The 144,179-nt window shown below is 39.8% G+C and overlaps 1 protein-coding gene across 1 annotated transcript; it reads right to left on the bottom strand.

Moving 5' to 3' along the window:
* Positions 1 to 33,330: 33,330 nt before the first annotated feature.
* trip11 (thyroid hormone receptor interactor 11) lies at positions 33,331 to 127,419 on the bottom strand. The gene is made up of 21 exons (XM_060829384.1): positions 126,947 to 127,419; positions 108,467 to 108,543; positions 106,958 to 107,068; positions 102,814 to 103,083; positions 101,204 to 101,263; positions 97,272 to 97,434; positions 94,211 to 94,537; positions 91,161 to 91,201; positions 90,011 to 90,100; positions 85,710 to 85,919; positions 81,819 to 84,836; positions 75,955 to 76,095; positions 70,689 to 70,882; positions 65,638 to 65,801; positions 58,349 to 58,452; positions 50,530 to 50,629; positions 43,957 to 44,038; positions 40,598 to 40,712; positions 39,518 to 39,646; positions 36,100 to 36,247; positions 33,331 to 35,246 (listed from the first exon to the last, which is right to left on the bottom strand). The coding sequence occupies exons 1-21, from the start codon at positions 127,083 to 127,085 to the stop codon at positions 35,029 to 35,031; spliced, it is 5,901 nt and encodes a 1,966-aa protein (XP_060685367.1). The 5' UTR covers positions 127,086 to 127,419; the 3' UTR covers positions 33,331 to 35,028.
* Between the last annotated feature and the right edge of the window lie 16,760 nt (positions 127,420 to 144,179).

Raw genomic sequence — 144,179 nt, 5'->3', positions numbered from 1 at the left:
ATGTCCAGAACTAAATCACTTCTTGACCAGCCTTTGTCAAGATCTAACTGACGTGCCCCTGGCCACCCCTGACCTTATGTTTTAAGTTGCTGGCTCTGCTTCAGTTCCTACGGATGGCAAACTCCTCTCCGGTTATGCTGTTGTCCCTGACTCTGAGACTATAGAGTTGGCAGCATTGCGTTCTGCTGTCTCTGCACAGAAAGCATAATGTTTTGCCCTTAAGCATGCCTGCATTTTGGCTATGGACAAAGCTGCCAATCTCTCATTATGCCTTCTGTGTAGCCAATGACGTTGAGACCCTGTGGGCTCAGAGATAGTACTGCACTTCCGCTGGCACTCCCATCTCCAACACTGTGTATATTTAAACCTCTTGCGATTCATTCTTCTCCCCGAAAAGCTAGCCATAATCAAATGCCTTCACAACGGTAGTGCTGTTCCTGACGAGAACACAAGGGCCGACTTGGCAGCCAAGCAGACCACAGCCTCACATCCCTGGGTAGCAGACACGGGTGCACATGCTGTGCCAGTTCTCCGTGTCAAAGGAGGTCCAGACATGTCCACCATTTTACAACTTCAGAAAAGGATATGTGGCAAAAACATTGTTGTATATAATCCCCTGTCACGGGTCTCTGGCATACCCTGGCTGGACAAACATGCATTCCAGAGACCCTTCTACCTTTACTCATTGACAATCTACACACAGACACTTACTTGGGAAAGGAGGGAATGTGTGCGCCCTTATTACGAATATGGTGGAGCACACACCTAAATAAGGCAATTGAGCAAAGGACCAGGCATTGTCTTATATGCCAAAGGGTTAACCCAGGAAAACCGATCCAATGTACCAAAGGAAGAACTCCAATCCCAAGTGGCCCCTTCAACACTTTACAACTGGACTTCAGAGAATTATCACGAGTACAATGCGATAAATATTGCCTCATTATCATAGATACATTCATCAAATGGATAGATGTTTCCCAACAATCAATAACAAAGCATCTACAGTGACCCAAGTTTTCCTGAAAGAAACAATTCCCCATTTTGGATACCTCAACGACTAACATTGGGTAATGGACCACATTTTATTGGAAAGGTAAACCAAAAACTGTGTACCATTCTCAACACTGACCAACAGTTCCATTATGCATATCATCCGAAGGCAGCAAGAATGGTGGAACATGCAAACGGAATTCTGAAGGACAAACTTGCTAAACTCACTCTAGAAACAGGATTGAATTGGCTAAAGGTCCTGCCCCCTCACCCTATACCACATGCGCATTACTCCCCAAACTGGTACCAGTCTCACAGCAGCTGAAATAATATACGGTCACACTGGACGAACTCCATGGAACAGCAACCAGGCCCCACCACCCCAAATTAATCTGCAAGTAATGGGCGATGAAATGCAGTGCTATTTCAAACAACTAATGATGTCTGTAAAGTCCCTCCACTCACAGGTGAAAGAAACTACCAAACCATCCCCAATCACCACACCTCCCCATCCCCCACCACCACCCAATCACGGCAGTGACCAGGAAGGAGTAGAAACTGGCGACTGGGTCCTAATCTGAGACTGGGAAATGCTGAAGCTGGGACCCCACTGGAAAGAACCATTCCAGGTGTTGTTCCAAACGCCCACCACAGTGAAGGTGAAAGGAAAGGATCGCTGGATTCACCTGAGCGACTGTAAACAGTGGTTGACAACCAAGAGAAAAAGGAGGGAAAAGACTAAGAAAGACTGATTTTTTTAAAAAACACTTTAATCTGTACCTCTGTATTGCCGGCCCTGCTATCAATACACTGCGTGCCTCTGCACTTGCCTTTGGTAAGGTGAGGGGATGGGGTTGTCAAGGGAGATTAGCATTATGATGGGCTTAGCAGGGATATGTCTACTTCTCTCCAACCGGCTTCCCGAAGGGAGGGTCAAGATTTGCAGGCGGGGTCGATGTAACCAGGCCCATCATTTGTGCAGGGGAGAGATTCTCGTTTGTACCAATAAGCAAGGGAACCCATTTGGGATATGGAATCAATTACTGTAATGGGCTGCTTGCCCAAACAGATCACAACTTGATCCTGGGCCAAAGAAATCTGTGGCAACTCCCGTGTTGGCATTGGGGCTGTAAGTTTGACTTCACCTGCAGAAGGGATCTCCTGGAAGGGAAAGACTATCACCTAATGTATGACGGAAAGTGCTTTAGGAGGGACTGGAAAATAACTCCTCCTGCAAGGAACATCCCTCCCCCCATGTCCATGACTCAGTCCCACAGGGCCCTCCCCTCTCTGGAATAATTGGTACTGACTATCCAGGAATACGCAGTCAGCAATTATTTCTACCAGGTCTAGCAACAACTGTATGGCGTTGGCACTGTTGCTTGCTTCCCTTGGCCCAATGAAGTGTACTCTCTCTTCTCCATTTTCCCTCAGTGATCGTGGCCTACACTATCAGTGCACTCTGACCAATAACAGTTTGCCATGGTCCCAAAGAATAATTCTTCAGTATGAGCCTGCACAGGACCCCATGACAGATTGCATGCATCTTCCCCAACCTTCTGACCACACAGGCAGGGATTGGCCGAAGGGGGACATATGGTGGGAAGGCAAAAGAGGAAAACTCCCCAGTAACCACCTGGGATATGAAAGATGCTTCACTGGTCATGGATGGGGATGATCAGAACTGTCCCTCTGCATGAAAAAACCCCTTGCTTTTTTCGCTCCTGCCACTGTCACAAGCGTGGACCTACCCAGGACATGTGGGGCGTAAATTGCCATTGCGACAGATCCTTTTGTATTCCCTTCAAAAGAGGGGAACAGCTCCTATGTGGAAAAGTCAATCATACCCACCTTACAGCAGATGGCCGTGTCTTTGCCCTTCCTCAAAACAGAGGAGTTAAGGAAGCCTCGTGTCCCATTGGTGCCACCTTTGTCTGGATTAATCATGATTACTCTCACGATAAGGGCTGTTGGAAACCTTTTTTACACACTCAGACTATGTTTTCTTCTTCAACGGTACGGCCCCAGACTTCCTAGAGTCCCCTTACCCCCACTCGGTGGCTATTAGCCCCCTATTTCCCAAGATTGTACCCTGTCCAGGGCATTAGGGACCCAAACACAGTTGTCAAAAAGAAGGGGGAAGACTCCGAAGAATGTGCTTCAAACAGACCAATTTCATAGTTAAGTGCAGACTTTAAAATTCTGTCAAAGGTGCTGGCCCTGAGGTTGGAAAGGTATCATCCGATATTATAAAAGATCAGATAGGTTTTGTTAAGGGCCGTGTAGCCCTTCCAACAACATCAGGAGGGTACTGAACATAGTGCAAGTATGCCAGCAAAGATTGATCCCAGGTTTGGTGGTCAGCCTAGATGAGGAAAAGGCTTTTGACCAGATAGAATGGCCGTACCTGTTTGGAGTCGGAGACTGCTTTGGTCTGGGGGAGCTTTTGCTAGGTGGGTGGCAGTGTTGTATAATGATCCTAAGGTGGCGGTCATCCCAAACTGTACTAGGTCAGATTGGGAGAGGTAGCTGACTGGAATGTCCTCTGTCACCACTGTTACTTACCTTGGTAATTGAGCCGTTAGCCAAGGCTATCAGAGGGACCCTAAAATAGTGGCGCCAAAGATGGGAATGGGGGAGCATAAAATCACCTTATCCGCTGATGTTGTGTTCTTGTTTTTGGCCAATCCAGAGAAATCTGTACCCCGATTGATACAAAAAAATTAAACAATTTGGGAGTTTTTAGGGAGATAGAATCAACTTCACAAAATTGGAAGCTGCGCCAGTGGGGGGGGCGGATTAGTGGAGGAGCCTGATCTGAAGGATGGAATGCAGTTCCTGTTTAGATGGTTGCTAAAAGGTTTTTTGTATCTGGAATTTTTATTACCCCTGCCTTCCACCAGCTGTATAAAGCTAACTATGCACAATTACTGGAGAGGATAAAGCAGGATTTGCAGCAGTGGGAAGGATTACCGTTATCGTGGTTAGGCCGAATAGCCCTGATTAAAATGAATTTTCTCCCTTGTATGTTGTAACGCATGAGAATACTCCTGTTGTTGCTACCCAGACAAATGTTACGGAGGCTCAATGGTTGGCTTGGGTCCTTCACTTGGTGTCGCAGGCGCCCTCTAATTAAATTTACCAAATTGCAGCTCCCACAGGGTGAGGTGGGGGTGGACCTTCCAGACTTGAAGACACATCAAATAAACGCCCTGTTAGCATATGTGGGTGACTGGGTACAGGAGGATTCAGGGTCAATTTGGTTTAATGTTGAAGCCTCTCAGTCGAGATGTTCCCGAGTTAATCTATTATTTATGGATAAGATGAAATTCGTGACTGAGCTGCATAACAGCCCCTTCATTTTGTCTATGGTGAAAGCCTGGAGGATAATGAGGCAAGACGAGGGCAATTGGCTTAAGACCTCGCTGTTTACCCTGTTGGCGAGAGTCCCAAGATTCAGACCCGGAGCAAGGGGGAAGTCCGGCTTTAAGGCATGGGATAATAAGGGAATCTCTTGTTTGGGAGATTTATTTGAGGGGGAGATCTTGATGTCATTTAGTCAACTAAATCAGAAGTAAGGATTGTCTAATAGGGACCTCTTCCAGTACTTTCAAATAAGGGATTATACACAGAGGAGGACCATGTTCCTGGCTCAGCCTTACAATTAAGACAGGGCAGTTCAGTGGCTCAGTGGTTAGCACTGCTGCCTCACTGTGCCAGGGAACCAGGTTCAATTCCATCCTCAGGTGACTGTCTGTATGGAGTTTGCACATTCTCCCTGTATCTGCGTGGGTTTCCTCTGGGTGCTCTGGCTTCTTCCCACGATCCAAAGATGTGCAGGTTAGGTGAATAGGCCAAGCTAAATTGCCCATAGAATTCAGTGGTGTGTTGGTTAGGTGCAATAGTCAGGAGAAATGTAAAGTAAGATGGTAGGGGAATGGGTCTGGGTGGGTTACTCTTCAGAGGGTCAGTGTGGATTTGTTGGGCCGAAGGGCCTATTTCCACACTGTAGGGATTCTAATTCTAAAGGAGTGCTACAGTGCACGGGTGCTGTTTCAGTTAATACTTTGTACCATTTTCAGAAAGGACATGCCTTAGGAGATATGGAGAGACTCTGTGGGACTTGGAATCGGGAACTAGGAGAGGATATGTCATTGGAAACCTGGAAAGATATTTGGGAAAATGTAAAGAAAATCTCAATATGTAACAAAGCACAGGCCATGCAATTGAAGATTTTAGGCAAGGCTCATATGGCACCAGAGAGGCTAGCTAAATTCAAGAGAGAAGCATCTCCAGGTACAGGCACCCTTACTCACTGCTATTAGTCATATTACGAGATTCAGAGACACTGGAGTGCCATAGTAAGGGAGCAGAAGGAAATCCTGGGAGTTGAAGTCATTTCTTCTCCTGGGGTTGCAAAACTTGTCCTCTCTGTGGGAATGTGGGAAGAAGTTATGTAACATTCTTACGTACTGTGTGAGGAAGAACTTTCTAACGACATTGGAAAAACCCCAAGGTTTTATGGGATGGTACAGGTTGGTGATAGTCTTGGGGGAGATGCTCTACCTTACAAATATAGTGCACCACAAAACATAGCAATTTCATAAGATGTGGCAGCCCTTTCTAAATTATATAGACACAGACTTAGCGGCAAAATTAACCAGGGCCGTGGTAGCTGTGGGAGTCGAATTGGGCAGCCTATGGGGTCCTGGGAGCAGGAAGCTGGGAAAATATGGGTACAATGACTAATGCTCCCAGGGATGGGAGCTTTAACAGAGATGCAGCGAGTGAAATAGAATAAAGTAACGTGATTAAATTAATTTAATTTATTTTGAATTCAACTTAACTACAATCAAAAAAATATATATATAGCTGCTTTTGTAAAAGACTTAAAAAGTATACTGTTAGCCTAAAATGATTACTGTGATCACCTGACAAGCTGAGGTAATATACAGTACATAAGAATGTTGCATGTGAAATGTATGAAACCAACTGCATTGGAATCATCATTTTAATCAAGAGAAACTGAAAGTCAGTGGGACATAAATAAATTTGCCACTTTTGTTTTATTCACATTTGCACGGTACATTTGAAGGTGAAAGATTACCTACAGGTATCCAGTTTATAAAGAAGTGATGTTACAGGTACCAGAATCCTAAAAGGACTCGTGGCCTGGATTTTCCAATGACCAGAGAGTAGTTACTGCAGTGTAGGTGGGAAATGTGCTTCAGGACTTACATAATTTCTGATATAGCATACTGTCTGGCAACTTTCAAAAAAATCAAATTTGTTAAATTGCCTGAAGCTATTGCTTGAATATTTTTTAAAATATGCATTCAGTGTATGTGAGCAACGCTGACAAGGCCACCATTAATTGTCCAGAAAACAGTAAAAGGTCAGTCACATTGGTGTAGGTCTGGAACCACATGAAGGCCAGACCAGGTAAAGATGGCAGATGTGTTGAACTAGATAGGGGTTTAACGCCAAACAAAAGTGCTACTTTGTGTTTTAAACTCCAGATTTTTATGTAATTCACATTTCACCATTAACATTGTTAAAATTTGAATCCATAACCACAGAAGCACACCACCACCTCCTCTACCATTTCAGGATCTCTACTAGTGTAGAACTGGACAATAACTACTTGAGAATGTGGTACAATCCAAACAGGTTCAACTGACGGTTACAAAGCATGAGGTTATGAACGAGGCTGAATGTGGAAAATGTGTGTGCTGTCATCTGTTTTATCATATTGTCCTTTCATATTGACCATGTAATGGAATGCTTACATAAACAACAATAAATTCAACAATATTTCTTCATTTTATGAATATTTAATATCAAATACAGTGAAGAATGTGTATTGTCACCATACAGAAATGCCATTCATATTAACTTAAAACAAAATAAGAAAAGATAACTTGCTCTGGACTACACCAGCCCATGCCATGTCGTCGTCAAATTCCCACTCCAGGCCACACCAGCCCACACCATGCTGCCGCTGGGGGCCTAGTCCATGTGGAAGCGAGAATCTCGCTCCAGGTTTCACAGGCCCACTGGCTCAGTAACCACAGTGCCCCTGACGAAACAGCCATTGCTCCGGGGCCCATCAGTGCGGCCTTCCTACCGAAGAGCTATCTTTATCAGGTAGTTTTGAGTGAAAACTAAATAAAACGCAGAAAAAAAAAGGAGAAAATAGGAAGACGACAAAAGCAGATAAAGAGGGCAAACCCAGGCACAGGAGCCCAGAGGCTGCCTACACTGCCGCCGCCATCTTGGATCACCTTGTTCACATTCATTCTTCCTGCTGAGAAGGCTGTGGTGCTCATTGTGAAAACGAGCTATCAATATTCAACATTCATCATTGACTTTAACACCTGAGTCTTCCACAGATGAAAAATGGTTTTTAAAAGGATACTATTGACATAAAATTGCTGCTGACCAGCCCATGGGAAACCATTAGAAGATACAAAATTGGCTGCATTGGAATTACCATTTTAATCAAGAAGCAGTGAAACACAGAGCAGCATTGAGAAATTTGCATCTCTTGGTCTTTCTTTTCCACACTGGCACATTAACAACAAATCTTCTCAAAACTCGTTAACATTAACTTCACATATTGGAAGATGAAAGGGTGCCTACAGCAATCCAACTTGAAATGAAGTAATGACACAGACACCAGAATCCATGAGGAAACATGTACATCAAAAAACAGTCTTTGAGCAATGAAAGAGAGAGAAAGCAATAAGGCCTGGTAACAGCAAGGAATATCCAAGTACTTTTCCCACTCTCAATGAGCCCAATGGGTGTAACTATTCTGTGATGCAATGATTTATGGTGTCTCATTCTGAAAACTCCTCCACACCTAAAAGTGTCATAATTCTCTGAATAGGTAAGGAGACAACAAACAAGCTTGTATTAAATGCTGTCGGTGCTGTTTGTCCATATTTTAGTTGCAGTGGTTGGAGATTCTGCCACTACATACCCTACTGAAACATCAGTGGCTTTCCCATCAGGTTCTCAACTTGCAACACACATTTTACATGTCTTGTCATTTGCTAAAATGTGAATCCAAAATGTCAGAGTCAGCTCACATAGAAGATGTAAAATAAAAATGAGAGGAAATCATTGTACTGTATGTATAAATGCGCAAACTTTAAGGAAGGCGTACTGAAAACAAAAAATGGTGGAGATTACAGTAATTCTTGATGAAGGGCTTATGCCCAAAATGTTGATTCTCCTGCTCCTTGGATGCTGCCTGACCTGCTGTGCTTTTCCAGCAACACATTCTCGACTCTAATATCCAGCATCTGCAGTCTTCACTTTCGCCTAGAAGTTTACAGCAGGTCAGGGCAGCATCCATGAAGAGACAGCAAGCTAATGAAGAATGAAGAAAAGTAGTAAGTCAAGGAACTGGTTCAACCCATGCTACACCAAGCTTTTGGTTTGACTAAAATGGGCACATGTAGATAAGGGAAGCAAAGTACATCTCCACCAAATCCATCCTCAACTTTGATACAATGAGAGCAGTTGACAAAGTATGAACACAGTAGTTGACAAAGTGGGACAACACTGGTTAACAAGAAATAAGGCAATAGTTAACAAAGTCGATAGGCAGGAGGCTGGAAGAATACAGCAAGCCGGCCGGTCTACTTTGGATTCCAGCACTTGCAGTTTTTCTGACTCTAACAATTAACAAAGGGCAGCTGTAAAATAACTCCTAAACCACACTCCCTTGCAAAAAAAAAAGATAGATAAGGCTATTTCATTAATACAAACATTTCAGATTTGTAATAGTCATACAGCTGGTCCTGCAGCTGCCAAATTCTTCTAAATCTTCTGAACAATATCGAAATGGACATTAATAGTTGCAGCATTGGCTAATTACACAACTAGATAAATGAATGCCAGCCTTTCTCTGACATCTTCACCATTCATTAAGATTTCACATGGAAGGCTTTCCCGCTGCATACTTCTTGCATATGCTCCAAACTTTATACAAGACTTTTCTGAAGTACAGATTGTTATTAATATTAACTCATTGTACTTCAATAGATTACTGAGATAAAAGGAGATGTACAAATGTATCTTAGATAAATATAAATATTTCTTGAGTTTCCAAAATCAGTCATTATAAAGCTTTAATATTTAAAGTTATATATTTTGGGGAAAAAGAAACTTGCATGTTTGACTGCTATCACAATCAGTACCAAGTACAAAGTTCAGTCTAGACCTGGTAAAACATTCTACTTGGGTAAAATGATAATGAAAGTAGAATAACTCCAATTATCCAACAAATTGCATTGACACAGAATATGACAGTTTCACAATCTGTTCACTTCCTTAAGTAAAACATACACCTGATATGGATACCTGGTCAACATTCAATCCTCAACCATCATCACAATGACACATTGAGCGGTCATTCACAGAAGTACAGAAACAAGAGTATCAGACAGCCACTGAAGATTGTCCTACCATTCAAATACATCATGACTAATTTGTGACCAAACTTTATAAGCTCACCTTTGCCCCATTTTAGGTAGTTAACAAAAATCTAAGAAATAGTGGCTTCTTAGGTTTTAAGTATTGCTGGAAGGACAGATACATTTTATTAAATCTTTTCATCTGGAACTCATCATGGCAATTTTTTTTAAAAATGTAAAGGAAAAACATCATTTATACTGTACAAGAGGAGTGCTGATTGGTGAATGGTTGCCATGGAGACCAGCTAAAACTTTAAAATTAACAACTGACCAAGCATTAACTACAGTTTCTGGACCTGAGTCATGAGCTTTCACACATAATAGTTGAAGAAGTATTTCCTCATTTCTCTCCCCTAGGGGTCTGACTCTACTGTTTAAACTATATCCCCCAGTTCTAACACCACCTCCCCCCCAACCCCCCACCCCCCCACCCCATCCAGCAGAAATAGTTTACCTCTATCCACCCTATTTGTGCCTTTTATATCTTAGCTCAATCAGCTCACCCCTCAACCTTCAAAACCTTAAGAAATACAATCTCAGTTTGTGGAACATTTTCTTGGAACTTATCTAAAACATCTGGTCCTGAGGGAGATAGTGTATTGGGCGGAGGGTTGGAGGTATTAGTCTCTCTGGTCACTATTTTCTTCAGTATTGTTATGTTGCTCATGCTAATTTTGGTGAGACCCTATACCTGACTCAATATTAGTTTCTTTATGTTGCGTCTGCTACCTGAACTGTAAATATCAATGCAAAATATTCATGTGTATCGTTTCCTTATTTTCATTTACAGTATAATTGTCAAGGGGATATTTTCAAGGGGACATCTTTGTTTCTGCTCACTTTTTGTCAGTGTGTGATGTGATGAGTTGGATATCCCAGAAACTGTCTTTCCATATTATTTTTCATAACTCTTAGTATCGGTCATATTTTGCTGGCCCTTTGAATCCCTGAGTTGTCACCATGTGTACATTTCGCTGAATGGTGTCTCTTTTCTTTTAGCTCCATAGGTTGTGTTACTATTCCCATAATTCATTATTTCATTTTGGCAAGTAGAGTTAATGCTCTTTACAGATATGGACTAATTCTGCTTCTCATTATTTTTTTTTCAACTAACCCCCACTGCTCTTCCATCTTCTTATTAGTAACAGATCTACTCAGCGTACTGTCTCTTCTCACTGAAGTCAGCCTTCATTAAATACAGTAAGCTTCTTAGTAATTGGCATCTATGGGACCAGGAATGTGACAGTTGATCCAATATTCCAGATAATCAAGAGGTCCACATAATCAATGTGAAAACAGAGAGTAAGCAATAGAAACTTAATGCAGGGGTTATACACATCACAATTAGCCGTTATTTACAGAATAAATCACTTAAATAACAACTTAAGTTTGCCTTAAATAAAACCTAACAACAGAGTCTTCCCACTTACAACCTCAACTGACCACTCGGATATTATGATAGATTAGGATATTTGAGAAAATGATTCAAAACTGAATCAACTGCTGGTATCTCGTGTGGCCATTTGATCAAACAAGTATATTTACATTGGGGTAAATAAATTAAGAAATTATTATTGCTGGACAGAATAATATAGTAAACGTTGCAGTATTTGGAGTACAGATCTTTCTGCAATAACCCGCATTTTGTTAACACGAATTTGCTGTAATGCGATTGATGAATGGGGTCACTGTTTCTAAAGTGCAAACTTTGAAAATATGTTTTGGCTGTAATGTGATTACATTAGAAACCACGCTTAGTGTGGCAATGTGTAATTTTTCTATAACACAGGGTTGTACAAGAATATGACCATTGCATTATAGAAGAACCACCTGTGCATAATTTTTCCGAGAATGCTGGTTCATATGGTGCTAGTTAAAACAAATCTTGCTGTGCATGATACTTCTGTAGATATTTTACAGTCTCTCTTTCACTTGTGATGTCAAACAGAAACACATATGGGGGAAGTGATGACATAGCAGTAATGTCACTGGGCTCATAATCCAGAACCCCAGCTGAGGACATGGATTCAAATCCTATGGGGAAATTTGAATTCAATTTTTCAAAAATCTAAGATAAAATATTAGCGCTAATGGTGATGGCAGAAAACCCCATCCAGTAAACCCACTGTCTCTTTAGAGAAGGAAATCTGCCATCATTACCTGGTCTGGTCTGCACAGAATTGTAGAGATCCAGAGCACAGAAATAGTCCCTTCAGCCCAGTAAGACTGTGCTGGTCAAACACAAGATATTGTAATCCTATTTTCTAGTATTTGGCCCATGGCTTTGGCATCATTATACATTTCTAAATACTTAAGTCATACAGCATGGAAACAGACCCTTCACTCCAACCCCATCCATGCCGAACATTATCTCAAACTAAACTAATCCCACTTGCCTGCTCCTGGCCCATATTTCTCTAAACCTATTCTATTTGTGTACTTACCTTCGTGATTTTTAAACATTGTGCCTGCATTCACCACTTCCTCTGGAAGTTCATTCCACAAACAGACCACCGTGTAAAAAATTTGCCCCTCATGATTTTTTAAAATTTCTCTCACCTTAAAAATAAGCCCACTAGTCTTAAAATCCCCTATCTTAGGAATAGGCCCCTACCATTAACCCCATCCATACCCCTCATGATTTTTCAACCTCATGCTCCAGTGAAAAAAGTCCCAGCCTTTCTTTATAACTCAAACCTTTCTTAAATGTTATGAGGGTTTCTGCCTTTATCGCCTTTACAGTGAGTTCTACATTCCCACCAAACTCTGGGCGAAAAAAACCCCACAATTTCTCATGTTCTCACACGTGACTCTAGACCCACAGCAATATGGCTGGCCACTTAGCTACCAATAAATTTCACACAACTACCTTGAACCTGCTAAAGAAATTCATCACCTTCTTGCTGATCTACACATCTCAAAGGAGAATTGTTGCTGACTGTGGGACCTTGCAATGGGTGTGTTCACTGCTGCATTTGCTGATGTTCCTGCTAGCTCAAAAGGAATGATGAGAAAAAGAAGTCAATCTTGTAGAACTGGTAACTCTGCCAAAGATAAAGTTTTCCAACCTCCTCAGGAATCTAGTATCAAGAGTGAGTTTTAACTCAGACTCCAATTGCACAGTGGACATCAATTTAAAATGTGTTAATTAACTTACACATCAGTGTGTTAGACCATTCTGATCTGTCCCCACCTTGATTAGTGACACAATTTTTTAAAATAGGCAGCTCACATAAGGTATGCATTCTCTGTATTCAGGCCTTCGATTCCTCCCCTGACTCTCACAGTGAGTTGGGGTGGAATAGGAGGGAGAGAGAATGGGGAGGTATTTGTCAAAAAGTGTGGTGCTGGAAAAGCACAGCTGGTCAGGCAGCATCAGAGGAGTGGGACAGTTGACATTTCGAGCATGTGCTCTTCAGGAACAAGAGGGTGGCCCAAGGGGGCTGAGACATAAATCTGGGAAGTGAAGAGGAAAAGAGGACAAAGGTAGCTGGGAAGGCAATAAGTAGATGAATGAGGATGGGGAGTCTGTTGGTGAAGGGTCAGAGAAGATAGGTGGGAAGGAAGATGGACAGGTAGGACAGTTCAAGAGGGTGGTGCCAGGTTGGAAGGATGGATCTGAAATAAGGTGAGGGGAGGGATGAGGGGAAAAGAGGAAACTGATGAAATCAACATTGATCCCATGTGGTTGGAGGGTCCCAAGGTGGAAGATGAGACGTTCTTCCTCGAGGCTTCGGGTAGCTAGGGTTTGCCAGTGTATGAAGCCCAGGACTTGCATGTCCTCAGCGGAGTAGGAGGGGGAGTTAAAGTTTTCAGTCACAGGGCAGTAAGGTTGTTTAATGTAAGTGTCCCAGAAATGTTCTATCAAATGTCGTACAAGTTTGCATCCTGTCTCACCAATGTAGAGGAAACCACTGAGCAATAGACACAGTAGTTGATGTGTGTGGAAGTTCAGGTAAGTCTCTGCCGAATGTGGAAAGATTCTTAGGGGCCTTGGTTGGAGGGGGGTGGGGGGGGGGGGGGTGGTGGGGGGTGGAATATATCCCTGGTGGCGGGGTCTGTTTGTAGGTGGTGGAAATGGCGGAGGATGATGCATTGTATCCAGAGGTTGGTGAGGACTGGGACGTTCGTTCCTTGTTGCGGTTGGAGGGGTGTGGGTTCAAGAGTTGAGGTATGGGAAGTGGAGGAGATACTGGAGGGCAATGTCGACCATGTGAGAGGGAACATTGTTGTCCTTGAAGAAAGGTCAGTCAATGGTGGAATTGGTCCTCCTGGGAGCAGATGCAGCAGAGGCAGAGGAATTGGGAGTAAGGAATAGCATTTTTATAGGAAGCAGGGTGGGAGGAGGTGTAGTCCAGGTAACTGTGGGAGTGTGGGAGTTGGTGGGTTGGAAGTAGATGTCTGTGTTGAATCAGTTGCCAGAAATGGAGATGGAGAGGTCCAGGAAGGGGGTCCAGAATGGTCCAAGTGAACTTGAGGTCAGGGTGGAAGGTGTTGGTGTTGGTGAAGTTGATGAACTGTTCAATCTCCTCGCGGGAGCATAAGGTGGCACTGATACAGTCACCGATGTAATGGAAGAAAAGGTGGGATATGATGCCGGTGTAGCTGTGGAAGATGGATGAAAAGGCAGGCATAGGCTGGGGGCCATGCAGGTGCCCATGGCTACCCTTTTGGCCTGGAGGAAGTGGGAGGGTTCAAAGGAGAAATTGTTGAAAGTGAGGACCAGTTTGCCAAATTGCATGAGCTGCCAGCTGTATGTTGATATGAAATGTAGTGAATCAGATTATCTGAAGATTGGCATCTGTGATGCTGGGGACCTCTGGAGAAAGCCAAAATGCATCATTCACTTGACACTTCTCCTTGAAGATTGTTACAAATGCATTTCCAGTTACAGTTAAAAACAAGATATTTTATTTATTTATAGTCTATGACCTAAACAGTTTCCGAGTCAATGAATAGTTTATGAAAGCGTACCCATACAATCTAGGAGGAGTAATAGGCCGCTTGATAACTTGAGCTTTGCCCACCATTTAGTAGGGTCATGGCTGTAACCTTAAATCCAGAGTCATGCCTAGCCCTAGCTTTCCCAAGATTCACTTCTGTTCTAAGATTATTGAAAAACTCTTCTTCTTCCACCACCATTTCAGGAAGAGACACTCAACCCTCAAAAGGAAAACAAAATCTCACTTCTGTTTTAATTAGTGAGATTTATTTAGACAGGGACACCTAATTTCAGATTGCCCCATAGGAGGAAACACCTTCTCCACACCATACTGTAAAGACCCCTCAGGACCTTTTGTGTTTCAATCAAGTCACCTCTTGCTTTACCAAACTCCAGCAGACACAAGCCTAGTCTGTCTCAACTTTCCTTATAAAACCCACCCATTTCAGATAATAGTCGAGCAAACCTTCTCTGAACTGCTTCCAATGCACATACATCCTTCCTTAAATATATGCACAATACTCAAAATGGGATCTCACCAATGCCCTCAATTATTGAAGCACAAGCTCAATTTTTTATTCAGTTTTCTTTTCTTTCATAGTTATTACTTACTGTACATGCATGTTAGCCTTTTACAATTCATGCACTGGGACACCCTTACCATTCTGCATCCCAGAGCTCTGCAATTTCTCACCATTTAAGTTATATATTTCATTTTTATTCTTTCCAAAATGGATAACTTAATATTTTCCTATTTTATATATGATTGGGCAAAGATCTGGTTAATCATTTAACTTATATCTTTTGTAGCTGTTTTTATTTTCTTAAAATCTCCACATTGTGAAAACAGGCCATTCAGCCCATCGAGTCCACACTGATTGTCTGAAGAGTAACCCACCCCTACACTATCCCCATAACCCTGCATTTCCCATGCTAATACACCTACCGTGTACTGGACAAAAGATCTGAATTTCAGAGGTGAGCTGAGAGTGACTACCCTTGACATCAAGCCTGCATGGACAAGTGTGGTATCAAGGAGCCTTAGCAAAACCAAAGCCAATGGGGAAGAAACACAGAATATTGGAGAAGATCAGCAAGAGTTCTTCAGAACAGAGAAGTCATATCTAACTTGAAACATTAATTCTTTCTCTCTCTCAACAGACGCTGCTAGACCTGCTGAGTCACTCCAGCATTCTCTGTATTTATTTCAGATATCCAGCTTTTGCAATATTCTACTTTTATTTAAGTCAGTGGAAATCAGGGGGAAAACTCTTCACTTGAAGTCATACCTGGCACATAGGAAGACAGTTGTGGTTATCGGAAGTAGGGTCCTAGGCCCAACCATTATCTGCTGCTTCATCAATGAACTTCCCACTATCACACGGTCAGAAATGAGGATATTTGCTGATAATTGCACATTTGTGGCTCTTCAGATACTGAAACAGCCCATGTTCAAATGCAGCAAGACCTGGATAATATTCATGGCCTCAGCTTGAAAAGTGGCAAGTAAAATTTATAGTACATAAAAACCAAGCAATGACCTACTGCAATAAAAGACGATCTGACCATCTCTCTTTGAAATTCCATGGCATTACCATCACTGAATTCCATTTTATAACCATCTTGGGGTTATACCCTCGACCAGAAACTGAACTGGACTAGCCATTTAAGTACAATGGGTATAAGGGCAGATTGGAGGCTAGGAATACTACACTGGGTAATTCACCTCCTGACTCCACAAAGCCAATCCGTCATTTACAAGTCAGGACTGTGATGGATGACTGCAGCTCCAACAATACTCAAGAAACTTGACACCATCCAGGAAAAAGCAGGCAATTTGACTGGCATCACATTCACCATTAATCACTCTCTCCATCAACATACAGCAGCAGTGTGTGTATCATGAACAAAATGCACTGCAGAAATTCAAGAAAGTTCCTTAGACAGAACCTTAAAAAACATCACCATCCTGATTTGCAGAGAGTTGCTGTTCCTTCACCATTACTAGAACTCCTTTCCTTCCAGCATCATGGATCTACTTGCACCAAACGAATTGCAGCAGTTCAAGGAGGCAGCTTACCATCACCTTCCCGTGGCCAATTAGGGATGGCCAATACATTCTGGCCCAACCAGTGAAACCCTAACTGAATTTAAAAAAGGGCACCTGAGAAAGAAAACATGAAGTATTTGAATTATCGGTTGTTTGCTTTTGGTCAAGAAAACTTGGAATTTCATTGGTTTTAGTCAGTATTCCATTTAAAATAACATCTTTCTCCCCCATAGTAGGAGTTCGTTCTTTTGTATAGAACCTGGGATACATTAATGGAGTGTCTGTGTACTCTTTTTATTCAGACGGTTGAGTTGAAACTTTCATTAATGTTTCAGCAGAAGCATATTCTCAAAAAGCATCCTTCTTTTTAAGGATTCTTACGGAATCCCTATAATGTGGAAGCATGCTATTTGGCCCATCAAGTCCAGACTGAAGAGCATCCCACCCAGACCCATGCCATCCCTATTATCCTGCATTTACTATGGCTAATTCACCTAACCTGTACATCTTTAGACTATGGCAGCACTTGGTGGAAACCCATGCAGACATGAGAGAATATGTAAACACCACACAGTCACCTAAGGCTAGAATTGAACCCAGGGGTGCCTGACACTGTGAGCAGCAGTGCTAACCACAAAGTCACCATGCTGCCCTCTTTGAAATACTTGAGTAATTTTTCGTTAAACAGATGGTGAGGGAATAAAAATCTTAGGCTGGAAGATGTTTCTCAAATTTGGAATAACTTCAGCACTCCTTGTGGAGCTATTTCACTGCTCAGTGGGTAATAACTTCAATGCTGTTTAAAATATATTTATATTGACGCTTGGAGTAAATAAGCTTTAACAATTACTCAAGTAGTTTACCACTGAGGTCCAACATTTGGATTAAATTAAGCTTTCGCTACAAATAAATTTGTATCTAATTTTCTCTCATCATGGAATTGAACAAATATTGGATTTAAAAATGTAAAGTACCCCCAACAGAGTTTCCATTTGAGAAGGGAACTTCTAATTCTTGCCAATGCTGTTTGCTAGAAGCCAAATTTCATTCATTCAGATTCCTCAGTGGAGAAATCACTATTGCTCTGACAAGATCCATCTTCCAATCTGTGGCACAACATCTGAATAGCAAAGTTTTGGTCCTTTCAAATCACCTTCATTTAAAGGAGTATAATTGCCACCTCTGAAAAGCACATTTCAAGCTTTTCCACATGCTTGTGGCAGGCTGGTTAGCTGGATAGTGTGCGTGTCCATCTTTTCAGTTCCTGTATCATCTGAGGTTATCATGAAGGACTCAACTTCTCTCTTTGCCTGTGATCCTCAGGTTAAACCACCACCAGTCACCTCGCTTTAATGAGAGAGCAGCCTTATGTTCTGGAAAGACAATGGCAACTTTATTCACTCACCCAAACTGACTGAAGAACACTTTTTAACAGAACAACACTCTGCAGCTCTAATAAAGCCAATATTTACAATGCATTAGTTATTTAATTTATAACTGAGTGAAGTATCCCACTACATTTAACTTCAGAATTCAAGATTCATGTCAAACAGTACAAGTTAACATGTTGGAGGATACAAGAATTCAGAATAGAATTGATGAATTTTTAGGACAATACTGAAAATTCAGTCCAAATAACAAGGGGGTGTTATTCTCTTGTCATTGTTATCTGAGAGACTTTGCAAGTAGAAGTTATTCGGATGCTCAGGAGTGGAATGGGAAGAGGGGGTTGCCAGAGAGTCAGGAGACAATGTGGGCAGAGTTAAATACTCATTTTTTTTTTTACACACATGGCATTTTATCAGTGTTGGGGCAGGTGGAAGATCAGTTTGCCATCAGAAGCCAAATGAGGCCCTTAAGTGGTTAATGAAGAACCTTTGCCCAATTCTACTGGCATCTTAGCAGCAGGTTCAGGGAGGATGGATGGGGCAAGTCCTCTATACATGGGAGATTCTGTCCAGTGATACCTGGGAATGTATCTGCAGTGGTGGTGCCACTCACTCCAACTGTAACTATTGCCCATGCAGGAACATCCCTCTATTCACCCCTTGAAACGCTTCTTCCCTGGTCTTCGTAACCCCAATCATTCAGAGGGCTATGACCCTGGTGCTTCTGCGGGATTGTTGCAGTTCCAGCAGTAGACATGACCTGTGGTGACATTTCTGGGTATGGGATGTCTCTCTGACTGGATGAGTCTTTGGTGATGGCATCTTGTACTTTAAATGAATATGAACCCTAATGGCATCTCACAATATGCCCAACTAACATAGAATCCAGACAGGGGTCCCTGGAGTAGCCAAGGAAGGGACCCCCAGTTTTCCAGCCCTTTGAGGCCACTGCATCCAGAACAAAATTCAGCCCCACTGCACATAGACTGGTTACTGTGTTTCCAACATTACAATCACTAAACGTCAAAAGTACTTCATTGGCTCAAAAGGACTTTGGGACAGTCACCATAAATGCAAGTGATTTCTTTTCTATACAACTCACTCATTTATCAATCTTACCATTTATGATCCAAAGAATCCCTTGGTTGCATTAGTAAATTCATGTGAAATTTGCCAAAATAGGAAAGCTCAGTAACATTTGATTTTAACACAATGTAAGAACTGATGGTCAGCCAATTTTCAGCAATGAGTCCTCAGACATCGTCTCAGTGCAACAATTTATTCACTTGGAACCTGTTAATTCAAAAAACAGACTTGCCAGGAAATTCAGAGTCATGGTCAGATAAGGATCTCTTTCCATAAGTTTTAAGTATTTAATGTGCTTTGCAATAAAACACAAAATACCTTATGATGCACCTACTATAATGCACATCAGTATACAGTTAATAACTCAATGGCAATAGTGTTCACCTCTGCGCATTCTGAGATTAAGTTTTGCAATAGCATTAAAATAGTATTAAAGGCACAACAGTGATGTGTGTGTCAATTGGTAGCATTCTTGTTTCCAAGTTAAGATGGATGTGCAGGTTCAGGTTTAGGTTCACTTCAGAGAGCTCAAAGTCCAGGCTCACACTCCAAAGCAAAGCATGGAAGATTGCACTGTAGCTGACAAGACCCCATTTTCCCTTTCAGGTTGAGATAAAAGATTTTACACACACTATTTGAAGTTGGGGAGATGAGTGTGCAATATACAGGGGAACATTTCTTTCTCAACCAACAATACTGAATAGCATGATTTGATTATCTTTATAAATTCTTAGATTTACATTACAGATCTAACTTATTTATCAATTTGCAAAGTTCTCTTCGATCCAATACCCTTTTTAGTTTAATTAACAGTTTCTGGAGCTGTCAAATACTTTTGAGAGCTGCTCAACACAATTGGGTCATTCGTGCACAACCATGCAGAATTTCAAAATCATTTTAACAAAATGTCATGCTGTTTTTTATTGTTACATTTGACCGACTTTCTTTAGAAAAGAATTAAATCTGCCTTAAAACCGTAGGCTATACTTTTTTTTATCTTCCAGATATTTTGACCATTTATGAAGAAGTGATTCCCAGATCAGAAATATCATATTAGATGTCACATCACGCTTTCCATGAGGCCCTGGTTACAGCACAGTGGCTCAGTTGATTAGCCCTAGTCTCACAGCACCAGGGACCCAGGTTTGATTCTACATTTGGGTGGCTGTCTGTGTGGAGTTTGCACATTCTCCCTGTATCTGCATGTGCTTCCTCTGGGTGGTCTGGTTTCCTCCCACAGGTTAGATGGTTTGGCCATGCTAAATTGTCCATGATGTCCAGTTAGGTGGACATGCAAGGTAATAGGCGAGATGCTCTTCGGAGGGTCAGCATGGACTCAATAGGCCAAATGGCCTGCTTCTGCAGTGTAAGGATTCTGTGAAAAAGGATTAACCACTTTGTTGTGTTAATTCTCACAGCTAACACACAATATACCTTTAAGGAACATGCTCATAATATCAACAACATATCAGTGTTGATATCATACCACCAGTGAGTAAAGTCCTCAGTCTCCATCTTATTACATCGTCTGTCTTGTTGAATGAAAGGCAGAGGGAAGCATGCAACAATATATGTCCACACCACTTAGCTTGAGTCCAGATGACACAAGGAGGGATAATAAAATTCTGTTGAATGTTTCAGCACCAAGTCTCTCATGTTTAATTATAATACAAAAGCTAACAAGCTTGATCTCATCAAACTCAAATAAGCTGCATAAGATAAATGCTCATCATTGTATCAAAAGCAGATTATGAGAACAGAACAGATGATTTGGCCATTTATGAAGAAATGATTCCCAGATCATAAATATCACATCAGATGTCACATAACACTTTTCCTTAGGCACTGGCTTTAATAAGTAACCAATTAAAAGGTTGCACCTTAGAGAGTCAGATTTGCCATTAAGTTAGTCATTAGCTTGCAAGGTGCAAACCAAGCAAGAAATAATCGAGAATTAGCAAAGAGGAAAAAGTTCCAACATCCACATACTTTCAAAGCTGAAGTAAATGGATTGCTGATTAGCATTGAAGCCAAAGGTTATTACAGTAGACAGAAAATAGAGTTTAAGCAAGAATTGATAAGCCACGATCTTGTTGAATGGCAAAACAAAGTGGTTATCCCTTAATTTGGATGTTTCTATAAAGGCATTTAAATCCTAGGAATATTTAAACTGGGAAAATAGTTATAGAATTGATTGTAATTTCAAACATGTCTTGGATTTTTACAATTCTTTCCAGTTTCTTCAAAATTTGCATTGAAATTCCCTGCAATCCTCTACCTCAAGCAAGAACTTCAGTACATTATTTCATTCCACCTTCCTTTTCGAATGCAATAGCTCTTGCTTTTACATTTATTGTTTTCAGAAAAAAAGTGTTACTTGGTAAGAATTCATTTTGCATCTTTCCTTTCTCACTGTGCAGGTTTGCTGCAGAAACAGGGCATATCCTGCAGGATAACAGGTATCCTAATCAAATCATTTCTCACTACATATCGCACCAACGCATGAAAAATCCTAAGTCACACTTGGTCCTGAAAAATTACCCTGATAGTGTAAGGCAGCTCAGATGCTTTTTGGCATTGATGAAGCTAGCTGTTTTAAACTGATCTGACACTGTTGCAATGCAAACACTGTTTGTCAAACAGGATGTTGTTACGGCAAAAGGGCATCCTGGTGTACGAATTTCAGCAGCAATACGTAGACCATACCCCAAAAACAGGTGGATCACATAGAATCGTAGTCATACAGATTTATAGCATGGACACAGACCCTTTAGTCCAACCGAAACAGACCCTTCAGTCCAACTTGTCCATGCCAACCAGATATCCTATGTAAATCTAGTCCCATTGCCAGCATTTGGCCCATATCTAAGCCCTTCATATCCACATGCCTTTTAAATATTGTAATTTTCACAGCCTCCACCACTTCCTCTGTCAGCTCATTCCATACATGCACCACCGTCTGCGTGAAAAAGCTGCCCCTTAAGTCCCTTTTATATCTTGCCCCTCACCTTAAATCTATGCCCTCTACTTCTGGACTCCCCCACCCAAGGGAAAAGACCTTACCTATTTACCCTATCCATGCCCTTCATGATTTTATAAACCTCTGTAAGGTCACTCCTCAGTCTCCAAAGCTCCAGGGAGAGTAGCCTATCCAGCCACTCCTGATAGCTCAAACCTTTCAACAGCAACATCCTTGTTAATCTTTTCTGAACCATTTCAAATTTCACAACATCCTTCCTATAGCAGGGAGACCAGAATTGCATGCAGTATTCCAAAATTCCAAAAGTGGCCTAACTAATGAGCTGTAACATGACCTCCAATTGCTTTACACAATGAACTGACCAATAAAAGGTATGCATACCAAATGGGTTCTTCACCATTCTATCAACCTGCAACTCCACTTTCAAGGAAATGTGAACCTGCACACCAAAGTCTCTCCATTTAGCAACACTCCCCAGGACTTTCCCATGAAATGAAGAGTAAAAAATGAGGTCTGCAGATGCTGGAGATCACAGCTGCAAATGTGTTGCTGGTCAAAGCACAGCAGGTTAGGCAGCATCTCAGGAATAGAGAATTCGACGTTTCGAGAAGGGCTTATGCTCGAAACGTCGAATTCTCTATTCCTGAGATGCTGCCTAACCTGCTGTGCTTTGACCAGCAACACATTTGCAGCCATGAAATGAAGAGCCCTGTTCTGGTTTGCCTTTCCAAAATGCAGCACTTCACATTTATCTAAGGTAAACTCTACCTGCCTCAGCTCAGCCCATTTAATCAAGATCCCATTGTACTCTGAGGCAACTTCCTTCGCTGTCCACTATACCTCTAATTTTAGTACCGTGTGCAAGCTTGCTAACCATACCTCCTATGTTCATATCCAAGTTATTTACATAAATGACAAAAACCAGTGGACCCAGCACTGATTCTTGTGGCACACTGCTGGTCACAGGCTGCCAGTCTGAAAAGGAACCCTCCACTATCACCCTTTGCCTTCTACCTTCATGCCAGTTCTGTATCTAAACGGCTAGTTATCCCCATATTCAGTGTGATCTAACCTTGCTAACCAGTCTACCATGAGGAACCTTGTTGAATACCAGAATGAAGTCCATATAGATTACATCTATTGGTCTTCCTTCATCAATCCTCTTCATTACTTCTTCAAAAAACTCCAAGTTAGAGACATGACTTCCACACACAAAGCTATGTGGACTACCCCTAATCAGTCCTTGCCTTTCCATGGTAGCTCAGTGGTTAGCAGTGCGGCCTCACACCATCAGGGTCCCAGGTGTGATTCCAGCCTCGGGTGACTGTCTGCGTGGAGTTTGCACATTCTCCCAGTGTATGCGTGGGTTTCCTCCGGGTACTCCAGTTTCCTCCCACATTCCAAAGATGAGCAGGTCAGGTGAATTGGCCATACTAAATTGCCCATAGGGTTAGGTGCATTAGTCAGCGGGAAATGGGTCTGGGTGGGTTACTGTTCAGAGGGTCAGTGTGGACTGGTTGGGCCGAAGGGCCTGTTTCCACACAGCTAATAAATAACTTACCTACCACCAATGTCAGGCTCACCAGTCCGTGGTTCCCTGGCTTCCTCTTACCACTTTTCTTAAATAGTGGCAAGACATTAGCCAACCTCCAGTTTTCTGGCACATATCATTGATAAGCACATGTGACAAATATCTCAGCAAGGTGTCCAGTAATCTTTTCCTTCGCTTCCCAGAGTTCTAGTGTATACCCGATCAGGTCCCAGCGATTTACCCACCTTTATGCATTTTAACACGTCCAGCACCATCAAACATCCTTTTGGCTGTTACATACAACCAAGACACTGATCTTACTGAACCCAACTCATGCTTGTAAAACTCAAATATCCAAAATCAGAAATGATGCTGCCGTTGGACAAAGAACAAAGAAAGTTTACAGCCCAGGAACAGGCCCTTGGGCCCTCCAAGCCTGAGCCGATCCAAATGTACTGTCTAAACTGAAGCCCAATTCCTAAGCATCTGTATCCCTCTGCTCCCCACCTACTCATGCATCTGCCCAGATGCATCTTAAATGAATCTACCGTGCCTGCCCCAATCACTTCTGCTGGCAACACGTTCCAAACGCCCACCACCCTCTGTGTGAAGTACTTGCAGCATGCATCCCCTTTAAACTTTCCACCTTGAAAGCATGACCTCTCGTTAGTCCTTCACCCTGGGAAAAAGCTTGTCTCTATCCACCCTGTCTATACCCTTCATGATTTTGTAAACCTCAATCAGGTCCTCCCTCAATCTCTTTTCTAGTGAAAATAAACCTAACCTACTCAACCTCGCTTCACAGCTAGCACCTTCCATACCAGTTGCTGGATAGTCCTGACTGCGTAAAGCATAAATATTGATAACAAATTTATGACCATCATTTGGACTTGTGGTATGTTGTATTTGTGTATACTGGAAGAGAAACACATTAAGACACAAGGCACTTTTATTTGCAAACATTAAGAAAATGTACACAGTGCAGAGGTGCAAAATGCAACAAAATAGGTAAAAACCAAAAAAAACTGCAGATAATTTAAATCAGAAACAAAAAACAGAATTGCTTGAAAAGCAATCTATGGAGAGAGGTCGACTTAATGTTTCAGATTACCTGAGGAAGCCTCACTTGACCTGAAACTTTAACTCTTGATTTCTATCCACAGATGCTACCAGACCTATTTCACTTTTCCAGCAATTTCTGTTTTGGCAACAAAATATGTTCCAGCTATTCGCTGATTTATTTCTCAGGGCAAAGTCCTGGCCAATGAGTGCAAGCCACCTGGTTTGAAATCTAAACAAAACCTGACAGTGAACAGTCTGTCATCATGCTATGGTGTCCACGGCAAGGTTTCCACCAATCAACACTCTTCTCTCATACAGAAGAAGTTGTTTTTCTTCATTACTGGTATTCTTGTGAATTGTCCTGATGAGTGCAGCACGGAAAGCTTCAACAAAATGCAATCTTTTTCAGCAATACGCAAAGCTGAAGGCATAAATGAAGACCAGGACCTTGACAATTGCATTCTTGATTGATCCATAATATCCAAACAGAGAAAGGATTGAAGTGATACCTCAACAACATCTTTCTCAAAAAAGGTGTGTAATGTATAAAGTACCATGGTTTCTTGTGGAAAGGACCATCCATGATCAGAAGCAAAACCACAATTGAGACATAAACTACTTTACTAATTAGCAAAAAGAATCTCACTGGAATGTTGCCAAAATGCTCCAGGTAAATTAGTTTATTAAACATATCCAGTATCTTCCATTACCGTACATTGTAAGGCAAGTCTATTTGAGAATTTAAAAAGCAATGAATTAATAAAGAAACACTGACAGCCTGTTGGCACCACGCTTCACATATCAGTTCTTTTGTGGAAGAGTTTAGCATCCTCCCCAATGACTTTCAGATCGTCCTAAACACGGACATTATACTTTTCTTCAAATAATAACCTCATTGACCAGTTTTCTTTGCTAATCTGGGAAAAAAAGAGTCACTGAGGACAATGGTAAATTTGCAGACTGGCTAGTTTGGCCACAGTTGTCCTTTGCCAGTTTCTAAATCAGATATCTAACCATAAAAGGTTCTTGAAAAAACACAAAGTAAAAACTGAAAGAACTGCAGATGCTGTAAATCAGAAATAAAAACAAAAATTGCTGGAAAAGCTCAGCAGGTCTGGCAGCAACCTTCTGAGGAAGGGTCACCAGACCCAAACATTAACTTTGATTTCTCTTCACAGATGCTGCCAGACCTGGTGAGCTTTTCCAGCCATTTCCATTTTTGTTTCTTAAAAACTGAGAATGATGGACACAATATTTTCTTCATTTATTTATTCGGAGTTTTATAAAATGTAAAAGCAAAGAAATATTTTCACAAGTTCCCAAAGCTGTATTTGCAGAATAATTACAATTCCAATCACTATGGCCCCTGGTACAATGTTAGTCAGCTAAGGTCGCTGCATGGCTGGTTTGCAACATAGAATGACACCAACAGCACACATCAACTGAGGTTACCATGAAGGACTGTACATCTGAACCTCACCCCTCACCTGAGGTGTGTTGTTTCTCTCAGCCAAAGCACCAGTAGGACTATTGCACCTTTACCTTTTCACCTTTACAGCCCCAGTCAGGATATATATTTTTGTATTTACAGCCATCTTCCAGTTCTATATAAAAATAGTGTCATCAAAATATTCAGAAAATAGAGGCAGATATGCAAATTTACATTTAACATATTCTGTACATTCTTCATAAAACAGCAACAGTAGTTGCTTCAGATACCAATTAAAACAGATTATGCGCCATTCCAAAAAAACACAATCATCAGAAGCAATCTACATACTAAGAACTGACAATGAGAAAATGTAAAAACATCATTTTACATAAAATAACTACACTTAAATCTTGCAGTATGGAATGCTCTTGCTGTAATGAAGTAATATCACTCAAGTCCACCAATTTAATCTTGTGATAACTGCACTAGAGTTTATGCTACAATTGCATAATATTGAGTCTATAAAGGTAATACATGCCTTAACCTCTCAAGAGAAAAATTCATCAAGTTTAATCCCTTACAAACAGTCAAAATTTAAGATTTATTACTGTTTGTAAACTGGCCTGTGTTGCAGAAATAACATTGAGTTTGTTCAGCTCATTGAGGCAAGGCGTGTGTTTTGGGAAATGAAAGGGTTCTAACATTCGTGACTGTGGATAACTTCTTCAACCTGAACCTTAACATCAGTGTCTCTCTTGCACCTTCTGAAGTTCCAACAATGTGTACTCAAACAGAAAGCTATGCAGTGAGGAAGTATATTCTTTTGATGAGCTTTTATCATTTATTACCAATTTACCAAGTCAAAACTGCTTATTTTTAGTTCATAGGCCCATTACAGAAATCTAAGTTATTGCTCGACTTTGTTATATTAACCATCAGGCCTCTACCAAAATCAGCAATTTTATCAATTAAGTAGCTAAGACTGTAGCAATTGTAACAAGGTCAGCTAGGTGGGCATTATAGAATGAGTTCCCTGATTGGCACTGTATATCTGGTCCAAATCAGGGAGCCCTAGCTAACAGACAAAAACAGAAGTTTCAGATATTCCTGACACCTAGAGCTGGCTTTGAGGGAGCTGGATCAGTGTCAAGGACTTTCCAAACATAAACAAAGAGTGACTTGGTGATAGGATATTGGCTTCTGTGGAGTTATTTCAAAAACAAATACCATTTTGGTCCGAAGAACATAGAGACACAATATAAAATGAAGCCCAAATGTTAAAGTGGGTGCTAGAGCAGGTAGATCTGGATGCCTGTCATCAAAAGTGGCACAGCAGGTTGAAAGAGCAGTCAATGAAGCATAAGGTACCTTAGGCTTCATTAGTAGGGATGTAGAATACAGAACAAGCAGGCTATGCTGAACTTGTCTTAGGCACTAGTTTAACCTCAGCGGGAGTTTGCGTCCATTTCTGGCTGTTACACTTCAGCGCGAATGCATTTGAGACAGTGAAGAAGTTGCTTCCAAGAAAAATTCCAGGGATGAGGAATTTCAGTTAAGATGATACATTGGAGAAGTTGGGTTTGTCTACTTTGGAGAAGGGAAGGAAGAGAGGAGATCTGACAGAGGTATTAAATCTTAAAACATCCAGACAAAGCAAATAGGGAGAAAGTGCTCCCATTCATGAAAGGATAAGCAGTGGAAGGGAACAGAGTTAATTAGTTTAAAATACCAAAATAAAGAAAATTGTTTATATAGAACGAGTGGTTAGGATCTAGGATGCACTGTCTGAACGTATGATGAAGGCAGGTTCAATCAAGGCATTCAAAGAGGAATTAGATTGTTTCTGGAAAAGGAACCATACATGAAGACATTGGGAGAAGGCAGGAGGATGGCACAAAGTGAGGTACTAAATTTATGAGCTACCTCAAGACACACTGAGTCAAAATGACCCCTTCTGTGCTGCAACTATTCAGTGACTGGGAAAACCACTGATCTATTGCTATGATGATACAGCATAGTACTCCTAACAATTGAGATTTATGATTAAAGTACATGTTGGAATTTTGCCTTGTGTACTATCCCTAGTTTTCTTCCCTTTTAAAGGTAAAATACAGTAAGTTTAACCTCTGTAGCACATTTATTTATATTTTTCATGCCAGTTAATCAATTATGCCTTTGTTTTCAAACCAACTCTTTTTCTATAATCATCTAAATTGCAGAAACTGAACATAAACTCCAAACGCCTGCCTGAGACTGGAGACCTCCACACTGGATTCAATCAAACAGCCTTGAGACCTAATCATTTCTCAACATCCGGCCACTTACGCAGGCCCTATTTTAATCACTCCATCACATCTTCAGCTAGTGAGAGTCGAAGCTCTGGAATTCCCTCTCAGCCACTGCACTTTAAAATGCTCTTTAGAACCAACCCTGACCAAGGTTTAGGTCACTTAGCCTAACACTGTGCTATGTGGCTTGATTGGAGTTGTAATGATAAGGCTCCTATGAAGCACATTAAGTTCCTTTACCTAAAAAAAAACTACATAAATGTAAGTTGCCATTGAAAAGTGTTTTATCTTCCCCTACAGACAGTCATGTTATAAATTTTATCATATGACAATCATTAATTTGACTTTCAACTTACAAATAAAAATTATAGTATTTGGTTCAGGATATGCTCCAGTAAATGCAACACTGAATACATTTTTTTCGTAGTTTTCATACTAGCTAGTCTGATACATATTCTTTCCATCTGGGTAGGGGCATCGCATGGTTATATACCTGACATCATGAAGATAAAACAGATTTGAAACAGGAAGATTAACTGGAATGAACAGGTCAAATATTTTTCAGTTATTTTAAAACAAAAACAAAATTGTAACATTTAAATTGTAAACTTAATTCCACTGTGGAAGTTTCAAACAATTTTAAAAATTGTTGTACCATAATTTCCTTTGTATACATGAAACAAAACAACGGACTTTTCTAATTCAGTTGTTACGTAAAATTGTCCGAGTACAGGAGAGCAGCTTACTCCTACTTCTATGTACTGTAAATATGCTCACAACGAAACTGAAGTAGTACAAAAGTGAAACCTATTTTTACAGAGAAACCAAATTTGAGAGAAAACAAAAAGGTACACAGAGGTGTAAAAAAGAAATGAAGTAGTTTTGTGGAACATTTCGATTCCTGCAAAATTAATCAAAAGAATAAAAAGCACAAAAATTTCCACTCTGTGAGTCACTTTTTCTTCTCTCGTCTTTAAGGCAACATATCAACCTTGAGCAAAAATTTGTGCCTTTCCAATGTCTCATCTAAATGGGCATTCATCCTATGCCAGAACTGCTGTCGCAATGTCAGTAAATGGATGGATCATGCGGGGATGGAAAAGGATTCCAAGCCAAACTCAGTCATGACATGATCCCACCAATATCTGCACATATATGCTTTCACTCAGATAGATGCTGAGGCCAATTGGAGCTATCAATGCCAAATCAAACATGGGGCCCTCAGATCAGCACAATGTAGCACCATGTTACTTAATGCAGTTATCTACTGATCCATTATAAAAGCTCTAGATGGGCACTTTTGCAGGAATTCATCTGCATTTTATAAACCTAGGACTAGAACTACATCAGAAAACCAGCTATAGTTCCTCGCATTAATAAGTAAAGACTTTCACAATTTAATTAAATGCATGGCTAAAATGACTAAAATAACCTTATTTCTATTACCAAGAGTTACTTGGAAGCCTGAACAACAGCACAGGATTCAAAAGTGTGTCAATACTCAATTCAAGCAAAAATATCCAAGCATATTATTTGAATATTGGCTCAGCTCCACTCACTTCATTATATTGTCCACAGTATTCAGTTACACAGCACTAAAGTTGTCTTAATTTAGTCTAAATAACACTCAATCAGCAAAGCATCCTGTACCTCACTACAGCAAGTTCTTCCATCTTTCTAAACCTCTCAATTATGCTTGCTCGCCTTCAAGAATGAAGTTAGTGCAACACAACCCACGCCTTGCAATTGAAGATTCTCCATAGAGTCCTTTTGACCCCAGGCTGCCTTATCAAATTCAAAGCAAGAGCATCTCCAATGTGGCCTAAATGTAAAGTGAACATGGGCACGTTTACTCATTGTCTTTGGTTTTGCCACAGACTGCGGGCATAGTGGAGCGCTGGGCTAGGTGAAATAGAGAAAGCCTTGGGGATGGAGGTGGAGATGGACCCAGTATCTCTAACTTCACGGCTTTGTTAATTCACTTTCATTAGATGCATACACACATACACACACACACACACACACACACACACACACACACACACACACACAGGCTTTTCAGTACCCTCACTTTCTGTGCAAGAAAGTACATTCTATTAAGGTACGTGTCAGAAAATTCCCCGGGGTTGGCAGGCTGGCATAAGCTAGTCATGGAGCACAACCCCTTCGACTTTCTTACTAGTATGGTGCACCATAAAACTGAGAGTTTCTATAAGGCATGGTGGCCTTTTTTGGACTACCTGGATACAGATGTGTCCGCCATACTAATAAGAGCCTTGACATATTTATGGCAAATCTATGTAATGAATCTGGTATCCAGACAGGAGGAACTACAAACATATGAAGATGTATAAACTTATGCGTGTGATGATTGAGGTGTATTGCTTTGTTTCGCTGAGCTGTGCTATTATTATTGTTATTATTGTTAAGATTTTCCTTTTTTAGTTTTGTAATTAATTATTATTTATGTAATTAGTGAGTTCATTTCTTAACATTGGTTTGGATTGTTTGGTTTCATATTTGCTGTAATATTCAAAAGAAAATAATTCCTTTTTCTAATAAAAATACATTTTAAAAAATGAAGTTAGTACTAAATGATTGCTATTAAATTAGAGCCATGCTTAAGTAGGAGAGCATGCATATGATATTAAATTTACTCAGTCAATAGAGAAGTCACTGAAACTTCACAAGTTAGCACAGGTTTCCAATGTAGGTCCAATTGTAAAAGGATAATAACCTTTGTGTCATACATATTCTGGACAAGAAATTCTTCTAAATTTTTCAGCTTTCGATCAACATTAATACACTCTCCACCTTTCTACAGATTTAAATGCCAGCCATCAAGATGAGACCCAATGGGGAAGGTGGAGTGAAAACAATGGTGCTCAATTGTCAGTCTCAAAGAGAAGCTAAAAGAATGTTAGATGGAAGAGAAGGAAAAAAAAGTGGTGGTGAGTCTTCTGAAATTAAAATTAAGTTTTATTTTTGACACAGCTTCAATATAAATATTCTATGGATGAAAACACACAAATGTTTCAATGCCCTGTGTGCCCAGCACTGTATCTTCAACAAGAATACAGCACAATTTCTCCATAGATTTTGGGGTTCTTGGATGCGTCATCTGGCTTAGTGCTTAGCCCATAAACTTGAATTCTGTGATCTATATAAAAGTGAAACAATAGGTATGGTACATCTAATGCCCTCATCAGAGAAATGATGCAGGACCTTTCATGATTTTCAGACATCTCACTTGCTTTAAAGCCAATGAGGTGCTCTGTTGTAGGAAAATTCAGTGGCAAGTTTTGTGCACAACAGGGTACCAAAAACAACAACTAGGTAAAGGATTTAGTGAACAGTTATATTAAGTTACAGTGAACAGGTAATAAATACTGGCCAGAACAACATAGTGGGATTTGTTATCTGAGACAATAAAAACTTAACAACTCACCTGAAAGACTATCGCCAACAGTACTGCATTCCTCCAGGAATACAATGAATAGATGTTTGGGAATATGTGCTCCTAAATTGCAGTAGAGTTTAAATCTTCAAACTGTTAACCAATGGTCAGTTTTTCTATCTGAGTTATAAATTTCATTCTAGTTACTGGAGCACAAAAGTCTGGGCAAACAATGCAGTGCAATAGTAAGGAGTGCTGCACTGTCAGAACTGTCATGTTCCAGATGAAACATCAAACCAAGGCCCAGTCTGTTTAAGGATAAAAGGGCCCATGACACTATTTCAAACAAAAGGAAGGTATCCCTCTGTCCTGACTTACATATCTTTCAATCACCATTGCACCAAATAACAGTTTATCTTGCCTTTATCACGTTTTTTAGTAGGAATTTGCTGGCTGCTGTGTTTTGTGCAGCTCAAAAGTACTGATTGACCGCAAGATGCTATGGAGCTTTTGACATCATAACACTATATATACAGACTCAAAACATAATTCTGACCACGCATCAAGAAACAAATAGGTTAGCCTCTCATCATTCTTCTGGGTAGCCTGATGCTCAGAACTATTGCATTACATTCCTGAAACAATAGCTTTAAATAATTTCAATGAACATGTTCTGACATGTTATTGCAAACCTGTGAAGCAGGTGAGACTGGAGTCTGGGCCTTCAGGCCCAGAGGTAAGGACAATACCACTGCAGCACAACAGCCCTAACAATAGTCTATCATTCTGTATTAGAGCGGTGCTAGAAAAGCACAAGCAGTTCAGGCAGCATCCGAGGAGCAGGAAAATAGTCTATCATTGCTTTTGCTTTCTTATATTTCAAGATCTAACAACATAACAAAGAAAGTGTAAATTTAATGGGACTGTGATGCTAATTGCTGGGACAGATTTGATTAAATTTCCATTCTGCAAATTCAAAAGGATCCTAACCCCACGTGAAACCTGTGGGCCGCACTGAGCGAGCTTCAGTGCAGATGGCCTGTAACCAGACAGCAACAGTCACCATATTCACATACAATAAACAAAACAAATCCACGACTTCACCGCTTAGCACAAGGCCAGCAGAACCTGCAAGTTTCCCTCCAAGTCACATACCACCCTGACTTGAAAATAATTCAATGTTCCTTCATCACTGTGGGGTCAATATCCAGGATTCACTTCCTTACAGTATGTACCTAACCACCATGGACTGTCGCAGTTTTAAGAAAGCAGAAACACACACACACCCAGTAAATGAATAAGAAAAGAGACATGATCAAGGCAACAGAAAACCTTCCAAAGCAATGGTATGATATCCAGAAAATAAGTCCACACTTTCAGGAAAGATGGAGGAAGATAAATTTGAAACCTCGAGAAGGAAAATATAATTAGCTTGCATTATATGAGTTAAAAATGAGTTTTGGAGAAAGAGTTTGTAAATGGCTACTCCAACTATAAATACAATGATCTTCAGCCTTGATTGAATGCCCAAGGAGTTTGGCAATGCAGACGACATCTTTGATTAAAAGGGGGACTGCATGTCCATTCTCAAATGAGAGTCTCTTTAAAAGCTAAATAACTCAACTACAAAACAGAAAAAATACCCAACCCCAATCCCGAGGATTAATTTCTTAGGTTATGATAATATTTTCCATTTTAACACATACACAGAAATTCCCGAATCATTTTAATGATGAACCTGAATATTTTTAACAAAATTAGAGTTTACTATAATATATCCAAGAGATGTCACTCTTCAGGTTAACTACAATATTTCACACCAAATATCAATACATTAAATCAACTCTGGATAATTTAGAGCTCAAATGGTTATTATAAATCTGTAGACATTTGTAAGATGGAACATAAGCTGTGGAAACAGCAAACAATTTATACAAAGAGTTCTGTTGTAAGCTGGTGATCGCTGTCTCTCTCACTGATACAGTGAGGTGTAATCTAGAATAATGTACAACAGAAAGGCCTGAAGTGACTTTATAGTCTCAGGTCCAGAATCATACAAATTACTCCAACAGAATCATAACATAAGATCAATAGATCATCAGACCAACATCATCTGCAAAAAAAGTACAGATCTCTTGGCACTAACCAGCATCAAACACATTTATAGATTATTCTCTGCAGGCATGATTGAAAAGGATTTCTACCCTTTACCACGCAGTTGAAATAGTACCGAAGTTATTTACTCCAATTTCAGTGCTCAATGAAATCCTTTGTATATCTGGGATATCTGTTGTGCTTATGAACATCAGGCCTCTTTGAAATATTCAAAATAAACTCATTCAGCAAACCAAAACAAAAACCTATCCGGGCACCTGGAGGGCTAAGATGGCTCCATTGGTCAGTGAGTGAATACATTTCAAGCTACCTGCAGCCAGGTTGCTGATGGTTTAAATTAAAACAACAAAAATTCCAAAGACTTACCAGGCTTTTGTCTTTAGAATTGGAAACTTCTAAAGATTTCCTATGGAATTCGCCCATTCAAAATAGCAAAACATCCTCTATTGAACCAATACTTTAATTTATATTTAGATTCACAATTGCTTAGCAGACTAATAGACAATTTTTGTTTAAATTAAGGAGCCTTCACCACCAAATTTCTTGAACCTCCTGCATAGGTGAGGGTAGGGAGGTGGAGGTTACCAATTCATTCTTTTCATACAATAAAATAAAAAAATCAAAGTAAAGCTTGTCCACCACTGGTGTCACCTTGGTTAAATGCAGCAACACAGAGTAAAGTAAACCATTTACAACCATGGCAGGTATCGCATACAACAGTATAATAAGTTACAAGAGGCAGTCCAGTCATAGTAGGTTTTAAGTATGCAACACTGCAAATGTATTTCTTTGGAACTCTACTGATGAGGTTTTACTTTTTCTCAAGAGGGGATGGAAATGGAAATCCATTACTGCATACAGATTCCAACCAGATAAATCCCATTAGGATTTTGGAAGGATACTGAATCTCAGCAGCATCTGTAAATTTTTTTTTTAAACGGTAATTATCCAACACCACAGGTCTCAGTTAAGTGCCAGATATCAGTATTTACAGTCAGTAATAATGATCACCTTGTGTTTTTAGTACAAGTATTCATAGCTAGGCTTTTAGAGAGGCAGAAAGTGTTCTACATCTTGGGCAAACCTTCTCTAGTTGGACAGTGGGCTGGCATTCTTGCAATCTTCATAGACTTAGCTTTTCTAACTAAAGAAGAGTATTTGAAAAGATGTAAATAACACTTGGGAGACTTTGTGCACACTGAAGAAGGTCCCTCTGTGCAACAAGAGTCTATAGTGTCATTTCACTTTAAAGTGCTGTAGTAGTTCGCTCCAGTTCTTTCACTATTTGAGGAGATCTTTAAGTACAGCTCCAGCACTAGAATCTGGAGACACTGGTAGAGGTGTGAAGGTAGGAAGAGCATTGGAGATTGGTTTCATGAGGAGATGAGGCGCCCCAACACCACTAGAGGCTGTTGATGTGATGAGGGGGATGGCAGCAGATCGTGGTGCCAAGAAAGGATTCGAGTCAGATTTTTTCACCAAACCCTCTCCTAAAGTACCTGCAAATAAAATGCAACAGCATTATTCGGGGTGATAATTGCACCATCAATGAAGGCAGATAACAAACGCACATCTAGCTGGTGCTCAATAATTAGGACTTCAATAATAAGAACATTCTTCTTGAAAGTGACTTTTGCAAACACTAAAGTATCAGCATATTATCACTAAACTCTGGGCTTCAAAATTAAAAATCCAGCTATTGCTACTTGCAAGTCAGACAGTAAAACAAAACTGATGGCACTCAGTAGTAGAAAAGTTCATAAGTAGAAGATCTGGGATTGTTTTGAAATTCCCTGCTTGGAATGAAACTCTTAAGACAAATATCAGCTGTTTATCAGTTGACATCGTCCAAACACAAAATAAAATAAAAGCTCAATTCACTTTCCAAATTGTAGAGAATACGATATCAACGTATGTTACTTAGGATTACACAAAAAAAGTCATATTCTTATAACAGACAGGAGGTTGGCTAGCTCAGTTAGCTGGACAGCTGTGGTCAATAGCGTGGGTTCAATTCCTGCACTGACTGTGGTTACTATGAAGGACTCTCTTACTCAAGTTCTCCTATCACCTGAGCTATGACAACCCTCAGATCAAAACACTTTAATGAATGGGCAGCTGGGACAGGGAGGCAAAAAAAGCATATCAAAATCATTCATAATATTCCTAGTCAAGCCAAAGTTCCTTATAAGGTTAATGGAAAAACAGAAAAATTCTCTTTGCAGTGAATACTGGTGCTTTTTATTTTGATTTAATAGCCTTATCAATCCATATGGCACCTCTCAAGTTATTTATCAATCTATACCAATAACTGCAGAAGAAATATAGTACTTAACATTATAAAGCCTATACCTGCAGTATGGCCAGAGTAGCTGCTGGATGGATGGCTGCTTCCAGACATGGCTCCAACTGGGTGCACATCGTAAACTGGAAGTTTTAGTGGTGGGAGGGAAGGTCGAGATTCTACTTCCAGGAACTTCACAAACATTTGTGAGAAAGACTGCAGGAGAAAATGCTGTGATAGCTTATATGATAGTGCTTCAGCAATATAAATTCCACAAATAAAGAACACCACCCCCTGATCTGAACAAACTCTTTTTGTTGTGGTTCTGTTCACCGAGCTGGGAATGTGTGTTGCAAACGTTTCGTCCCATCTGGGTAACATTCTCAGTGCTTGGGACCCTCCCGTTTCCTCCAGCATTTATAGTGGCCAGAGAAAACATCACAGAAGCACTTCACAGGAGGCTCCCAAGCACTGAGGATGTCACCTAGACAGGAGATGAAACGTCTGCAACACAAATTCCCAGCTCGGCGAACAGAACCACAACAACGAGCACCCGAGCTACAAATCTTCTCACAAACTTTAAACTCATTTTTTTTTAAAACCTGTTTGCACATCTGAAGATTTACTTTGATTCAGAACAGAGGATCATGCTTCAGAATCACGAAGATCAGCAGGAGGCGACTTGATGCGCCATGTTAATTCAATAGGTCCATTACATTTACCAACTATATTCCCATTTTTCTCTGCCCCTGTATTGTTCAAGATTTCTTCATGCATTAATTTAATCACTTCCTAAACTTCAAGATTGAATTGGATACCTAAACAGCAACAAGAGGATGAATTATAATTGCACTATGCTGATGGTAAAGAATCTTGGGGATATAATGATGCTCAGAAATACTAAGTTCTACCATTTTAGCTTTGGCAAGCATTTTACTTTTGCCTTAGTTGCTCAAATTTCTATCCAATATCCACATCTTTCTTTTCTTTAAAAACTATCAAAATTAATTGTTTTGACCAGACTGTTCATCAGTCATGGGTCTTGGTTAACTTCACCATATCAGGTATGTTCGACATTGCAGTGAACCTTTTTTATTTCTCAATGAAGTTTTAACTAAATTTTGCACTGAAGTATCTGAAGTTGCACTTAAACCTACAAGTTTCAAACTTAGAGTGGCACTGGGTTGGCTTGATACTTGATATTTAGAGCAATCAGAAAATAATGCATTGCACAAACATGGAACAATTTTTGAATTGTTCCCTTGCATCAACTGACTGACGTGTTTTGACAAATACTATACTAAACTAACAAACTTAAAAGACCCAGTACAACCCATGGGCAAAACCAACGTCATCTACAAAATTCCATGCAAGGACTGCCACAAACACTACGTAGGACAAACAGGAAGAAAGTTAGCCACCAGGATACATGAACACCAGCTCGCCACAAAAAGACACGACCCTCTCTCCCTCGTAGCCCTACACACGGATGAAAAAAAAACACCATTTCGACTGGGACAACATAACTATCCTGGGACAGGCTAAGCAAAGACATGCCAGAGAATTCCTAGAGGCCTGGCATTCCACCCACAATGCCATAAACAAACACAGATCTAGATACCATCTATCAACCCCTCAGGAAATGAACAGGAAATAACATCACCACAAACCCTAGGAACCCCATTCAGGACAAACATATAAATAGAAAGCAGGAGACAACAGCTTCGCTTCACTTGGAGGTCACCACTGATGATGTTACCTAGCCAGGTAATGAAACGTCTGGATATCAAACCTACAGCTCAGCGTGCAAACCTACACCCTAAATACTATACCGTGAAATCTTACGGCTACAAACTCATACAAAATAACCCTAGGATTCCCAGAACATTTCATGCAAAGAACAATTCTCACATGAGAAGTAGTAGTACAGAGAGGACTACTCCAAGAGTTCATGTGACCATTAAAAAATCCCAACCATGCCAGTTTCTTCAAATTTGCTGCATAACTAATGTTCCCCATCACTGGAACCATTGTTGTGAACCTTATCTGAGATTTCCTAAAGTGTGATGCTAGAACTGGATACTTCAGATGGGGCTGATTTAATCTAGAGGATAGATTCATTGCTCGTCTGTTCGCTGAGCTGGTAGGTTTGTTAACAGATGTTTCATCCCCTTTCTTGGTGACATCATCAGTGCTGTGTTGCCTCCTGTGAAGCGCTGCTGTACTGTTCCACTTTGAATTGACGTAATTCTGTTGAGCTGTTTCCAGTGGTGCTGGCTCCAGTTTTTCCACTGCAGCGGTTTGTATGTTGGGTCCAGGTCAATGTGTTTGTTCATGGAGTCTGACGATGCACCATGCTTCCAGGAATTCCCTTGCTGTTCTTTGTTTTGCCTGTCCTAATGTCATTGTGGTACCCAGTCAAACTCATGGTTCTTGTTGTCCATGTGTATGGATACCAGGGCAGGTTGGTAGTGTTGCTTGGTTGCTAGTTGGTGTCCATGGATGTGGGTTGCTAGTTGACTGCCTGTTTGTCCTACATTTGCTCAGTGCAGTCACTGGATGGGGTGTTGTAAATTACATTCGTCCTGCGTATAGTGGGGAATGGTTCTTTTATTCTGGTGAACGGCTATCTGAGAGTGGCTGCCAGTTTGTGTACTGTAAAGATCCCTAGTGGTTGGAGCAGTCTGGTCGTCAGTTCCAAAATGATTTTCATGTATGGGAAAGTGGGCAGTGCGTTGGGGTGTGTCTTGTCGTCTTGATATTGTGTCTCTGCCAGGCATCTGTGGGCCAAGCTATGAGGCTATCCATTTTTGGCAAAGGCTTTGTACCAGTGTTGTTCTTCCTCTCTTCGCAATTCTGGGGTGCCACAGCGTGTTGCTGTTCTCTTGAACAGGGCCCTTATGCAGCTTCTCACGTGGGCATTCGGGTGGTTGCAGTTGTAGTTTCGGACAACCAGACTGCTCCGACCACTAGGGATCTTGACAGCACACAAACTGGCAGCCACTCTCAGACAGTGGCTCACTAGAATAAAGGACCCGATACCCGCTATGTGCTGTACAAATGTAATTTACAAAATCACATACAGCTGCACTAAGCACTATGTAGGACAAACAGGCAGACAACTAGTGAACCGCATTCCTGGGAGCATGGTAATCATCCTCAGACTCCATCAACAAACACATTGACCTGGACCCAATATACAAACCCCTGCAATTGAAACAGCTGAAACAGAAACACATCAATTCAAATCAGAACAGTACAGCTGTGTTTCACATGGGGCAACACACCACTGATGATGTCACCTAGAAAGGGGACAAAATGTACGCCAACAAACCTACCAGCTTGGCAAACAAACCAACAACAAATCTAACCAGCTCCCGAGCTACGGGTCTTCACAAAAACTTTAAACCTAGAGGATTCTGTGGTTTTCATACTCAGCATTTTAAAAACTAAAGATGTAGGAGAGCAAACAAAAAGAGGACTTACATTGTTGAGGTCAGGATTCTGGTTTGGTCTCTGTGGCGTACTTGGGAAACTTTGCGTTCCACCACCTCGGTTAACACCAAGCCAACTAGTGACCCAACCAGTAACACCACGATGCTCACTGTCCAAGAGCTAGTGAAAACATAGCACAGAAGTTACACTTATAAATATGGAACCAATTCAAATGATTAGAAAATGGAAATACAAAAGTATCATTTGGATATTTTACAAAATTAAGGGCATGGAATAAGTTCTCTATTCTAAATAGCAGGGATTTAACAACATTATAATAGATTGCAGCTTATGAATTGTTATGCAAAATAGTGAGAATAGATAAGATTTGAATGATTCATTTGCTGATACACTATAATGATATTTGAACTGTGTATTGGATATGCTTAACATAATTAGAATGATTTTCAAGGTATAGGATAGTTTGAGAATTCAGTAGTAAATTTGAAATATAGACTGCATGCCTGAGCAGAGTTCCTGTCAGAAATAGGCTAGCACCTCAGAGTACCACTGGTAATTAATAACTGCAAATTGTGAGCAACATCAACACTTACTGATTAGTAATAAATAGACCAACCTTTTAGAGGCAATGGTCTGAACCAATAACCAGCCAAAGAGGGGCAGGAAACCACAGCACCTCTTCAAACTTCCAAGATAGGAGCTCAAAGCATCAATTTATTACCATGCTCAATATACCGAAATGTTACTGGGTAAGCTGAGGAACAAGAATCAAATTAATAGAGCTGAGTCAAATAGTCAACTCTTTGGGGTACAAAGGAGATGGAAGACTAACAGAAATTGCCGGAAAAACTCAGGTCTGGCAGAACCTGTGGACAGAAATCAGAGTTAACAATTTCAGGTCTAGTGACCCTTCCTCTGAGCTCGGAAAAAGTTGGTTTTATGCAGGTGGTGTATGTAGAAGGGGGTAGTTTATAAATCAGAATTTAATAAAATACACAGCAATATCAGCATCTAATAGGAGATATCTTCTTTAAAGAAAACAAGATTCTTTGTAACGTTATTGCAATCTGATGAACTGCACTTGAAAAGACAGCGACCATTTCATCCTACCTCTTTAATCTCTTCTTTCTTTAACCCCAAAACATTTCCCAACAGTCTTAATGCTTCATCACGCTTGTTCTTTGGAGTATGGAAGAAACCCACAAATAAATTTCTCATCAAGACCCTGTAAAATAAACAGGATCTGGTTAGGAACAAGAACGGAAATGACAAATCCATACTTGAACTGGCTGGCATGCCAGATAGCAGGACCTCTAATGTTACTATTTAAAAATACACTTTACAAATGGAAACATATTGCAAAATGGGCTGATGAATTCAGCTGATAAAAATGTGATCAAGGTTTTGTTTTAGGATCCCTGCTTCATTCTCTGTTCAATATTTGCTCCATGATATTTCAACAAATACAGAAGCAATTTTTAACATATATTTTCCTGTTGTGTGAAGATATGAGGTTATTGCTGACCATTTTAGCATCTCTATAAATTTGTCAGTTGTGCATGGTTGAATGAAGTTTGTGGTATGATACTGAGATATGGATTAAGATTCCCATATGCAAACTCCAAGCTGTTAAGAATTAGCTGGTTGCAAGTGAGGTAACAGTATAGTACAAAAACTGGTATAAAAGGTTGGGGTGCAGTGGAAGTCAGGGGTTAAATGAGGTATCAGCTAGAATTTTCACTAATTGCTCACCCACTATGATAAAGTCTTCATGAGTGAATATTGGCTATCAGAACTCAGTTTGAATGCACTGATCCTTAAAAATGAATAGCCATTGACATTATCTGGCTGGGGTCACAAATAGAGACTATATTCTTAAACAGTTCCTCTTTGGTCTACACTCAATATAGGTAAAAATTCTTTCAGCGTCTTCCTGACAACCCTCTTCAGGATCTTACAGGTTTCAATAGGATTCTTTTAGACTCCAAATGGATATGACCAGTGTGTCTATCCTTTCCTGGTAAGAAAAATGCTCCCCACTCCTAATATCTGAATAGCTTCTAATGAAATTATGTCCTCTTTTAAATAAGATGACCAAAATGATAGAAAGCACAGATGTGACCTGTACATCTGTACTAAAACATCCTACTTAGGTATCCATTCCTTTTACAATATTAAAAAAAAATTCAAATTTGCCTTTCTTACTTGCTGCACATATATACTAAAGTTAGGAGAAAGCGAATACAGGGCTGCAGATTGAGGCTGGAGATCAGAGTCGAGTGTGGTGCAGGAGAATCGGCATCACAGGCATAAGCCCTTCATCAGGAGTTCAACCTATGCCAGAAACACTGATTCCCCTGCTCTTCAGATGCTGCCTGATCTGCTGTGCTTTTCCAGCATCACACTCTTGACCCATGTATACTAAAGTTGCATGATTCAGATATCAGGGCACTTTGATTCCTCTGTATCTCAGAGTTGTATATCTCTTCAGTTAACTAATACGTTTGCGTGCTATTCTTTCTTCCACCTTACACTTCATTTGCTAAATATGTGTCCACTCACTTACCCTTTCTTCACTTATTTTCAAACTCCTATGTCCTCTTCAGGATTTACTTTCCTACTATCCTTGAACAACTTTATATACAGCATCTTTATTATGTTTTTAATTTACAAATTGTAAATAGTTCAGGTCCCAGCATTGTGCCCTGTAGTCCTCCTTGTCACATTATCTTGGCAACCCACAAATGACTCACTTATGTTTATTGTGGGTTGGAAACGTTAGATAGGGAAAAGTTGTGCTTAGTCATAAAAAGAATGAAACAGATAAGACGACAAAAACTTAGTGATGTGCACAGCAAACACGGATGATGCATGGAACACACTGCATGGAAGTGTGGTCGAGGTGAGTTCCATTGAGGCATTCAAGGTGGCTTTGGATGATTATGTGGATAGAAATGTACAAGGGCATAGTGAAAAAGCAAGAGACTGGCATGAGATCACAATACTCATTTGAAGAGCAGGTGCAAACGATGTGCCAAATGGTCATTAGAACATAGAACATAGAAAAATACAGCGCAGTAGAGCCTCTTCGGCCCTCGATGTTGCGCCGATCCAAGCCCACCTAACCTACACTAGCCCACTATCCTCCATATGCCTATCCAATGCCCATTTAAATGCCCATAAAGAGGGAGAGTCCACCACTGTTACTGGCAGGGCATTCCATGAACTCACGACTCGCTGAGTAAAGAATCTACCCCTAACATCAAGCCTATACCTACCACCCCTTAATTTAAAGCTATGCCCCCTCATAATATCTGACTCATTGTCTGCATCATACTAATTCTGTAATACTGCTTCCTGTTATATAATCAATCCTCTGTCCATGTGAATATTACTCTCAACATCGACGAGTTTCTCTCGTTTCATTCTCACGTCAGAAATATAAGGAAATCATGCTGTGTTGTGACTGATGTGTGCAGAGGACCACAGTATTCAGATTTCAGTTTTCAGTGATCAAAGAAAGCTTAAATATCAGTGAGGGATATGAATCAAAATGAGAATTTTAAACCAAAACTGAAAATATGATTGGCCAATGAATCATAAAATTGCCAAAACAAATTCATAAAGTTATAAAATATAAAGGTTAGACCTAGAGTAAAACGCATTAGCCAATACGAAGTTGCTACAAATGCTAAATATGTACAGGAGAGAAATAAAGCTATCTTTTGAAATTGATGATCTTTCATCAGGACTGGAAGTCAGAGATGCAGCAGATTCAATTAGGGAAGGAGCTAAAAGCTCACAGGGCAAGTCTGTTATATGGAGATCAAGATGGCTCAGTGGTTAGCACTGATGCCTCACAACACCAGGGTCCCAGGTTTGATTCCAGCCTCAGGCAACTGTCTGTGTGGAGTTTGCACATTCTCCCCTTGGCTGCATGAGTTTCCACCCACAGTCCAAAGATGTGCAGGTTAGGTGAATTGGCCATGTTAAATTGCCTATAGTGTTAGGTGTGTTGGTCAGGGGTAAATATAGAGGAATGGCTCAGGGTGGGTTGCTCTTCGGAGGGTCAGTGTGGACTTGTTGGGCCGAAGGGTCTGTTTCCACACTGTAGGTAATGTAATGTAACCTAAAAAATATATTAAGCAACAAAGGAAAAATGGTGATGACAATGGTCAAGAAAGAAAAAAAGGTAGATATGGAGTATGGCAATTGTCCAAATGGGTATTACTGAAAGTCAAACGTTTCCTAATGTTTTGCTTTTGATAATTTGCTCGGCTAAAACTGCCTCTATACCTCAAATTGAATTACTTCAGTCCTGAACAAAACAATGCATCACATATCCCAAAAATCATCCACTGAGATACTTTCTGGCTTGAGACAGCCACACTAGAGTTGTAAGTAACTATTTTCTGAAGTGAGAACATTTTCATAGATTTCCAAAATAAAGAGGAGTATCAGATACTTACTTGTCAATTCTACCTTCACTGTTATTGACAAGGTTCAGCAGTTTTCTCTGTGCATCTTCCAACATATCCTGTTGAGTCACAACTAGTTAAGAAATAAAGATTAATGGTGTGAGGCTCCTTTTTGAGTTGGAAAACTATCATTTAGCATCAAGAGCAAATGTTATATATCTAAAAGCAACCCAGATAGTGAGGTGAGAAACAAATATTTGCAAGTTACTCACATTTCATTTCTCTTCATTTTATTGAGTTTAATCAGTCACATGCCAGTGACATTTTCCACCCATGGATTCAAAAGTGAGAATGAGGGTTTTACAATAAGCATGGTGAATTCAGATTAGTGTGGAAAAGTTGCTGTTTATTAAAATTATGCTGGTATTCTCCAAGAACTATCCATTCTAACATAATCTCATAAACCTCAATAATGCATTCCAGAAATTTTCCGGCAACTGGCAGGAGGCTAACAAATCTAAAAGCTCGGATGTTTCGTTTTCTTCAACTTCCTAATGATTAGAACAATGGTATACTGGAATTAATTTGTATCGTAAAAGAACCAGGAGCGGTTTGCTTAACCTTGCATGTCCCTAATCACTTTGGTTAAATAGCATCAGTCGAGTCTTTCAACCAGCCTTGGTGCTTTAATCAACTGTGAAGCTACACTTTTTAGAATCTCAGGATTAAGTCCTAGCATGTTGTCACTGTTAGTCGTTTAGGTTTCTTCAATGCTATTTCTCTGCTGTTATTAATTACCTAATGAAATTGAACTGGATCGCAAACATACCATGGCTAAAACAGCAGGTCAGAAGCTGGGTAATTCTTTTGGGTGACTCACTTCCTGACTTCCCAAACCTTTTCCCCACCAACAGGGCATAAGTCAGGAATATGATTAAACGATCTTCACTTGCCTAGATGAATACAGCTCTATCAAAATGCCAGAATTTCAACAGTATCCAGGACAAAGATCCTTGCTTGACAGGTATCCCACACTACTGAAATAAAATCCCTCCACCAATGGAGCCAACAGCAGTGTAAACCTGCAGCAACTTGCCAAGGTTCCTTTGAAAGGACCTTCCAAACCCACAACTTTTAACACCTAAAATGACAAAGGCAGCAGATTCATATGAGGAACACAATCTAGAAGTTTACTTCCATACAATGCACCATCCTGACTTGGGACCATATCGTCATTTCTTCATTGTCCCTGGGTCAAAATCCTGAAACACCCTGCGTGTACACCTCCAGAGAGACTACAGAAATTCAACAGAGAAAGCTTAACATCATTCCCAGGGCAATTGAGGGGGGTGATAAATGCTGGTCCCACCAGTGATGAAGACAGAGAGTAGAGAAATATACCCCCACAAACTTGATGGCCAGGACGACAAAAGAACGGGTGTGAAATTTTAGCAGCATTAATGATCGATAAAATACCGAGAAAAATACAGAAGAGTTCCCACTTGTGCTGAAAATCCAAATGTATGCCAGCCTAAACAGCAAGGAGAAGGGAAAGTTACCATTTTAGTTTTTGGTGCATGTTTGATCTGTTCAAGTTTTCTAGGCTGGTTTAGTTCAATATGAATTAAATCAGACATGCGGCACCATTCTGAGCTCCATATTTAGTTTGGCTCATTCTATTTTCCTCTCCTTTCTAAGCCCTGCACCCACCCCCACCTCAGCTTTTTTTTGGCTGGCCGACTGTTTGTGTTTCAATGAATATTTTACCACTGAGTAATCAAAATCAGATCATAAGCCAAGGGCATGTATAAATTATATAGGAAGAAAGAATGAAGTTATGCAGGAAGCATCACTGGCAAAGAGTACCTAAAACACATGAAAATCCAATATCATGGATTAAACGGAACTATTTGCATTCAATCATGTTCAGTCAAACTAAGAAGTGATCAAACGTAATTGGCCCATTCAATATGAATGCAATCAAAACATTGTTAGTTACAAAAAAAATTAACAAACAATTTGGATTGTTATTCCCTTGAAATATCTACACAGGGTAATCTAGTTTGAATCACTTCAACTGGGGAATTGCTGAAAATCTGAAGTCAACTTTGTTGGATCACCTATTTCTCCACCTAAAAATGTTTTTATTTCCAAACAAAATAATTAATTCTGGTCAAAATTAGGCGTTTCACATTTCAGGAACAGAAACAAAAAGTTTATCAAACATGAAAGCATTCTGCTCCACTTCCTTTTGTCATACATTATAAGTGCCAGTTTACAAAGACAAAAAATACATTTAACCATTCGGTTTCTCAAGCCTGCACTGACATTCAATAAGACATGGCTGGTCAGTGTATGATTCAAGTTCCATATTCGAATTCAACCCCACCTTCCCCACCTCCTCTTAAAAAAAAATCCTGGATTCACTCCCAAACAAGAATTTTTCATTTATATATTAAAATACTGTGTCCCCAATGCCTTCTCAGGCAGAATTCTAAAGTCTCGCAACCCTCAAAAAAAATTCTGTCCTTAATTTTAAAACAGTATCTCCCAGTTCTAGACTCAAAGGGAGTTTTCAGGTGCAGCAGAAAATCAGGAAGGCTACTCGAATTATTTCAAGGGGACTGGAGTATAAGAGCAAGGAAGATTTCCTACAACTGTACAAAACATTTGTGAGACCACATCTGGAGAACAGAGTCGTTTTTGCCACTTTATTAAAGGAAAGATATCATTTCATTGGAGAGAGTTTGGAGGAGGTTCATTAAGATCATCCCTGGGGTTTGGAGATTATTTTGTGAGAGGTGATCTTTCCAAAACATAGGATTCTTAAGGGGCTTGACAGAATAAATGATGAGAGGAGTTAGCTCTCATAAGAGAGCCTAAGACCAGAGAGCATTAACTCAGAATAACAGGATGCTAATTTAAGACTGAGATGAGGAGGAATTTCCTCTACACTTTGCCACAGCGAGGAATGGAAACAGAGCCCTTAAGCATATTTAAGGCAGAGATAGACAGACCAGAAGGGGGAAGTGAGGATTGCAGAAGCTGAAGTTCAGAGTCGAGAGGGTGGTGCTGGAAAAGCGCAATAGATCAGGCAGCATCCGAGGTGCAGGAGAGTTGACATTTCGGGTAAAAGCCCTTCATCAGGAATGAGATCAGTAGGGGAATCAAAGGTTATGAAGAAAGAGCAGGAAAGTGGCCATAAGGAATGACAGCTTAGCCATGATCCTACTGAATGGCAGAGCAAACTAGAGGACTCAATGGCCCCTGCTTACACCTATTTATTATGGTCTTACAGACAAAAGAGGATATGGTGTGTGTTTTGGTCTCCTTATTTAAGGATGGCTGTATAGTTGTTGGAGGCAGCTCAGAGGAGATTTGTTACATTGATACATTGTCACTTATTAGAGATGGTAATTAGCAATCTAACCACCATCCCTCAACATTCAATGGTGCTACCATCACTGAAGCCCACCATCTACATCCTGGGGATTGCCATTGACCAGAAACTCAACTGGACTCCCCATATTAATTCAACAGCTACAGAAGGTGGTGAGAGTCAGAGTATGCAGCAAGCAACTCACCCAATTCCACTAAGCCCGTCCATCATCTACAAGGCACAAATCAGGAGTGTGACTGGGAACAGGTTTTGTGTAGCCAAGTGGTGAGCTATTCCCCACTTGCCTGATGAGTGCAACTCCAACATTCAAGCAGCTTAATACCATGGAGGACAAAGCAGCTCACTTGACTGGCTCCACATTCGCAAGCATCCACTTCCTACACCACCAATACAGAAATTCACCAAGGCTGCTTAGAAAATACCTTCCAAGCTCACAGCCACAGACACTTTCTTCTAAAAGGACAAGGGCAACAGAGACATGAGAACACCATTACCTGCAAGTTCCCATCTAAGCCTCTCGCCATCCTGACTTCAAAGTATATCAAGGATCCTTGGAGTCAAAATCCCAAAATGTGATCCCTAAGGGAATTGTGGATCTACCTATAGCACTTGGACTGCAGTTCAGGGCAGCAGCTCACTGCCTTTTCAAGGTCATCTAGGAATGGGCAATAAATGCTGGTCTAGCCAGTGACACCCATGTCCGAATGAATAAAAGAAACATTGTCTTATGAGGAAAGGTTGGACTGATTAGATTTGCTTCCACGAGAGTTTAGAAGGTGAAGAGGCAACATGGTTAAAGAATACAAGATTCTGAACAGACTTGACAAGGTGGAAAAGACTTTTCTCTTTGTAGGTGAGCCCAGAACTAGAGTGTACAGATTTAAAATTACAGTTTACCCTTTTATGATACAGTTGAGATATTATTTTCTCTCAGAGCTTTATTCTCTCAAATGCCCAGCCTCAGAAGGCATTGGAGACAGGTTCATGAAAACCTTTACAGCAGAGGTACGTAGACTCTTATTAGAGAAGGTCATCAAGGCAAAGGTGAAGGCTGAATATGAAATAAACAGATCAACCATAATATTACTGAATGGCACAGCAAGCTCGAGGGGCTGAATGGCCTACCTCTGCGCCTTATTCAATGTTTATACTTTCATAACCAAGAAAAGGCCAAGGTTTTTTTCCCTTTAAATGCTGTCAAGTCTTTATTTAATAGAGGTCAGAAACAGGCGCTCCATCTTTTCAAGATCATCTTTTGCAGATAGCAATCCAAACATACAGCTGTGGACCATAAGTTTACTGACAGTCCTGTCAACTGCATGTCTGTCACACTTCACTTTTTAAAATCCATCATTTAGTTGCTTCCATTTTATTCACTACATCTGTTTCCATGTTTAAAAAGTATGTGTTTTAAGTCCATTTTGTTCATGTTCTTAAATAAAACGAACCATTGCATAAATTAAATGCAAAAAGCCTCTTCACAACTTTAAATACAAACGTTACCTTATGTTTCTGTTCAGACCTGCTTTCCATAGAACTGGATGAACAAAATTCCTGCCCGCAGAGCACCCAACATTATGCTCTATATTTGATCCCCCTCTGGTTTTTTTTATTTTTCAGCCTATGTTAGCAACTCATCCTTCATACGAAAACAATTAAACATTTCCCACAATCTCCGGCTATGTACCCTCATTTTTGTCAAAGAATAAAGAAAGAAGACTCATCTTAACTAATGCTGGAATTATATTAGTTTGCTGAAGTTTCAAAGAAAGAGCGCAGACTTTCCCTATCAAACATGTTACTCCTCATCTCATGAGACCAAGCAGTTCTGAATGTCAAGGACTGTGAAGCATGTCAGGAAATGGCTCCACAGGAAGCAGACACCATAAGGCACCCAGTCACCATTTGTGCATGAACTTGAATGGCAAATGTTTGCAGGAAACCTCAAATATCAAGGGTATCACAGCTAAGGCCAGTGGTGCTTTTATGGTTGTCTGGTGGTAACACACATTCCGGACAGTGATCAGGAACAAAATTCTTGGCTGACTGATACTCCCAAAGTGCAGGTGGCATATAAAGCACTGCTACTGCCACCTGGGCTGAACTCAGTCATTTATTAATCTGCATGGCTCAGCAGTAAACTGAATCAGCTTATGGTATTATTCATGAATGGATTACTCCAAATTAAACTGTAACAGCCTCATTATTGCCTGTTGTCAATTTTTAAATACATTACACACAACAAAATGCAACGTAATGATAAGTGACTTCTCATCTCATTTGGAAATCCTATTTCATTGCCATTACTACAGATTTAGTTTTACTTTGATGGTCTGGATCTGACCAATATGAAACAAAGCTATGCATCCCAAGGCTAATGAAAATAAACTTGTGTAATAGCTGTACAACTACCGTGTTGCATATTTTCTGTCAAAGTTATCAATGTCATGAATGAGGAAGTTTTATCTATGCACTGATTAAGTTCACAAGTAATATATTTACTTTGTTTCCTGGGGATGTTCAGACTAATTTGTTCTCAAGATGCAATCTTGATTCTCAAGAATCAAACACTCTAAAACACTAATTGAATGTTTGCCACAATTTGCACAGAGGTTTGGATGAAAATGTTTCATGGAGTCATGAAAAAAAAATTGTACTACACATGTTTTTATTCAATGAGCAGATGTTTCTTCAGATTCATCAAGCCTAAACTAATAAACTTGCACAAGTTAACTACATCTTTAAATACTGATGGATAAAGTCCATTTCACTCAAATATCCATTAATTTATAAAGTTAACAGCCCTGTGCTGCAATAACTAAAGTTATTCCCCTCAACCTCCTCCATAGATTTTCAACCTTCCAAGATTAGTTATTTCTATTGTGCGTGAAACTGCTTTGTCTCTTAGGATATTGTCCTTCAAATCTGCAATTGTCATACAATTCTTCAAAAATCCAACTTTTGATCTTGCTGTACTTCCAAACTACTGACTCATCCCCCACCTCCTCTTTCTTGTCCAGAATTCCTAAAATGTATTTACTGTCTCTCTGATACTTCTATAGAATTCTAAGTTTGGAAACTTGATTGGGAGGATTCAAAGTTGCCACAGAGCTGAAATGCCTTCAAGTCATAAATGAGTTTGAAGTTGAAAGCATGAAGATGGAATATGAAAACGTTACCACCTTTCTCATGAATCAATTTACACATGCAAAACAATGCATTACCTTGTTTTTTAAGATCTTCCAGTTGCTCCTCTTTAAGGTCCAATTGCTCAGCTAGTCTTGATGCAGAATCTAGAGCCTCATTTGCTTCTTTTAAATGTTGCTGCAATAGTAAGAAAGCAATTAACAACAAATTAGAAAATACTGTTGGAAAGTGGAAAATACTTTTCATTAAGTGTTAATTGACTGGATGGAAATTTGTCCATCTGGAGTTCAGCATTTTTTTACAGTACTAAATTCTTTGATCTTGAACTAAATTTACTGTTGTGCACAATCTAAATGCAAACAAATTTTCAATAGACCACTTATCAATGATCATACAGCTCCCTAGAGTAAGTGGGTTAAATTATGTAGAGATACACAGATGTTACAACACAGAAGAGGTCATTTGGCACAATGTGTGTTTACTCTTATTTTTCGCTCACCAAATGATTCCAATCACATTTATTCACTGTTTGCCAGTATCTCTACAAACCATGCTTTTTCCAACTACTAATCTAATCAATTTCTAATGGAAAAACTAGATGAAGGATCTAATTCCACATTTTTTTTAAAGTACCCATTTTAAGCAACGGGATAGGTCAGACGCAAACTAAAACTTACTTTTCTTGGCAAAACAAGTCCAATCATATCATGTGAACATTTTAATTTCTCATGCTAAACATCTCATGGGTTGACATTTAAATCTAACATTGATTTTTGTTGAACTGCACATAGCCAGCTCTTTTCTGCTTATATCGCTTTCAAGAAAACAAAAAAGGCTAGCAACACTTGGCAGGTCAGGCAGCGCCTAGAGAGAGATAGGCAATGTTAATGTCATCAACAATTTGAAAAGTTAACTTGGTTTCTCTCAACGCAAGTGCTATCACAGCCTGAGCATTTCAAGCATCCACAATATTTTACTTTTCTGAAAAAGGTGGTGATTTCAAGTTTCACATCAGCAACATATCAATGAGTGATGAGGGAGAGGGAATGGTGTGAGAAGAAGGATGGTGAGAGGAAGAGGCGGAGATAAAGACTTGCACAATTGATTTTACCCAGCAGCAGTTAAGGACTTTTGATGAGAACAGTGCCACCCAAACTTAAAATTAATTAAAAACTTCAGTTTCTGGCTATAGAGAAGTCTAATGTAGGGGTCATCCACCCAGGTCTGAAAGTCCAATTCTGCACTGGTTTGGCAGGTATACAGACATTCTTAACAGCTGTAAAAAAAGATTTTGGGGCACTTAAGTCAATAAGTGACCTAATGTTTTAAAGTATATATGAAAATGGTGTTGGGATTATCAGCAATCTAAGTAATGACTATTAATAAAGCTGGAGTCTGCAACCAGAATGGTAGGTATTTAACAAACTTATCTTAATGTAGACAGCATAACCAATGAGCTGCCTCTAAGGCTATAACTGTGGACTCCTATACTAATGAGGCTGGTGAAAATACTCAGAGCTTGGTTGATGGTCTCCAAGTAGAATATTCATTTCCAAATATTTAAAATCAATACTCTGAAAAGGGCTAGAAACTAATATTAAACAGGCTAATTTCAATCCTTCATGCATCATTTTTGAATGGAATTTGTCTGCTAAGTTATGCAAGTTAAATATTCTTTGGTCCAAATTCCGCGCTGGAGTTTTACGCCTTCAACTAGTTGATGCTTAGCATGCTGTTGTCAACTTGAGACAATCCAGGCTGTGACCAGACGTCAACTGAATAAGACTTAGAGTCATAGAGATACACAGTACGGAAACAGACTTGTTATCACTTTCAAATTCATGGAACAAATCCAGGGATCTAAAACCAATTTAACACTTCTGAATGTGGTACTCAAAGTTTTTGATACAGACACTTGAGAAGCAGCATTAGTGCATCAATCAGGAAGTTATTCAACTGGTTCAAAAACAAACTGCAAGCTACATATCACCAAGCTGTTGAAATCTAAGCAGATAGATGAGTCAGGATTAAACTCAGTTGTCCCTGGAAACTCTGAAGTAACATTACAGTGAGGTCAATTCTTCTGACAGATTATTTACATTCTTCAAAAATCCTGTCACAGAAACAATTCCCTTCCTCCCAAAATGGAATCTGCCATCCTCATTAAATAGAGAAACCAATTTTTTTTCATATTGTAGGTGTTATTGTTCTGGCTTCAAATGTTGGGGACTAGTACCTCACATACGCCAATCAATAATTGTCAGACCCAAAATCATAACTAGCTTAAAAGAAGCTTGTGCTCACTTTGGCAGATAGAAACCAAACCAATGTCACCATGTTAAGTATGACATTCTATCCATGGCCTACTTAGCAAATTTATGCTGCCTTTCAACACCATTCTTGCAAGATTCTTGCAGCATGGCTATAGTGAGACAGCAATCATCACTAAGATTTTATGCCTTTCTAATCCTCATCATGCTCCACAAAATCTGTACGTTGTTCAGAAATCTAGAAGGGAAAGACTAGACAATTAGATATCATCATGAACCTGGAACTTAGTTTCTTTGCTCCATATCCTACAAATTTGGATCATTTTGCAAAGCCAGCATGGTCTCCTTTTTAACATTATGCATGGACCAGCTGGGCCAAATGTCATAATTTATTTTATTTTATGCAAGGCATGATTTTGTACCCATATTTGTTTTTTCTCTCTTCTTCTTGAATGTCTAGGTTTTTCAGAAATAATGATTTTTGATTTGATTTGATTTATTGTCACATGTACCTAGGAAGAGTGAAAAATGATTTTTTTTGGCATGCAGTACTGGCAGATCAGACCATACAAAGTGTACACGGGTAATAGAACAGAGTGAGGAATGCAGTGTTATGGCTGCAAAGAATTTGCACAGAGGTCAAAATTGAATCTGAAATATGAGGGGTCCATTCAGAAGTCTAATTACAGCAGGGAAAGCTGTTTTTGAATCTGTTGGCACGTGTTTTAAGCTTTTGTATCATTTGCCTGAGAGAAGATGGTGGATGAGATTATAAATCAGGGTGAGACGAGTCTTTGATTATGCTTTTCTGGGGCAGCGAGAAATATTGATGGAGTCAATTCTCAAACCAACAGTTTATTTTGTAGTAAAGGTTAAGAATATGTTATCATCATTTGGGAATTTGGTATTGAAAGCAAAGGTATATGTCTTTTTGGTTTTTAGTGCTGTGAAGGCGTGATCTGTCTTTTTCAAGCTTAGGAAGTAATTTGGAACAGTGAGCTGAAGATAGCTTACATCGTATGATCCCTTGGAAAGGCTAAGTGACAAGACAATTACAAACCAAAATTTACATGATCTCCAAGGACAGACAGTTGAGGCCACAAATAGGTTAGGTTCTGAAGAAAATATGCATTCCAGCAGCAAAAAAATTTGTGAAAGTCTTCAGACTACTTCAGAGCTGGAAAGAAATCTTGAGCTGTTTTAACAGCCTCAAAAGTAGTCAAAAATCAGAAAAGTCAACAAGTTAATCCGACTGCTCCTCTCAGAGAGATGGAAAGCAGCACATCTGGTAAACATGGAAAAAAATTACTGAAAGGAAATACTCCCAACCTCATCAATTCAGTAACCAAATTATAAATTGAAGATGGGAGGTTTGCGGTTTATAAAGATGCGACTCTAATCAGAGAGCCACAGCAAAGTTGCAAGAAGGAATGAAACTATCCCTGTGCCAGCTGAACAAACTGGTCATCCACTCTAATCCCAATTTCCAGCACCTGGTCCACAGCCTTGCAGGTGATAAGGCTTCAGGTATACATTCAGACTCCTCTTAGTTTAAGATTTCCAACAAAAATAACAAACTAAGCACTGGATTCCAAATACCCATCACCAATTGGATGAGAAAAGCTTTCCTTGTGTACACTCTAGCCACACCACTGATCACCTTAAATCTTGGTAGACTTGGTGTGCCTTCCTAACTGACTGGGGAAATAGGACTTCCATGTCCATTCTATCCTGTCCTTTCATTATTTCATACATCGTAGTTGGCACCACTCAGCATCTTCTTTTCTAAGGAAAACATCACACTACCCAATTTTTCCTCACAGGAACAATTTTAAGCCACGGCAACAATATTGTACATCCTCTTTGTACTCTCTCTAAAAACAATGTAATGTGGTGACAAGAATGGTTCACAAACCTCCATTTGTGGTCTAACCAGCATCTTATATGGTTCTAACGTTACATCACTGCTCATGTTTTCAACACCCCACTCAATAAATAGTAGAATCTCATAGGTCTTATTTACCACCTTATAGCCTGTCTTATTACCTTCAGGGATCTACGCACATGCTTGCACTTGCACTGTAAAATCCAAGGTGTCTCAGTTCTCTATTCCTCTCAATACCCTCTGTGTATTCTCTTGCTTTGTTTGCACTCCTTAAAAGCATAACATTGCATTTCTTCGAACTGAATTCCATTCATCATGTTTCCACTCACTTAAGGACTCATTAATATCTTCCTGCAGTACACAGCCATCTTCTTGGCTACCAACCATCTGGGCAATTTTTATGTTGCCTGCAAATTTCCCAACCTTATGCCTGCCGTGACAAGTCTAAATCATTAATGCATTCCACAAAAGCAATGGGCCCACCATTAAGTCCTATGAGAACACCAGTAGAACCCAATTTCCATTTGCAAAAACATTAATTGACCATTAACTTGCTTCCTGTCAGTGAATAAATTTTGCAATTAATCACCACATTCATCTGTACCCCACAGGTTTTAATTTTTCTGACCAGTTGGGACAGTAACACCTTGCAAAATACCTTATTAAAATCCACATACACAATATCCATTGCACTACCTTCATCAAGCATTCATGTTACAAACAGAATGGAGTTCTTTTGAGGAAGACAAGACCTACCCTTAGGTATAACCAAAACCATGCTAACTATTTCTAATTAGACCATGCCTTTCCAACTAACAGTTTATCCTCTCTCTCAATATTGTTTCTGGTAATTTTTCCACCACTGACATCAGAAGGACTACCCTACAATTATTTCACCTACCCTTCATATCCATCTTGATTACTGGTATCATATTCACACACTCTATGGTTAGAGTTTAACATCAAAACAGCAATAATTATGCTTATTATACCTAATAATTCACACTCTTCCATAACTAACATGATTTTCTGATGATTCAGCAGTGTTCACATTTCCTCACATACTTAGGCAGTCCAGGTCCATGAACAATATGCAGGCCTGAGCTAAAAAGTGCTAAGTAACATTTTTGCTACAAAAATGCCAGGCAATGGCCATCTCCAATATGAAACAGCCATTGACTCTTGACATTGAAAGGTTTTACCAACACCGATTCCCCACGATTAACATCCCAGGGTCATCAGTGACCAGAAGCTCCACTGTACTCATCACATAAATCCAGTGGCTACAAGAACAGGTCAGAGGCTAGGAATACTGCAGCAAGTAACTATTCCTGATTCCACAAAGTCTGTCCACTATCTACAAGGCACAAATCAGGAGTGTGCTGAAATAATGTCCACTTGCCTGGATGAGTGCAGCTCCAATAACACTGAAGCAGTTTGACACCATCCATGACAAAGCAACCTGCTTGATTGGCACCACGTCTACAAGCTTCCACACCCTCGATCATTGCTGCATGTACTATCTACAAGATGCATTGCAGAAATTCACCAGGGCTCCTGAGACAAGTCCATTTACACCTAGAAGGACAAGAGCGGCAGATATATTGGAACATCACCACCTGCAAGTATACTTCGAAGCCACTCACCATCCTGATTTGGAATTATATTGTCACTCCTTCAGAGTCCTTACATGGTGGATGGGTAGATCTACAGCTCACAAACTGCAGCCATTCTAGAAGGAAGGTCACCACCACCTTCTCAAGGTCAACTAGGGACAATGAGTAATAAATGTTGACCATCCAACAATGCCAACATCCCACAAGGCAATAACAAACACTTCAATCCTCTGGTAACATATCTTTATCTAGTGAAGATCTGGGCATAATCCTCAGATCATTTCTTCTTTTGCTCCCTTTAACAACTCAGGATTAATTTGTCTGGAATGGTGATTTGCCTGTCACAGTCAATCCCTCTCATATTTTTCTTCATGTTATGTTTATTTTAACAAATACTCCACATTTCATCTTTAACTACAATGTCTACATCATCCATCTCCTTTGTGAAGGCAGAACCAAAATAAAAATCCTGCCCATGTCTTCTGCATCCAGGCACAAATCATCCAGCACTGTACCTTTTCCTGAGTTATACACAGGCTCTTAATTTACTGATAAAACACTTTCGGACATTTCCGTAATATTATCGGGCAACATTTTTTCATATCCTCTTGTTGCTGGCCTAATCTCCTATCTCATTTAACCCCTGTACTTCCAAGACACTTCTATGCTTCCTGAAGTATTACTTTTTATAAGATTGCCGTAAGTTCTATTTTACTGTTTTATCTTACCGTGTGCGATGGATAACCGGGGACTCTAGATTTGGCAGTACCACCAGCTTTTTTTGTGGGACATGCTACACTGTGTCCTTAGAACCTCGCATCTGAAAGCCTTCCACTGATTTGCCACTGACTTTCAACAAAGAATGTGTCTAATCTGCTTCAACCAGATCATCGTGGTCTTGTAAAGTTTGTCTTCCCAAATTGAAAACATGTATTCTTGCTCTATCAATCATTGTTTTTTTTCCCCATAACATGTTAAATCTGACCATTTTATGATTACTATCCCCATACTTTGGCTTCATCCACTAGGATGTAGAATTGCACCCTCTATTCTTGGACATTATGTACGCTGGGTTAAAAAAAAATTCAGTTGCTCCGTAACATACGTTACCTTGGCACAAGGAAGGAAACATACTACCCTGGAGCATCATAGGTATTTGCTGAGTGAGAGAGATGTTTTGAAGTATTGAAATTCCATACCCAGTTTCACTGAAGATTAAACGGGTGAGTTGCCTGGCATCACGACCTTAAAAGAGTATGGGACAGGAGGGAGAGATAGCAAACAGGAGAGCGGAACGGGGCAGAAGTTGCTTCTAATCTCCAGCCAGTGTTCCCCCACCTCCTTCCCCTGTCCAAAAATGCCCTCAACAGATCCTGGCAGTCTTTTCTGCTCCTGAATCTGTCATCTTACATTTTGGAAAGAGTATGTGACTTGCAGCACTCTTTAACCTGATGGTTTGATTTCTGAGAAATCACACAATAAAACTGTTTTTAAGCTAGAATGTTCAAACAGTTCTGAAGATAACAGTTCCTAAAGAACATGTATTCCCAATAATATCTTGTCAAATTGTCTTACAGGCTTTGGCTATAGTTTTCTTTCCTTTTAAGTAATAAACCAATGCACTTTTGTTAGAAGTACATTGACAGCCTTGTATCCATATGTTCAGTGATTGATCAACAGCAATTCAAAATAGAAAAGAAACTTAGGGTTTGTCATACCAGCATTCTGGAATCTGATATGTCCAATATCATCATCAACTGGGATCATAACAACTAATTAGGCTGTCCAAATCGGTAAACAGAAAAGCTGAAAGCATCTTTACAATGACATACTTCACTTTTGCACCGAAAAGAAATCGCTGACACTGAAGGAGAACCTGTGGGTAGAGATGATCATAAAGCACTCTTTCGTTCAGATGACACTGTTTGTTTATGAACTGAACCAAAGACTCAATTAATTGCTGTCGAACACTTACTATTGAAGTGAAGAAAAACAACCAATATAAACAGGACCTGACAGGATTCACCGATGAGAAATCAAAATAGCAAAGTTGTTTGTTAAATGTTAAATTGTTGAATTACACACACAGTATTCTGAGACTAATACCTGTTTTAAAAAAGCTCACCTCTAAATCTGTGACTGTTTTCTCAAGATTTGATGCTTTCTTCTTCCACTCGGCAATGTCCTTCTGATACTTCTCCAATTCAGTTGCATACATCGCTTTCTCCTCTGCACAGGCGGATTAATTATCACAAAAATTACATGTGCTAATTAAATCAATGTGAGCAACATCTGCCAACATAAGTAGCCTGGAATTTACAACTTTCATTCACATGATTAGCAATGAATGTGTATTCACATTAACCTTTGGGAAGCAGATGGTGCGCCACCTTCTGAAACTGGAGAAGTCTATTTACTTTATAGCTTTTCAGAGCAGCTTTTTAGCCCAACATACACTTGGTTGTGTTATCTCAGAGCAAACCAATTTTTTTAATGTGTCTGAAGTCACACATAGGCTAAGTGGGATAAGGATGGTCAACCGCCTCAACTAAAAAGAACAGCAGTGAACTAACAGAATTTTTATTGTAATCCAGTGGTTTCATAGTCTCTTTTACTAATGAGCTTTTTGATCACAATTTTTAAAATTAACTGAATTTAAATTCCCAATTCCTGCATTAATATTTGAACTCATGATTCTGGATTTATTAATAACAAGTAATTGACCATCAATGGTATTATACTCTAGTTCAGATCTTGCAGAAAAGCAGAGATGAGCTTGGATGAAGCATTAAGAAGTTGAGTTTTCACCTACGATCTGCTGAGCATGTATATAGTTTTTTAAAAAGTACATGCTCTGATAGATGGAAGTCTGCCAACAATAAGTTTACATGACTGGTTAGCAAAAAGGATCCTATTTAAAAACCTAAAGCCATTGAAACTTGTGCTTTAGGAGCATAACTGTCTATCGAGGCAAAGTTAAAAATGGAGTACGGCTGACTGTTAAGATACAAAATTTCCAACTCCTCTCTAAACCGATCAACATCCAAACTTTATTGCTTCCTTTAATTATCGATGTCAAAATAATGAGGGCATAATCTTTTTAGACCATGTACATTAATTGCCATGAATTATCAATACTTAATCATAACTGAGAGAATCACAAGTGCTATGACACAAACAGACCATCAGAAACAAGAAAGTAGGAACAGGAGGCGGCTATTTGGCTTCATACCTGTTCCACCATTCAATATGATCATTGCTGATAATCCAATTAGTACCCTCTTCCCATTTTCACCCCTATACTTTGATTTTGTGAACCAAAGAATTATATCTAACACTTTCTTGTAAACATTCAATGTTTTGGCCTCAACTGCTTTCCACAGCAGAGAATTCCACAGGTTCACCACTCGTTGGGTGAATGACCTTCTCCTTATCTCAGTCGTAAGCAACCGACCCTGTACCCTCAAGATTGTGTCCACTGGTTCTGGACTCCCTGGTCATCAGAAACATCCTTCCTGTGTTTACCCTGTCTAGTGCTGGTAGAATTTCATATGTTTCTATGAGATTCCACCCCGCATATTCTAAACTCCAGTGAACATTGTCTTAACTGATCCTACCTCTCTTCATATGTCAGTCATGCCATTTCAGGAATTGGTCTGAAACTTCATTGCATTTCCTCCACTGCCAAACATCATTCCTCAGATAAAGAAACCAAAAGTACACAAAGCATTCTAAGTGTGTCTCACCAATACAATACAATTGCAGACTTGGATGTGAGCATAAGAGGTATGGTTAGTAAGTTTACAAATGACACCAAAATTGGAAGTGCGATGGACAACGAAGAAGGTTACCGCAGATTACAACAGGTTACTTGATCAGATTAGCCAATGGGCTGAGAAGTGGCAGATTGAGTTTAATTCAGGTATGTGCGAGGTGCTGCATTTTGGGAAAGCAAATCTTAGCAGGACTTATACACTTAATGGTAAGGTGTTAGGGAGTGTTGCTGAACAAAGAGACCTTGGAGTGCACGTTCATAGCTTCTTGAAAGGGGAGTTGCAGGTAGATAGGATAGTGAAGATGGTGTTTGGTATGGTTTCATTTATTGGTCAGAGTATTGAGTACAGGAGTTGGGAGTTCATGTTGCAGCTGTACAGGACATTGGTTAGGCCACTGTTGGAATATTGCATGCAATTCTGGTCTCTGCCATATCGGAAAGATGTTGTGAAACGTGAAAGGGTTCAGAAAAGATTTATACAGATGATGCCAGGGTTGGAGGATTTGAGCTCTAGGGAGAGGCTGAACAAGCTGGGGCTGTTTTCCCTGGAGCATCAGAGGTTGAGGGGTGATCTTATAGAGGATTACAAAGTTATGAGGGGTGTGGATAGGATAAATAGACAAAGTCTTTTCCCTGGGGTCAGGAGTCCAGAACTAGAGGGCATACATTTAGGGTGAGAGGGGAAAGATAAAAAGAGACCCAAGGGGCAACATTTCCACACAGAGAGTGGTACATGTATGCAATGAGCTGCCGGAGGAAGTGGTGGAGGCTGGTACAATTGCAACATTTAAAAGGCATTTGGATGGGTATATGAATAGGAAGGGTTTGCAGGGATATGGGCCGGGTGCTGGCAGATGGGACTAGATTGGGTTGGGATATCTGGTCGGCGTGGACGGGTTGGACCAAAGGGTCTGTTTATCTCTATGACTGTATTCGGGTCAAGAAATCATAGGTCTTCTTCACCATCTTCTGTCTCTGCACACTTATTTTCAAGCGACTGGTGTACAAGAAACCTAGATCTCATTGCACTTCCTCCTTTCACAATCTGTCACCATTCAGATAATATTTGGCCAATCACACCAGATCACCAATTAAGCATCATGACTTGGCTCCATTCTTCTGCCTTCTCCACATGTTCTATTCATATATTAATCCCATGCCTTCATGAATGCCTCAATTGAACCTAACTCCATCACAATTACAGGAGATCATTCCAGTCCAGAATACATCTGTTGTGAAAACACTTTTTCTCACATCACATCTGCTTCCTTTACAAATTGCTTTGGATACTGTGCCCTCGCAATCTCAATCCTTTTACAAGCAAGAACAGTCATTCCCTATCTACTCTAACCATACATCTCATGATTTTGTGAAAAGCTCCAAGACCATCTTCTCTCCAAAATAAAATGAACTGTCACAACCTCTCCAATTTATCTTCGTTACTGAAGCTTCTCATCCCTGGAGGCAAATCTTTCTTGTAAACCTCTTCTGCACTCTCACGAATACACTCACATACTTTCTTTAGCATTCAATGCCCCTTTTAGTAAGGGGAGGACACAATATGCTTCATTAACTGCAAAAGATAAACATGTCTGGACAGCATCTGTGGAGAGAAATCCAAGTTAACATTTCAGGCCCAGTGACCCTTCCTCAAACTGTTGACTAAATAGACAAAAACTGAACAGAAAAGCTAATTAATTGGTGATGCATTGGGGGTGGGTAGGGTAGTGGGGGAAGAGGTCAACTCCACCCAACCATAAAAATTTTGTTTGGTTAAGCATTTTAAATAGAATGTGAAATCACAAAAAACAAACATAATGACACAATTACCTTATTGATGTGAGAAACTGCATGACTGCCTCGTTGAAACACCAGGGTGTTCATTAATCTTTACTGGTTTGCAGCCACAACTGCTAACATGGGGACAATTTATTCATAAAGCATTTCATTACATGCCCAGAGCTCATTACACTTGGCATTAAACAATTACCTTTTTTGTTTGTACTCAAGGCGAGTGATTTTAATATTGAGAAAGTGCAACAATTGAGCAACTAGAAAAGCTCCTTTTACACTGGCCAACTGGAGAACAGACCACATGCATCACTGAATTATTTTTATTGGACTCTATTGAATAGATGACCATTGGGTGTTAATCAACAGTAGATTCTGCACAATTATAACTTTGAGGGCCAATTCTTCTTAAGAACAGAATCAAAACAGCTAGCCTACAAACCTTGAGCAATTAAATGTTTAAAAACCTTTTTTTAAATAAATGACTGACTTTCACCTCTGAAAGTCATGACTTATTTGTGATCATTCAAAATTCATCTTGCACAGTCTACAAACAGGTGTAGGGAAGGAAGAGGTTAACAATATACAAGAGGTTCAATTCACTCTCCTTTGTTAGCATTATGGTCCAAGCACAAAATATCATGGCATCAGGTCAAATATCGGTATGGATACCTCTGGCTCTAAGCAAATACCAACTACCTTCAGATGATAAGTAATACCTTTTCATGCTGACCACTACTTGAAGGAAGTAGTGAGGATGGTATGGATGGACTCTGGGAATCTAACCATCGCTCTTGATATTCAACTGCATTATTTATACAAATTTATTGTTAGCATCTTGGGGGTTTCCCATAGACCAGGAAATGATCTAGACGAGCCACGTAAACACTGTGGCTACAAAAGGAGGTCGTAGGCTGGAAATACTGCAACGAGTAACTAATATCCTTACTATACAAAGCCTGTTCACCACCCGCAAGCCACAAATTAGGAATGGGCAAAGTGGATGGCTAGGCAAGGTTAACAGATATACAAATGGATACAGTGGGCACGGAATGCAATTACAGGTAGGTTGAATGAATAACACCAGAGTGGGGTGGAGTGGGAGGTGTCAGGTCGAGTGGAGTAGTGGTTGGCTCCTGGCAGATCGATGGGAGCTTTAATGACATCAACAGCGGCACAGTAGGCCCAGTGTGGTGGAGCAGTAGTGGCTCCAGAATGGACTGTGATGTGGGGGCGTTTGTGGGCATGGAGTTCATTGTGGAGGGCACCCCTTACGCAGCAATGTCAAGCAGAGCAGAAGAGAGGAGAAAGAACTGCTTTTAGTTATAGCTCAACATCTTCTGTAACTTAAAATGGTGGAGTGTCGCAATCTATTACTATTTTCACTGTATTTATTTGTTAAATGCAACACCTGGAGTGTCCCCAGAAATAATTCTAAAATTTCCTGTGCAGTTTCCACCAAGTTAAGCATGTCAAGATTTCAACACAGTCCAAATGTGCATTTTTGGTCATATGCTTGTCTCTGACAATTTGTATCAAGGCTTAAGGGATAATGACTGGGCTCTAAAGTAGGGGAAAAAAAAACAGAGATCAAGCTATCGCACCAGGCTTGCGATGAAGAGTTAAAGTGCAATAAGTTGAACTGACTATACAATCTCTTTCTGCACAGCACATCCAACTTGACATGTGGCATGATCAGTTTCAATCCAAACCATTAGATCAGCACAGACAGAGTATCCTGACAGGTCTGTTTTAACAAGGATGTTTCTTTGAATTGATAGAAAAATATGTCATTCTCTGATCAATTCCATATAATTAATCAAATTTAAAGACCGAAAGAACTGTGGATGTTGTAAATCACAAACAAAAATAGAAAGTGCTCCAAAGGTGACCTGAGGAAATTCTGAGGAAGGGTCACTCGACCCACATGATTTCTCGCCACAGATGCTGCCAGACTTGCTGAGCTTTTCCAGCAATTTCTATTTGTGTTTTTAAAACTTAAACTGGATTTGAGCCAAGTTTGATTTGAAGATTAAAAATCAAACACACCAGGTTATAGTCCAACAGGTTTATCTGGAAGCACTAGCTTTCGGAGCGCTGCTCCTTCATCAGGTACACCACGACCACCTGAAGGAGTAGTGCTCTGAAAGCTAGTGCATCAAATTAAACCTGTTGGACTATAACCTGGTGTTGTGTGATTTTAAACTTTGTACACCCCAGTCCAACACCAGCATCTCCATATCATGATTTGAAGGTAGTTTTCTTTCTAATGTTGTTCTCACATATCTATTGTCCTCTTCCAGTAAAATTAATTTTTTAAATGGCAGATATAATAGCTAGCTCTGACAGTGGATGCAGTAGCCAAATGTAGGGACAATAGCTCTTTAGGCTTCTTGGCCTGGTACTTCCAAAGAGGCAAAACTAAGAGACAGAGCATACTAAATGGTCCATAGTGTTAGGTGCATTTTGTCAGAGGGAAATGGGTCAAGGTGGGTTACTCTGTGGACTTGATGGGCCCAATGGCCTGTTTCCAAACTATAGAGAATCTAATTTAATCTAAGCTATCTGGGCTACATTCTGAAACATTTAAATGTTTTCCCTCTTGGAAAACTTTTTGTTCTCTAGACACAGATGCTTTTCAGCTATAACTCCACTGTTAGTCTTATTTTTCGTATTCATGAAAAAGTCAATGCATCAGTTAAACATCAGCGCACCTTGAACACCAATAACATCACTAAAGGGAACAGTAAAATAATTACACAAAGGCTTATGCATTATTCCCCATAAAGCAGAAGTCTTCTTTGGTTTACAAGACTATACTACAGCATTCCAATACACTGCACAATGGAATAAGACGAAATATCTGAGGAGCAGAAGAATCAATGTTTCAGGCATAGTCCCTTCATCAGATGGGCATTTCAAATAAACCTGCTGGACTGTAGCCTGGTGTTGTGAGATTTTTTAAATTTCATTCTGTCCAAATGATGAAGGGCTTTTGCCTGAAACGTCGATTCTCCTGCTCCTCAGATGCTGCCGGACCTGCTGTGTTTTTCCAGCATCACACTCTTGACTCTGATCTCCAGTATCTGTCCTCACTTTCTCCTAGTAAGACTAAGTATGCTTGACATATGCATCCCTCACACAGCAACTCCACATCAAGGCAGAGCCATTATGGGAGGTGTCAAGTCAAGGTTACTTAATGGAGGATGCAGAAAAATCAACCAAAAAAAACAGATTTGCTCCATACATACAATCTTCGCCCCCTAGTGTCAGATTTAAAGAGCACATTTGGGCAACTTGGTCTTCAAGCCTCCTTACTCATTTGGACAGAATGAAGTTAAACATCGCAACACCCAGTTGTAGTCCAACAGACTTATTTGAAATTAAAACCTTAAGTTATCTCAAGGCTGACTTGAAAGAATTTCTGTGACTTACACGTTAATACGTCAAAACCTGTATCCCCATTCTAAGTGATTAGAGACTTTTATCAGCAATCTAGGTTTGTTTAATGCATCGCATCAATACTAAAAGCTGTGTCCTATGATCCTGCTCCACTAGCTACCTGATGAAAGAAAGAAAGAGCAGGGCTCTGAAAGCTTGTACTTTCAAATAAACCTGTTGAACTATAAGCCTTGTGTGAGTTTTAACCTTTGTCCATTCCAGTCCAACACTGGCACCTCCATACTATGTTACATAGATAAACTTTAAATAGTTCAAAAAAAAGAAACAGAAGCTGACAAAATTAATTAGAAATGATCGAGTAAAACATTTTAGTCAAAGCTCTGTCTGATTAAAACCACTCTAAAATGCAGACACTTTCAATAAACATGATTTAAACAAAAACTTACCCTGCTGGAATTGCTCTATCACCATCTGCAGGTTAGTTAGTGACATTGCATACTGCTTCACTTGTTCTTGAGACGTATTCAATTGCATCACTGCTTCATCTCGCTGCTTTGCAATAGCTTGAAGCTGCTCCTGCAAGGACTCCACTTGGAGGCTGGCTTGGTGGCTGTATATAAAAAATAAACCATGCAACTTGGTATCAAGTATAATTCAGACCATTCACTAATCATCAGCGGAGGAACTGATGTGTGAGGAAACAGAAATCACATCAACTGGAACTCAGGGATTGCATGTTGGTCACAACTGTTATGATCCCCTCGGTAAATCAAATGAGCCCCCCGCTTTCTCTCCCCCCCCACCACAAAGAAATTATTTTTTTCCATACCTTTGATTTTACGGAGTGTGCGCTCAACATAGGAAAAGGTGCCACCATTAAAAATGATTAACAATCTACTCCACGTGCAGTTTTACCCATGACACTACGTGAATGGGATAGTAAAATAACTGCTTTTTACCAAAGGTCTATTTAAGCAACAGAGGCAGAATTCTGACTCATGACATCTGCTGCATAAATTGCATCGTTCTGTAAAGTTTAAGTTTCACGTACAACTAAGGTATTTCCTATAACAGCACCAAGTCCAACAGCAGTTTGGATTCGCCTTTCTGATGTGAAAGCAACGAAAGGAGCTTCTCACTATACCATTGACTAGCAATGTTTGAGAAGATTTGTAGCTCAGGTTGATAAGTATGGAAGTTAGCTCGCTAAGCTGGAAGGTTTGTTTTCAGACATTTCGTCACCAAACTAGGTAACATCATTGGTGGGAATCTCTAGTGAAGCGCTGGGGTATGTCCCACCTCTCCATTTATAGGTCTTAGTTTCTTAAAGTGGGTGATGTCATTTCCAGTTTTTTTTTCCAGGGGAAGGTAGATGGGATCTAAATCAATGTGTTTATTGATGGAGCTCTGGTTAGAATGCCATGCCTCTAAGAATTCTCACACGTGTCTTTGTTTCACCTGTCTTAGGATGTGTGTGTTGTCCCAGTCAAAGTGGTGTCCTTCTTTCTCTGTATGTATGGAAACTAGTGATAGTGAGTCGTGTCTTTTGGTGGCTAGTGGGTGTTCATGTATCCGGGTGACAAGTATTCTGCTTGCTTGTTCGATGTAGTTTTTTTTTAAAACAGTTCTTGCATGATATCTTGTAAATGATGTTAGTTTTGTTGGTAGTATCTAATGGATCCTTTAGGTTCACGAGTCGCTGTTGAAGTGTGTTAACGTAACGTGGCTATAGTTTGTGGTTGCGTTGTGCCTGCTTGTTTGGGTTTATTTCTGAGAAATCAGTGAATTGTTTTTATAGGATACTCATTTTTCTTCAAAACGTTGTGTGGATCTTTTTCTTCCGCTGTTTGTAGTTCTTGGGTGCTGCAGTGTGATGTAGCTCATTGAAATAATGTCTTGATGCACTTCTGTTTGTGGGTGTTGGGATTATTGTTTCTTAAGTATTTGGTCTGTGTTTGTTTTTCTCTAAATGCTGGTTTGAAGCTCTCCATTAACTGTTACGTCTAGGAATGGGAGTCTGGTGTCGTTCTCCTCCTCTTTTGTAAATTGTATGGTAGCCTACAACTCTACCAACACACTTAAGTAACAATTAATGAACCTAAAGGATCCATTAGATACTACCAGCAAAACGAATGCCATTTACAAGATACCATGCAAGAAGGATTCTGGGTAATCCAAGATGGAGGACAGGAAACATTTCTGGCTGTAACAGGCTGCTCCTTTTTTTTTAAGGTATTTTAGGTATTGGAAGTGATTTCCTCTAATTCCAGGAGCACCAATTACTGTTTTATATGCTGTTACATTGTTTTGGAACTTTGGAGGAAAGAAAAGTCAAAATACCAGAACTTTTAAAAGGGAGAGGAACTGACAAAGGCAGCACATGGTGAGGTCTGTGTAGCGGGGAGAGACAGAGACAGAGAGGGAGAGAAACCCATACTGCCAACTGACACCGCAGTGAGCCTGCACAGTTACTGCCTTTGCTGTTTGAATTCATTCATTGGAGTGCATCTGGGGAAATTAACAAATAATGAAATTCACAACTAATCTTGGAGGAACCTGTTTGGGAGACGTCACAGCACAGAAAGAGATAAGTGAATACTTTTAAGTGTGGCCTTACAGTAAGTCTGCAGTAGTGAAAATAAAAACCTTGCAAATAATAAGCTCCCGCAAACAATGATATGATGACAACCTGATCATGTATTTTAGAGATCTTGATCGAGGAATAAGTGCTAGCCAGGTGCTCTATTCTTCTTTTAAATAGTCTTTGGGAACTTAAACATCATCCTGAGGGGACAGATAGGGTTGCAGTATTATGGTTTATAATATTATGTTAAGCCAATCTTATAGACTCAAAAATTTTTTATTAATTCCAGTCCCAATTGTTTGTATTGACCAGAAGTGGTTTGCTTCCTAATTATGGTTGCAAACTTTTCTGTATCCTTAACAGACTATCATTAAAGCAACAGTAATGACTCAGTTGTGTGTAAAATCAGTTCATTCAATATACAAAAAGAATTGACTTGCACAGTTCAACATTATTTACCTACTTCAAGCACTTAATTAGTTATCCTTTCTTTTTACAAACATTGAGCAGTTGCTGACTGACTAGTTCTCCCAATATATCAGTGCTGAAGAAAAATCACTGGTCCTGAAACGTTAACTTGGCTTTTTCAGGCCTAGATGGTGCCAGACCTGCTCAGTTTTACCAACAATTTCTGATTTCCAGCATCCACAATTCTCTTTACTTTTATCAAATATATTTATCTTTATCTTTGCAGAAATCTTTAAATCAACCCAAACAATGTTTCAAATAATGCCTTAACTGAGATTAATGATTCATTGTGAAGCAAGTTTTGAACCGCATGTTGACTCTTCCTAATCAACTAACTTTCTTTCCTTCTAGGTATTAATTGATATCCTAAATAACTGTTTCTAGAAGCTTAACCACCAAAGCTAAACTTTGTGGTCTGTAATTCACAATTCTCCAGTCTTCTGGTACCTCCCAAGTCCAGAAAAGAATGAAATATTGTGGCCAATATCCCATTTCTAACCTCACTTCCTTCAAAATCCTTGAATGTATCTCATCTGGTCTCAGTGCCTTGACAAACTTAAGTACCAACAGTCTATCCAATACTTCTTCCTAATCAATTTTGAACCTTTCTGATGAAAGAATTTCCTTCTCTGTCGCTATGGCTAGGGTAGCATTCTTCTAGTTTGTAAAAAGCAATGCAAAGTATCCATTCAACACCTCAGCCATGCCTCTTGCTTCTATGTCTAAATCTTTTTGATCTCCATTTGGCCCTTTGAACCAATCATTTTTAAAAGTAGTAATGGAAAGATTTGAAGATAATACCTTTTGATGTGGCACATATGGACTTCCAGAAGACTTGAAAGGAATAATACCACACAAGACTTGAGGGGAAAATTATAGGCCATGATATAAAAAGAATAGTTGCAACATGGATACAAGGTTGGCTGAGTGATAGGAAAGAGTGTAATAGTCAATGGATTCTGTTTGGACTAATGCTCCCCAGGGATCGGTACAGGTAGTTCTTTTATAACATGATGGTTGTGTTCTTGTGTGACCCTACACTATATAAAAATCACACGACAAAAACAGCACTTACTGTTGGCGATGCAATCGTGTTAGAGCCAACACACATTTTAAAAGTTTGCATTTAGAAACAGCATCCCTTATTCATCAACTGTGTAACACGCTGACGAATCACACGTTATAGCAGAATATCTTTGCTTTTTCTGAAATATTTTAATTATCTGGATATTGATGCGCAGGGGACAATGTCAATTGTGCAGACGATACTAAACTTGAATTATGAACTGAGAGGATGACCGTGTGGAACTCCAAAAGGAGATTGACAAATTGGTAGAGTGCAGGCAGCATCCGAGGAGCAGGAAAAAAAATCGACATTTTGGGCAAAAGTCCTTCATCAGGAATCATCCCTGATGAAGGGCTTTTGCCCGAAACGTTGATTTTCCTGCTCCTCGGATGCCGCCTGACCTGCTGTGCTTTTCCAGCACCACTTTGATGTAAACTCTGGTTTCCAGCATCTGTAATCCTCACTTTTGCCACATTGGTGAAGTGGGTGAATACGTGGCAGATGAGGTACAATGCAGTGAACTATGACCCATTGCATTTTCATAGGAAGAACATTAGGTTGTGGGAGCAGAGGAACCTGGCTGCATAAGTAAACAGATCATTGAAGACATCAGAACAGGAGAAGAACAGTTAATAAAGAAAACAAAAAAATGCAGTGCCCTCAGCTTTACAACTGAGGCATGAAATATAAGAACAGGCTATTGATGTTGAACCTACAGGAGACACTTGCTAGACCTCAATCAAAATGCTGCTGTGGGTGCCACAATCTAGGAAAGATGTCGATGTATTGGAGAAAGTGCAAAAATAACTTACACGGATGGTTCCAGGAAAGAGAAGCTTCAGTATGAGGATAGATTGAATATGTTGGGGCTGTTCTCCTTGTAGAACAGACAACTGAGAGGATTTTGAGTAGAGGTTTTCAAAATCATGAGTCATCTGGATATAATAGGTAGGGCGAAGATGTTCCTGCTCATTTAAAGAAGCAAAATGAGTGGATATATGTTTAAAGAGATGTACTAAAGAAGCAAAAGGTAATAATGAGTTGTTAGGGTATGGAATCTCTTGCCTGGAAATGTGGTGGAACCAGGTTCAATTGAGCAGCACACATATGATAACGCAGCATTCAAGGAAGAATTGGATGACTATTTTGGTAGAAATGTTGTGCAAGGGTGCAGGGAATAAAAACAATAGACTGACACTGAGAACCAGAGCAGACAAATGGCTAAATGGCCTCCTCTTGCACTGTAACAATTCTGTGATTCTGTGAAATCATACCCTAAATCTATATCACCTGGTGTACGAAGAGGACAAATGAAGCAATTTAACATCGATAATAAACATTAGTTGAAGCGTTGTTGTAGGAAAAGTCATTACTTCTACCTGGCATTTTCCACAGCAGAAGATGAGGATGCTAACTTTTCCCCGAGAAGAGTAGCCCTCTTCCTCAGCTCTGCCTCTCGGTCCTCAGCTGCCAAGGCCTCTTTGGTGTATGACTCTTCCATCTCAATTAAATGTTGTCTCAATCGCTGCAAATCCTGGTTCAAACGCTGCTCTTTATCACGTGTGTGCTGCAACTGAAATAAGAGACAAGACATTGCCATCCCCATCCCCAGGTGGTTGGTAATTTTACGAATAATGCTTTCAAGGCCCATGAGAGAGAGGCAATAATTAGACTGGACTGTTCGCCCAGTAGCAATGTCCTCATCACAAGAATGAATTAAAACATCATTTTCCAAGATAATAACTGACATGGAAATCACGGAATATCAATTGGAACATAATAAAATATCAGAACTCACTGACAGTGAGATTAAAGGAGCTTTGACTTTTTTTTAAAAAGTGCAGGCAATAACAAGCATGTAGCTCTCTCCTTCAGATAAGTGTTCTGTTTTGGTAAGAGGAACATGGAACTTTAACATAAACTAAAGACTTCAATTCTAAAAAATGTGCAGAAGCAGAACAAAGAGGTAAATGCCCCTCAGTCAATGAAGGTGACAGGGAAAGGTTGAGAGTAGTTAATAATGCATACAGTATCCTAATTTACTAATATGGGCATATAGCACAAAAGCAGGAGGTTATGTTGAATTTGCATAACCACATGGCAAAGGAAACAGAAAGGCAATGGTTTCATGGATCCTTTTGTGGCTTAATATTGAAATGTGAAAACATTTTTGACATAAAAGGGTTTTTATTCAAACTAGGGTTTTAAGCTGATCTAGTTTTGAAACTTAACATATGTTTCAGGCCTATGAATATTAGTTTATTACTATTGAGCTTCAATTTATTATTAGGTAACAACAGCTGGGTGGAGTCACACAATGATCTTGTAAAAATAAACTGTTGGTCCTAGAGAGCATTCAGACCTATCATACAGGGAAATTTGGGATGATGGTTCATCACTGGGAGATTAAACTATACACTGACAAGACTTAGTAATCGTCCTTTGGTGCTACCTTGTCTTGGGAAAGATCTGTAGAGTTGGCATGCCAAGAAAAAAAAGGGAGAAAGTGAGGACTGCAAATGCTGGACATCAGAGTTGAGAGTGTGGTGCTGGAAAAGCACAGGTCAGGCAACATTCAAGGTGCAGGAGAATCGACGTTTCAGGCATAAGCCCTTCATCAGGAATGAGGCTCATTTCTGATGAAGGGCTTATGCCCAAAATGTGGATTCTCCTGCTCCTTGACCTGCTGTGCTTTTCCAGCACCATACTCTCACTACTAAAAAAGACAAGTTATTGTAAAAGTGACAATCTTATAAACTAATTAGCATGTTAAGAATTAATCATAAATCATCCTTAAGATATCCATTACTTTTAAAGAAACTAATCAGGACTGGGGAATACAGTATGTAGCAAATCCAAGGCTGAACATGACCTGTTAGCAAGCCAATTACAGTTAAGTACGTCTGTGATCGTTTATGCTGGGTAATGGCTAGCAAGGTTTAATAAGTTGTGATTTTTAGCGTTTCAGTGCATGCCAGTAAGCAGAATAGAATAGACTAATGCCCAATCAATTAGATGAAGAATTGATATCGCAAAGTGGATACAGTGAAAATCACTGCCTTTGTTACCTATTATTTCTTTAGGAATCACTATAAAAAAAATTTAATAATTACACAGAACTTGTCAAAATATATTTATTCCTGGAATTGGTCTTGTAATTTATCAAATTAATTAAACCTTTAGCATGGGTTAACTCCCAAATTCTTACGTCAGATTCTAGCAATCTGTCTTTTGCTTCAACAGATCTACTGAGCCAATTGAAGTTACCCTGAAGAATTTCCAATTCCAATGAAATGCATGTTTATAAATAATGTTTTATGTCATAAACCTGGGCACTTAAGCATTAAAGATCCTGATAGGTAACACACAGGAGTTGTTTTTAGTCACTTATCTTCTCCTATTACCCCACACATTGAGCTGACTGGTAATTTTTGTTTAACACCTTCTACAACTATCAGCTGGGCAACACACAATTGCATCAAGATGTCATCATTTTCAGCCTGTTATCTACTAAGCCTAACATTAAACTATGGAGAGTTGTGAAAATATAAATGATGAAGAACAGCATGCAGAAAACATCTTCCAAACTAAACTAAACCAAATCAATGGAAAGTACAGAACCCATACTTGTACTACAGACACCCTCGAAGTTCACATAGCATAGCAAGATATAGAAAGAGGCATGAAAAAGCTGAAGAAATGAGATACATAGATACCCAGAGCTTGACGGCTTGCACGTGCTTTGGATACTGACAATTAATATTTAAAACAGAACTTTTCATTTTTATTCTCTATCACTCAAATGTGTGTATAAAGAAATCCCAAAAGGTATGGGTAGGGAGGCTTAGAAAGATTCTGACAGTCTTGAATGCGCCCTTCCCATTACAAAGCTTTTAAGTCTCTGCACAGGATGCTTGCCACAATTCAACTGCATGCAGAACATTAAAGAAAAGCACACAGGGAAGATTGAACTCCAGCCTTCAACTTAAATCTGATTCACAATAGCTAGTGTTCCAATTTCAAGCCTGCAGTAGCAACCATGTCAACATCAGTAGCTTCTAGCATGACCGTAATTAGACTTACAATTGCATCATATTTACAATGGGGCTGGTTGACTCACTGTCCAATACAGCAATAGCTTATGTGATGGTACACTTTGGTTTACGTTGACACCAGGTCATGACCAGCAACAGAAGTTTGCGCACTTAACACACATATTTCTTCAATTTCTCTAAGAGTGGTCTAAGCCAGGCTTAATAAAAATCTTTTGGTTGTTTTATATCACCAATCAACACATCAACAATTATAATTAGATTCACAAATGCAATTAAAGAACTTATCTTTACACAACAATACTCAGGAAAATATGGAACCTAATCACGGTGAATCATATATTTAACTTACACTCAGATAAACTAATAGTTTATTTTGCCAACCACCTTGTTGAAGCTTTCTCTCCTGCTCTCTCTGCTCAGAGCTGATGGACTGCTCTGTCACTGGACATTTTCCTCAGACGGCTCTACTGCTTCCCTTCCTCCTTCCTGTCAAGTCAAACCTTCCTCGTGGTCCTCCAGTATGGTTTTAAACTCCATCCTGATCTCTCATCTTGTTATCCCCACCTTGCCCTAACTACTACTCACCTTCCCTTGAAGATTATTTAATTGCAAACCACATCTCCTACATTATCAAGTTTTTGAATATTTGATTTTCCTCTTGTTTCCCATTATCTTTGGCTACTTCTAATCAGGCACTATTTCCTTTCTTTTCAATCATAGTTTCACTGAAGACACTCATCCAGGCAACCTTACTCCAAACTCTTGCCTCCAAACTCCCCAACATCTCTAAAACACCAAGATTCATGCATATCTCTCCATGAGCTTTCTGCCCATCTCAAAGTTCTCAAAATATTTCCTAACCAAATGTATGATCAACATCCTCAGTAACCACCACAATGATACATTATCCCTAATCATTCTGTCAGTAAACTTCGACATGGTTCACTGCCTTAACTTGCTCAAACAGTTCTTCACCATTATCCAGTTAAGTGGGGCCGTCCTTTACTTCTCTTTGCGCAACTCATACCTAGCCAATCGTACCCAGATCAGGTTCAGCAAATGCTTCCTTTCTCACCTGTGTTAAGACTTACTGGGGAGCATTCTTAAAATTGAGCCCTGGAGTCATCATAAGAGTTAAACAAGTACAGGGAGTTCCTTAATTTATCTATCTTTTTGACTTAGATAGACAGAAAAGATGGAACAGGTTTCTACACTTAACAAGATTTACTACTTATTACAAATAAACAGATTCAAGCTAAATTAAGCAATTTTGAACCATCAGAAAATAACTCCTGCTAATTAAAACTAACCACTTTTACTAGAGTGGGGGAGTCTAAAACTAGAGGACATAAGTTTAACATGAGAGGGGAAGTATTTAAGAAGGACCTGAGGGGTAACGTATTCATGCAGAGGACGGTGCGTGTATGGAATGAGCTGCCAAAGGAAGTGACAAAGGTTGCTACAATTATATTTAAAAGGAAGCTGAATGGGTCTATGAATAGAAAGAGTTTAGAAGGATATAGGCCAAATGCTGATAAATAGGATTAGGTCAGATTCAGATGGTTGGTCAGCACAGGCAATTTGGACTTAAGGGTCTGTTTCCAAGCTGTACGACTTGAAGGCTCTATACTACCTGGCCATTAGTCCACAGATCAATCAGCAACTTGCTTCTAGTTGATTCTCCATTTGTACACATAGCGCTTGGCTCCAGCTTGTCTGCTAACCACCAACTTACTGCTTCAAGCAGCAACACTAAGGCAGCATTTGCAAAGAGTATCAGGTTACTTGCTTTCAAAAAGTGTACCAATCCCTCAACAACCCTTGGTTTTTAATACAGTTCATAAGTAAAATGACAGAAAAAAAAGGTCTTTACACCTATTTTGCCACTTTAGAAGTCTCGGAATAAAGAATTCTCGGACCCTTCTTGAAGGCCAAGCACCCCATTGTTAAAAAAATCTGACAATAGAGTCAGATTGCACATGTGCATTATTAGAAGTTTGACACCAGAAGAAATGCTCATGATTGAGATGCTTAATATCATTATGACGCCAGGACAATGTCAATGCTCTAGTCCAAAGGAAGAAGATGCAACATAGCTCCCTTTCTAAGTTTATAGCAATATTGACACCAAGTTAATTGGCTTGATAACAGCGTCATTCTCTTCCCACCACCATACAAGGCCACCTGGACCAGAGCCCTTGCAACATGTTTGATGTTCGGTTGTGCAGGACAGATCTTTCTCAGACATGAAGAGTTTGAGTTACTTTGCTAATTTGGAATGTGGCTGGTTCACAATCTAGTTAAAGTGAACAAAATGCTCATAGAAGGCAAAAGGAATGCAAGCACCATGTGTGCTGATATCAAGTGCTGCACTGGCTGAATCAGACAACACTCATTCAGTCAATCTATATTGCTGTCAATAGAAGTGGCAGAAGTTAAATTAGCACTGTAAACTAATGTTTATCAGGAATTAGATACAACTCAAAACCACTAATCTGGAGAAGAATTCGATTCAAGCCCTTGATTTGCAATTTGCCACATCTTTCAGTTGTGAGGCTTAAATTTAATGACTACTTCAATAATACATTACCTCATTCACTAATGCAGAGTTTTCCATCTGTTTCTGTTTGAGGGCCAGCATTACTTGGTCTCTCTCATGCTGAAACATCCCAGCTTGCTCTTGCATTGATTTCACTTCATTCAGCAGTTGATTTAACTCACCAGTCTTTCCCTTCAAATTATGAAATAGAGCTGATCAATTTCATGATGAAGCTCAAATTTAGCAGGACAGAAGGCAAGTTTATTTTATAAATACATCAAACACCAGGACTGTAATGCTTTTGTTCGCTATGTTAAAACAAAAAGTTGGTAAGTTGAGCCATTTAGTCATGTCTAGACTTCTATTTTTTTCAAATACCAACAATACCAATTATATAAACTTTCTTCACGTTTTTAGAATGTCTATTATATTGCTGATATAGGAATTTCGAGTCTTGGGTATTACTGGGAAAAGACATGTTTTGTTGAAGTTTTGCATTTGCACTCATCTATCCACACAGTCCACCTGTTTCAAATCAACAAAGTAGGGGCTGCCATTGGCTGGTTCCTTTCTCAGGACAGTGCCTTGCTCAAGCATACAGTCATCAGGCCTGGTTTATAATTTAATTAAAAAAAAAGAACTGTGGATGCTAAAGGGGAGGAGGGTCACTGGATCCGAAACATTAACTCTGCTTTCTCTCCACGTTGCTGCCTGACTTGGTGAGTTTCTCCAGCAATTTCTGTTTTTGTATAATTTGACAAAGATTGACTGTGAACTGCCATTCTGTATTAATGGGCATATTCACCATTCACCATGACAATGCCTCTATCATCAGACTCCATTTTATCAATCAATCAATTTGCACATTATAGTCGTGCTACATACAGAACTGGCATTTTCGTAAGTGACTTTAGGAGTGCAAGGCAAATTAACACAACAAAACTGTTTATTTTCAGCAATACCCAAGTCCTGCACTACCAAGTGACAATTTTAAATCTCATTTGACTAAGAGTTTTTATTCTTAGATTAGTGGTGCTGGAAGAGCACAGCAGTTCAGGCAGCATCTGAGGAACAGCAAAATCGACGTTTTGGGCGAAAGCCCTTCATCAGGAATAAAGGCAGAGAGCCTGAAGCATGGAGAGATAAGCTAGAGGAGGGTGGGGGTAGGGAGAGAGTAGCATAGAGTACAGTAGGCGAGTGGGGGAGGGGATAAAGGTGATAGGTCAGGGAGAAGGGTGGAGTGGATAGGTGGAAAAGAAGATAGGCAGGTAGGACAAGTCATGGGGACAGTGCTGAGCTGGAAGTTTGGAACTAGGATGAGGTGGGGGAAGGGGAAATGAGGAAACTGTTGAAGTCCACATTGATGCCCTGGGGTTGAAGTGTTCCGAGGCGTCCTTCCTCCAGGCGTCTGGTGGTGAGGGAGCGGCGGTGAAGGAGGCCCAGGACCTCCATGTCCTCGGCAGTGTGGGAGGGGGAGTTGAAATGTTGGGCCACAGGGCGGTGTGGTTGATTGGTGCGGGTATCCCGGAGATGTTCCCTAAAGCGCTCTTCCAGGAGGCATCCAGTCTCCCCAATGTAGAGGAGACCGCATCGGACGCAACGGATGCAATAAATGATATTAGTGGACATGGAGATCCTGGACCTCCTTCACCGCCGCTACCTCACCACCAGATGCTTGGAGGAAGAATGCCTCATCTTCCGCCTCTGAACACTTCAACCCCAGGGCATCAATGTGGACCCTAACAGTTTCCTCATTTCCCCTTCCCCCATCTCACCCTAGTTCCAAACTTCCAGCTCAGCACAGTCCCCATTGACTTGTCCTACCTGCCTATCTCCTTTTCCACCTATCCACTCCACCCTCCTCCCTGGCCCATCACCTTCATCCCCTTCCCCACTCACCTATTGTACTCCATGCTACTTTCTCCCCACACCCACTCTCCTCTAGCTTATCTCTCCACCCTTCATCAGGAGTAAAGGCAGAGAGCCTGAAGGGCTTTCGCCCAAAACTTCGATTTTGCTGCTCCTCAGATGCTGCCTGAACTGCTGTGCTCTTCCAGCACCACTAATCCAGCACCTGCAGTCATTGTTTTTACCTAAGGAGTTTTTATTCCCCTCCTCCCGCAAGCATTTCAATCACAGGAAGGATTCACGAGCATCCTCAATAGAAATGGGGGCGGAAAGTATTGAGATGCAAGAGACGGGGTTCTTCTTGAAATCACTTCAACATCCAACCAAAGAAACTATTCTATTGGATGGGAAAACAAAGTAACATGGTTTCCAGGTCAATTTTCAGACCAATGTGAAACTGCAGAAAACAGACAATCCTTTCCATTAAAATAACTGGAAACATCTAATAGGAAAACAGAAATAATTTCACAATTGTAATCAGGTAATAAAATTTGCAACTCTTTCAAATGAAGAGCTGTGACTTATCTTTGACAAAGTAAATGCCACGTCATCTCAGGCTCAATGTGGCCATAGGGAACAAAATACTTGCTTCTTTAGAGGCATTACGTATACAAGAAACGAGGGATAAGAGACTTAAAAACAGAAACAGAAAATACTGGAAAATACTCAGCACATTAGACAGCATTTGCTAAGAGAAAAACTGAGTTATCATTTTAATTGCTACACATATTCAAAAAATTTAATTTGGTCAAGAAATATCATTCACATATTTAACAAATGCATAAATGCAAGACAATCTGGATGAGGAACGGCATAAAATGTAAAGCTTATTGTTGGCTCCATGAGCACAAGGATTAAATCCACACTGGAGGTGTTAAGTATATAAAGAAAAGTTACTTTGCAATCTTATGTTGCCAGAACTGAGGAGAAGATGGAATAAGAAAAATAAACAACAAATTAGGTTATTTAAATCAGATATGGAAACTGAAATAAGAAAGCAAGTTTGTACACACTGGGCAACAAAGGATGTTGGGAGTGTTGCACTTTCCAAAAGTTCTCAGTGGTCTCCTCTCCTCACTAAAAGACTAGATGGAAAGAATTGTCAATTATACAGAAAATAAATGTTGCACATTAACAAGAATTCAAAAGCCCCAAAGTCTAGCCAATTAGGAAAATACTGAACCTACCCAGTTACAACACTACCCAGAAAGTCTTTAAGTCTAAAATCTGATTGAAGATTTGTAGCTCGGGTATCCGTTGTTGTGGTTCTGCTCGCCAAGCTGGAAGTTTTTGCTGCAAACGTTTCGTTCCCTGGCTAGGGAACATCATCAGTGCTGTTGGAGCCTCGTGTGAAGCGCTGCTTTGATGTTTCTTCCGGTATTTATATTGGTTTGTTCTTGCCGCTTCCGGGTGTCAGTTTCAGCCGCAGTGATTCGTATGTGGGGTCCAGGTCGATGTGTTTGTTGATGGATGTTCTTGCCGTTTCCGGGTGTCAGTTTCAGCTGTAGTGGTTTGTATATGGTGTCCAGGTCAATGTGTCTGTTGATGGAGTTTGGGGATGAATGCCATGCTTCTAGGAATTCTCTGGCTGTTCTCTGTCTGGCTTGTCCTATGATAGTGGTGTTTTCCCAGTCAAATTCATGTTGCTGGTTGTCTGAGTGTATGGCTACTAGAGATAGCTGGTCGTGTCGTTTTGTGGCTAGCTGATGTTCATGGATGCGGATTGTTAGCTGTCTTCCTGTTTGTCCTATATAGTGTTTTGTGCAGTCCTTGCATGGTATTTTGTAAACTACGTTAGTTTGGCTCATGCTAGGTATTGGGTCCTTTGTTCTAGTGAGTTGTTGTCTGAGCGTGGATGTTGGCTTGTGTGCTGTGATAAAGTCACCAGAAGCCTAAGAGATAGACCGAGGAACGAGGACATGCCACAACCAAAAGGACTAGCCACTCTACCATACATCAGGAGCGTCTCAGAACTGACAGCCAGACTACTGAGACCCTTAGGACTCATAACAGCACACAAGCCAACATCCACGCTCAGACAACAACTCACTAGAACAAAGGACCCAATACCTAGCATGAGCCAAACTAACGTAGTTTACAAAATACCATGCAAGGACTGCACAAAACACTATATAGGACAAACAGGAAGACAGCTAACAATCCGCATCCATGAACATCAGCTAGCCACAAAACGACACGACCAGCTATCTCTAGTAGCCATACACTCAGACAACCAGCAACATGAATTTGACTGGGAAAACACCACTATCATAGGACAAGCCAGACAGAGAACAGCCAGAGAATTCCTAGAAGCATGGCATTCATCCCCAAACTCCATCAACAGACACATCGACCTGGACCCCAGATACAAATCACTGCAGCTGAAACTGACACCCGGAAGCGGCAAGAACAAACCAATATAAATACCGGAAGAAACATCAAAGCAGCGCTTCACACGAGGCTCCAACAGCACTGATGATGTTCCCTAGCCAGGGAACGAAACGTTTGCAGCAAAAACTTCCAGTTCGGCGAGCAGAACCACAACAGTCTTTAAGTCTGTGTCTGATGGCTCATTGGTCTATCCTCCTCTAGAGAAGGCCAGATTGTGAGCGGCGAATACAGTAGTCTAGATTGTGTAAAGTGCAGATAAAGTACTGCTTCACCCTAAAGGTGTGGTTGAGCCCTTGGATACAGAGGAGGGACGATGTGAACGGACAGGTGTTAAATCTTCTGCAGTGAGGTTGGGGGGATGATGTATTTGGAAGTGAAGGAAGAGCGGACCAGGGATTGGAGAAACTACATTGGGGAAACAAACACAAACTGGGTGACTGCTTCACAAGACAACCCTGAATTTCCACTTAACTCCCACTTCAACACAGTGTTCTGCTCCCTGGCCAACATCTGTGACTCAGGCTTGCTGCTGTGCTCCAACGAAGCTCAGTGCAAGCTGGAAGGGCAGCACTTCATTTTCCGCTTGGGGATTTTACAGTCTTCCAGACTCTATTGAACTCAATAGCTTTAGGGCTTGAGCGCTTCCATGTCCTTACCCCAATCCCACAAATCAGGTCTTGTTATCACAATCTGCTATTATACACACCCACTGTTAGCCTTTACCAGTCCCCATTAATAACTATTCGCCCTCCTAGCCAGATCGTTATCTACTTCTTTGTCTGTCCAACTGTTCTTTTCTCTCTTTGGGTTCTGTTCCCATATATTGTTTACTCCTTAACCCCTTACCCCGGCCTATCTTCTGCATATAAACTGACATTTTCCTAGTGATCATCAGTTCTGAGGAAGGGTCGCACGACCCGAAACTTTAACTCTGATTTCTCGCCACAGGTGCTGCCAGAACCTGCTGAGCTTTTCTAGTAATTTCTGGTTTTGCTTCAGCTCACTGTTTGCTCCATGAGCCTAAGGATTAAATCCAAGTTGGAGGTGTCAAGTATATGAAGAAAAGTTATTTTACAAACTTTTACGCTGCCAGAAACTGAAAAGAAGTTGGAATGAGAACAAAAAAGTCAATAAATTAGGTTATTTAAGTCAGATAGGGATAATGTAATAAGAAAGCATGTATGCACTTACTGGGGCAAAGGATGTTGCAAGTGTTACATTTTCCGTACAGTTTTCAAGAGACCCCTCTCCTCACCAACAGGAAGATTGGTTGTAAATAATTGCCATTAACACAGAAAATCAATGATTAACGTTAACAGAAATTTAAAAGCCACAAAGTCTAGCCAATCAAGAAAAGGACTGACTACAAATTTACCCAGAAAGTCTTTAAGGCTGTGCCTGATAGCTCATCGATCTATAACTAATCTATTTGTTGGGATGCTTTTGCTCCACTGAAAATAAGAAATGAGTCAAATACAAACGGTCTTATTTAGTCAAGTAATTCTGATCAAAATTAGAAGCACAGAGGAGTTTCAATAAATTTATACTTAGTCATATGGCAAATTAATTTTAAACCTGTTCAATTAAAACTGCAAACAGTAAAGTTTTGAACTAACCTCTTCTTTCTCCTTCAGCAGTTTTTCTAAAGCAGAAGCCTTTTCTTTCATGGAATTGGTCTCAAATTCCCTTTCTCTCAACATCATAGAAAACTGCATATTAGTCTCCTGCAGGGCTCGAAATTCAGTTTCTTTTTCTCTCGATTTCGCCACAATTTGGTCGTTCTCTTCTTGGACTTTATGAACATCCATCTCTAAAAATGAAATTCGCTCTTTCAGATTAGTGACAGCTTGCTTCAAAACTTCATTTTCAGCATCCCTGTTCCTTAGGTTCTCGGTCACTGATGACAACTGATCACTTTTTGATTTAATGAGAAGATCTTTTTCCCTGAATGATCTTTGAAGCTCCTCATTTCTTTCCCTGACATGTTTCATCTCCAGGGCAGTAGCATCTTGTTCCTTTTTGCCCATTTCAGCATCTGCTGCCTGAGAGCTCAATGATTTTATGTTATTTTGAAGTTCAACTATTGAAGCCTCCTTTCCCTCTAACATCTTGTTCAAGCGTTCTACTTCTTGTTGCAGTTTAATTTGGTCAAGTTGTCCTTCGGAAGAAAATCCACTGCAAGAAACTGGTGTTTGCAATACTCCAGCTACTGGTACCCCATCCAACTTGTCGAGTATAAGGTTCTTGGTACTGCTGAGCTGCCCAATACTTTGCTGGACCTCAGCCAATTCTTGACTTAAGGTTTGCAATCTCTTCTCCTTTTGCTCGTAACTGTGAATTAATCGGTTGTAGTCGACTTGAAGCCGGGAATTACAGTCACCATCCGTTGACAAGCGGCCCTGAAGTTTAAGGAGCTCATCCTGAAGCTGAGCAGATTCATGCTGCATGTTCTGAACAGTCGTGATCACCTGTTGCTTCCATTCCTCCATTTTCTTTACTTGCTGTTTTAGTTTGTCACGCTCTTGCAAAAGCTCTTCAAACTGATTACTGCTCACCAAGCCTGATTCGCCTCCAGATCCCATTCCAGATGTCTGCAAGACAGTTACTAAAGTTTGGCACTTCTGGGTAAGGGCATCTATTTCCATGTCCTTCTCACGGATAATCCGGGACAAATTCTGGATTGTTTCCCGTACCATGTCTCGACTTTCATTCTCATACTTATTGACCATTTTCAGATTTTCTTCTTGTAGCTTCAACAGAGCAGCTTCTTTTGCAGCTACAATGTCCATCATTCTATGATATTCAGTCTTCAGTTGGCTGTTCTCCCTTGTCTTTTCATTTAATACTGCTAGCATTTGCTCTCTCTCCATTGCATAAGCCTGCAGTTGCTGTTGCAAGTAGGCTACATCTGCACCAACTTGCATATACGAGCCAGGTGTCACCCGCGCATGAAGTGTTTGGATCTCCACATTTTTCTGTTGAATGATTTGAGTAAGTCTACCAACTTCATCTTTGAAAATGGGTAACTGATCCAACTGCTTATTCAGAGACAAATATTTTTCATTTAATACTTTTATCTCCATTTCTTTTTCTTTCAGTCCTTTTACCAGCCTGTCAATCTCCACTTTGGACAAATCATGTTTTTCATTGCCATTCTCTCCATTCACTGTTAGCACTTTCGTTTCTTGGAGAATGACTGGAGCATCTGCAGGAGAGACTGGGACCTCCCTCTGATACTGAGTTCTCATTTGATCAACGGACTCCTGCAAGCTGTGAATTTCTTTATCTTTCTCTGAAATTAATTTTTCATACATTGAAGTAATCTCTTGACACTGTGTTTTTGCTTCGTCCCTTTCTTTCCCTTGTGCTTGTATAGAACGTTGAAGCTCTAAAATATTTTGCTTTTGCTGCTCAACTGTCTTTTTGTGCTGCCTTATTTCCTCTTCAAGACTGTTCTTTTTATTGTTCAGTTCAGTTATCTCTGTCTCAAGCTCAATTATTATGTCAAGGGTCTTGGGTTCAGCAGTAGGCTGAGGCCTGTTTTGTTGGTCCCGGAAGCGATCCATTTCTTCCTTGAGGTGGTTGTTTTCCTCTTTCATTGCACTTAATTGTCGGTCTTTCTCTTCAAGACATTGCTTCAAGGATTCGCAATCTCTGGAAATGTTTACATTCTTTTCAATTTCTTGTTGTAACTCTGAACTTCTTTTGTTGAGTGCTTCAACAAATACCTCCTTTTCATTCAAAAGATCAGTCAACTGCTGCTGTCCATCCAAACTAGATTTCAGCATTTCTCTAGTCTCTTCATGGTCGGTTTCTAGTTGCTGTACAGTACGTTTGAGTTCTTCAATCTTAAAGTCCTTTTCCTGGTTAGCCTTGATAAGATGGTCCTGCTCTTTCTGCAAAGCTGTTGCATCCAAACTTCGAGCCTTTGTTAGCTCCTTGATAGTGTGCTCATATTTTGCTGCTTCTTCATTTATCCGTTTCTCAGCCTGGTTCAATTCAAACTCCAGCTGGGCCTTCTCCATTCGCAAAGCCTCCAGTAATGTGATTCCCTCCTTGGAAATCTCACTTCTACTGGCTACAGCTGCCTCAAGCTGCTCTTTAACATCATTTATAGTTACAGTGGCTTCCTCCTTTTCTGCAGCCAATTTTTCATTCTGAATTTTGAGGTCAATTTGTATCTCATCATTTATACATTTCATTTCTGAGACCTGTTTCCTTAGCTCTGAAATTTCACTCTCTTTAACTTGCAGCAATTCTTCTTGACCTTGTTTGCTTAAAGCTTGCTGAACAGCTTGTGTTAACTCTGCTTCGACTATTGACAGTTGCGATTCAGTACTCTGCACCTTATTCAAAAGACTTAAATTTTCAGCCTTCAAGTCAGAGCTATGTGTATTTGATTTGCTCAACTCCTCCATTAGGCCTTGGACCTTCATTTCCAGCTGCTGCTTGCTCATATGCAGCTCATTAAGTGTAATAGCACTCTGACTCAGCTTGTCTCTCTGAGATTCTAACTCTTTTACCACGAATGCCTTATCAACTGCAACAATCTCCAGTTTTGATTGCAATTCTTTGAGCTTGTTTTCAGAATCTTTCCGCTGCTGCGCCAGTAGATCTTTCAATGTGATCACATGCTTTAGGAGAAGATAAGAAAGCATAATGTTATTCTGGCATGTTCAACTGTATTCTGTTTACTGTATAAACTCACTGAAAGACAAATTGCCAAAGGTACAAGTTGCTCCGAATGTTTTGCCATGTGCATGCACCAGTTGGGAAAAAGCAATTCTATATGGAAAGAGGAAGAAAGGAGAGAAAAATGGAGGAAAGAAAACAAACCAAACATTGGTACTAATGCTCCGTCATTCCAGCACCAGAAGCCTGTGGCTAATGTCCAAAATACAAAGAGCCAGATGGCATGGAACGGTGCAGCAGGGGAAGAAAAGACTTCAACCAAAAAAAAATGATCCAAAAAGGTCAAAATAGACTATTTATAGTTTGTCAATAATTGCATTTCTAAACAAATCTGTAATGATAAAAATGTGCATATTTAAAATAAAATGTAAATACTGTACATTAATATTTCAATGTTTTAAACATGTCCCATAATGGATTGCACAACTGAGCTCCAGACCCAAGGAAAATAAACTTGCGGGATTATGGGAATAGAGCAGGTGCATGCAACGGATTGGCTTGTTCCAGAGAACCCGATGGTTTGATGGGCTGAATACCCTCCTTACAGTGTCATGCTGACTCAAGAAAATAACACTGAAGGACAGCCATCTTGACTGTTCTTTCTCTGTATAAACTGCAATATTGAAACTGGATTAAAATCATCTAAAATTGCAATTACAGGAAAAATGCAACAATTCAAAGTAAACTTTCCTTATGGAATTATTTATGGAAATAATTAAAAATTGGATAGTTATAACTGAATACTCATTTTTCTAAAGCAATTAGAAATAAGCAGCTAGCGATTCTGGGAGTGCAAGTGATAGAATAATGCATACCTCAGTGGCTTCTTGATTCTGCTTATCCAGTTCTTCAAGTTCAGACATTAATGTGTCTTTCTGCATGGAAATCTCTAGCAATTCACTCTCTTTAGTTGACAAGTTGTGCCTAAGCTCACTCACTTCCTTTGTCAGACTGGTCAGGTCTGAAAGAGAATTTCCATTCCCCTGCGTATTCTGCAGCTTTGAAAGTTCCTCTTGGATAGCATCCTAGCATAGAAAGGAAAATATTTTTTGTCAATTTTCACACATTACTACGGAGCAGATAAAATTTTCAGCCAGTTTGTATTGTTAAAAATAACAACTGCCTGCAATAACCAATTAATCACATTGTCAGGTCCGGTACAGTTTTAAGTCAGAGATAAACCTTCAACCAATGTATAAAATGCATGTGTGTTAGTACACTGAGTAAACACAGGCTAATAGCTGAGAAGTAATGCCAGACTCTGAGTTTAATGATTATTATTCATGAGCTGTGCAAGACATGTACGATTGTGAATGTCAACCTATTCCATGTTCAACAAAGGTGGGACAACACCACTGAAGAATTGAGTTTTACTAAAGTTATGCCAAATTTCAGGCGCAACATATATCACATTCTAGAAAACCACAATCAGCTTCAAAAACAAACTGCTAAAAAAAAAGAAAGCTTAACAGGTCTGGCAGCATCTGTGGAGAGAAATCAGAGTTAACATTTCAGGTTGAGTGACCCCTCAGTAGGGTCATAAGAAAGGTCACTGGACGAAGCATGAACTGCAATTTCTCTCCAAAGATGCTGCCAAAGCAGCTGAGTTTTTCCAGCAATTTCTGTTTTCATTTCTGATTTACAGCATTCACAGTTTTCACATGATCAGCTTGGATTAGTGCAGAACCAGCAATTACATGACCAAGCTCAGAGAATTTCAGGGTAGATTGATAGAACGAGGACTTACAGCCACCCTCAACAAGCAGACAAGGACATTCATAATTGTACAGCATTGAAAACAACACAAGTTAAGAAAGCTGAGCACAAGCGAGACTATTTAACTGTTATTTAAACTGCACCACAATCTTGTTGCAGTCAGAGTGCAATGAGGAGAAACCCAGTAGTGTGCCAGGGTAACAGATTACTTGTTAGCAGTATTATGCAATTACAAAGCCAACATATGATCTTCCTAACTGCTCACTGCATCTGCTTGCTAGCCTTCAGTGAGTTATGTTTAAGATCACCCAAGTCCTTGTGAACTTCAACACATCCCAATCGTTCACCATTTAATAAATACTATACGTTTCTAATTTTCCTCCCAAAGTCGAAAACTTCAAAATTATATTCCATTAGCCATATCCTTGTCCATTCACTGAACCAATCCAAATCAATTTGAAGCTTCTGATTCTATGAGTCCTCTGCACAACTCAGTGCCAGATTGTTGTTTTGTCATCCATAAACTTGGAAATGTCATACTTTATTTGGTCCCTCCATATAAAGCATTGATATACAGTGTGAAGAGCTTAGGAGTATTTCAATAGTCACAGCTGGCTGACCACGTCCAATTTACTCTTCACCTGCTTTCTGTCAGTTAAACAATTCTCAGTCCACACCAGTACATTTATACAATTTCATGTACTCTAATTTTGCATTCTGACCTGCCTTGTGGGACTTTATAGAGTCATAGAGATGTACAGGACAGAAACAGACTTGTCTAACTCATCCATGCAGACCAGATATCTTAAATAAAACTCGTCCCATTTGCCAGCATTTGGCCCACATCCCTCTCAACCCTTCCTATTCATGTCCCCACCCAGGTGCCTTTTAAATATTGTAACTGTACCAGCCTCAATCACTACTTCTGGCAGCTCATTCCATACACACACCACCCTGTGAGAAAATGTTGCCCCTTTAGATACCTTTTATATCTTTCTCCTCTCACCCTAAACCAATGCCATCTGGATTTGGACTCTCCCACCCCAGGAAACGACCTTGTCTATTTATCCTACCCATGCCCCTCATGATTTTGTAAACCTCTACAAGGTCACCCCTCAACCTCTGACACTCCAGGAAAAATAAGCCCAGTCTATTCAGCCTCTCCCTGTAGCTCAAACCCTTCAATCCTGGCAACATCCTTGTAAATCTTCTCTGAACCCTTCCAAGTTTCACAACATCCTTCCAATAGGAAGGAGACGAGAACTGCACACTATATTCCAAAAGTGGCCTAACCAACATCCTGTACGGCCACATGACCTCCCAATTCCTGTACTCAATACTCTGACCAATAAAGGAAAGCATACCAAACGCTTTCATGATCCTACCTACCTGCAACTCCACTTTCAAGGAACTGTGAACCTCCACTCCAAGGTCTCTTTGTTCAGCAACACTCCCTAGGACCTTAACATTAAATGTATAAGCCCTGCTAAGATTTGCCTTTCCAAAATGCAGCCCCTCATATTTATGTAAATTAATTTGCATTTGCCACTCCTTGGCCCATTTGATCAAGATCCCATTGTACTCGGAGGTAACCTTCACTGTCCACTACACCTCCAATTTTAATGCCATCTGCAAACATATTAAGTATACCTCCCATGTTCACATCGAAATATCAAAGCCTTCTGAAAATCAAAATACACCACATTCATTTTTTCTCCTTTATCTTTCATCAGTTTCCCATTTAAAAATGCCACCAGGGAAAATGATTTATCTTTCATAAGTTCACATTCATTTTGCACAATCATTATTTTCTAAAAGCCCAATTATCATAACCTTTTCAACAGATTCTAATGTTTTCTCTACATCTGATCGGGTTAATGGTCTATAATTCTCCTTTTTTTCTCTCTCCTTCCTTTCTTAAATGGTGCATTTTCTATCTTCCAAACTGCAGGAAGCATTTCAGGATTTTGGAAGGTGACCAATAACTCATCCATTGCAGGTTCAACTGTTTCTTTATCTCAAAGTAAAACAAAGCAACAAAGAGGGTCCTATGATTTATTAAGAGTTCTATTTGTGTTCCTTAACCGTCATGAAAAATTCTTACCGGAAAAGAAGTCTGAAACAAGCTGAGATGGGATTCAGAGGTACAACTAGTGGCAACCTCTGGAAGATTTGCTCAAACAAGACAGGGATGAGGAACTGCCAGAGGAAGCCTAACTGCTAGTGGCCAGTTCAGGGATTTTCCAAAATAAAAGAGCCAAGTGATGGTCAGGGTACATTACAAAGTAGCAAAACATGAACCCAATGGAAGCAGTGAATGATTGTGGACTGTCCCTGTAAAGACTTTAATTCTGTGAAGAATACCCTGCAAACTGCAAGTATAAATACAGTAAAATAAAACAAAGAACTGCAGATGGAGATATGAAGCAAGCGCAGAAATTGCTGGAGAAACTCAACAGATCTTGGCATCAATACATCACAAAATCCCTACAGTGCAGAAAGAGGCCATTTGTCCCATCAATGCTGCAATGATCCTCTGAAGAGCATCCCACCCCATCCTCTTAACCCTGTATTTACCAGGGTTAATTCAGGTAGCCTGCACAACCCTGGACACTATGGGGCAATTTAGCATGGCCAATCCACCTAACTGCACATCTATGGACAATGGGTGGAAACTGGAGCAGGTGGCAAAAACCCACGCACACTGAGAACACATGTAAACTCCGCACAGTCACCCAAAAGTGGAATCGAACCAGGTCCCTGGTGCTGTGAGGCAGCAGTGCTAACTATTAAGCCACCATTCTGCCCAAATCTCTAGCATCTGTGGGGAGAAAGCAGCGTAAACCACTGAACTCTAAATGCTCTCTCTGCTTTTTCCCCACCGATGTTGTCAGTCCTGCTGAGTTTCTCCAGCAAGTTTTTTTTAAATACTATGTTCTGTGGAGGTTTTAGCAAGGGCTGCCTTTGCTATAGTAATTTTGCACAATCTTTAATGTTTCCTCAATTATGCTTTATGCTTGTTTGATGCAACAGAAGTTGCAAAAGTTGAAATGCTGTTGCAAAATTCATTTAATTGGTCACTAGGTACTTAAGTCTTTGTTTGAAATTCATGATTTGGACCAGGATTGTAACAGCTGCAGAACTCAGCATGATTCAATTTCGCAGAACCAAGTAAAAAGTGCATGCTTCCAAAATTCAATGTACAGGTGACATCTAGAACTTCTGTCATTCCACATCTTTCTCCCCAGTAACATCCACCTTCAGCATTGTGATAAGAACTCTCCTGAGACAGCTCACAACATGCAATCTATTCAATCTGATGATCTTACCAATGATACTCTCAAATTATCACAAACTCATTCAAAGAGCGAGTACCAAATGAAATGAGCATAGTACTCACCTTTTCTTTCTGCAATTTCTCCTTTTCATGGATTGACAACTGCAGACTTGCTTTCAGCTCTTGAATATCTTCTTTCCCATTGTACTTAGCCTTAAAAGAAGTTCAAATGGTGAACCACCACAATTTTTATGCTATATGACAGAACAACTTGTAAGATAAATAATATTTGAAACATTTCTCAACAGAGATGCTGATTACTTCCTTCTCTTCTATATGAGAATGTGTAAAGAAATTCTTGCTCTGGATTAAAATACATGAAAGAAATCTCTCTAAATCTATCCAACAATGATGTAGCTGGTATAAAGACTAAATAAGAAGTGATGACTGCCACCAGACAGAAACTTTGTTAGTCAAATAAACTAACAATGTGCTCTTAAATTTGCACTTTTTTTATATTCATTTGTTAACAATTCCATTCAAACTAAATCATAATAACAGCAGCTGATTTTTTTTGCCTGCATTCACATTAAATAAATCGCATACAGAGAATTCAATGTAAATACTCTCATCTCAATGATAAAAATAATAGAAAGAATGAATGGGCCTGTAAGTAGAGAGGATATTTCAGGTACTGGAGTCTCCTCCTTCACTGAAGAAGGCTGGAGTTCCATTTGTTTTACCGAGAACTAAATATACGACTAATTTGAATTGATATCTCAATAGAAACACAAAATGCTTCAAACAAAAGATGTAATAACAATTGCTCACATACACATGAAGTTGGAGATTTGCTTGTTATGTTTCATAGTTAATGCATATATGTATTTTAATCATTGGGATTTGTCAACTGCACTACTCCCTTCAAAGCTTGAATACGACAAAACAAAGGTAATCTGTGATTTGTATTCACTCTACTTTCGAGCAAATAAAATGAATGAAAGCACCGAAAACATTAAAAGTAAACAAAAAGCAAAATCTTGATATGAACCAACTTCTGAAAGTTGAATTTAATTAAGATTCCTATTGTGTAAGTTCATAGTGCACGATTTGCATCCCACTCATAGATAATGCTAACTGTAACTCAATATATAATGGAGGAGTTAGCAAGACAGCCTGATAATAAGAAAAATGTAAGACAGAAACAGAATAGTTCAACAAATTCAAGATAGCATGAGTCATAAAGCACAAAATGAACTTGCGTTTCACATACTTCATTAGTGTTACTTAATCTCTTCAGTTTATTATCTGCATCTGCAATTAAAGAAAACATGTTAAAATTCTAATATATATGACAAAATCCATCATCATTCATCCTTGCAACTTAGCAGGAACAGATAAATGCTTTCATTTTCAAAATTATCTAAGCAAAAGAAGCAAATTAAGAGCAGCTGAGGTTAAGGCAATTAAAGAAACTAACTTAAATTGTCTTTTTGATCCATACCTGGGATTGACTTCAGTGACACTATAAACATCAAGTATCTCAGTGTTGAGAATGGGTTAGGGAGTTAAAAAGAAAGGGAAAAAAGATATTCCTTGGTTTTTCCTAACATTTTCAACCTGTAGGAAATGGTCGCTACTCTTCTGGAGGGGAAAGTACCCCTGCATTGCAGGGATGGGCAAGTGTATAAGATCCATTATATTTTATATATTAAAGCAGTATAGAAACTAGTAGACAAGGCAAGAGGTACCGGTATTAGAACATAAAACATAGAACAGTACAGCACAGAACAGGCCCTTCAGCCCACGATGTTGTGCCGACCACTGATCCTCATGTATGCACCCTCAAATTGATATGAGAAATGACAATTTATGTTCCCTCTAAGTTCTCAAACCATTGCATAGATTTCCAAGGTTTGTGCACAGCAGCAGCTGGAGAAACAAATTAACGCATCAGCATGGCCTATTTTGCCATATGGCATGCACAGATTCCCCCACAGCCACTACACAGTTGGTTTAGAGGGAACATTGATGACAAACTGACCATGACAAAAGGATTAAGTACAATCCAAGAATTAACAAATAGATGGTGCTAAAGGTTACAAAAATAAAAGGCAAAAATTAAAGACTCAGACTCCGAATGCATGTGGTATTTGAAACTGAAAATACAACTAAATATGATCTGATGGTCACTCAAGAGACATGGTTGCTGGATGACTTAGAATGGGACTGGAGTATTGTAGGGTACAGGACTTTGACAAAGGACAGGAATTTAAAAATGATTTTGGAATGGCTCTGTTAATTAATGATAGCATCAGCACAATAGAAGGGAAAAGGCTAAGCACAGTATATGGAAGTTGTTTGAGTCGAGATGAGAAATAATCAAGGCAAGAAAGAGTGATCTAAGTATACTTTTTTCAATTTCATAGAGTATTCATCCACATGATGCAGCCTCCTCCTCTACAATGGTGAGACCAAGCGCAAATTGGGTAATCGCTTTTCTGAACAACACTTATGTGCTACAGTATCTAGAGTTAAGGAGTATGCAAGATGCTCTCATTGAAACTACTAAAATTCTTAAACAGTTTGATAGAATTGATGCTGTGAGGTTAACGTCCCTGGCTGGAGAATCTGGAAGTACATGTCATAATCTCAGGTTAAGTGCGAAGTCATTTAGAAACTGAGATGAGGAGAACTTTCTCCACTTAGAGCAAGGTGAATCTTCGAACATTTCCAGTTCAACTTCACACATTCACGTTATACTTCATCTACCTTGCATTTGCCCACTCACTCAAACTGTCCAATCACCTGGAGGTCTCTTTCCTTTCTCATCACTAACTATCTCACCTAGTTTTGCCACATGTGCAAACGTGGAGATATTACATTTTATTTTCTTGTTCAAATCATTGATATATTTTATGGATAGCTGGGGTTCAAGCACCGATCTCTACAATAGTGCTTATTATCAACCTTCACTTTAGAAAATAGATACTTTTTCTTATTCTATTTTCTATCAACTATAAAAATCTCAATCTATAAACAGCATATTTTCTCGATAGTGTGTTTTGATTTTGCATAATTTCATGTATCAATTGTTTCATGAAAATCCAAATTGAAATGTGAGATCAGGTATGATCTCATTGAATAATAGAATGGACTCAAGTGATGAATGGCCTACTCCTGCTCCTATTTCTAGTCTTTTATGTAAAATGTGATACACAACTATTTTGATTAGAAACAGTTGTTTCATTTGAATATCTCAAGATGACAAGAAAATAACCCTATTGTATTTATCCTGTAGCATGGATTTTTCACTATGGGTAAGTTGCAATAAAGAAATAAGAAATTTACAAATGAATTTAGATAGGAAGGAATTGAGCCAAAACTTGGTAGATTAAGTTTAATGTGGATAAATTTAAGGCTATCCATTTTGGTCAGAGGAATATAAAGGCAATTTATTACTTAAGTGGAGAGAAACTTCTGAGTGCTTCAGTGTAGTATTTTCTGGGATTCCTCGTGTATGAATTGTAGGAAACTAGAACATATATTACAAGAGTTCAGCACAGAAACAGGTCCTTTGGCCCACGAGGTCTGTGCTAACCATGATGCCATTCTAAACTGATCCCATCTGCCTGCACATAGTTCACATGCAGGTAGAACAACTAATAAAGGAATGCAAATACAATGTTGATATTGATTACGAAAGAAATAGTATATAAATGTTGGGAAGTGTCGCTGCAACCATGCCAGATATTAATAAGACTGCACCTGGAGTATTGCATACTATATTGGACTCCTTACTTCAGGAGGAATATAGTTGCATTGGAGGCAGTTCAGAGGAGACTCAGTAGATTCCAGAGCTGAGGGATTTGTCTTAAGACGACAGACTGAGCAGTTTAGGCGTGCACTCTCTGAAGTTTAGAAGAATAAGAGGGTAATGGGTGTTGATAAATTAGACATAGTTAGGCTATTTCCTCATATGGGGCAATTTAGAACAAGTAGTCATAGCTTTTAGATAAAGGGATAGCAGGTTTAAGAAAGATGAGGAGAAATTACGTCTCTCAAGTAATCTCTGAAACAGGATGCAATGGATGTCAGAATATTGAGTAAATTTAAGGACGAGGTCGACAGATTTCTAATAAGCAACAAGTTGAAGGGTAACGGAGAGCAGACAGGAAAGGAGTGGAGACTGAGATGAGATCAGCCATGATCATACTAAATGATGGAGCTAGCTCAAGCGGCTGAATTGCTTACTCCTGCTCCCAGTTCTTATGCCCTTGGGGAGTATTGCTGTACAGCATCCATAAAAAGAGCATATTGTACCTGCAACAGCCTGTCTGAGTAGGTACACTTCTTCCTCCAGTGCCACTTTCCCTGATAATTGTTTTTTCTGTTTCTCTACGGTACCCTGCAGGTCCTGAATATAGTTCTGTGACTTTGTATATTCCTCCTGGAGTCTCTTGCATTCTTCTTTCAGTTGTCGGATCTCTGTTGAAGAATTTGCCTTCTCATGGAGCAAACCATCAGCTGATTCCTCGTTCCTGGTCTTAACTTGATTTTCCAGCTCATCTCCAGACTGTTTTCTGGCTACTAATTGATCTGCTCTCTCCTCAAGGAGTACTGAATGGTCTGACGGCACAACACCTGCTTCTGAAAGAGGTACAGATATACAAGTTACTAAAACAAGTTACTAAAACACTACTGATTTTTCAAACTGCACTGACAGACATTCATCAGAACTCAACTGCAGGCTGAAATCCAGATGATGAACTGTTCTTTTTAATTCTTAAATCCAGCAGTGAAGATGTTGCCAAGTCCTTGAAGTTATTTAAGTGAATTTGTTGTTTAAATGATGGCTTAGGCTGTCCAATCAAGTGACCAGGACTTTACACACACCCACTAGTTAAAGATGCAGCACTTTTTTTTTAAAATACAAGCAACAGCTGCTTGCAAGGTAATTCTCAAATCAATGTTTGCACAGCAAACATTGTGTAAACTTGACCTTGGCTGAAACATTTTCCACACATCAAAAAGGGAGGTGAGTGTGCAGTTTATTTTTCTGGACAAACTACTTTTACATTGTTTGTAATTTGCCCTTATTCATTTAGATTGCATATCCTGGATATGCCAGCAAAAAGCCAAATGGAAAACCAGGCAACTCACCAATACTGCTGAGCAGGAGGAGTTTTTCATGCCTCAGCTGTAAAATCTAGCAACTATCAGGCTTTTAAAACCAGCAGAAACATTAAATTGGCTCTGAATGATCTTTCCAGTAGAAGCAGCATATATCAATGTGGGTCTCTGTGTCGGTGCTGCTCCTGTAACAAGGTTATGCTGTCCCTTGCTTTCTTTTCCAGAGACGTTGTAAAAGTAGCAACTCCAAAAAGTCTGGATTGGATGGGTTTTAGGGCCAATTTGGATTATAGTTAACAGATACTGCCTCAGGCAAAAGGCTTTTAAATTTTAAAAAAGAACACTTGCACAACAAAAGGGAACTGGCCAATTCTCCAACTCAGCTTTTCTCTGGCCTGGCTATTCACTGAAAGCCATCAGGCAGTTTTGAGGCTGCTAATCCAAACAACATCTACATGGAAAAGCGTGTTTCCATGCTGCTATTCCTCTCTCTCCTTTAAGATCCTGTGCTTGGTTTTACCTTTATACTAATGGCCCTAATAGGGATTGTTGCAGGTATTGAGAACAGCATCATTAAGTTGGGAATAATCTGTTGGGTTTTCAGATAGGCTAAGATATTTTGTTCTCTTGTGTTTGTGTTTCATTCAGCTATCTTGTAAATAGATTCTGTTTTGTTTAAAACTAAGTGGTTTGACCAGCTGCATCCCTCCTGGAATAACCGTGTTACACCTGCTTAAAACAACTACCAAAATTTACTGTCTTGAAATGTTTTGAGGGGGTCTGGCCTGGTCCATAACAGTCTCACATGACACAAGGTCATCTATGAAATAATTTTTTCTTTCCCCAGTAAACAAATAAATATGACACGTGCCATGAGATATTCAACTATCTACTCTCTCAAATAGATCCAAGAGATTCCATGATACAATTTAGAAGTTTCTGAACTTTTCCCTGGTGACCTGGCCATTTAGTGCTGAACCAACATCAGAAACAAAATTATCCAGTCATTCATTACCTCATTGCTGTTTGTGAAACGCAATGTTGTCCAAATTAGTTGCCATCTTTCCTAAATTGCAATGCTGAGTTCTCCTCATTTGTTTTTAAACAGTTGGAGATATCCTGAGGTTGTTAAAGGAGCTATAATTAACACAAACCCTTCTTATATTTCTAGTAGGACATCTGATTTTATTTCCTCTGAAATTTCCCTCCCTGCGGATACAACTGTAAATATCCTCTCTGCAGGGTGCTGCTTTGGTTTAGAAAGGAATAGGTATTTACAACTGAAATTCATCATTGCTGCTCATGAACTTTCCATAACTTGAAGACAGTCTGATATACCTTGTTTAAACTTGTCCACATAGGGTAAGGAAAACAGATTTAGCAGTGTAAATGCAAGAAGCCAAATCACAGGCTCCCACAAAATGAAAGAAGCTGACCTTTGACAGTTGGTAAAGTCAATAACAGCTATCTAGAACAGTGAGGGGTGAAAAATATGTTTAGGCTAAGAATATTTGCATCTCATAAGTTTTTTCTTTAAAATGTTCTTTTTCTTGTTATTTGAATGGAGGCATTGAAAGAACATGAGTCCTCCATTCCTTCCAAAACGACCTAGGCTTACAATGTCAGCTTTGGTATCATGCCCAAGAAGCCATTTTGCAAATGTGGACCTCGCAGCGAATACTGGCCCAACAAATTCCTGTCCTCAACAAATTTTCACATACACTCCTCTACCAGCAGGTGGCCTCCAGACAGTGATTAGGAGCATAAATACATAACTGAGACAAATTATAATTTCACTATAATTTCACCAAATTCAATTCACTTTGTGAAATGCATCTGTCTCTACTGGACTGCAGGGATCCATTATGTACTGCCTTCATCAAATGAACTGCAGAGCTACCAAGGTAGACAGTGACAAAGAAACAGCATCAGTCCGCCCTAAAATCTGAAGAGCTCCACAACTATTCTGAACTCATTCCTCCTCAACAGCTTAAGGTATAAATTTACACAAATTTTACAACTGGAAGCTTCAGACACAGTATTTTATAGTTGCATACATTTGTTTGGCTTAAATGATTCCACTAATTGGTAAATCATAACAGTTACAGAGAAACCAAGGTCCCAAGGAGAAATGATTTAAAGTATCCATTTGATCATGCGCAACAGTTTACATTAAGTGTGTTACTTTAATCCTCAAAAGACTTTTCTGCTGCATTAACAGACATGCATACAACTTCTTATTACTTCTAACCTTGCAACTGCTGCTCCAACTCTTCAATCCGTTCTTCATATTCTGCAAGTTCATCCCTATGCCGGAGCGTCAGGTTGGTTAGTTTCTGTCGATGTGCATCCTGCAGAGCAGACAGCTCATGCTGATGGTCATCAATCTCCTGACTAAGCTGCTTCTTCATCTCCTATAATAATTAACCAGCTGGATATTATTTGAGATGTACCAATTATTACCATAATCAAAGTATCTTTTAAGGAATATCAATCATGATCTGAATAATTCCAATTTCCTATCCATTTAGCACCTCCCACACAATACACCAACATATTGAGGCGGCTAAGACACACACACAGACACACACACAGACACACTTTGCCATGGATAATATTAAAAGGTTTCTTCAATGTGTTCTTATTATTTTGTTCTACAAACATAGATCAGGAGTAGTACATTCAGCCATTTGGACCTGTTTCACCATTTAATAAGAAGATCATGGTACTTCTAATTAACATCCCCACCTACCCTGGTAACCATTCAACACATCACAAGAGTTTATCTACTCCTACCTTAAAAATATTCAAGGACTCTGCCTTCGCCACTTTTTTGAGAAGGGAGATCTTATTAAATGGATGCTGAACATCAATCGAAGAAAAGTGAAAGGGTTTGTAGTGATTGGGAATATAAAACTATTAAGGCAGAACAATGGCTAGTTGGTCAGTCTAAGTCTTCATTTATAACTTGTGCTGCTGTTCTCAACTTTCAAAATACAACACTAAAGTGATTGATATTTACATTTTTAACCTAGTTATGAAAAATGGACTTTTGCTAAGTCATGTCAACTGTCTTAATACATTTAAATATCAAAAACAAAATTGCTCTAGCACAAACCAACACACTTCAACAATTCAGCTCAACCACAAAACATTTTTTAACTTGTTAAAACAATCTTGGTCAATGATTGATACGTCATTGCAATAGACACGACATAACACACCTTTCCAAAGAGATAGCAAATTACTACTGAGTACAGCACAAAGCCTTATAGATCAGGAGATGTTGTTTGCAATCATGAATGAGGGCTGAATTAGTTGATTTCAGCTGAGTTAATGACAGCAACACACTTTTGACTTCAGTACTTGTGTCCTGATGAATACACTCTGAAGTCAAAAAGTGTGGTGCTGGCAAATCAAAGCCAGTCAGTCAGGCAGCAAGAGAGTTGATCAGGAAGGGGTGGGGGGGTGGAGGGCAGGGAAGTGAGAGATAAATGGGAGTGGAGTTGGAAGGAAGGTAGCTGGGACATGATAGGTCAATGAAGGTGGGGGCTGATGGAGTTGAGGGTGGAGCAGATAGGTAGGAAGGAAGACGGGCAGGTAGGACAGTTCAACAGGGCGGTACTGAGTTGGAGGGTTGAATCTGGGATAAGGCGGAGGAAGGGGAAATGAGGAAGCTGCTGAAATCAACATGGAACCCTCCAACCACATGGGATCAAAGGCAGAAGATGAGGAGTTCTTCCTCCAGGCATCGGGTGGTTAGAATCTGGCAGAAGAGGAAGCCCAGGCATGTCCTTGGTGGAGTGGGAGAGGGGGTTGAAGTGTTCAGCCACTGGACAGTGGGGTTGTTTTGTGCATGCGTCTCGGAGATGTTCGCTGAAATGTTTCACAAGTTGGCGCCTTGTCTCCTCAATGTAGAGGAGACTACATTGGGACCAACATCGCCCCTTCCCCCACCTTATCCCAGATCCATCTCTCCAACTTGGCGCTGCCCTCTTGAACTATCCTACCTGTCCATCTTCCATAAGACATAAGAGTGGAAGTAAGGCCATTCAGCCCATTGAGTCCACTCCGCCATTCAATCATGGCTGATAGGCATTTCAACTCCACTTACTCGCATTTTCCCTGTAGCCCTTAATTCCTTCGTCCCACCTATACACTACACCTTCCACTCCGACCTACCACCATTGCTAATGAAGAGCTCATGCTCGAAACATTGATTCCCATGCTCCTCGGATGCTGCCTGATCGGCTGTGCTTTTCCAGCACCACACTGTTTGACTCTGATCTCCAGCATGTGCAAGCCTCACTTTCTCCTACACTCCTAAGTGTCACCTAGTGACCACTGGTTAGAAGTGCAGACAACAGCAGAGGATAAAATCTGGTTTAGCAACAAAGCAATGAACCATAAATATAGCGTGGAAAGGATTACAGGTTGATAAGTGATCTTATAGAGGTTTATAAGGCCATGGCGGGTATAGATAGGGTTAAACGGTAAGTGTGTTTCCCCGAGAATAGGGGATTTTAAGACTGGGGAACTTTTTAAGGTGAGAGGAGAGAGATTTAAAAAAAAGACATGAGGGGGAATTATCTTTACACAGAGGGTGGTTCATGTGTGGAATGAACCTCCTGAGGAAATGGTAGATAGTTATAACATTTGAAAGACACTTAGGTAATTACAAAAAAAAAAGGTTTGGAGGCATACGGGCCAGGAGCAGACAGGTGAGACTAATTTAGTTTGTGGTTACGCTATGTACTGACTGGTTCAACCGAGGGGTATCATCACTCATCAGTAACAGATAAAGACAGAAATACTGGGTACTTCAAAATTTTGATAAAGAAATTCAAACTCCAAGTTATGGACTGAAAACATTTAGCAAAAGATTTTTCATTTTAAATCAAAATTGTGCATGAATTAATCCTGTGCCAATATGATATTTTGAAAACCCTTATTGTTTCACATATAAAGAAATTCAACAGATCATTCCCTTTTGCACTGTTGTTTCCACCCAAGAATTGTCCTACAGTTCACAACATTTTAACTGTTGTTTCACCACTTTTGGGAGCAAACGATGGGAGCTGATAGAAATCGACCTGGATTCTTCTCAGTTTCCCAGTTTGGCACTTATACTTTCGGAGCTCTCAATCTATGAAGACACCACTGCTTATGGGCGGCACAGTGGTTAGCACTGCTGCCTCACAGCGCCAGAGACCTGGGTTCAATTCCCACCTCCGGCGATTCTCTGTATGGAGTTTGCACATTCTCCCCGTGTCTGCATGGGTTTCTTCTGGGTGCTCCGGTTTCCTCCCACAATCCAAAAGAAAATGTGCATGCTAAATTTCCCGTAGTGTTAGGTGAAGGTGTAGACTTGTTGGACCGAAGGGCCTGTTCCACACTATGTAATCTAATCTCTTCCACTAGCTTTACCTGGCAGATCTAACAACTTTAACCATTTTTGGACTATTCTTTCTGAACTGGGTCCCTCTCTGAATTCTTGCTTAGCTGTTACAAATCAGGAATACCTCTGTGCCTGAATCACCTTTATGCTCCTTGGTCTGGCTGCTAACAGATACACAACTGCCTTCTCAGTCTACCACAGTGACTCTGCTCTCTCTCTTCCCACAGACACACAGTTAATCCTAATACAAAAGGGCCTCCTACCGAAGACAACCTAGCACCACCTGGATATTCCAGATGAAGATTCTAATCAATCATTGACAATTTTCATGTTGTTGGTTTTGAAAAACATGTAGCCATTTTAAGATTGGCCCTCATTTACCTGTTGCTTTTTAATCTTTAAGATGAGGATTACATGAATACAACACAAGGCGATTTTCCGTTAAGTATCTTCAGCTCCGTAGGTAAATAACCCCACCTGCTGTTTTATGGTTCTAGACCTTCTAACTCTAACTCTTGACCTTATACATACTGTTTGCAAATAACTTGGGTCTAGCAACTTCAGAATCCCAAAGTTTCAAATATCTAACATTTAAAAATTTCATTACCCTAAAACTAGAAAGTTACATTCCTAAACAACATGATCAATGAAATTACATCAACCTGCCAGGAAAATAACCAGGATATTTTCAACAGTAGAATACTCTAATTTTTAGATTATAATGGACTGTCAGAACTTGGATCATGCTCAGCAATTGAGAGAGAAATTTGGTCAAAAGTGCTTACCTCGATTGTCTTTTGCAATTTGTATTTTTCATCCTCGCCAGAACTGTCTGAACCTTGACCCTTGGGTGCCCAAAATAAAGTTTAAAAAGGAGTGAATTTATTTTCAAAACTAAAATTGCATCTTAGCCCAATAACGCGAAAAACATACGAATTACTTTTAAGTTGGTCACTGAATCGACTCTTACAAATTAGAGCAAATGTATGTTCAGTAACGTTATAGAATTAACACTAGAACCAGAGAAAAAGTTAACAGCACAGACTCACCAGGATCATGCATTAAGTTATGAAGCAAGATCTACAGTACTGGGAAAGTATTGATCAGAACAGAGATTTTATAGAAGGTTTTAATATTATCATTTTAAACAGATTGCTCTGATTGAGAAGTCAATAACGAGGGGTTACCAATTTAATGTGGTCATAGTGATTCAAAAAAATATTTTTACTTGAATGGTTCTTGGAGGATGGAGTGTTTTGTTTTTCTTTGCTTTGCTCCAAAGTATGGTTGAAACAGTAACCAATTCATTCTTCAAGGGGAAAAAAAAATGTTTTAATGTTTGAAGCAGAGGAAGGCATCAGGACAGCCTACAGCAGTGAGATTGGATTTCAAGTGTTTCGATAAAATGTTGAGGAGACATGATGGCTTGATGAGTTGCTTCTGTGCTGTCACCTTTTCAGATTCTCTTTTAAGGAAGATGGAACAGTCAAATAGAAATCTTTCAAGATGTAAAGGCTGACAAAATCATAACTGAGCAGAAAATCACTGGCATTATTCATAGCAAAATCTTCATTATTTATCCTTACCAAACACAATCACAAAATAACTACCCACAGTAGGGCAGCATGGTGGCTCAGTGGTTAGCACTGCTGCCTCACAGCACCTGGGTCCCAGGTTCAATTACAACCTCTGCCAACTGTGTGGAGTTTGCACATTCTCCCAGCGTCTGCGTGGGTTTCCTCTGGGTGCTCCGGTTTCCTCCCACAATCCAAAGATGTGCAGGTTAGGTGAATTGGCCGTTCTAAATTGTCCATAGTGTTAGGTGCATTAGTCAGAGGGGGCTGGGATACTCCTCGGTGTGGACTTGTTGAGCTGAACAGCCCGTTTCCACACTGTAGGAAATCTAATTTAATAGTGTTGTTATACAATGCTAAATCAAGTACATGCATGTGCTTTTGGAAAGAGTGTCAATATCTCTTTCTCAACAGAAAGATTGAAATACTTGCATGCTTACTAAAGTACATATGCTTTCACTTCTGTAAAATGCTCATGATGATATTTTAAGTCTTTGTATTCCTGAATCAGTGATCAATTTCTACCACTTTGCACTCTAAAATTATTTCCAAAACTGTTGACTGGAATTGTCATGCACTGATCCTGTTTGATTGGTATGGAACAACACTTATGAACAATGTTCCTGTGCACTGAATAGTGTGTTTACTTGATACAATACAAGACAAATTAAAATCATCCAGAACTCAAGTTGTCTGAACACTGACATTCAAATATGCACACTGTAGAGGTTAATGAGGCAATATGAAAAATAATCTAAAAACCACAATGATCTAACTGCTCCATCTTATGTTTGCTCGCCTATATGAAGTCATCCACTAACCTGGGCTAGCACTTTCCAATGGGCAACTTCAACTTCTAACCTAGAGACCTCTTTGGAAAGCCTGTTAATTTCGTGTTGGGACCAAATAACATCTCCAAAATCCATGGTATCCCCATGAAATGTGGATGCGTGAGGCACATCTACCGGCAGAAAGGCAGTGGAGGTTGTGCTTGAGGTAACACCAACTTGTGATGACTGAGCAGCAGATTGGAGCTTCTGTACTTGATCCTGTAAGGAATTCTGTCTTGCTTTCAACAGGCTTATTGTAACCTTAAAAAAAGACAAAATGATGAATGAGGCAGCCACATCCACTGAGCTGAATTAAAACTCAATTCAAAACAAACTAAAGGCACAACTAATTAGAATATATATCAGGATTAATGTGGTTTTCCAAACATTTAATCATTAATAGCACAGGAGGCAACCATTTGAACCATTAAATTCATACCATTTCCTTGCAGTACAACCCAGTCAGTCAATCCCATTCCATAACTCAAACCCCCAGCCCTGCAAGTTTATTCCCATCCATGTTCTATTTGACATGGTCTGTTCCAGTTTCCACTTTGATGGACAACCTTTGGCATTTTTGTGCAAGTAACACTTTCTAATTTATTTTTAAAAATGGTCATATGTAATTATCCACTGCAGTATAGAGCAGAGGCAAGCACCTGTCAGTGTCATCTTGAACAAGTCCTGAAAGTGCATTACAACTGACAGGATGACCCTTCTCCATAGCTGATAAAATATAACCTAACACCTCCCAGTGATAGGAAAGGTGAAATTGGCAGTATAGTTTTGCACTTCAGATCTAGCTATCTGGTTCCATACACAGTCGCGCATTAAATCTAAGCAGCTCCTATCCACAATTTAGCTGTCTAAAAGCTTTAATACCAACCATAATTCAAAACTGGACTGAAAGATGCATTAACAATTTAAAAATATAAAAAGAACTATATTCACTTGGCCCACCATTACCACAAAAATATAAAGTAGCGAAAAAAAATCTAATAAAAATCTTACTGAGTTCCAAACATAGAGGGCTAGCCATGAGCACAATCACAATGATACTTACAAAACATACCCATGAGTGGTGAAGCATGTTAAATGCTGATTGATTCAGATTGTCTTATAACCCAATGAGAATATGGAGTCTTTTAACTGGCCTTTGGCTTTGCAGCAACAAATGAATTTGGTAATTAAAAATCTAGTGACAGTGATAAATTGACTATTTAAATACAATAAATTATGAATGTGTTCCCATTTCCTAGCTAATGTGTGCTCATCCTTCAAACACATAGCACATGGTTATAAAGTAGCATTTAAAATCCAGTACACTTCCTCTTGAGAATTTCACCACATATTTACATTACGATTCACTTCGGTCAGACAGATCCAAATAACAGGATTGTGTTTTTGTTTAAAATGTAGTGCGATTTGTGAAATGGAAATTGGACCAAAGGTCAAAGATCAGCACAATACAGGACTAAGCCTGCGTAGACATGATGCCTTTTCTGAACTAAAAACTTTTTGCATCTACATGGTGCATCTCTCTCTATTCATTGACCATTCGCGTATCTATAAAGATGCTTCTTAAACACTGCTATGGCATCTGCTTCTCCCATCTCTTCTGGCTGTTCATTCCAGGTGCTTGCTACCCTCTGTAACAAAAAAAATCTGCCTCTCATTTCCTTTACATTTTCCCCTTTTACGTTAAACCTATGCCCCCTTGTAACTGACATTTCTTCTCTGGGAAAAGACTCTGTCCATGCTGCTCATTATCTTTAAACATCAATCAGGTTGCCCCCTCAACCTCTGAAGTTCAAGTGAAAACAAAATAAGTGTGTCTAATCCCTCCTCATAGCAAATGCCCTCTAAAGCAGGCAACATCCTGGTAGACTTTTCTGTACCCCAGATCTGGAGGTCTTAAAACACAGAACAGTAGATAAATCCCTGAGACCTGATCAAGTGTATCCCAGGACATTATGGGAAGCTAGGGAAGAAATGGAGGGTCCTAGCAGAGATACTCGTATCATCTACAGCCAGTGGTGAGGTGCCGGAAGACTGGCAGGTGAATAATGTTGTGCCTTTATTTCAGAAAGGATGCAAGGAAAAGCCTAGAAACTATAGACTGGTGAGTCTGAGCTCAGCTGTGGGGAAGTTGTTGGAGGGGATTCTGAGACACAGGATTTATATACATTTGACGAGGTAAGGACTGATTAGGGATAGTCAGCATGGCTTTGTGCATGGGAAATCACTTGGTTTGAGTTTTTGAGGACAGAACCAAGAGGACAGATGACGGCAGAGCAGTAGGCATTGTCTACATGGACGGTCTTATTGCAGCTGTACAAGATGTTGGTGAGATCACATTAGGAGCACTACCTGCAGTTCTGGTTGCCCTTCTAAAGAAATGATATTATTAAAACTTAAAAGAATGTAGAAAAGATTTACTAGGTTGCTACCTGGACCAGAAGATTCAAACTATAAGAAGTTGTTGGATAGGTTGGGACTTTTTAATCCCCTGGAGCATTGAAGACTGAGGGGTGACCTTAAAGAGGTCTATAAAATCATGAGGGGCATAGATTAGGTAGATAGCCAACAGCTTTTCTCCATGGTAGGGGAGTCTAAACCTAGAGGGCATAGGTTTAAGGTGAGAGGGGGGAGATATCAAAGATTTGAGAGGCATTTTGTTCCCCCAGAGTGGCGAGTGTCAGGAACAGGCTGCCAGATGTATTGGTGGAAGGGAGTATAATTTAGTCGTTTAGGAAACATTTAGACAGGTACATGGATGGAATAGGTATGGAGGGATATGACCACAGATCCCACGCAGCCTCACCTTCTGTGTTAGCTTGCCACGAGTGGCCTTGTTAAAGTTCATGAAGTCAACATCACCACCTTGCGCTCAATCATTTTTGTCACGTCTTCAAAGAAAAAACTCAAGTTTGAAATGTAACCTCCCCCACACAAAGCCATGCTGTCTATCTCTAGTAAGTCCATATTTTTCAAACTGCGAGTAAATCCTGTCCCTAAAAATCTTCTCCAATAAATTCTCTATGACATAAGGCCCTATGCCTGGATTATCCCGGTTACAATTCTTGATCAAAGGAACAACACTGGCTATTCTCCAGTGGGATCGCTCCTATGACTAAACATGATCTGAAAATTTTGTAGAAGGCCCCAGCAATGCCCTCCCTTGTTGGGAAAGATTTTGAAATCAAACCCTGGGAGAAAATATTATTTTAGCAATAGCAATGTACACACACACACACACAAAATATGAAATTAACTGACTCTTGGATTTTTTATTCATTTCAGATTGAAAGGAAAATAAAGATATTTTTCAATTCAAATTTTGATATTGCAGCGAAGAAAGAAAATTCATACTCAGGAACTCCAAAGCTATTATTCTGTTGTGATTTAGGTTGTTAGTCAGTAAGTCACAGAAAGGCCCCAGAGGTTTGATCTCTGATTTGTGTTTTAGCTAACGTAATTAACTTCTTGGGATGCTACAACATCCCAAGGTTTTATTTCAGCTAAACCAGGAAAGGAAAAGCAAACATCCTGTTTGGTTCTGGGACCTTATCTCTGATCAGAAATCTACACTAGAGAGCCAGTCATTATGAAAGGACAGGATCAAGCAATTAGGAGACAGTAAGGTCTGCAGATGCTGGAGATCAGAGTTGAGAGTGTGTTGCTGGAAAAGCACAGCATGTCAGACAGCATCAGAGGAGCAGGAAAATCGACGTTTTAGGCCGAAGCCCTTCATCAGGAATGAGCCCCTCATTCTTGATGAAGGGCTCCGGCCCAAAACGTCGATTTTCCTGCTCCTTGGATGCTGCCTGACCTGCTGTGCTTTTACAACATCAAGCAATTGGTCATCCAATAGCCTGTCAACAAATTTGTCAATATGGACACATGAAAAATAAATCACTTCAACAAGCAACAGGGCCAGACCAGCATCCACAAAGAAAATATTCGCCCATTCAACAAAAACAAACTCATGAGAAAGGACAAACTAACAGGTTGGAAGATGATTAAAATTGCCTGCAGTAGCCTTTATCTAAACGACACTTCACAATCTATTTGACCCTGAAACTAGAAGCCATATTGTAAAAAGGAGTAAAAATACATTAAACCCTTGACCTACTTCTTTCTGCTGTAGCTGGCTTCTGTATTCCGAAGACAGCTGCTTTATCTGGAGTTCTGCGGCTGCCTCTTTCTCTTCGAGATCAGAATAAAGTTTCTTCAACCGTTCATACTGGAATTGGAAAACAAATGCATTTAAAAATACTTAAATGAAAAAGGAAAATGTGCAGATATATAAACAGATTTCTAAAATATACTGCATGAGTTTTCTTCAAAGTAAACAATAAAATGTGTGCATAACAGATTTAAATCCAGCTGTGCCAATGTTTCAAGGCAAACAACAAAATTACATTTGTTAGATGCCAATACACTTGAAAACGCTGCTATATTCCATGTGTTTACACTCCACAAACTTCGAATAAATGCAGAGCCAACATTTTGTTGCACAACAGCCAACTTCAAATGGAAAAATTGGGATGCGATAACCTGACTGACTCTGAAATGGAGCAAGACACCTCTCCAGGAATCTTATTCTTTTACATTCTAAAATTACATCAGGTCCTGAAACTAGAGTCAAATACTCAGTGGATTTAGGAAAATAACCTGTCCTGACTACTTCACTCTGGTTAAATGAACTGGTGTATTCAGAATGGCCTTCATTGTGAAGAAATTATGAGTTTGGATTTTTACAAGTTAAACAGACTGACTGTTGAATTTGATACTTTTTACTTTAAAATGCTCAATTAGAATTCAATTATTAAATAAATTTCGTTTGTCACAAACTATGAATTTCTAAGGGTATTTTGATCCCCTAGTCACTGCAGTTTCTCTTGTGCTTCATGATCAGTCACATTTTTAAACTGCTATGATGTGGGATACATTGGAGCTATTTTTACTTTTGACCATCTTGCATAAGAGAAATAATTTCACATTCTAGCTGATAATCTACTAAAGAACCGAATTACTCTTCAACAAATCCAGTCTCCACTGAAAGAAAGACCAGACTATACCTGAAAAGCAACAATAAGGGTCTTTCCAATTCTCCGTTTCAACTATTTCCATATTGAGATGGCTCTAGAAGCCCATCCCAGCTGATCATGTGTGTTTTATGAAAAACTTAATTAGAAGATTAATGGAATGGACTTCCACAGCTATGGGATGTATTATTATAAGTCGAGGATTCTTCCAAGAGTTCACTGCACCCCACTGCATTGTGCACAAATTTTCATTCAAACATAACATCATCATGAATAATTTATTCCAATCTTACAGACCTTAACCCTACAATGAAGTTGAAGTAGTAAAACGTTCTACAATCAGAAGAATCACATCAAGGTTGAAAGAATTTCAAAACATGCCTAACTATCAAATCTGGTGCTGCACTCAAGTACGGACAACCTGTAAGAAGACAAACTTGATTCTCATACACAAAATTAATCAGACTTCAATGAATCTGAAAGATGAATGGCCAATGTTTCAAGAATATGGAAAACTTGAGTCATTTTAAATGTTTGCCCAAGTAGAGTTTTAATAGTTCGCTACTTGTAGTATAAAGCATATATGTACGAACCTCTGATTTTTGTGTTGAGTAAGCTGTTTCAACATCCTTCAGTCTGGAATTGGATACATGCAGTTCACTGGCAGGATCTGAAGTTCAAGCACAGAAATGAGCATTCATTTTCACATGGTTTAACGTCATACTAACAAAATGACCCCTATCTTTACCAATGTAATCGTTTAAATCAAGAATAAAATTTCAAATCTTTGACTTCAATTTCTTCCTTCGTAATATGCTGGCTATCCTCTCTTCCTGAAAAAACAGCTGAAGCAGAGTCTACGAATATGGATCTATTAAGACAGCGATTCTTGTTAAGCAAGATGATGAAATGTTATCACAGGTTCTGAAAATGTAGGTGAAATTGTAATCAGATCAGCATGCAGAGCAGGCTGAAAGGCTACTTCTGCTCCTTCCTCATATCTCTTCAATGTCCTATCTGTAACAGTGCAAAATGCACACAGCACTATAACTGTGGTATAAGCAGTTTTTCTTGGACAAACCATTTTTTCACTCATGGAGCTCAATGCCCAGATGAATAAACACCAAAATACTACTGATTTTTTTTTTGTGGCTTTCACAGAATTATGGATTTTAACCCATTGGTTAATACTGATCCAAGAAACAGTGCATTCTATAACAAAGGCTCCCACTTGGACAATATTATTCTGCTGTATCTATAAGTAAAAATCAATGCATATCATTGTACAATCATGCTTACACAATATCTCCATCATTAGACTGAGCGAACACTTATTCCCTAATTCTACCCTTTAAATATAATAACATATACGTATCCAGACAAACTGCAAAAATTCGACCTGCCACAAAACTAAACCTTGCTGAGCTCTTTACAGCCCCACATTCTTTAACAAACCTGTTCCCTCTCTCATTCACAGATTGAGATCATGATTGCTCAGCTCAAATTTAAAATATATACATACTTGTAACCAAGCTAAAACAAACCAAACCAAACCAAACCATTCTCATTATTAATTTATGCACAGAACACGAACGATATTTTTCACCTTCTGGAATATGTTTATTGTGTGCATAATCCATCTTAACTTTGGAGACAATCTACAGCTACCTATTGCTCAGATCATTCATATTTGCCTCTTACTGAAATTCCTCTTAACAAACAAACTTCCTAATTTTTGACTCCTCGGCATACACTTCTGTTTTGTACTGAACCCAATAATGTTTTGGTCATTATTTCTCAATTCATCCCCCATTCACAAATCAATTACTGAACTCATTAAATTTAATTAACACAAACAATATCTCTTTAATTGTACTTTAAATGGACCCAGATACATGTCCTAAAAACACTGCCCCTTTCACATTGTGTATTTCACTCTATTTTGGTATAATTAAAATTCATCCAATGTTCTGACATGTCTTGCTGAATTATTTGCAATCTCCCTACACTAGATAAACAGAAAATTTTGTTTCACATTTTTGGCAGCTGCAAAGAATGCTGAAGAAACTCAACTCCATACTATAATTGCACTACTGAGGGCATCACACAAGGACATACAGGTCGTTCTGCTATACCATGACATTTGTGTTCCTCTGCAACCTCGCATTATAGAAAATCATGCTGTGGAAAACTGCCAGAGAAAATAATGCTGTAGGATCACTAATAGAAAGTCACTACACCCGTTCAGTAGAAAGTCTGTGTTATCCAAACAACGTCCACAATTCATCAATTCCGTTATAGTCAATTAACGTTGATGAAATGTGCGTAATATCAGAACAACCTGTATGCTGGGGAATACTGGGAGTGGAAGTGTTACAAATGCAGAGTAATTTCCAAATTATTATTGTTGAAATCTCTACAGTGATTGCAGTTCTGGGTGATTCTGAAGATTGCAATTTCATGGTGCACTATGGACTTGAGCACACGTAATTCAAGTTGACATACCAGTACAAAGAGTCACAGAGAGTCAGTGTTTTTACAACATGGAGAAAGGACCTTAGGACCCATTACTTCCATGACAGTCATCAGGTACCTATCTATCTATTATAATTCCATTTTCCAACACTTGGTCTGTAGCCTTTTACGCTATAGTGTTTCAAGTGCTTATCTAAATGCTTCTGAAACATTTTGATAGCTCCTGCCTCTACCACCCTTTAGGCAGTGAGTTCCAGATGTCGATCACCCTCTGGGTCAATTTTTGTTTCTCAAATCCTCACAAAATCTCCTGTTCCTGATGTTAAAACAACACCCTCCAGTCATGTAAAAGTACTCTGGAATATTATTTCTCACAAACTTATTCCGGTTTCAAGCTAATGAACCAACAAATGAATACCAAGATTCAGGCGAGTGTATTTTATAGATATAATGGAAGTATGGCATAGTTGTACTACCATAGCAAGCCTGCTCGAGTACAATGGCCATCCTGAGAGACAAAGTGCCATGTAAGTACTCACTAGTCTCCAAAGGATTGTCACAAAACTCAAAAATACTTTCCCATCCTTATATTCACACGAGTGAATTCTAGTCTTCTATATGAACCACCTTTAAAGAGGACTTTGACTACTTTGTTGTCATACCCACTGATCGCGTTTTTAGGTATTTATTCAGCTACATTTTTCTCTTCAATTCAAATACTTTTGCTCTAGGTTACAGTCCACACACACACACACACACACACACACACACACCCCTCCTCCCCAACTCTGATGAGAAGTTAAGGAAGGATTGGTTCAGATGAAAAGTAACAACCTGAGACGTGAACTGCTTTTCTCTCTCCACAAATACTGCCAAATCTGCTCAGTGTTTCCAGCACTTTTTCCAACATCCACAGCATTTAACTTTTGGATTAGTTTAATTTGCTGCAATTACTATTCCAGGAATGTCAACCTTGAAGTTCGGCTCAATTCTGCCATTCCTACCTTTTTCCCTTGTTCACCTTCATTGTTTGAGCAAACATCAGATGTGAAATTTCAGTGTTCGACCACATTTTCTTCGGCAGCAACTATCCCTGGCTCTAATTAATTCCTTGTGAATGCCAACTGTAATGAGAGCCATAGAGATGTACAGCATGGAAACAGACCCTTGGGTCCAACTCGTCCATGCCGAACAGATATCCCAACCCAATCTAGTTCCACCTGCTAGCACCTGGCCCATATCCCTCCAAACCCTTCCTATTCATAGACCCATTCCGATGCCTTTTAAATGTTGTAATTGTACCAGCCTCCACCACTTCCTCTGGCAGCCCATTCCATACACGTACCACCCTCTGCGTGAAAAGGTTGCCCCTTAGGTCTCTTTAATAACTTTCCCCTCTCTTCCTAAACCTATACCCTCTAGTTCTGGACTCCCCCAGCTCAGGGAAGAGACTGTCTACTTACACTATCCATACCCCTCATCATTTCATAACCATCTATAAAGTCACCCCTCAGCCTCCGATGCTCCAGGGAAAATAGCTTCAGCCGATTCAACCTCTCTGCAGCTCAAACCCTCCAACCCTGGCAACATCCTTGTAAATCTTTTCTGAACCCTTTCATGTTTCATAACATCCATCTGATAGGAAGGAGACCAGAATTGCACCCAATATTCCAAAAGTGGCCTACCCAACATCTTGTACAGCCGCAACACGATCTCCCAACTGCTGTACTCAATGTACTGACCAATAAAGGAAAGCATACCAAACGCCTTCTTCACTACCCTATCTACCTGCAATTCCACTTTCAAGGAGCTATGAACCTGCACTCCAAGGTCTCTTTGTTCAGCAACAGTCCCTAAGACCTTATCGTTACGTGTCGGAGTCCTGCTAAGATTTGCTTTTCGAAAATGCAGCACCTCACATTTATCTCAATTAAACTCCATCTGCCACTCCTCAGCCCACTGGCCCATCTGATCAAGATTCTGTTGTACTCTGAGGTAACTTTCTTTACTGTCCACTACACCTCCAATTTTGGTGTCATCTGTGAACTTACTAACTATACCTCTTCTGCTCACTTCCAAATCATTTATATAAATGATGAAGAGTAGTGGATCGAGCACTGATCCTTGTGGCACTCCACTGGTCACAGGCCTCCATTTGCCAAAGCTATCTCATGTCCCCTTTTTGCCCTCCTGATTTCCCTCAAGTATACTCCAACTGCCTTTACACTCTAAGGATTCACTTGATCTAACTTGTCTATACCTGACATATGCTTCCTTCTTTTTCTTAACCAAACCCTCAATTTCTTTAGACATCCAGCATTCCCTAAACCCACCAGCCTTTCCTTTTACCCTGACAGGAATATACTTTCTCTGGACTCTCATTATCTCATTTCTGAAGGCTTCCCATTTTCCAGCCATCCGTTTACCTGCAAACATCTGCCCCCAATCAGTTTTTGAAAGTTCTTGCCTAATACCGTCAAAACTAGCCTTCCTCTCATTTAGAACTTCAACTTTTAGATCTAGTCTATTCTTTCCCAATACTATTTTAAAACTAATAGAACCACGGTTGCTGGCCCCAAAGTCCTCCCCCACTGACACCTCAGTCACCTGCCCTGTTGATTTCTCAAGAGTAGGTCAAGTTTTGCACCTTCTCTAGTAGGTATATCCACATATTGAATCAGAAAATGTTCTGTACACACTTAAATTCCTCTCCATCTAAAACCATTGCACTATGGTTTGTCTATGTTTGGAAAGTTAAATTCCCTGGCCATAACCACCCTATTATTCTTACAGATAACTGAAAGCTCCTTACAAATTTGTTGCTCAATTTCCCTCTGACTATTAGGGTATCTATAATACAATCCCAATAAGGTCATCATCCCTTTCTTATTTCTCAGTTCCACCCAAATAACTACCCTGGATGTACTTCCGGGAATATCCTCCCTCAGCACAGCTGTAATGCTATCCCTTATCAAAAACGTCACTCCCCTTCCTCGTAGCATTTTTTTTGTATCCTGGAACATTAAGCTGCCAGTCCTGTCCATCCCTGAGCCATGTTTCTGAAATTGCTATGATATCCCAGTCCCATGTTCCTAACCATGCCCTGAGTTCATCTGCCTTCACTGTTGGTCCTCTTGCATTGAAATTAATGGAATTTAATTTATTAGTTCCCACCTTGCTCTCTGTTTTGTCCCTGCCTGCCCAAACTGTTTGACTCACTTCTTTCCTCAACTGTACCAGCCTCAGGTTGATCTATTTCCTCACTAGCTCCCTGGGTCCCAACCCTCTCATCTTCATAGTTTAAATCCTTCAGAGCAGCTCCAGCAAGTCTCCCCGCTGGTATATTACTCCCCTTCCAATTCAGATGCAATCCGTCTTTCTTGTACAGGTCACTTCTACCCCAGAAGAGAATCCAATGATCCAAAAACGTGAATCCTTCTCCCATACACCAGCTCCTCAGCCATGCATTCATCTGCTCTATCCTCCTATTCCTGCCCTCACTAGATCACAGCACCAGGAGTAATCCAGATATTACTACTCGAAGACCTCCTTTTTAAACTCCTGCCTGACTTTCTACACTCTCCCTTCAGAATCTCATCCTTTCCCCTTATGTAATTGGTTCCAATGTGTACAATGACCTCCTGCTGGTCCCTCTCCCCCTTGAGAACATTCTGCACCCTCTCAGACACATCCTTGATCCTGGCACCAGGGAAGCAACACATCATTTCTACCCTTCTAGTTTCAGATTCACCTACAATTACAGATTAAACATTGAACACTTCTTAACAACAAACTCAGAAACAAATACATTAAATACTGAAGAACCTTGGCAAATCTGGCAGTAAATGTGAAGAGACAAACACCGAGTTGACTTTTAAGTCCACAATGACTCTTCTTCAGAACCGAAGTTCTATGTGTGTTCCAGTTTCCTAGCATCCACAGAATTTGCTTTTATTTGAAGGTTTGAGTTATTAAAAAAGGCTGGATAGACTGGGATTTCTTTCACTGGAGTGTAGGAGGTTGATCTTATAGAAGTTTATAAATGAGAGGTATAGATAGAGTTAAATGGCAGTTATCTTTTCCCTAGGATGGGGATCTCAAGACTGGAGGTGAGAGGAAAGTGATATATAAAAAAAGAGGCAAATTTTTTTACACAGAGGGTGATTCTCATGTGGAATGAACTTCTTGAGAAAATGGTGGATGCGGGTACAATTACAATGTTTAAAAAGACATCTGGGTGGACACGTGAATTGGAACAGTTTAGAGGGATCTGAGCCAGGAGCAGGCAGGTGGGACTAGTTTAACTCGGGATTATGTTCGGCATGGACTGGTTGGACTGAAGGGTCTGTTTCCATCCTGTATGACTCCATGACACTGACTCAAAACTCTGTTCTCACCATAGCACCAAATATGGATCACAGGATTTGCACTGCCATATAAATGCTCTTGACCTCACTCTTCAACACTGTCAAGTCACCATCTTATAGGTGTGCTACTCTACATTTTCACCTTCTTGAATAGGTGAAATACATTTTCACTGCCACTCAGTCAACATTCTGGAACACCCTCCTTAACAGAGCCTGACAGACTGTATCTACATCACATGGTCTGTCTGCAGTAGCTCAAAAAGATGGTTCATCACCACTTTCTTCAGGGCAATTAAGAATGGGCAATAAATATTTGGCCATGTCAGTGATATCTATACGCCATGACAAAAAATTTTCAACACAAGTGTGGACAAAGGCAAAATCAGAATATGAGCTGTTTTATTGAACAAACAATCGTTCTCCAAACGGACATCACTTTGCTAGAAATGACAAATTTTGACTGCAACAGTTTTGTTTTTGAACACTAATCATGTACTTTAAAAAAATTCAATCAAATTCAGTGGGATTAAGCAGGAGGATTGAAATGCTAACTGTCAGTTTACTGTTAATGATTTCAGCAATGATCATCTGTTGACTGCTGATATGTTTATCCTCATTAGATAAATCAAGCATTACAAAATTAATCATGCTGTATGTCAGAATTACAATGGAGCAAATAGTCACTGCCGTAAATGCCAGACAAGGAAAGCACCGGGATGTTACAAAGTGGTAAAATTCCCTTGCTGGGATTTAAATGCAGCATGATTCCAGTGTGGGACCAAATTATTGCAGATGCTGGAATCTGTACTCAAAACAAAAGATGCTAGAAATCGCAACAGGTCAGGCAGCATCTGTGAAGATAGAGCAAACTAACATTTAAAATCTAGATGACTCTTCATCAGAGCTGAATGAAGAACCATCTCGACTTGAAACATTAGCTTGCTCTCTCTGTACAGATGCTGCCTGACCTCTCACCTTAAAAATACACCAAGTTTAGAACTCCCCACCTTAGGGAAAAGACCTTCATCATTCTGCTTATCTATGCTTTTCATGATTTTATAAACCTCAAAGTTCACCCCTCAAATTCCTATACTCCAGCAAAGAAAGGTCCCAGCCTATCCAGCCTCTCCTTATTACGCAAACCCTCCATTCTCATGAACATCTTCGTAAATCTCTTCTGAACGTTCTCCAGTTTAATTATCCTTCCTATAACAGGGTGATTAGAAATGCACACAGCACTCCTGAAGAGGCCCCACCGACATTCTGTAACTACCTCAACATGACAACCCAACACCTACTCTCAAAGGTCTGAGCAATGAGGGTAAGCATGCTAAATTCCACCTTTACCACCCTGTCTACCTATGACACAAATTTCAAAGAATTATGTATCAGAATCCCTAGGTCTCTGTCTTGTAATATTACTCAGGGCCTTAGCATTAATTGCATATATCCCTGTTTGCATTACCAAAGTGTAATACCTCACATTTATCTAAATTAAATTCCATCTACCACTCCTCAGCCCGACTAGTCAAGACCACTTTGAAATCTTGGATAACCTTCTTCACTATCCACTGTCCCACCAATTTTGGTGTTATAAATGTGGTGCAAAGCAAATTGACTGTTTTATCCTGGATATTGCCAAGCACCTGGAAGTGCTTTGGAGATGCTCTCATCCAACTATGGGGGAGTATCTCATCACACTGGCTATGCCTTGTAAATTTTGGGATTCAGAAGGGGAGTTACTTTCTGCAGCACTCCTAACCTCAGACCTGCTCTTGTATCATAGTATTTATATGATTGGTCTAGTTCAGTTTCTGGTTAATAGGAACAAGAGGTCAGTGGGAAAATACAGTGAAATTAATGACACTGCCTGTCAAAGGACAATAGTCAGATTCACATTGTTGGAGGTGGTCAATGATAGGCACTTGTGTTGTACGAGTGTTACTTGCCAGTTGTTAGCCCAAACATGGATGTTGCCCAGGTCTTGTTGCAGTTGGCCTAGATTGCAACAATGTCTGAGGTGAGGTGAATGGCGCTGAACTTATTCAAACAACAAACATTTCCAGTTCTGTCCTTATGATTCAGGGAAGGCCATTGACAAAGCAGTTGAAGGACAGAGCCCTGAGCAATGCCTGCTGAGATGTCCCGAAGCAAAGATGACTCACCTCCAACAACCACAGCCACCTTCTTTTCTGAGAGGTATGATTCCAACCAGAAGAGAATTTTCCATCTGTTTCCTATTAACTCCAAATGTGTTGGAGGTCTTTGATGTCACATTTGGTCAAATGCAGCTTTGGTGACAAGAGCAGTTATTCTCACCTCAATTACGTAATTTAGGTCTTCGGTCCATGTTTGAATGAAGGTTGCAATTAGGTCAGGAGCTACATGGCTCTGGTGGAACCCAAACTGTGCATCAATGAGCAGCTTATTGCTAAGGAAGTGTTGCTTCATAACAGTGCACAAGACTCCTATGACTTCACCAACGATCGACAGTAGATTGATGGGGCAGTGACTGGACAGGTTGGATTTGCCCAGCATTCTGTGTACATGACACAATTAGGTCATTCCCCACATCATCAGTAAAGTCAAACATTGTAGCTGTACATGCAGCTTGGCTAGAACGATGGAAGTTCTGAAGCAGAAGTCTTCAGTACTGTTGCAGGAATGCTTCAAGGCCCAAAACATTTAAAGCATCCACTGCCTTCAACCATTTCTTTATATCACATGGGGGGGGAAGTGACTCAGATTTGGTAACAAAAATCATCCATGACATCTAGCACCTCTGGAGGTGCTTCTCAAAATCTTCTCAAAACTCGCTAAGACCTCTGGAGGAGGCCAAAATGGATTATCCACTTGGCATATCAGACTAAAGATTATTATAAAACCTCAGACTTGATTTCTGCACTCAAATGTTGCCTCTTCCATCAGTGGGGATAGCAATATTCGTCAAGACCTTTCTTCCAGTGAGTTGTTTAATTGTCTATTACCAATTGTGATGAGATCTAGTGGTACTGCAGAGTTTAGATCTGATCCACTGGCTGTGGATTCTTTTAGCTTTGTGTATTAGGTGCTGCTTGGTATCCAAGGCATCCTGTGTTGTCACTTCATCAGGTTGAGATCTCACTTTTAAGTACACCTGGTGCTGACAAAGGTCTGTCTTTGACCTCCTGGTTTAATAATCATGGTACAGTGAGAAATATGTTGGGTCATGAGGTTGGAGATTGAATACAACTCTGCTGCTACTGACGGACTGCAGCACTTCATGGACCCCAAGTTTTGACTTGCTAGATGTATTGGAAATCTATCCTATTTAGCCTGATGACAATGCCACAACACAATAGAAGGAATATTCAATGTGAAGATGTCTTTGTCTTTACAGTGATCATATGAAGGTCACTCCCACAAATACAAACATGGATAGATGCATCTGTGGCTGCAGCTTGGTGAGGAACTGGTTAATTTTTTTCCCCTCTTAGTTCCTTCCTAAGTGGCAGATAGAATTTAATTTAAATAAATGTGAGGTGCTGCATTTTGGAAAGGCAAATCAGGGCAGGCCTTATATACATAAATGGTAAGATCAAGGGGATGTTGCTGAACAAAGAGACCTTGGGAATGCAAGCTCATAGTTCCTCAAAAGTAGAGTTGCATGTAAATAGGATAGTGAAGGAGGCATTTGGTTTGTCTTCCTTTATTGGACAGAGCATTGAGAAGACGAGTTGGGAGATCATGTTGCAGCTGTACAGGACACTGGTTAGGCCACTTTTGGAATATTGCCTGCAATCCTGGTCTCCCTATTGGAAGGATGTTGTGAAACTTTAATGTTGCCAGGGTTAGAGGATTTGAGCTATAGGGAGTGACTGAACAGGTTGGAGCTGTTTTCCCTGCAGCATCGGAGGCTGAGGGGTGACTTTACTGAGGTTTATAAAGTCATGAGGGACATGGATAAGATAAATAGACAAGGTCTCTTCTCTGGGGTGGGAGAGTCCAGAACTAGAGGACATAGGTTTAAGGTGAGAGGGGAAAAAAATTTTAAAAGGGACCTAAGGGGCAACTTTTCCATGGTGTGTATATGTAATGAGCTGCGAGAGAAGGTAGTGGAAGCTGGTACAATAACAACATTTAAAAGACATCTGGATGGATATACGAATAGGACCGTTTACAGAGATATAGGCTAAGTCCTCACAAATGGAATAGATTAGATTAGGATATCTGGTCAGCATGGACGAGTTGGACCAAAGGGTCTGTTTCCATGCTGTACATCTCTATGACTCTATGACTTCAGAAAAGTTCTAGCAGCTATGCCATTTAGGACTGGGCCAGTTATTTTTTAATTCTCAAGAGATGTGGGCATAGCTGACAAGGGTCTTGTCGACTGTCAATCCCAACTGTCCTTGAACTAACTGTCTTGCGTAGCCATCTTGTTTAGGAGTTAAGAGACAGTCACATTTGTGGGTCTGGAGTCACACATTGGCCAAAATGGGCAAGGATGGCAGAGTTTATTTCCCTCAAAAGACATTAATGAACCAGATAGGTATATAAACAGTAATGCAGATGCAAAAGTGATGAAGCAGAAAACCACAAAACCACACAATGCATATACTAAAGTGACTCTAGTCTCAATATATCACTTCACAATCGATACAGTGTTTCCTGTAGCCCTCCAAGTAAGACTTTCTCCCATTAGTCAAATAACTTGCTGGGTAACTGCTTCACGTGAAAACAGAGATTACAAAGTTTGACCCTCAGTGGCAATTCTCAGGCAAACTGCACTTCTTTTCAACTTCATCTTGCGTTTTGCAGAGCACACAATCTACCACAACCCATCACAATCAGGCAGAAGTGTTTTTCTTCACTTTTGCATTTAAAACTATTGCTGATTATGTTTAGGAGTGGTAATCCAGCACATAGTCATCAATATAAATGAAAATAGAATGTTTTCAAAAACAGTATGCATGTTTAATTCAGATATCCTGTGAGCAACTCGACAAGTATAATTGAAAATTACTTTTAAAAACTACACAAACTAATTTTTCAATTACATTCATGCACCATAGTCACTAGGTGTAAATCCAATAAAATCAAATGTTTTAACATTGCTTTTTTTAAAGACCTTGCACAAAATAAAAGCTTAATTTTTCCAGCCTCCTCCAACATAGGGAAGTAAACATAATTATCATTTTGAGTTTCTGCTTATTAAGTCGATATGGTGAGCCAGATTGAGAGACCAGGACAAAGTTTAATATGTTTATACTAGTGCACTGAACAAAAATTGTGTTTTGCACTGAATTTAGTTTGTGTAACCTTTTTCATCAGTTTGACTGATTTCAGACGAATGGAAATATAGAAACTAGAAAGAGTCAGCCACTTAATCCTTCAAGTCTGTTCTGCCATTCAATGGTTAATCCTCTATCTCAATGCCACATAGCCAATTTGTCTCCATATCCTTAAACATGTATCAATCTACTTCTTGAATAGATTCAGTGACTTGCACCTTCTGTGGTAGACAATTGCACAGGTCCACGACCATTTGAGTGAATTTTCTTCCTCCCACCCCCACCTCCAATATCCTCCCTACATCTAGTCTGTGCAGCTGTGTTTGAAATGTATAAAGTTTATCAGCGCCCCTTTCACTCTTCTCAACACGAGTGAACATAGGCCAAGTCAAACCACTCTCTCCCCTCTCGACGGCTTGCCATCCCCCAGCATCAACCTCATGAACCCGCACTGCACACCCTCTTCCAGGTGTGGTCCAACTGAAGCTCTGCAAAGCTACTTCTGCTCCCAATTCTTATCTTATGATTTCCTTTGGACACCCAGCCAATATGTCAAAAAATATGGATCCAAAACCACACAATTCCTTGTAGCAAAATTGCTCTACACAACTCTCAAAGTCATAGAGACAGAGTTGCACTGCACGGAAACAGACCCTTCGATCCAACTCGGCCATGCGGACCAGAAATCCTAAATTATTCTAGTCCTAATTTGGAGATGCTGGTGTTGGACTGGACTGTACAAATTTTAAAATTGCACAACACCAGGTTCTAGTCCAACAGGTTTCTTTGGAAGCACTAGCTTTCAGAGTGCTCATCCTTCATCAGGTGGTAGACAATTAAAGCACAACCTCTCTACTCTTGCACTCAATTCCCCTCACAATAAAATATAACATTGTGAGATTTTCTGCTTCCTTACAGTTTCTGCATACTAATCTTTTGCACTAGGATATGCAGATCGCTCTGCATCTCAGTGTTCTGCAACCTCCCACCATTTAGGTTTTTTTAACTCTCTCTGCCAAAATGGACAGTTTCACACTTTCCCACATTTTACTCCATTTGCCAGATCTTTGCCCACTCACTTAACCTACGTGGATCCTCTTCACGTAACTGAAGTTTCTCATCCCGAGAACCATTCTCTTGAAACTCTGTACACTCTAATGCTTTTACATTCGTTGCAAAATGTGAAGCTCAGAACAGGATTCAATACTCCCATTAAGAGCGGTGTTTTATACAAGATCACTTCACACTCCTCTCCATTCAAATATCTAAATTTTCATCAATGTTTTACCTATTAATGTCTCAAACTTAATCAGTCATTTGTCTGCCCATTCTACTAATTTATCCTCATCCTTCTAAAGATCTACACCATTCCCTTCTCAGTTCACAACACTTCTAAGTTTTATCTACAAATTTGAAAAATGTCCTTGTACACCAAAGACTAGTATTAAACAAACTAATAGGGTTAAAGGCAGATTCGTCACTGGCCCTGATAGCTTGCACCTGAGGACCCTAAAAGAGGCAACTACAGGAGATAGTGGAAGCATTGGTTACTATTTTCCAAATTGTTTGGATTCTGAAGTAGTACTGATGGATTTGAAAACTGTGAATTTTATACTCCTATTCAAATAGGGAGGGAGGCTAAAAGTAGGTAACTACAGGCCACTTACCCTGCCATCTACTGGCACAAAAGTACTAGAGTCAATTATTAAGGAATTAATAGCAACACATTTAGAAAATCATAAACTAATCAAATAAAGGCATTACTTTGATGGTTTGATGGAAGGGAAATCATATTTGGCAAATTTGATTAGAGTCTTTCAACAAAATCTCAACCTGAATAGATAGATCTATTACACTGGGACTTCCAGAAGGTGTTCGACAAGGTCACTCTCAAAATGTTGTCATAAGAGCCCATGGTGCTAAAAGTAATATGTTGATGTGGATAGAGAACTGGCTAATGGGAAGGAAACAGCAAGTGGGGATCAAGGGTTCTTTTTCTGGTCAGCAACCTGTAACCACTAGGATTTCACAGGGATCTATGCTGGGACTGCAACTATTTACACTATACATAAATGACTTAAAGAAAGGAAACAAACATAATGTAGCAAAAGTTGCAGATAACAAAAATAGGTGGAAAGGGGAATATAAACAATTTACAGAGATATTGATAGGTTAAGCAAGTGGCAAAATCTCAGCAAATGGAATACATCGTGGATTATGTGAAGATGTGTATTTTAGAAGGGAGAACAAAAGAACAGAGCATTACTTTTATTGAGTAAACTTGCAACACAAAGGGACTCGGGGTGCTAATGCATTCAACATAGAAAGTGAGCACACAGGTGAAACAGGTCATCAGGAAGACTAATGGAATGTTGGCCCTTAATTCAAGGGGGTTGGAGGATAAGAAGCAAAGTCTTACTGCAACTGTTCAAGGTGCAGGTGAGACCACATCTGGGGTACTCTAAGCAGTTCTGTACCCTTATTTAAGGAAAGATTGTATTGGAGGCAATTCAGAAAAGGTTCACTTGGGTGATCCCTGGTGTAGACATTATCTTATTAGTAAACACTAAACAGGTTGGTACTATAGAAGAATAAGAGGTGATCTCATTGAAACATTCACAATTCTTAAGGAGCATAATAATAAACACTGAGAGAATGTTTCCCCTCACTGGGGGAAGGGGGAGGAGAGGTGGTGGTGGTGGTCTCAAGTTTGGCACCCCTTATTTTTCAGGCTGAGATGAGGGCAAATTGCTTTTCTCAGAGGACTGAGGGTCTTTGTACCTCCTTGCCATACATAGCTGTGGGGGTAGAGTATATTTAAGGCTGTGATAAGTGAATTTTCGATCAGTAGGGGAATCAAGAGTTACAGAGAAAAGGCAGGAAAGTGGACATTAAAGTCAAAATGTTGGATAAGACATGATTCTACAGAGTAGTGGAGCAGGCTCAATTGGGTTGACAAGCCTACCCCTGTTCCTATGTCTTATGGTCCAGGTCATTAATATATTTTACAAAGAGAAGGGATCAAAACATAAACTATGGGGGAAATTCTACTGTAAAAACTCCTGTTTCAAAAAAAGACACACTTTAATCACTATTCTCTGTTGGTTTTCACTTTTGTCTCCAAGTTGTTACCATCTCTTATTTCATAAACTCTAGTGTCGCTCAAGAGTGTGGTGTGGCATCCAAACCAAATTTCTTTTGGAACACCATGTCATATCAACAGCATTACCCTCATCAATTCTCTGTATTACCTCATTAAAAATCACCAAATTAGTCAAACACAATTTTTCCTTAAGTAATCCATGCTCATTTATAGAGTCATAGAATCATAGAGATGTACAGCACGGAAACAGACCCTTCGGTCCAACTCATCCATGCTGAACAGATATCCCAACCCAATCTGCCAGCAACCAGCCTATATCCATCCAAACCATTCCTATTCGTATTCCCATCCAGATGCCTCTTAAATGTTGCAATTGTGCCAGCATCCACCACTTCCTCTGGCAGCTCATTCCACACACTTACCACCCTCTTTGTAAAACGTTGCCCCTTTAGGTCTCTTTTATATCTTTCCCCTCTCACCCTAACCCTATGCCCTCTACTTCTGCACTCCCCGACCCAGAGAAAAGAACTTGTCTATTTATCCTATCCATGCCCCTCATGATTTTATAAATCTCGAGTCACCCCACAACCTCCAATGCTCCATGGAAAACAGCCTCAGCCTATTCAACCTCTCCCTACATCGCAAACCCTCTAACCCTGGCAACATCCTTGTAAATCTTTTCTGAACCCTTTCAAAGTTTCACAACATCCTAATAGGAAGGAGACCAGATTTGCACGCAATATTCCAACAGTGGCCTAACCAATGTCCTGTACAGCCACAACATGACCTCCCAACTGTACTCAATACTCTGACCAATGAAGGAAAGCATACCACACGCCTTCTTCACTATCCTATCTACCTGTGACTCCACTTTCAAGAGTTATGAACCTGCACTCCAAGATCTCTTTGTTCAGCAACAATCCCTCAGACCTTACCATTAAGTGTATAAGTCCTACTAAGATTTGCTTTCCCAAAATGCAGCACCTCGCATTGACATATTGATAAACAAGTCCAATTTGATGGTACTAGACAGGAACTAGAAAAATTAATTGGGGAGGCTGTTCGTAGGTCAATGAATGACTGGTGTGTGGGAGGTTTTCAAAAGTGAGATAACAAGAGTTTCGAGACTGCATGTTCCTGTTAGAGTTAAGGGCAAAGATGATAGGAGTAGGGAATGCTGGATGACTAGAGATAATGGATCTGTGGTCAACAAAAAGGAGGAGGTATATGTCAAGTGTAGACGCCTGGGATCAAGTGAACCCCTTGAGAAATATAGGAGGGGTACAAGTACACTAAAGAGGTAAATTAAGAGGGCTAACAGATTGCTTTGGTCGATAAGATTAAGGAGAATCCAAACAGATTTTACAAGTTTATTCCAAGAGTTACAAAGGAGAGAATAGGGCCCATTCAAGATCAATTAAGCCATCTACGTGTGGAACCATAGGAGATGGGAGAGATACCAAACAAAAATTTTGCTTTGGTAGCTACTGTGGAGAAAGAAGTGGAAATTAGGGGAACTGAGGGAAATAAATAGTGATGTCATGAAAAGAGTCCTTATTACAGAAGAGGACGTGCTGGAAGTCTGAACACACAAAGGTAATGAATCCTCAGGACCTGATCAAGTGTATCCCAGGACATTGTGAGAAGCGAGAGAAGAAATTGTAGGGCCCCTAGCAGAGATATTTGTATCATCAACAGCCACGGGTGAGGTGTCAGAAGACTGGAGGGTGGCCAGTATTGTGCCATTATTTAAGAAAGGCAACAATGAAAAGCCAAGAAATGATAGATCGGTGAGCCTGACATCAATGGTGGGTACCTTATTAGAGAGGATTCTGACAGACAGGATTTATATGCACTTGGAGAGGCAAGGACTGACTAGAGTTAGCCAGGAAGGCTTTGTGCATGGAAAATTGTGTCTCACAAATTGGATTGAATTTTTGTTTTGAGGGTGTGACCAATAGGTCAGAGGAGGACAGAGCAATATACTTTGTCTAAATGGGCTAGCAAGGCCTTTGACAAGGTTCTGCATGGTTGGCTGTTCAGTAAGGTTAAATCATAAGGGATCCAGGGAGAGCTAGCCAATCGAATACAAAATTAACTTGGCAGTAGGAGACAGATGGTTGTGGATAGAGAGTTGTTTTCGGTCTGGAGGCCTATGACCAGCCTAGTTCCTAAAAGATCAGGGTTGGACTCACTGTTGTTTGTAGTTTATTTAAATGTGTGAGAATATAGGAGGGCATGGTTCATAAGTTTTTAGATGACACCAAAATTGGTGGTATAATGAACAATGAAGAAGATTATTTAAGAGTACAACAGGATCTTAATCAGTGGACCAATGGACCAAGGAGTAACAAATGGAATTTAATTTACATGAATGCAAGGTGTTGCATTTTGGTAGAACAAACCGGGCAGGACTTAGTTAATGGTAGGGCCCTGGGAAGTGTTGTCAAACAGAGGAACCTAGTGGTGTGGTTGCATAGTTCCTTGAAATCATGTCTTAGATAAACTAGCTGATAAAGAAGGCATTTAGCACGCTTGCCTTCATTGGTCAGAACATTGAGTATAGGAGTTGGGACATCATGCTGCGGCTGTATTGGGCATTGGAGAGCCACTTTTGGAGTACTACATACAGTCCTGATTGCCCTGCAATAAGAGAGATGTTATCAAATTGGAAGGTGGCAGGAAAGATTTACAAGATTGACACGCAAATTCATTAAGCGTTGCATATGTTTAATTGCAACATTTAAAAGGTATCTGGATGGGTATTTGACTAGGAAAGGTTTAGAGGGATATGGGCCAAGTGCTGGAAAACAGGACTAGACTGGGTTGGGACAACTGGTCGGCATGAACGAGTAGGACCGAAGGGTCTGTTTATCTCTGACTCTCCTCAGTCCATTGGCTCATCTGATCAAGATCCTGTTGTAATCAGAGGTAATTTTCTTCGCTGTCCACGACACCTCCAATTTTGGTATCATCTGCAAACTTACTAACTACATCTCTTAAGCTCACATTCAAATAATTTATATAAATGACAAAAGTAGTGAACCTAGCACCGATCCTGTGGCACCCCACTGGTCACAGGCCTCCAATTTGAAAAACAACCTCCACCACCATCTGTCTTCTACCTTTTTTCTTAAAAAAAAACTTACACTTATTCTAGTATCTTCTATTTTTGTCCAAAAGTATTGTTTCTGAAAGTTTCCCCACTACTGAGGTTGTATTGATCAGCTTCTAATTGCTAGATTTATTTTCAAGCCTTTCAAATACCCATTAACGATCAATAAGCCAAGTAGCCTCCTTCAGTTCAATAAGCATTCTACAATCTTTATTATTATTATTTCCAATCTAATAGGATACATCCCTGCAAACCAGAAATTATTGCCCAACGATTTTATGTAGTGTAAAGCACAATGCCAGAGATCACACACACAATAAAACACAGGTGAAACAAGGCAAACAATGTATATTCATTGTATTCTCATTGTGAGTCTTGATCCAGTTCTGAATTCATAACAGCCTGCAAATGCCACTAGGCATTTGGCAGGAGCTCAATTCCGCGTGAAAAACACATACAACCTATCGCTCTCATACTTTTGTAAACTTCACAACACCACTAATTTGCAAGCCAACCTACAGTAAACTCGGTCGATTTGACTAGCTTAAGACAACCGGGTACATCATAAATCTTAAAAGCAGTTGTAATGTCACTTGCCCAAACAGCTGTTACGGAGAAATGTACCTAATGAAAGCAAATAGACCCTGTTTACTAATGTCACTATCCCCAAAATTTGGGACACGTCTCATTTTCTAGATTTCAAAAACTTATAACTCGGGAGCTGGTCAGCGGATCCTCACCTCGCACTTCCTCGGCACCTTCTGCCAACATGTCTTTGGTGAAGCTGGAGAGCTGGCCAGTCAGGGAGGTCAGACTGCCCCCGACCTGACCCAGAGATTGCCCCAGGCCCGAGCCAATCCCACCGAACCAGGAGGACATGGTGCCGGCGGAGGGGACGGTGTGGTGAAGAGGAATGGAGAGACGGCTAACCAGCGGCGGGAGTGAGGGTGGGAGCGGACGACCAGCGGGTTACCCGAGTCCCTGGCTTCCTCCCCGTCGCCAGGCCGTAGGCCCCGAGCCTCCGGGACAGGTATCAAGCAGCCCAACGGGGCAGGAAGGAGGTCGAAATACGGCGGTGAAAATCGAATACTCGGCCGATTATATCGTGATCGGCGGCGCTACTACTTATTGTTGCTGTTGTTGTTGTTGTTGTTGCTCCTCCGCCGTCCCTCACTTGCTACCCCAACCCCGGTTCTGCCAACTCAACGGCAGCCATATTGTCAGCGTCAGCAGCTGCGCGCCGCCCGGCCCTCTGGGTACAAAGCAGCGAGATAGACCACTTTCACAACCGCCATCTTTAAAAGCCCCGCCGCATAGGATTGTGGTATAACAACAATAAACTCAGCTGCCGCGGAGAGACAAACAGAGTTAACGTTTCGACTGATACGACCCCTTTTCAGAATTCAGAAGAAACGTAAGAGGCGTACAGATCTGCAACATGGAAAAAGGTGCTTCGGCCCACTCAAACAGTAAACAATTACCCAACTATTCTCTGATAGGGAGGTGACGGTGTTGGACTGGGATGGACAAAGTCAAAAATCGCAGGACACCGGATTATAGTCCAACAGTTTATTTGAAACTGTAAGCTTTCTGAGTCCCCACCCACTTGCCTGACGAAGAGCGGGGGCTCAGAAAGCTTGCAGTTTCAAATAAACCTGTTAGATTATAACCCGGTGTCCTGTGATTTTTGACCAAATATTCTATGAAGAGAAAATAGAGTTCACGTTTCCGCGCCAGTGACCCTTCTTCAGAACTAGACCCGAAATGTTAACTTTGCTTTCTCTCTATAGATGATGCCAGACCTGCTGAGGTTTTTCAACAATTTTTGTTTTTGTTTCTGATTTCCAGCCACCACAGTTTTTTTTTGCTTTTTTTTCGTTTGTCTACCGAATTATTCTATTTCCGTTTTCTAGTATTTGTCTCAAATACTTGTATGCTTTGTCACCATTAATTCACTTTCTCCACAGATGCTACTAGCTTCTCTAGCCTTTTCTGTTTTTCATTTCAGAATTCCAGCATCCGCAGCATTCTATTTTGAAAGAAAAGTTGAATTAACAAACAGTGTGAAACACCGCTGAGGATTGACTAATAGTATATTACAACTCAAGTGTACAGTATATGCATTTCTACTTTGTCAAATTTTCTTTCACATTTTGTTTCAAAGGAAAATAAGAACTATATACACATGACTAAAACGCGGAATGACGAGATATGAAATACATATTTTATATTAACAATTTCACTACAGCGTTTTACTTGAAGATCTCTCGCGTACAGGAAGATGAGCTTGGAAGCCAAGGTCCGGATCTTGCCAGCCCAATAGTGGCGAACACGAGTGGGTTCAACGCTTATTGAGAACGGCAACGGCACTTGGATTATCAAGAAACCCACTCACGTTCGAATCCAGAAGGTGAGCAAATGGCTCCAGAGTTGCCCGGGCTGAAGGTCCAGCCAGGACTCAGGATTAAAACTTGGGCTAATAACTTTGAGTTTATACCTGTTTTATTTAGGGCTGCTAATAGCAACTGAACTACCTACTCTAAAATACGGATCTCTAAATCAGCAGCACCATGTCGTTCTGCTATAACGCGCGCTTCGTGTAAGCGAGTTCACTGTAACGCGATCAGCGAATTGGAGCACTGTTTCTATAGCGAGAACTTTAAAAAATGTGTGTTGGCTGTCAGGACGGTTTCCTATATCGCTGGATTGCACAAGAACACGTCCATCGCGTTATAGAAGAACTACTTTATTGTTTAAAAAAGGACTACCTCATCCTGCCTCCTATCCATGTCCCTCATAATTTTGTAAACTTCTATAAGGTCACCCCTCAACCTTCGACGCTCCAGGGAAAACAGCCCCAGCCTGTTCAGCCTCTCCCTATAGCTCAAATCCTCCAACCCTGGCAACATCCTTGTAAATCCTTTCTGAATCTTTTCAAGTTTCACAACATCTTTCTGATAGGAAGGAGACCAGAACTGCACATGATATTCCAACAGTGGTCTAGCCAATGTCCTGTACAGCCGCAACATGATCTCCCAACACCTGTACTCAATACTCTGACCAATAAAAGAAAGCATGCCAAACACCTTCTTCACTATCCTATCTACCTGCGACTCTACTTTCAAGGAGCTATGAACCTGCACTCCATATGCTACATAAAAAGTTCTTCCTTACGTTCTCCCTTTCATCAGGCTTGGGACAAATGGGGAGTTCAGAACTAGAGGGCATAGGTTTAGGGTGAGAGGGGAAAGATATAAAAGAAACCTAAGGGGTAAATATTTCACAAAGAGGGTGGTACGGGTATGGAAAGAGCTGCCAGAGGAAGTGGTGAAGGCTGGTACAACTACAACATTTAAGAGGAATTTGGGTGGGTATATGATTAGGAAGGGTTTGGAGAGATATGGGCCGGGTGCTAGCAGGTGGGACTAGATTGGGTTGGGATATCTGGTCGGCATGGATGGGTTGGATCAAAGGGTCTGTTTCCATGCTGTACATCTCTATGACTATGAATCTATTCCCCTGTTGAGCTGGATGCTTAGATGCTACAAGGTGATTTAGACAAGTCAAACGATTGGACAAAGACATGGTAGATGTAATTAGGTGGAATTCCCATGGGAAATGCAAGGTGTTATGATAGCGTGTGTAGGTCTGGATGGGATGTTCTTTGGAGAGTCAATCTGGACATGATGGACCTGCTTCCATGCAAAGTAGGGATTTTTTATTGCAGTTATGCATGGCCCAACAGCGCTGGTAGGATTCTCAGATGAGGAGCAATTTAACTGGGCCTGCATTCACTAGAGTTCAGAATGATGAGTTTGAACAATACAAAATCTTAACAAGGCTAAGGGAGATGGTTTCCCTGATTGGGGAATCAAAAGCCAGGAGTCACAGTTGGGATTAGGGGTAGACCATTTAGGACTGAGATGAGGAAATAATTTCTTCACTCAAAGGATAATGAACCTTTTGAATTCTTTCCACAAAAGGCTATGGAGGCCAAATCATTGTATATATGCAAGAAAGAAGAATATTTGGATATTAAAGCTATCAAAGGATATGGGAAAACAGAGGAATATTGCATGATTATATTGAATGGTGGAGCAGATTTGAAGTGCCAAATGGCCTTTTTTACCTTGTTTCTATACCAGAAACCAGAAAAAAAAGGGATACTGTCAGTGTCTGTATTTTTTTCTTTTAATTGAAACAATTCATGTCATCAGCGCAAAAATAAAAATTATTTAATCATAAAATTCTTGCCTTTTCTGAAGAGGTGCAAACAATAAGCATTCAATTCACACAGAGATAGGGGAACTTAGAATATTAAATCACAACATATTTATATGTACTGTCGTATGATTCATAGTGCACACAATACACACCAAATCTCGATGCAACCAGCGCTGGGAAGATGATGGCCTCAAGATGTCTTCAATAGTCTATTACTCTGGAAACTCAGGTAATATTATGAGGAGCTAGGTTCAAATCCTGTTATGACTGATGGTGCAAATTAAATTCAATTAAGAATTAACAGCCAAATGATAATCATGAAGCCATTGTCAATTATAGAGTCATAGAGGTATACAGCACAGAAACAGACCCTTTTGTCCAACTCATCCATGCTGACCAGATATCCTAAAGAAACCTAGTCCCATTTGCCAGGACTTTACCTATCTCCCTCTCAACCCTTCCTATTCATTTACCAATCCAGATGCCTTTTAAATGTACCAGTCTCATCGCTTCCTCTGCCAGTGCATTCCATACACACACCACCATCTGTGTAAAACGTTGCCCCATAGATCCCTTTTAAATCTCCCCCCCTCCTCACCTAAATCTATGTCCTCTAGTTTTGGACTCACCCAGCCTGGGGAGAAGACCTTGTCTATTTACCCTATCCATGGCCCTCAATATTCTATAAACATCTACAAGATCACCCCTCAGCCTCTGATGGTCCAGGGAAAATAGTCCCAGCCTGATTAGCCTCTTCCTGTAGCTCAAACCATCCAACTCTGGCAACATCCCTGTAAATCTTTTCTGAGTCCATTCAGGTATCACAACATTCTTCCTATATCAGGGAGACCAGAATTGAATGCAGTATTCCAAAAGTAGACTAACTAATATCCTGTACAGCTGTAATACGATCTCCCAATTCCTTTACTCAATGCACTGACCAATAAAGGCAAACATTCCAAATGCCTTCCTCACTATCCTATCTATCTGAGACTCCAATTTCAAGGAGCTACAAACCTTGTCAGGAGAAAAACCCTTTGGATCATTCATGTTCTTTATGAAAGGAAATCTGCCATCCTTCTCTGGTTTGGTCTACATCTGAGTCCAGACTCACAACAATGTGGTTCATTCTTAACTGCCCTCTGGGCAATTAGGAATGAATAATAAATGCTGGCCCACCAGAGATGCCCACATCCCATGAGTAAATGAAAAATATTGATGACAACCTTGTAATTAACTTTGAAAATACATCTAGGTCTCTTTTTAAAACTGAATTTTAATATTGCCTTTTTTTTACAAAGTTTGTTTTTAGTTGTGTACCAGAAAATGAAGGGATGTGTATATTGTAAGAATTGTGGAGAATAAGGTGAACAACTAGTGACCTTTTGTGCAAGTTGCAGATGCTTATTTCATTATAGATAATCTTCCTGCCATTGCATTGTGAAATTTAAAATAAATTGAAGACAAATCCCCTGTTTTCTCTATTACCCAGTGAATTTATTGGGAATGTGATATCTGATCTTTTCTCAATTACATTTTTAAGCATTCAATTTTTTATTCACTTAAATTTAATACCTTTGTTATTTTGTTGAATAAAATAATGATTGCAATTAAAGTGACAGTGATTGTCTCTTATTTTAGGGATCAGCAGCTTAAATATAAATTGCAGCTTTATCCATTGTGTTATGTATGATTTCATTATTTTCATAATCAAGTTTTCACAAGTCTGAACTCAAATCCATGATAAGATTGGATGAGAACATGTTAACCAGTTCAGCAACAAACATTATTATGAATACTCATCTGAATTGATAATGTTGAAAAATTATGTTAAATATGATCCAATTTGATCTTGGGCATACTTAACATATATAACCTAATAAGACAGGTGTAACTTTATAATCTGTTTTAGTACAGATGCATGGTCAACAACATGAAATGTTTTAAATTTGGAAATGTCAACTGTTTTCTTGTGTTTTCAATTGTACCTCAATTGCATAACCAGATCCTAGAAAATAGATTCCAAAAATTTCACCTCCCATTGCAGAATAAGGGAGAAAGGCAAAGGATATATGAATAAGGGTGGAAGTTGTACAGCCTTTTAGTTAGCAGCCAGTCAAACCTATTGTCTTTAAATCCTAAAACATCACAACCATTTAGCCAGTTCAATTACATTATACTGATGATTCAATGGTACCACAGCTATTCAAGTGCTATTTCTGTGAAAACATTCTGTACTAATTATAATTCTATTAGATTGACTTGCAAACACAAAATTAAGTGACAAATTGTAAACAATAGATGGAACTTTATGTTACGCCATAGCTTTCGATATAATCATGACCAATCAACTGGTTCTTCAGTTGTTTAACTTCATTTTTTTAAAAGTTGGCCATCTCTAGAGTTGCAAATTCAGGGAAACATTTAGAAACGGTGAAAGTCAATTGCATAAGCAATGGAATTCTAAAAATGGCGAGTGAGAATTATAAAATATAGCAACTGAATAGCTGTATGAGACCATTAGAAAGGAAAAAGTTACTGAATTAGCCAAGACCAAACTGGCAAATTGGTGAACGTGTTGTAGTGTTGCCAGATGCTGGAACATCATGTGAATTCATGTCTAGTCAGTCTTCTCTCTCACCTCAACCTATTTTACATCTAATAAACAAATATGATCAGAGGAAGTGAAAAAAAAACACTTTTATCATACCCCAGTTTTCTCCTGGCTTGCTAGCAGCAGTGACAGAGACTATTTATCTTTAACTTCTGGAGATTTCAGGTCAAGCTGCAGGTTCACAACTCTAACAAAAACTGAAAGAACTGTGGATGCTGTAAGTCAGAAACAAAAACAGAAATTCCTAGAAAAGCTCAGTTTTGAGGAAGGGTCACCCAACCTGAAACGTTAACTCTGATTTCTCTCCACAGATGCTGCCAAACCTGCTGAGTTTTTCCAGCAGTTTCTCATTTTGTACACAACCCGAAGTGACTGAAATCAATAATGACTATAACAACCCGAAATGTCCTACTGAACATCAATAATGCAAGCTCCTCATCAGATAAGTGAGAAAAAAGTAAATAAATGAATATAACAGAGTAAACAAGAGGCATCAGGCATACTATGCATATGCAAGATGAACTTTTTTTCTCAAAAATATAGAAACATAAGAATGGGAATTGTCGAGCTGCCCAACATCCAATATGATCATGGCTGATTGAACACTTCAATGCTTTTTACCAATCCCATACCACCAACCGCATCATCCCACCACTCCATCCATCAGGCCCATGCCCAAAACCTTGCACACCACTAGTAATCAGAAGTTTATATTTCTCCATCTGAACTACACTCAAAAACTGAGCTTTCAGAGCCTTCTATGGTAAAGAACACAATCTTCTGATGAAGGAAATTTCTCCTTAATTGGATCTAAGAAGGCATCCTCCTTATTTTTAAATTGTGCTCCAGTTTCGAGACTCTCCAACAAGAGATATATCTTACCCTGTCCATCCTTTTATATATTTTATAAACTTCAATACTCTGGAAACTACAGGCCAGTTTGTTCAATCTCTCTTCTTAGGTTGGTCCCTCTATTCTTGGAAAAAGTCTGATGAATGTTCATCATAGTCCCTCTACGTCATTAGTATCTTTCCTGTGAAAAGGAAACCAAATATGATTGACTGTCAACTTCCCTTGGGGCAATTAAGGAAGGATAATAAATACTGTCCTGGCCAGTGGCATCCGTCCCCCATGAATGAATTTTAAAAACTGCAAACTGTACTCCAGGTGTGACCTAACCAAGCTCCTGCACAACTGAAGCCAGACTTCACTACTTAAATACAGAAATTTTCTTACAGTAAAGGCTAACAGTCTATTAACTGTCCTATGTTCTATTTCTAAAATTTATAAAAGGATACCCAGTTCAAAGTTGATATTACACAATATAAGAAATATATCTATTTCTTTTGACAGCGAATGCAATTCACTAGATTTACGATCATTTAAAATATACTATATATGTTATGACTCAAACATACAGTCCCTCAGTGTACTATGGTGGGAGGTCCTTAGACAGTGACCTATCCTTGGTTTGCTTTGTGAAAACGGTTTACTCCAAGCTTTAGTCCTTCAACATGTAGTTTTGAAATGTGCTGGACTTTGACACTTCGAGTCAATAACTCTTTCTTAATGGAAGATCAACAAGATTCAGGCCATTTTTTTTATTGGGATATTTGCCCTCCAGCAATATGTGGTGGAAAAACAAATTGCTACACAGAAACAATGGGAGCTGAAAAGGAAGGGAAAAATAAATCTAAGCCATAGTAATCACCATGAGACTCTTCACTGCAACAAATTTTGGATTCATTTTCTGCTAGCACTTGATGAAGAATGTTGCCCTTAATTATAGTCATATAATAAACTCTTCTCGCTATTTATTTTGTTTAATGAACACAGTAACTTACACTGGCAATTTAATTGCAATCTCAGTACATACATCTGGAAACATATTAAGGGTGTGTACCTCAATTATCTACAACACCAGATGAAAAATGATTTCTGCAGTAAAATCAATATCAACAGAACATTACTCGAATAGTAACAATAATTCACTATCCCTAAACCACTGAAATGATCTGGGATTCAATCCTCTTCATTCTTCATCATTTGCTAGTATAATTTACAAGCTTGCTTTAGAAAAGCAGTTTAGATGATGAATAAATATTTTTCAGTGTTTATTTTTTCTAGGGCAAATCTGGAAACTTGCCCCAATGATTGTTCTATATTATTTTGATAGATTATACAAGGAATAGGTGCTAGCAGACACCTAAAAGTGAGTAAAAACCATTTTGATTCTTTTCAGAGTTGAGAAGAATGAAATGCTTGAGGGAAGTAATTATTACAAAACTGTGCCACAACTATTTGTTTAATGAGTAAGTAATGTAATGATGTACAATTTGATTTTGGCTCTGCTTTTTCTGCATTTTTGGACTAAGAAGGCTGGCATGAGATAATGCCTTCAAGATTATTATTTTAAAACTAAATGACTACCATTTGGAAACTGACTGAAATGCAGGAATACCATGCCTACCTTTAATTTTGATGGGTGAAATCATTATAATTGCTTATTTTGTATTTCAGCAATAGCTGCATTCTGATACAAGAGTCCCAAGAAAATATAGAGTTGCATAAAAACATTTCCTCAAAGATGTACCATTTTTCATTATTTGTAGGTTCCTACCACACACTTCCATCTTCGTAATAACACAATTTCCCAGGGAAGTCTGAGCCTATATCTTTGTGTAATTTGTTGTCATTAGACATAGATAATGCCATTGAACTTACATTAATCACTGTTACTTGAGTGGCATTTAGTAGAATCTTAGATGATTACTTCAGCCAGAGGTGAAGTTAAAATTCTGTCTTCCATTCTGCGTAATTCAGTTCCTACTTTTAACTGTTGTTCACATTATATCTTGTTGTTTTGATATTTCCTTATTTTTGCTGATCTGCTATAAGTTTTTTTGATTCATTAATGGGATGAAGGTATCATTACTTGGCCACCATTTATTGCTAAGAGGGCAGGTAAGACTCAGTTAAAATTCTGGGAATGTGTTCAAATCCCACCATAGCAGATGGTGAAATTTAAATTCAACTTTTAAAATATGAAATTAAAAGCTAGTCTGATAGTAACCATGTGGTCATTGTCATAAAATCCCACCTGGGTTCAGTAATGTCCTTCAGGTAAAGATATCTGTCACCATTATATCTGACTCCAGACCCACAACAATATGGTTGACTCTCACCTGCCTTCTAAAATGGGCTAACAAGCCATTCACTTTAAAGCTTATTAGGGACAGGCAACAAATACTGGTCTAGCCAGTGATGCCTACATCCCATGCAAGAATTGAAAGAAATATAAAAAGACACTATTATTACAGGTGCTGGGTCAGAGAATTAGGTCCTACACATTTGTAGTGTTTAACATCAGTAATAAATATAAAACCTGAATGAAATTTACTTTCAGTCTTGTCAGAAGCTTAACAAACACCAGCAGTTCTTAATTCCATCCATAAAAACAATCATTCTGAAGTCATTGTGCAGTTTAATAGATTGGTTAGGATTGAGTCTTTTTAAAACTTTTAAACTTGAAATATCTGAATTTGCACAGTGCGGCTATCCCAGTTCAACTGCTGAAATTCATCTCGTTTCATCTATCTTCTCTTCCATTGCATTTCAGGATAAGTATCTTGTTTATTTTTGGAATATTTCTGTCTTCCATTCTGCGTAATTCAGTTCCTACTTTTAACTGTTGTTCACATTATATCTTGTTGTTTTGATATTTCCTTAGTTTTGCTGATCTGCTATAAGTTTTTTTGATTCATTAATGGGATGAAGGTATCATCACTTGGCCACCATTTATTGCTAAGAGGGCAGTTAAGACTCAATCACATTTCGTGCGTCTGGAGTCACGTGTAGACTAGACCAGGTAAGGATGGCAGCTTTCTTCCCTGAAGGACATTAGTGAACCAGATGGGTTTTTCCAACAATCAACAATGGATTCGTGGTCATCATTAGACTCCCAATTCCAGATTTTTTATTGAATTCCAATTCCACCATCTGCTGTGGCTGGAATTCAAACCTGAATCCCTATAACATTGCCTGGATGTCTAGATTAACAGGCCAGCAATTCTGTCATGAGGCCATTGCTTCCTCTATTGTAAACCAATAATATCATCCAAGAATAATCCATCCACAAACTAATATATATCCACAAAATTGATACTTAACAACAAAACCAAACTAGAATTTCACTTGTTTTTCCATTCTTTTGCAAATAATGAAATACAAGAACATAATGGATACAAGAACATGATATCCATATAAGATAATCAGAGAGTTAGATAGGTTGGACAGTGAGTACCTTTTTCCTCAAATGGTGAGGGCTAGTATGAGGGGACATAGCTTTAAATTGAGGGGTGACAGATATAGAGAAAGATGTCAGAGGTCGTTTCTATACTCAGACATTAATAGGGACATGGAACGCACTGCCTGCAATAGTAATAGACATGTCAACTTTAAGGGCACTTAAATGGTCATTGGATAGGCATATGGAAGAGAAAGGAATAGTGTAGGTTGGATGGGCTTCAGATTGGTTCCACAGGTCGATGCAACATCGAGGGCCAAAGGGCCTGAACTGCGCTGTAATGATCTATGTTCTATGTTTATTGTAAAGCTGCCTGGTTCATGTATCAAATTAATCTGCCTATCAATGAGCATTGATTTGGTTTGGATGTCTCGAATCAGGCATGCCATCCTGGAAATGCTTTCAACCCTCCTTAGACCTACTTACATCACTCCACAGTGTGATAAGATCATAAGGAATAGAAGCCAGAGCAGTCTTTATGGTCCTTGTGCCTACTGCACCATTCCATGGAATCATAGTGCACTACCTTCCTTAAGTCTACATTCCCACCACCCCCAGACATTCTTTGGTTTCTGTGGTATTTAAAAAATTGTTTTGATCTCAGTCTTGGACGTCCTCAGTAACTGAACACCTGCAGCCCTCTGGAGTAGGGAATACCAGCAATGTACATCCCTATGAGAGCAAAAATTCCATCACAGTCCCAAATTGCTATGCCCCATAACTCTCACCCTCCATTTTGAGATTTTTTTTGCCAGGGGAACAGACTGTCAGCATCTTCTCTTAGCAAGCTGTCTAAAATATTGTATATTTTAGTAAGATCACCATTCAGTCTCTGAGTTCTATAGAATGCAAGTACATTCTGCTAAATTTCTTCACAAAGGATAACTACAATATCCCTGAAATAAATCTATTATCAAAAATGGTCTAACCTCAAATATTTGTTAACTTTTCAGTATATCTATTTTAACTCCATTTACTCCCACAAGTAACAGAATCATTCTCTGAGGCACTGCATATTTATACAGCTACAGGTGTGGAGACTTAACGTTGGCAATGAGAAACCAAACAACAGAAATTCTCTTTCAAGATGATATTTGAATTGTAGTGTTTCTGATCATTGATTTATAATTTGACTTTCATTATAATATTTCATGTCAGTTTTTTACCTATGTGCAAGCAATTATTTGAATTGAATTTTAATTGAATTCACTGTCACGTGTACCGAGGCACAGTGAAAAGCTTTGTCTTGTGAGCAATACAGGTAGATCACAGAGCTAAGTAGCATAGATAGTAAATAATAGGTAAACAGTGACAAAAAACAAAAACACAGGTACATGGGTCTGTTAAGAGTTTGTGAGTCCATTCAGTATTCTACAGTAGGATAGAAACTGTTTCGAAACAGGCTGGTTCATGTGTTCAGGCTTCTGTACCTTCTGCCCAAGGTAGAGGTTGTGAAATAACATTGCCAAGGTGGGATGGATCTTTGAGAATGCTGGCGGCCTTTCCTTGACAGCGGCCCTGGTAGATGGATTCTGTAGATGGGAGGTTAACCTTTGTGATTGTCCAGGCTGAGTTCAACACTCTCTGTAACTGTTTTTGATTTGAATGGTACAGTTGCTATACCAGGTTGTGATGCATCTAGACAGAATGCTCTTGATGGCACACCTATAAAAGTTGGCAAGGGTATTTGCTGTCGTGCCAAATTTCCTCAGCTGCCTGAGGAAGAAGAGACCTTGTTGGGCCTTTGTAACCAATGCATCCACATGAAGAGTCCAAGAGTGCTTGTTGTGGATGACTACTCCTAGGAGCTTGACACTTTCCACTCGTTCCACCTCTGTACTGTTAATGTCTAGGGGGGCTGAGTAACATCCCACCGAAATTCAATAATGAGTTCTCTGGTTTTACAAGCATTCTCAGTGCACCATTTTTACAGGTCTTCCACCTCCGGGCTGTAGTCTGTTTTGTTGCCATCTGAGATTCAACCGACTATGGTGGTGTCCTCAGCTAACTTGTAAATAGAATTAGTCTAGTATTTGGTGATGCAGTCATGGGTATACTGTGTGTACAGTAGGGGGCTGACACACCCCTGGGGGCTCTCCAGTGTTGAGTGTTAGTGAGGATGAAGTATTGTCCTCAATATTCACTGATTGTGGCCTATCGGTCAGGAAACTGATGATCCAGTTACAGAGGCTAGGGTTTAGTCAGAGATCACTAAGTTTAGTAATCAGTCTCGAGGGGATAATAGTGTTGAATGCTGAACTGCAGTCAATGAGTAGGATTGTTATGGAGCTGTTCTTGGTGTCAAGATGTTCTAGGGAAGAGTGAAGGGTAAGGGTTATGGCATCTGACATGGATCTTTGGTCTGATAGGAAAATTGGAGTGGGTCAAGATTAGTGGGGAGGCTGGAGTTGATTTATGCCACGACCAGCCTTTCAAAGCACTTCATGACCACAGACGTTAGGGCCACTGAGCAGTAGTCATTGAGACATGCTGCATGAGCCTTCTTAGGGACAGGGATTATGTTGGCCCTCTTGAAACAGGCAGTGGCCTGCTGCAGGAAGAGGTTGAAGATGTTCGAGAAGACCTCTACCAGTTGATCTGCACATGATCTGGTGCACGGACTGGTACTCCAACTGGTCCCATCGCTTTCCTTGGATTCACACAAAGGAAAAAGGATCTGATCTCTGATGCAGTGACTGTTGGGATAGGTTCATCAGAACTTGTTGGAATAGGTGTTATCTCTCTGCTGAAATTCTGCTCAAAGCAAGCATAGAAGGCATTGAGACGATCTAGGAGGGATGTGTCATCATCTGCTATCTTGTACTGTCTCTTTTTAGAACCTGTGATGTCATTCAGTCCTTGCCATAGTCACCGGGTGTCTGTCTGGGTCCCTATTTGCATTGGTATTGGTCCTTGGCTGTCTTAATGGCTCTGCGAAGATCATATTTAGATTCCTTATATTTAAGTGAGTCTCCTGATCTGAAGGCCTCGCACCTGGTTTTTAGCAAGCTCTGTATGTCCTGATTAATTCAGGGTTTCCTGTTGGGGAACACCTGGATAGACTTCTTCAGTATACAGTCCTCCACACACCTGTGACAGTGGTGGCGCACTTGTCCAAGGTACCTACAGACTGTTTGAACGTGGCCAAAACAGATGCATCCAAACAGCACCGGACCTATATCCATGAGGGGGGGTCTCCTGCTTGAGCTTTTGCCTGTAAGCTGGGCAAAGAATCATGGCACTGCAGTTGGAGTTCCCGAAATGAGGGCAGGGGATGGAGCGGTAGGCATCTTTCATGGTGGTGGAGCAGTGGTCTAAAATGTTCAGGTTCCTGGTGGGGCAGATAATGTTCTGGTGGTACTTGGGCAGCACCTTCCTTAGATTAGCTTGGTTGAAGTTGCTAGTTACAATAAACAGAGCCTCTGGGTATTCATCTCCATGGTATTAGTAGTGCAGTGCAGCACATCCTGAGCTTCCTCAAACTTTGCTTGTGGCGGTATATACTCAGCAGTTAGTATAGCAGCAGTAAATTATTAACATATTAATAAAATATACAAACTGCTTATCAAAATGTTTTTGCAAACCATCCTTTAATTGATCCAGCCCCTTTTACACCATTATATGTACCATTTTAGTTAAGCTGAAAATGTGTTGCTGGTTAAAGCACAGCAGGTTAGGCAGCATCCAAGGAACAGGAAATTCGACGTTTCGGGCATAAGCCCTTCGTCAGGAATGAAGGGCTTATGCCCGAAAGGTCGAATTTCCTGTTCCTTGGATGCTGCCTAACCTGCTGTGCTTTAACCAGCAACACATTTTCAGCTGTGATCTCCAGCATCTGCAGACCTCATTTTTTACCATTTTAGTTAAGACAGTTTCTTCTATATATTATTGTATTTTCTCGGTTCAAACAAATCAAAACTCTGGAATATCCTCCTTAAAAAGTATTAACCAGATAGGATCAAAGTTCAATGCTCCGTGGTAAAATATTTTAAAAATCTTTTAATCACTACTTATGCTTTTGGTGCGGTTTCCTAATCCTGAAATTAATCCCTTCACATCTTCAATCTAAAAAAATCTCTCATCTTGTTTAAGGCATGCCAGTTTTGTGCTCAAATCCATTGATTTTCTATTTGTGGTTGAAGTTAATTAATCTAGTTACATCCGTCTTTCAGCATTCTAAAGATCTAAACTTATATTCTGTTCAATTCGCTTTACATCATTGAAAACATACATAATTCTCTGAGTCTGTTTTCAGAATATGTAACCTTAGAAAGATAGAAATGAGAATTGGTGACTTATCCCCCTCGAGATGGTTTGGTGATGTAATGAGATTATGGACGATGCCCCACACACTCCTTTGCCCCATATTCATACTACTTACGGTTAACAAAAATCTATCAATCTCAGATTTAAAACTTACAACTGACCTCACATTAATGGCCAAGGGAGATCCAAACTACCACTATTATATATGTAGGTGTTTCCTATCTTCATGTCAGAAATCTCCTATGTATAGGCTCTATTCCCAAGTCGAAATTCCCCAACCAGCCGGAATAGTTTCTCTCTCCCAAACTTATCAATTCCTCTTAATATTTTGAGAACTGCAACTGATGATTATTTAAGCATCTAAAGTCTAGTGAATACAATGTTAGTTTCTACCCTTTCTCCTCAGAATTTCACCCTTGGAGTTTAGGTATCATTCTAGAAGACCAAGAACTGTGACAGCTAGAACTGAATGCAGATCTCCACAATGATGTGACCAGGACTTTATACAATGTGTATTATCAAATCAATTCTAGTCCTTTGTATTTTAGTCCCCTGGATAGAAAGCTCAACATGCCATTAGCATTTTCTGTTCCTGTCCATGTCATTTTAATGACCTATGTAAATAATCTTTGCATCTCCACTCTTCCTAATTTTCCATTTGTTCTTTTCAGATCCAAGGTGGGTGACCTCCCATTTATCAACAAGGCAAAGCGATCATCCAGTTTACTGTTTGGTCTCACCACTGTAAAGAAGAACACCTCCAACCTCTCAGTAAGAATGACCGTGACCTTCCAGTTATTTGCTATTTCAAGAAACCAACTTTCTCCAATTTGAGCCAACTCTAGATTGTAATGGGGCTAATAAGTACTGGACAACAATTGGCTCATTAATTAACATCATACTATCACTGACTGGAAAACTGCTCCAGCCCCCTCAGCCGTCTGACTCAACTGGAGGACGAAACTGATGCCAAACATCTTCCACAATTGATGGGACTGGCTGAATAAAATCCAGCCCTTCATAGCTGTTTCATGCTTTTCCCCATCAAATGTGGCACTTAACTTGATTATATTATGGCTGCAATTTCTTGGGACTTGACTGCACCAGTCAGGCAGCCCCTAAGGGAGGGATTTCTGGTGAAAGTGGGTGTCGCCCTGTTGTCAATCTAAACTTTGCTGCCACCTGTGGGTCATTCCCAATTCTACAGGGGGTCCATTAGGAGTCACCAGGTGAACTGTCCACTTAGCAGTGATTCATATGCCACTGATAAAATGCCAGCGAGAGGCCCTTAATTGGCTGTTTTAAGTGACATAGTTGGCTTTTGGGAGGATGGGTCATCCTCCACCTTCCCAGTCACTAGCCAAATGCCATTATAGTGGGTGGTGATAAGCAATTCATTGTCCCCAACTGTACTCCCCCACCACTCCCCCACTCCCCCACCATTTTCTGCAGATCCTACCAAGCATCCTATTCTTAAAGGGGTGGTTAAAACCAGCTCAAGTAGTCAATATTATTTGTCTTGACATCAGTAAATGACCATGAGAGGCATTCACATATCTGTGAGATTGTCTGGTCTGTGGACATCAAGTCAGGATCAGGCACAGTTGAGATCCTCTCATGGTTAAACAGCCTGCTACCAACATCCATGAAACGAAGGCACATGTGCAAGGTATTCTGTGTGTTAGTAAAGAAATTGGGTGAAAACAAAACAAAAAAAAGGAAATAGTCTTTCCAACAGCAAGTTTTGAGAAGATTTGTAGCTCAGGTTGAGGTTCTGGATGTAAGTTTGCTTGTTGAGATGGAAGGTACATTTTCAGGTGTTTCATCATAATACTAGGTCACATCATCAGTGAGGATCTGGTGAAGCACTGGTTTCTATTCATCTGTTTAGGTTTCCTTGGGTTGGTGATGTCATTTCCTGTGGTGATGTCAGTTCCTGTTTCTTTCTCTCAGAGGGTGGTAAATGGGGTCCAAATCATTGCGTTTGTTGATAGAGTTCCAGTTGTCACTGTTTGGCTTGTCCTAGGATGGATGTGTTGTCCCAGTCTAAGTGGTGTCCTTCTTCATCTGTATGTAAGGATACTAGTGAGAGTGGCTAGTTGACGTTCATGTATCCTGGTGGCTAGTTTTCTGTCTGTTGTCCAATGTAGTGTTTGTTACAGCTCTTGCAAGATATTTTATAAATGACATTAGTTTGCTTGTTGTCTGTATGGGGTCTTTCACGTTCATTAGTTGCTGTTTTAGTGTGCTGGTGGGTTTGTGGGCTACCATGATGCCAAGGGTCTGAGTTGTCTGGCAGTCATTTCTGAGATGTCTTTGATGTCGGGGAGAGTGGCTAGGGTTTCTGGACATGTTTTGTCTGCTTGTTTGGGTTTGTTGCTGAGAAATCAGCAGGCTGTATTCATTGGGTCTCTGTTCTTTTTGAATACTCTGTATAGGTGATTTTCCTCTGCTCTTTGTAGTTCCTCTGCACTGCAGTGTGGGGGGACTCATTGAAATAATGTTCTAATGCAGCTTGTGGATTTGTGGATGTTGGGATGATTGTTTCTGTAATTCAGGATTT

Source organism: Hemiscyllium ocellatum, chromosome 8 (assembly GCF_020745735.1).
Source record: "Hemiscyllium ocellatum isolate sHemOce1 chromosome 8, sHemOce1.pat.X.cur, whole genome shotgun sequence".
NCBI classification, from domain to species: domain Eukaryota; kingdom Metazoa; phylum Chordata; class Chondrichthyes; order Orectolobiformes; family Hemiscylliidae; genus Hemiscyllium; species Hemiscyllium ocellatum.
Note: the sequence above shows the minus strand (reverse complement) of the source record. Positions and strands in the feature narration are given on the sequence as shown.

What these genes read in the sequence shown, in the direction of transcription:
- trip11 (XM_060829384.1), bottom strand. Translation starts at nt 127,085, where the DNA reads ATGTCCTCCTGGTTCGGTGGGATTGGCTCGGGCCTGGGGCAATCTCTG. An exon ending in ATTGGAAAGTGCTAGCCCAG is followed by an intron (nt 101,264 to 102,813) that starts GTTAGTGGATGA and finishes TGGGCACCCAAG; the next exon opens with GGTCAAGGTTCAGACAGTTC. An exon ending in AGTGAAGGTAGAATTGACAA is followed by an intron (nt 40,713 to 43,956) that starts GTAAGTATCTGA and finishes TTTATTTTACAG; the next exon opens with GGTCTTGATGAGAAATTTAT.